The sequence below is a fragment of the Cavia porcellus genome, unplaced genomic scaffold (assembly GCF_034190915.1).
Source record: "Cavia porcellus strain 051 isolate PalLab524CR breed Dunkin Hartley unplaced genomic scaffold, mCavPor4.1 scaffold_8, whole genome shotgun sequence".
Taxonomy (NCBI): Eukaryota; Metazoa; Chordata; class Mammalia; order Rodentia; family Caviidae; genus Cavia; species Cavia porcellus.
The window spans coordinates 15,319,185-15,463,363 of NW_026947491.1; the positions used below are offsets into that span (position 1 = coordinate 15,319,185).

Here is a 144,179-nt window from a genome sequence, read left to right on the forward strand (position 1 = left end):
GATGAATCTGCTAGTTCCCATATGACCTGATGAGGGTTAAGGTTAGGTTATAACTTCTCTTGGATTATAACTTTCCTAATGTGAAGTATTAGATTGCCAGCTATACGTACACCGTCTTTCCCATTTAAAATTTTATTTTATAGGATGTATTCCTATTTCCAATCTATGATATTGTCTCCTGGAGGTTAGATAAACTCCCTTTGTTTTCTATCCAAGATATACCTATGACACAAAGGGTGTTCAGTCACCTCAAGTAAAATCACCTTGGTAAAATACCAAAGCGTTCACGCCAAGCTGTTAAGCGTCTACTCTTACAACCACCACTTTGACCTGATATCTGCCTCAGAGAAATAGAGCACGCTGCTCCGCTGGGGACTCAGTGCCTAAGGAGGAAAGGGAGTCTTATTCTTGATTGTGGAAGCATCCTGACCTTTGTCAAGTCCCATCTCTTGGTTCGCTGTTACTGACTCCTGTCCAAAAACACATCATCCCCCACAGGCGAGATGGATGGAAATCTGTGCAAAATATATCAGCAGTACTTTCAAAGAGATACTTAGAAGAAATCTCTGATAGACTGATTTGAACACATAGTATTTTAGATAAATAGTATTGACAAAGATTTAAGAAAATTCTTTCACCAGATTTACATATCTGTGCAAACGTTTTAGATTGGGAAAAGGGATGAGTAATGTATGTACAGAAGCCGCTGTAGGCCAAACTTGACAGAAGTCACAATGAACGCTGATTTGAAGAGGCCTGTTTAAATCTCTTTTTCTATTGTTTAAAATTAGTATGATCATCTTTCAAAAGATAATAGCATTTGTTACAGTGTGGTTCTGCTTTTTGGAATTTGCAAGGAAGCCAGTTGGAAGAAGGTTTCCCAGCCTCCTGGGTTTATCCAGCAGAGTCATTCACCTGCTGTGAAATACTCCTGGTTTCTGGGTACTAGGGATTTTCGTCTTGGAATTTCAGTTTTTTCTCTTTTCCTTGCTTTACTTTGTTTTCTTCTTCTGTCTTCTCTGCACTCCTCTCCCCACCCTTTCTCCCTTCCTTTCTATTCCCTTCCATTTGATTTCTCTGTCCTCCTCTGCCCTCCCATCCACTTCCTCCCTTCCCCTTCTCTTCCATTTCTTTTCCTTTCCACACTTGGGATCAAATCCAAAGCATTTGCAATGAGCTACATTCCCAGCCTTTTTAAATGCTTTATTTTGAGATGGCACCTTAAAAAGTCACTGAGTTGATCAGACTGGGCCTGGAACTTGAGATTCTTCTCTCAGCCTCGCAGAGCACTGAGGTTATGATCCTGCACCACCACTTTTTAATAAATAAGTACTGTGGCTGCAGGTCTATTGTAAAAGTTGTTGCCTGCAGGCCTTCAGGTTGTTGGTGATGGAGACTGTGTCATTTCCACAGGCAATGTACTTTTAAAGAACTGTTTCCAAAGTCTTAGCTGTTCACTTCTCCAGAACATAAGGAAAATATAAAAGAAAAAGGCCACAGGGTTGCTCATAGTTTGACCAATACGGTGATTGGATCGCGTTGCTCCAAAGAATTCCTCCTAATGTATTTAAGCTAGAATTCCCTTGATGGCTGGAGCACAGGGTGGGTCAGTGGCTATTTCATCAGCCTGAGTCAGATGTGTACATGGAGACTCCTGGTTGTCCAGCCTCCTTTTTCCCACCGGCCACTGCCCACAGGGGAAGGACGGGTTTTTGCTGACATTGGTGACTTGAGTTGCAAATGCAAAGTGGCCTTTCAGACAGTAGTTCACACCAATCTTTCAATCACTTGTGTGTTTTCTACTTGCAAGTTTTCCCTTCTGAAGAAATCTGCCTCGCAGTGTGCAAAGGGACGTGATGGTAGCAGAGAGAATGTTCTGTGTGGTTTGTCTTCCACCCACGCACGGCAGGCTCTGCACACTTGACAGGGATGGATCAGCCTCACAGAGGAACAAACAGAAAACCAAAAATACCCCTCCTCCAAAAAATACCCCGCGGTGTGAAACTCTTTCTGAGAAAGACTGGCCTATTTCTTTAAAGTACAAAAAAAAAGTCACCAAAATAGATTTTCTCTTAAGACTGTTGTTTATTCAGATGATAGCAATTCTGTTTCTAGAACAACACGTTGGAGTCACCACTCAGAGATTTTTAGAAAGGCAGATAGAAGTGCTTGCCCTGGGTTTTTGCTGAAAGTGAGCTCTGCTTTCTTCATTGCTTATTAGAAGGTAAATGCATAATTATATGGCACATTCACATAAGAGCAATAAACTTTATGGAACTATTTATAAAACGGTATGTTTACATCAACGGTGCTATACAAGTAGCAAATAATAATAACATTGTGAAGAAAATTAGCTCCTTAATGTGTAACATTTAATATGTAGCTCTGTATAATTAATATCCTGCAATTTAATGTGTTACTCATTTTCCCTTTCCCCCCTCCTATTCACTAGGAAGAAAGAAACAGAATTTGTTTAATTTAGTGTAGCATTTGCACAGTAAGAGAAAGCCAAAATAGATCATGCTGGATTAATCTGATTTCTTAGCCCATGAATGTGGAACTGGACATGTAGTCCTTAGCTTCCAGTGTACTCGGGGAGCATTTCTCTTGATTGTTGGCTAAGATGTGCGGAAAGTTCCTTTAACTTTCCAAAAATTTTATCTATATACAATCAGTGGTTTTTAATTGGGGGTTAATTTTGCACCCCGCGGGGAAAAGCAGTAAGTGCTACACATATCTTTGGCTGTCAGGAAAAGGGGTGAGTTCTGTATGTTCCAGGTGGGGGGAGTCCAGAGGACTGCCTGTAATCCACAGATAGGGGCCAGAGAATCCACCACCTCAAAATGTCAGCTACTTAAAGATACAGGAGCTGGAATCAGTCACTGACCTCTGACTGGGATTATTATTTTCCTCTTCATTGTATGCATGAGAAAATAACCAAGGCACAGATGAGGTAGGAGGTTTATTCAAGATGACTCACAGAGACTTGGGGCTTGAGTAGGGCCTTTCTCGTATAATCTCCCTACTGCCCCTGGCCATTTCTTACAGAAGTCTTGCTAAAGCGATGGACTTAGATATATGCCACAGTGCAGGGCACATGTGCTGTATAAAACTGTGTGTGCACATATACTGTGCCGACAGCTTCAGCCTTCTATGAATGGTTCCAGGAGTCAGATAGGTTTGACTTCAGACAAAGCACAGCAAAGGATATCTTTGGCCCTGCCTTTCTGTGTGTCTCAAGGATCCCACTGGGAACACAATGGCTATCGTGGGAATCCCCTGGGTTGGCCTCATTTCCCGCTCAGGGATACTTAATCCCACCCACGCAAGCTCCATGTCTCAGTAACCCTGCAAGTTAAGGGGACAAGGCCATACCTCCAGCCCCAAGCCAGGAAGGCCTGAGGGTCTCTCTGGAGGAGGTCGGCTTCCTGAACTCTTCTCTTCAGTCAGGCTCACTGTGCTGGAGGCTTTCAACAGAAACACAGTACCTATCAGGCTCAGGTGGAAAAGTCCACATCGTCTTCCACTTTTCACTCTCCCTGAAAACAGCAGAAGCTCAGGCTGCAGAGGAGAAAGACCTACACTGGAAGAGGGTCTAAGAAACCATTCCCCAGCAGCAAAGGAGCAGAATGACTTGGTCGTTTGCTCTGGTCCCCTCCTCCATCAGTGCCACCCTTGCTGCAATGCTTCTGGTTTTTCACTAAAGCCTCACAGTCCAGAACACACAGAGAAGGGGTCCTTCCTCCAAACTATTTAGCTGTCACTGTCACCACTTAATAAACAGTTAAGAGGCAGTGACTCAGATCGCAGGTGCCAGTTTGGCGCGGGTGACTGTCAAATGGACCCTTCCCAGCTAATTGAGATCTTCCACTGCAGAATTCAGGGTACCTAGGGGCGGGCGTGATGCCAGTGCACCCTGGCAGATTCCAGGACTGAGGAGGACAGGAAAAGGGGCTGAGGACCAGAGCCAGGCTTAGTGGCATCCAGGTGTGAGGGATGTGGGAAGGAGACATGGGAGGAGGGATCTTGGGCTCTGGGTTCCATCTCTAGGACCACAAAACAAAAGAGCAAAAACAAAAGTAATAACAATAACAAAAAATAGTATTCATAAGTAGAAGATAATTAAAATAACTCCTACTGTGTTCTTGTTCAATGTCAATGCACATCATTCCTTTACTCAAATGTGAGATGAAAAAAGTAGGAGTTTTGGGGGGGCTATCATGAAGCCTGGTGCAAATGATTAATCCTTTAGTCAGTGTTTTACTTACTTTTTTCTTGTTGCTGAGACAAAATATCTGATATCCAAAGTTAAAGGAGGCAAGTCTTATTAGCTCACAGTCTGTGGAGGTTTCAGTCTGTAATCAGCTGGCTGCAAGGCACAGTGAAATGGCAGGGCGTAACCATTCATAGTGGCAGAAGCCAGCAAAAGCAGGAATAGCAAAACAGAAGAGAGCAAATCTGTTATTCTGTAAGCAGGCTACCTACCTTGGGTGAGTGTAGCATTCACAGTATCTCTGTGATTCTCTCTTCTTGCACAGGCTGAGGATGTTTACAAAGTGAGGACCCCAGTTCCCTGATGAGTCACTTAAACTTCTAAACTTCTCAGGTTGACACAAAGAATTAACCATTACAACATGTTGGAACATAAGGCTCTAGGGCATGTCCTCTACATCTTTGGATGTGGGACTCTTGAGTCACTTAGTTAAGTTTCTAAACTTTCCAAATTGACACAACGTATCAACCATTACAATCAGAGTAATGTGAGCCTGAGCCTGAATTTTGATTCCTTGGATTTTCTCTTGCACTTACATTATTTTTACTATTTTACATTTAGAATTTTGCATTTGACACTTTCATATATTAAATTAGAATGTTAGATCACACACTAAACTATTGTTTATTTGAGATGGAGTCTTCAGGTTGCCCAGGTTGGCTTTAAACTTTGTTCTTTCTATCCCAGTGTCTCATTGCTCGCATTATAAAATTTTTCAAAATACCTAGCCTAGTGGTTGTATTAGCCTGTTTTTTGTTACTGTAACACATTCTTGGAACTGACTGATTTATAAAGGAAATAAGTTTTATTAAGTTTAAAGTTCTAGTGGCTCCAGCTTATGGTGCCAGAAATTTTTTGGCTCTTGTAAAGGTATATTGTCTCCATGACAAGATTTCTAAAGTCAGTATTTGGAACTCTACTAGGAAGTAGAGGGAACATGTTCTGTAAATGTTAATTTATTTAAAAAACAAAACAGAGGTGCTCTGTATTTTGCATTGTAGGATTTATAGTGTTTTATAGGGTAGAAAAGTACATGTGCAGTGAAATAGATATGTATGTGTGTGGGGGCACATGTGTGCGTGTGAGCACACAAAACAGTAGTGTGCTGATAAACTTAACAGCAAACTCCCCAACAGCAAAACAAAACAAATCTCGTTTGTTGGTTTTTCTAATGTCGGTGGTGTAAATACTCCCACAGTGCCTCATTTTAAAGGATCCGGAGCTTAAGCAGCCAGCAGCTTGCATGCTTCCTGAGGTGCATCCCCCACAGCTGATGCTAAAGTGGGGTTGCCTCCAAGAGGGAGCTAAATGCAAGAAAGAGAACTCTATGTCCTGGACTGACAGGTTCTGGGGAATATAGACAACCTGAGCCCCATCTTCAACGATTCCTAATCCTATGGCAAAATAGAAACGCAGAGAAAACCCTTAGCCAATCACCTGTCAGACATTCATTTACTTACCCAACACATTGTTTTTTGGGAATTATACCAAGGCATTTGCTGTCGAGTTTAAAAACAAGGGAAAGCTATTCCTGAACTCCAACAAGCAAGGAGTCTGAGGTTTGGCAAGTTTAAAATTCTGCAGGGGACACAAGGTTAAAGCCATGAATATATAACCAGAGAAAACAGCCAACCATGTCTGGTGGGGACTTCGTGCAGACAGTGACTAAAGGAAGACAAGACAGAACTTCACAAAGGCAGGCCTGGAAGTCATTCTGGTTTGCCACTCATTAAGAGGAACAAAACGTAAATGGAGTGTGGAAAACTAAGGGCAGACTCAGGCTGCGCAATAATACACAGGCAAGGGGGCAACAGAGATGCGAAGGTGGCTGGGGATGGCAGATACTAAGACCTTGTCACACAGCCCTGCAGTCACCATGAGAACAGATGGACAGACTGCCATTTAGATAAGTCATGTGAACAAGCATGATATCCGTGGACAGTGTATGTTGGTACTAAATGACCAAGACCAGACCTCTCTGAAGACCAAAGTCATCATCCAAGAAGATCCAACGAGAGAAGGAACCAAGCCAGAAAATCTCAAAGTACTTTTTCATTGGCATTTTCCCAAAGGCTAGAGATGTTGAACGTTTAAAAATATATACAGTATTTGCTGGTCTTTCATACCTCTGCTTTTCAGAAGTATCTCTTCAGTTTATTTGCACATTTTTTGACTGGCTCATGGCTTTTAGATTTTTTTTATTTCTTGTGTAATCCAGATACTAGTATTTTATCAGAAGCCCAGCTAGTAATTCCCCCCATGATGTAAACTGTCTCTTTATTTTGTCTCCTTTGCTGTGCAGGAATTTCTTGATTTGGTGGGATCCTGTCTGTTGATTCTTGGTATTATTTCCTGTGCTATTGGCATCCTAGCTAAGAAGGCTATGCCTGTGCTTATAGCTTCAAGTATCTCCTTTGCATTATCTCCGGTGAGTTTCAAGGTCCCTACTTTATATGTCTTCAATACATTTTATTTGATTTTAGTACGGAGTGAGAGAAAAGAATCTACTTTCAATCTTCTGCAAGTGGATCTCCAGGTTTCCCAGCACCATATGCTAAAAAGGCTATCTTTTCTTCAGCATATGCTTTTGGCCCTTTTGTCAAAAATAAGATAGTTACAGATGGGGTTATTTCTGTGTCTTCAATTCTAGGCTGTTATATGCTGATTTTTGTACCAGCGGTATGTTGGGTATTTTGAAGTATAACCTTGTAGTATAATTTGTAATCTGGAATAGTGGTGCCCTGCTGTTTTTGCTCAGGATTGCTTTGGGTATTCAGGGTGTTTCATGTTTGTGTATGAATTTTAGGATGGTGTTCACCAGTTCTCTGAAAAGTGTTGTTGGTATTTCAAGCAGACTTAACATAAATGAAGAGACCACTTTGATAATATTGCTATTTTCATGATGTTACTTCTCTGATTCAAGAACAAGGAAAGCTTTTCATTTTCTAATGTCCTCTTCCCTTTCTTTCTGTAACTTTTATTGAAGATGTCTGTCACCTTCTTGTTTAGGTTTATTTCTCAGCATTTTGTTTTTCTGAGATGTTGTGAATATACATGTTTTCCTGATTCTTTCATGGTTGGAGTATTTGGAGCAGGGGGAAGGGACTGGGACAGCATAGTTAATTTCTAAAATGTAACCACTCACCATATTGCTCTATCACTTCTCATGTACATAATTAATGAATCTATATAGTAATTTCATTGTTTTCAGCCAATATTGTATTGTATTAGTCCACAATTCCTGTAATAATTTATTCACTTCTCCTTGAAAGTACTCCATTTGCATCTTATATTTTAATAGTATCAGTGAATGTCTTGCTTATGGTTTGATGCTTTGAAGTGCTTCATTAGGATCGACTTTATGAACAATTGTTAGGTTTTTACTGTACTGAGGTTTTTATTGTAGATTTCAGGATCGGTGCTACCTGTGGTAGAACTCAGGAACTCATTTAAACATCCTTAAACCTTGGTGTGGTTTATTTCAGACCCTTAAGCAATTCCAGGTCATTCATTTTGTTTTATATTGATTTTTTAAAAGAAAGTGTTAATTCATTGTTGGCTAAATTCCAATAGAAGTGACAGACGTTGAATTTTCAGGCAGGGAAAAGGAGGAGTCAGTGTTCCCCACCCATCTGATGTTTACTCCTGTAAGTGGCCAAAAAGGCACTTGGGGCCTGAGCTACCTCTTGCTGAGAGTTACCAGTGTTCAGTGACCACGACTGAAATTAAATTGAAGATAAAGAGGAGAAATCTAAGCTCCAGCAAAAGCAGAAAGAAACAGTGACAGTGTCGCAGCAGCCCAGGTGGCATCGGACAGGGATGTCTCGAGTCTGCTGACAGCTCCGCTCCCACAGGCATCCTGGCCTGGGCAAGAAAGGCTCCGTGATTTGAGCTGCACATCTGGCCGGGGCTGCACGGCACCCATGCGCGAAGGTCTAAGCCCATCCAGGTCAAGTCAGAAAGAGCTGCGAATCTGCACGTCCGCAAGAGACTCTCTGTGAGCAGACACAGGCAAGAGCAGCCGCGGTTCCATCTTCATATACCTCCCCAAGCAGCATCCCATGGGTTTGTAGTTTGAAATAATTACAGAGTCACAGGAGTGTGCAAACTGAGCACTGGTCTTAGGAACCCTCTACCCTGGGATTTATCCCAGTGATTGCAGCTTACATAGTCACGGCACAGTGTCAGACACAGGGACTGTCCTGTTCCATTCACGCATGGCTAGCTCATTTTTCATCAGCTGTAGATTTGTGTAACTACCACAGCAACCAAGATGCAGAACTAGACCACCATCTAAGAGGTCTGCTTTGTGCTAGCCATACCCTAGCAGTGATTAATTTGTTTCCTAGCCCTGTACTTATGATTTTTGAGATTCTAAAGTGGAATTCTTTAGTTTGTGATTTGGGGATTGACGTTTTCCACTCATCACAGTAGCCTCGACAGCCTTCCAAATAGATGCACTTTTATACAATCACTTCCTCTCAGTTGCTGAGTAATATTCCACAGTACACATTGTATAGTACAGAAACCTTATTTTGTTAATAGTTCACCTGTGAAGGGAATTTTTTTTATTTTGAAAACAAAACAAAAGATAGAAATAGTATAGAATTTCAAAAAATAGTAGGAAGTTAACACTAGTTAATATATTGCATATTGTTATCTTAGAAGTAGTTGTTCAGGTTACAAGATTTAGGCATGAAAAGAATGATCAAACAATGAGAGCCCAGCTGTTCTTTTTGATGAATTTACAGAGATTAGTTATATAGCTTTCTATCTTGTGTATATATACATGCACACATATATGTGTATATCTATACACATATAATCTCTTTCCTCCTTTCTTTTCTCCTTTCCCTATCCCAGTTGTTCATTCCTTTCGAGAACTTTCCCTTTCACTTTCACGATACTTATTGTACATTTTGGATCTTAGTACTTTAGGGTTTTTTTTGGTCATTTGAGAAATTCAAATTTAAAAAAATATTGAGATTTCATCTTACTCCAGAAAGAATGACAGCCATAAGGATTTTAACAAATCAACAAATGCTGGCAGGACTGTGGTGGAAAAGGAACACTTCTCCACTGTTGGTGGGAGTGTAGACTGGTGCAACCACTGTGGAAATCAATGTGGAGATTCCTCAAAAAACTAGAGCTCCCATGCAATCCAGCTATCCCTCTTCTGAGTATTTTCACAGAAGAACTGAAAACATCATACCACAGTGATGTATGTGCACCATGTTTATAGCAGCACAATTTGTAATAACCTGATCTTGGAAACAACCCAAATGCCCTTCAACTGCAAGATGGATAAAAAAGATGTAATATTGTATACAATGGAGATTACTCAGCTGTAAAGAAGGATAAACTTGAGGCTTTTATAGGTAAATGGATGCAACTTGAGATAATACACATAAATGAAATAAACTCACATGTATAAACATCATATTGTCTCCCCAGTATAAAAAAACTAGAAAATTTTTTAGATGTTTCCTGGTTTGAGGTACTACAAACAAAGCCACTATGGACAATACTGTCTAGATTTTTGTGTCAACATCGATTTTAATTTCTTGGAATAAATACCCATGTGTGCAATTGATGAATCAGATAGTAATTACATGCTTGTTTTTATTTTTACAAAGCCACTTTTCTTAAATTGTTGTATGAGTCCCATAAGTTACATATGAGAAATTTAGTTTCTCCACATTTTTACCAGCATTTGGTATTTTCACGTGTTTAGTTTTTTCTTTCTTCTTTGTTCCTGTGTGCATGTCTCCTGGACTTAGCTGGCATTTCCTTAGTAGTAATTGCTCACAAGAGGTTCCAAAGGTGCCCTCATCTTCCCTCATGCTTATCGGCCGTATGTTGTATGCCAGGAGTCTTCGTTTCTCTCATCTATTTTCTAACTGAATTCCTGACTTTAATTTTTCTTAGTAATATTCAGCACCCAAGGCTTTCGTCAAATTTATGGTCCACACACATTTTACCATGGCCAGCTTTTTCACACTGTGTGTATCAGAGAAATGATTTTAATTTTGGTGAAGCCATTCTGTTTCCTCTTTTGTGAACTGTGCTCCAGGAAGCCATAGGTACTGAAGGTTTTTTTCTCTATATTAGCTTCAAAAAAGCCATAGTTTTATATTTAACACTTTAATCTATGGTCCATTTTAAGCTACTTATTGCATCTTAGAGTATTTAAATCAAGGGTATTTTTTAATATTGATACCCAACTATTTCTACATTGATTTGCTTTTACATTTGTTTAAAAAAATAGTAACTCATGCCTGGTATGGTTGTTATTAACTTCCCTGTCTTGATCCTTTAATCTTTATTTCCATGTCCCCTGCCAGCATAAGATGATCTTCATTAGTGTAGTTGCATCTCTAGAAATTGTTATTTTTTCTTACTTTGCTTTCTTCAGAATTTTTGCAACTATTCAACTCTTTGCTATTTTCACATACAATTTAAAGATATTCATCTGTGTATCTATAAGTAACCTTGCTAGGACTATGGCAGGACTTACATTAGATAGATGTGTCAATTTGGAGATAATTGACAATTTTATTATGCTTTTTTCTAAAAACCATGATATTCATTAAAACCTTTTCAAATATATCATTCACTAGCTTGTTGTAATTTCAGCATTTCAATCCTGTGCGTTTTCTTTCACCTTGACATCTAAGTATAGGATTAAGTTTGGTGATTGTAAATTGTTTTACAATTACTTTTCGTAAGTTTTACTGCTCTATATAGCAATATAGCAGGTTTTTATGGTTGATCTCATGTCATATGAGAATTGCTAAAGTCATTTCTTAGTGCTAATGGATGAGTAGATTATTTGAAATTTTTTCTGTCAGCCATCTGCAAATAGAATCAATAACATTCTTTCCTTCTTCATGTGTGTTCTACCTCCACTTTCTCTTCTGATCTCTGAGCTCCTAGTAGCAGGCTATCATCCAGAGTTAAAATCAAACACCATTACTTTGTTCCCTGTCTTAGTAGCAAAGGATGTGACTATCATTTCTGAAGCATGAGATTGGCTGAAGTTTTTATTTTTTATTTTTAAAAAAATGTTTTAAAATTTTACTTTGAAGACGATAAAAACAAGGAAAATAAAACAGAATACAACCAATCAAAACAAACCAATATAAGTGACACAGGACTTGAAAACAATATGAAATCAACAATAGTTACCATAGTGCCTCTTGTCTTCAAAATAGCTGCAGATGCCTACAGACAGTAAAAAATCAAACAGAACATAATAGAAACAATTAAAAAATGAACGCAATAAAGGACTTCAAAACAAAAACAATAGTAAATCCAAAATGGCTACCATATTATATCTTGCTCTTTTTGAAACAGCTGCTCCTGTCATCAGATTTAACAAAATCAAACCAAAAAAACAGAACAAAATCCAACCCAACAAGATGATGAACACAATACAGGACTTCAAAATAAAAAATAGGGAACCAACAATGGCTGCAACCCTCAGAGGAAGACCCCCCCCCTAGATACCACACTGCATACTGATATCCTCTGAACAGATGATCAGACCACTGGCCCTAGACCTGTAAGGTCAGTGAAACATCAAAACACCACAAGCATTGAATTGTGTTTCACCTTAGTAGCTATCATCACAGCCTGTGCTTCTCCAGATCAGCAGGGAGCTTATCGGTGGGCAGGGGATTGGCTCTTCCTCTTTGTCAGCCACATGCCGAAGGGGCTGGGGTCTGGCTGTTCCCCTGCAAGTGGTGGCTCATGAGTGATTCTGAGGGAGAGCTTGCTTCCTGGTGTGGCCTTGTTCTCTCTCCCTGGACTCCATGAATGGCACTGACTCATGGGGAAAGGCATGGGTCTGGCTGGCACCTTGCCGGCAGTAGCTTATGCATCTACTTTTGATTTTTAACTAACTAAATAAGTTCATCTTTATTACTAATATTTTTTAAAGCTTTTTATCATTGATGATTATTTTATTGGCCAAAAAGTTTTTCTATGTTGTTTTCCATCAACATTTGAATTCTCTTCAATTATTGTTCATGCTGATTACAATGAATGATTTTGAATACACTTTTCACCCTTGGAATGAGCCTGTTTGGATATTAAAGTGTTAGATTCTGTTTGTATATTGTGGAATTCAATTTGCTGTACATGTTAAGAATGTTTGCATCTATATTTCTGCAGGACATAGATCTATGAAATTAATTTGTGTAGTTTTTTGTCTTGGGGGTGCGGGTTCAGGATAATCCTGGCTTTATAAAATGAATGGGACATATTGCTTTCTTTTCTATTTGCTGTAAACTTGTTAACCCTTTAAGATTTCAGTAAAATTTTTCAAGTAAAATGGCCTAGGTCTTGACATTTTTGGAAGGGTTTAAATTATGTATTCAGTTTTGCTACTCATTATGGGATTATTCAGATGAATGATTTCATATTGGAAGAAGGAGTAGAGTTTTTTTCCTAAGAAATGTTGTATTTCATGCAAGTTATTAAATTTATATGCACAGTTTGTCCATCATGCACCCCTATTTTAAAATTTATTTACTTTTTATGATTTTTATATCACACTATTTATGCCTTCAAGGCCTTTAATAATTCATCTTACATGACCACTGAATAGTTGCAATTTGCGTCTTTTATTTACTTTGTCAGACTTGTTAGGGTTTTATCAATCTTATTGTTTTATTTATTCACTTATTTTTAAAGAACTAGTGATTTTTAAATAGATGTAAACTATTTTTCTTAAATTTTGAAGCATGTAAATAAAAAAATATCAGAACACCTTACATTAAGTAATTCAAACTCTTATGGCAGGAAACGAAAATGAATTCAAAGCAAGCAGAGGGAAAGAGGCAACAATGAGATGATTAGGAATCAATGAAATAAAAAACATCAACACCTCCACATATATTCAGCTGAAAAATAAGTAAAGAAAATTACTGTATTCCTCTGTAGCTGTATCTTAAGCACTTATTTTTAGCTCTTTACTTGACCTTTAACCTATTACACAGTTGGGGTGAGTTGCTTGTGTTTTGTCTACAGTATGGCCATTTGATTATTCACTTCCATAATGCACCAGAAATGATCAACAAAACGGCATATTCTTTGAATTGCTAGACTGTTTAACTCTGAAACCTAACTGGAGTATTTTGAGACAAAATCTCTCATGTTAGCTTTATATTTTGCTTTCCCAATGGTAAAGCCACAGTGTCATATGTCTTGGGCTGTTTCTGGCTTTCTTCTCCTTCATTGTCTTTCAGTAACTAAAGCAATGCTCTGTCTCCAACCTCAGCCTCATTCCAGGAAGGAAGAAGATGAAAGTGATGAGAAATAAAAAGAGGCATCATCTGTTCCAGGAAAGCAAACTTTCCTGGAAATTCCCCCCTGACTTTCACTGACCATCTCCTTGGTCATAATTGTGTCACCCAAGCTGTAAAGACAGTATGAAAAATATCGTCTTTTATCCTAGCACATTACCGTTTTGAAAAAAGAATCACTGCTGGTAAAGCAAAGAAAGGGAGAATGAATTTTGACCAAGGAACTAGGAGACACCACAGCATTCATTCAAAACACCCTTGGTATTGCAGATGCAAATGGATCAGGGCCCCAGGACACAACTTCCCAGGGCCCCTGTGCAAACATAACATTTCCCTGGCTATTCTGGAGAGCCTGAAACTGGGGTCAGGACGCCAGTGCCCCTGGGGCTCCTCCACTCCCTCCACTTCCACAGGTGGCCCTGACTGACCCTATCCACTGGTTCTTGGTGTCCCTGACAACTGCATCATATTTTCATGTCCCCGGGGAGACAAAGGTTATAATTTCCGAGTTTTAATGCCACATATTAAGTCCAGGAGAGGTTGCTTTCAATTGAGTCCTGACTCACTTACCCCATGTGCAATAAGCTGTCTAAGACCACCAGATAATTCCATCTTCACCACCTGCCACAGGCCCCTTGTTCTCATTTCTGCACGCAGCATTGCATGTAAACACATTTTCCCTGTGATATGTGCATCTCAGGGTGATCACAGATCACACACGGAAAGACAAATGCAAATGAACAAACAAAACAGAACCCACAATCAGCCTTTGTTGCTTAAAGCATTTAAAGTTCTGTGATCATGCCTGATAAGCTATCTGCATTAGAAGTGTTTCCTTTGGTCAGCACTGTAGCTTTCTGCGATTTTTTAAAATAGAAGAAATAAGTTTCTGCACGTAGCACAGCAAAACCCTTTTCTAACGTGCCTATAAATACTTTTGCATTCCTGGTGCTGCCTAGAAATGTAGCTCTTCTGAGCTGCACGGTCGGCTATTTCTCTGAAACTAGAGTAGTCATTCAAAAATAGTTTCACTCAATTTAACTGCCTATTGAACCCTCTAAATTACAGATATTAAGCCTTTGGTTTCACAACAAACTTAATGAACAGTTCTGACAATCTATAAGCAAGGCCACTGGAAATTCATGGGCCAGATGGAATCACAGATTACACCATTTTCCTACTGGCCTGCAATCTTCTGGCACCTGGATCGACATTCCAGGGATACACATTATGTCTGGTGCAATAAATCCTGCCCCTGATAACTGAATTTGTGCTTTAGAAAGCTCAAAGCAAGCAGAGAAGATGCCTATTAATTTCACTCATAAGCCCTTGAAGTATCACGGTGAACTCAGCCTTCTGATAAGTAGCTTGCAAGGTGGATGAAAAAGAGAGTCCTTTCCAAATTTCACTCATTTTTATTAGCAGACAGTGACTGCTAAATTCCCTGAAATTCTTCTAGGGAACTGTTGGAAGAGACACAAAGAAGCAGGTAAGACAGGGCAGACGTTGGACCTGGGAACTCGGGAGGTGCAAGATGAGAAACCCATGCACTGGCAACAGAAGAGGTAAGATCATTCATTCAAAAGTCAAGATTTTCCTGTCTAGAACGTCTTTAGTATTCCCTGGGAGATCAGCCTTGCTCTGATGGTCTCAGTATCACCTTTATGGTGATGTGAAGGAATACAGTGAATCAGGAAGTTCCTTCCTACGTCAGGAGAAGTGTTTCTGTGCCTGCGACACTGCCGGGTAATTCTGGACAGGATGATGGGCAATGTATTTCCTCATTCGGAATGCCTGGGTGCCGCACCTTTGTCTGACAGATACCTGCTTTCAAAGAACACCTGTCACTGTTGTCTTCCCCCTCCTTGTACTCGCCAGGGTATATTCCACTTGTGTCTTCCTGAGGCTAGATGAAAAGCTTTACTCTTTCAGGAAAAGTTGACTGAATTTACCTCCATTTCCCTGGTGTCCACAGGAAGCCTAAAAATGAGCAAAACCTCGGGAACTGTTCACCTACTCTTTATGCACTTTAGTTGCCTTGAATAAATGGAATGATTTCATCTTTCTATGTTTTTCATCAGAAAACATAGAAAGTGTGGATGTTACGCTTATATTTAGATAAAGTTTCATGGGATCACAGACAGGCCCTTTGGAAGGTGACAGATTGGGGCTTACAACAGCCTTGGTATTAGCAGTTGTGTCCCGGTGAGAAGAGGCAGACTGGGTGGGTGTGATGTAGAAGGTTATCTCTCCTTCTTTGGCTCCTCCCTTCTTCTCTGCTTCCTGTCTGCCATGCCAGGAGCTGCTGCCCTCCCCCAGAGCCCTGTGCCACACCATCTTTCCATGGATCCAACCAAATATGGACTGAAATGTGAGCTAAAATAAACTGATCTCTTTTAGGATGTCGGTGTCAGGGGTGGCATCTCCATGATGCAGAAAGTGACCCCAACAATAGATTTTTATTTAAACGAAGAAGAAGCCCGAGGATGTCTTCAAATACTCAAATACACAGCAAGCAAAGGAAGGCTGATTTTCCCCTTCTCCTCACCATGCTGGGCTTTTCCCATTTCAGACCCAAGAAGGAGTTAGCCTGCGAGGAAGCAGGGAGTCTGTCCCCTGGGTCCCCGGGACACAGCGTTTTTGGTGGGAAGTAGAGGTGACTCCATCGACATTACACATTCCACACAGAATTTGCTCTTGGAAACTGATGGCGACATGGTTTTGTGTTTGAGGCTGAAAGAACTGCAGAGAACGGAGAATTCGACTCCTTTATTTTACACACATACATGTGAAGCCTACAGGTCTGAAAGGAGTCACCCACATCGAATGGCTGGGTCGTCACCTGGGTCCTTGTTCCCTTGAGAATTCTAAAATACGTGACCTCTGAGGGCTATTTTCACATTCTAGAGATCTAGTGGAGATCTGAATCCTGTTGTCCATAAGCTCCAAAATAACTAAAAATTAAATTGTTTTGTGTATAATGGAGAGATGTTATTTCTTTATTTTGGATTGAAGTTACACACTGACATAATTTATTCAAATCTGTTTTTTTCTGAGGGGCTGCTAAGCAGGAGTGTGCCAAAGATACCTAAGCTGGGAAGGAAGCAATGGATCATTTGTTAGGTGGGCTTTGCTTGGTGTTTTAGCTGATCTTTTAAAGTTAGGATCTTGAAAGTTAAAAAGAAAAGAAACAGGATGTTGGTGGAGTAAAGTCACCTGTGTCTGAGAGAGGATTCTCTTTTTTCTCTGGTCCTCTGCAGTGACCAGAGGAATACAAATGGAGACATCTCAGCCACCCTGCTGTTCTTCTTCCTTCCCTGCCAAACAGTCAGCACACTCAGCCTGGGCAGAAAGCAGCTCCTGTGGGATTCAGGCACAGAAAATTATGGTGGTTCATCATCTCAGCATAGAAGGGATGATCAAGAAATATGATGGGCAATTGAATTTAAAAAATTATGACAGTAAAAGACACGTTGCCATGAGTCCCCCTCCAAATACTCTTTCTCTCTATCTCTTGAAAGATATTTATCCTATATTTCTAACCATGTTTCAAAGCAACTTTGGAAGTCCTCTTTCAGTAGTGTCTTTACCAGTTGTGTTCAAAGATCATCTCTTTCTCTTTCTCTCCTTTCACGTGCTGGGGATTGATTCCAGGGCCTTTACACTGAACTAAATCCCCAACAATTTTTAACTTTTATTTCAAGATCAGGCCTCTCTAAATTGCCTAGGCTTCATTTGAACTTGTATTGTGATCCTCCTGCCTCAGTCTTCTAGAATGCTGGAGTCACAGGTGTGTACCACCAGCCCAGCTCTTTTCTTAATAATTTTGACCATAGTTGGTTGACTCCTTAGATGAGGAACTTGAAAGTAGGGAGAGTCAACATGATATACCAGACTTTTCCCTTCCTCAAAATAAGAAACAGCTGATCACTTCCCTTACTTTTGACTTTACCTTTTGTGTCAGACACATTAGTCACTGCTGATTTTCACAAAACCTCAAGCAGTTAATTTTAGCATCTCCAGTGGCCCATATCAGCTCAGATGCAAGCGGTCAAGGTCTCATGATTTACACTGACCAACTGAGGGAACACTTCCTCTGTTCACTCATCTTCTGCTCAGTTACAAATATTTTGTTTTCCACATAGGTCATGCATTGCCAGAAAACTTAACTGTAAAAGTCACCGGAACCTGGCAGAGAGATGGAAGGAGGGATGGAGGTGATGGTCCAGCTGTCAGACTGATGAAATGAAGGCTGTCCAGGGAGCAGAAAATACTGCCTGCACACTTAGACGATGAAAGTAATGCATTGGAATGCTGCTTTAGGGTCTCATTTAAAAATATAATTCAGGCACCAGCAGAAGCCTTTAAAAATATTGGCAGCTGCTTTTGCATCACATTTCATATAGAGGACAGAGTGGATTAAAAGACAAATGTAATCCACAGAATGATTCAGCCTCCTTTGGTTTCCCTAGTGCATTAACTTACTTTAACTGCATTTTACTTTAAGAGGATTTCTGCATTTATTTCTTTGCCAAAGGCTGCTTCAGAGATACTAGAAATCAAGCCTCAGGGATAGCTTCAATCCTTTAACTCTGCTGTGTGTTTTTCATTCACGCCCCCCCCCCAGCCAACTTTTATTTAGAATCCATTATTTGCAGAGTGTTGCCTCTGAGGCAGAAAGTGGAGAGGTCCTGTTGAAGGAAGCTCGCTGGAATTTGTCTTCCTTTAGAACCTCAGGACTTTGACCCTGGGATGCACTTGAGGGGATCATTTCTCATTGAACCTCTCTCATTTTCCTCTTGAGGTGATGAAGAACAAAGTAGCTACAATTCTTTCTTTGCTCTCTTTATTTTGCCCTAGTGGCAGTTTATCAGGCTGTGCATTTCTGAATCTCTTCCCTTTTTTCCCCTCTGATTCTCTTATGCTTAAGTCAGTAATGAGGGGTTCAAATGCCAAGCAAAGTGCTGATAAAAGCATTGCACTGCCTGTTTGGAGATGAACTCAGAAGATTTATCAATTAGTGAAGGTTTTTTGTGACCCTCCACTGGGGAAGCTCTCTCCCAGCGGCCTGTTTTATAAAACGGAGATCAAAGAGTTGCCAGTGCATTTACCGTAGAGCACAATTCCTGCTGACTGAAGGGAAAAAGTCAGAGATGAGCAGGCTGCTGACCAGAGAATTTAGGGGAATCACAGCACCCCTTGGGCCTATTACTTTTGCCTGGTGATGAGGCTTTCTCTCTGAGAGGCTCACAGTGAGAAACATCTTCTGGGATTTCTCCCCTTGACAGAACTGGCTGGCACGGTGTTCATTAGGAAGATTCCTAAACAGCTTTTCCCATATTTAAGGGCAAGAAATGAAATGGATATTCATTGCCAACGTGTAATTCCTCATAATCTCTAGTGCTTTAAGTATGCAGTGCATTCTTGATCTGATTTTCTTAAAATGAATTAGTAAATTGGACATCAAACCATTGACTGGGGCTTTTTCTTTCTGTGCACACTTACCCTTCTTTTGTATCAGTCTATGTCTGTGATCCATGTCAACTATGCTCTTGGCGAGCTGAGATGCATGCGTGTTCATCTTGGTCCTCTCTGTCCCCTCCTTCTTCCCTCCAGGCTCCCAGCATCCTCCAATCCCTTTCCCATCTCTGCTTGGTCTTCCTCCTTCTTCCCTATCATCCATCTTTATTTTGCTGTTTAAACTACTTATATTTGGGTTTCTCATATAAGAGAAACTATGTGACACCAAACCTTGTCTGATTGTATCACTTAATTGTGGCCTCACAGTGCACCTATTTCCCTACATGAAAAGTATTAGACGATGGTGTGCCATTTAAAAAACAAAACTAAATGGAAAGAAATTTTATGGTTGAGCCACTTTTACCACACACACCTCAGTGACCTTGACCAGGAAGGACTGTGAATTTCTTTGGAAGAAGAAGCTCCAGGTCAAGGAGGATTAGGCCTTAATGCTGCAGCCTGGAGTTGTGGGGATGGAGAGGAGGAAAGAACCAGCCACACTCTGGGTCCTAATCGTTGCTTGCTGCACAACGATTTTTAGCACAGACATGGAATTTCTCAGGGCATCTTTTGGTCCTACTGAAAGTGGCCAGTGGCTGATATCAATTCTATTGCTGTTTTAATCCCTAGCTTATGGCTATGTATCACATTCTGAATTCACATACAGTGTTCATGCCTATGGACCAGAGAATGCTTGCTTATTTTGTACAAATGTTACCATCTGTTAAGGACCAAGTAATACGTGTTATTTGGTTTTCCTCAAATGTGCACATAGCAAATGCTTTGCTGATAAAGTGGACTCACCCTCTGAGACATTCCAGGATGTGTACCTGAGGTACCGCTGCTGAGGAGGTGAATGGGCTGATGACATCTATCCTGGAAGCCTTCACTGAGAGACCATGACATGGCATGAATTGAGAATCACTTGAATTTTTAGTGATCATTTCCTCTGCTTTGACTTTTATGACATAGGAAATGAAATTATCTGCACCTCAAATTAAGTTTCTCATTAATCTTTCAGGTGAACTTGGGTCTTGTTACTTTCTTTAGTCTTTCTGATGCAAAAAAGGGCAGAATATGCCTTTAAGTTTTTAAACACATCTCCATGTACTGTTCTGTCAAAGATGTAAAATAAATCTTTTTTTCACACTTCTGCTACTGAGAGGAAGAATATACTTTTCTTTTCCATGGAACTCCAGGGATAAAAGCAATAAAATTCAGGTATGAACCCTGAAAAACAGATCCTTTTCTGGAAGTTGCACAGGGTATGGATGTAGAGTAAGATTTAGAGTCTGTCTGGGGGGACCCCTTCCTTCAAGCAAGGCTCACTTTGGTGAGACACAGACTGTCATCATGGTGAATTTATCCTTGCTGCCTTTTAGAGAGCTACTGAGCCAAAAAAAAAAAAAAAATTCAAATCTTGACGACTTCCCAGTGTTTTTCTGTTTTTTAAGATTAGGAGCTTCTTGCATTTTCTTATAGCAGTTGTGATGTTAATTTTGATATACCAATTTCATTGGATTAAAGAATGCATAGCTGAGTAATGACGCACACTCTGTGGTGTGTCTGTGTAATGGAGGAGTGAACCTGGGTCCTCCCCTCTTCTCCAACACTATTCTCTGGTCTGCTTCCTGGCCCCCATGAACTGAACAGCTGTTCCCTGCTGCCTTCCACCATGATGCTCCTGCCTTGGAGCAGCCAACTGGGGACTGAATCCCCTGAAATCATGAGCCAAATTAGGCTTCTCCTCCCTGTGTCATGGGAATAAAGCATTGTGAGTGTCCCGGCAAGGAGAAAGCTGACTACTAAACAAGGGGAAGCAGAATGAACACTAGGGTGAGTGAGGTCTCCTTTATTTGTGATATTCTGCAGCACCGCCATGCCTCACTTTCAAAGGCCTTTGCAGGACAGGCAGAGAGCTCCAAAGCAAAAGATTATCAGCCGTAGAGAGAAACAGCCAACATCCATGAAAACAAGCTGCCTTTCTCCATTGTTATTTATCCTCCCTTTCTTCTCCCCTCTGCTGCTGGAAGATGTAGGCCTCTTTCCCGCTAAAACAGAGTGGGGTTTTTTGTTTGTTTGTTTTTTGTTTTTGCTTGCTTGCTTATTTCTTAGCTTTCTTTGCCTTTTATACAGCACACAACTGCGTCACATTTTGTCCTTCACATTTTCCCCTATTTTACTGAGTCTAATTTACCATACACCCCTGTATTCTTCCTTATTGTGCATCAGCCATCCCCTGATGGCAAAGCTATTCTCTGGTCCTATTTCATAGCAATGCCCTTGGTACTTTAAAAATGTTTAGAATTTAGAACCTCTCCTCTTCCTTTTATTTTTTACTATTTTGGGACCAAATCCATCTTTTACTTTAGGCATTCTCTTCCCCTCTTCTAAATTAGAGGCACAATTTTCCCCATGAGTTGTGATTCTCGGGGCAAGAAAGAGTTACATAAATGAAAAATACACAGGAAAAGACATCACAAATATTATCTTCATTAGATTTGCTTTGTTTTTGCAGAGGAAAGAGAAATGGGGGCAGAAAGGGGAATGCCCCAGCAAACCTTAGCCTAGAAAGACTGCAAAACTCTGGGTCTTTAGAAGCATGAGAAATAATTCCTGGGGCATTTAGAGAAGGTAAATATTGGAGATTGAACACAAGGCCTTTTCAATGGGCTACACGCTCAATCCTTTTTTTCAACTTTTGAGACACAGTCTCGCTAAGTGATCCTGGCTAAGCTTTGATTTGTGATCCTCTTGCCTCCACCTCTCACAGTGCTGGGATTACGGGATTGTGGCACCACATTCAGTATCTTTCTTTCAATGCTCAGAGAATTGTATAGAAAAAACTCAAATGGAGTTTACTAATATAGTGATTTCACTACAAAACGTATAACATTAAACACCATGATAAATATATAAATCTCATATGAAATAAGCTATATTGTACGGAAATTTAAGAAGAAAATGTGGTTAAGACAACAAAATTTATTGCGAGCAAAAAGATTAATCCTCCACTATTGCATTCCAATGCAGAATTGATATTTTTAAATGTTTGACCATTTTTTTATAGATTGTCCTCACTGTGAAAATTCATTATCTACTCTGCATCTCTCAACGTGACTTGCTGTTAATCTCAGCAGATACTCAGATTTTCAGAGAAAATTTTACCTGATTTTCACAACCCGAGAGTTTGATTTTTTATTACTCATAGAAGCCCATTATGTAATATTCTTATATCTTAAAATATGGCAGAAATTGATAGATGACTCCTGGCATACTGAAGCTTTCTTGGAATTTTGTTGCTGTGTTTAGTAGTTACTAAATCCTCTACCAGAGTGTACCTCCTTCTAGAAAAGATGAAACTGACTATAGTCAGTTTCCCAGAACATTTTGTTGCCAGGGTAGACCATGTGACAGAGTTTATCCAATCGGATGCAGCCTTTTGGGAATCTGAATAAGATCATAGAAATGTTAAAAAAAAAAAAAAAGAAAGAAAAAGAAAGAAAGAAAGCAGAGGAAAGAATTTTTTCTGCACTAAGGCAGCAGTAGTAACAACAATGTCCAAAGCCACAAAAGTAGGGATGTCATTATTAGCTATTCTGGTCCCCACTGAGCAGCTCTGCTCAGGGAGGAGCAGAAAGCTTGGTGTCCTTTGTCTATGGAGGAAACTACTAAATCCTCATCTGCCCAGCTTTCTTCATGGGGATTTATGTAGGTGCAGCTGTCCCTTCACCTGGTGGTATCACCTATTTTGTCATTGTGTTGCTTTAGCCCTGTGGTAATTTTGTTAATTACTCTTTGTTCATTGAACCAATCCCTGCTCTCTTTAAATCCAGAGAATGAAAACTATGAGTGCGACACTACCCTGGACATGGCTGAGTCCTCCCAGTGATGCTGTGAATCGAGAATTAATGTTCTCCCACCTGTGTAAGAAGGACATATTATTTGTTGAAGTCACTTGCTTAGCACTTTATTATTGATTAAACATTACTGTTAAGCATTCATTGTATCCCACAGCGGGAACACTTTTAAAGAAAGCCACAAAATAGCAGATTGCTCTGGCTTTGAAAGATCAGTTGAATAATTAAAGAAGAAAAAGGATGTTGATGCAATCCAAAGCAAAATGGAAGTTAAGGCTGATAGCATGATAGTCAAGGCCCCATGGAAGTTAAGGTTGACTTCTGAGTTTGATCATGCTTCTACTGCAGCTTTTATTTCATGCTGGTAATATTTCTATTTTTTCCAGTATTCACAGGGACAAAACAGGAAGGAGAGAGTGTCATGAGAAAACTGGAAAATACACCAAGATTGTGGTTATGGGAGATATTGGGCACAAAACAGTGCTTTGATGACTATCAAACCACTGGCATGTGAGACCCAAGATGCACTGAGGGCCTGTTTTTGCCATTAGCAGCATGGGTAATCTATTAAAACCACATCTTTTCTTTATGATTGAATGTTAAAAAGCTTATAGATCTTATGAGCCAAATTTGGAAAATGTATTTTAGATGAATCCTGTTGAAAACTAGTACCTGCTTTTTCCCAAGCAGAAAGAAAAGGTGTTAAGATCTGGGGAATATTTAGGAGCCATGTGTGCTCTTCATTTTATGAAAACACAGTAATATCTGGTCCAACTGTAGACTACCACACATATTTCCTTGGCACTTTCTAAAAAAGATCCAGCTGAGCATAAGAACTGATGGGTGATAAGTATGTCACAACCAGAATTATGGATTTTGGAGCTGGGAGAAAACAAAAGTAGCCTATACTTAAAACATAAATTTAACTGCTCATAACCCTGTTATTTTTAGGATTTAATTAATTGTCTCTTTGAAGACCTGTAATGAGATATAGGGATTTGTAGGTTAGCTTTTACGGACACTCTAGTAACTTATAGTAACTAATTAAATGTATTTTGAAATATGTGGTTCCTCCAGATGTCTACAAATTTGTTAGTTTATTGAAGGCCACCAGATTCCAGCTTTGGAATACCTGTTTCCGAAGACCTGAGGTACACTGTAGGTAACAGCGTCTTTCTTTTGCTCATTTTCTGGGGCTGCAATCACCCAATATTTTAGCCTGAGTCATTTAAACAACCACACTTCATTTAGACTTCTGGTTCTGGAGATGAGAAGCTGGAGATCAAGGTGTGGCAGGCTAGGTTACTTCTCAGGGCCATGCAGAGCTGCTCTCCTATGTCCTGCCGGATGGCCAGGCCCTCTTTGGTTCTCCTCATCCCATAGGACCATGGTGCCAATCTCTGCCTTCTTTTTTACCTGCTGCTCTGCTCACTCTCTGTGCATGCTTGCGTCCAAAATTTCCCTTTGCACAAAGACACCATCAGATTGGATCAAGGTCCCACACAACTCCAATATACTCGGACCTTAAATCATCACATCACATCTGCAACAATTCCATTCTCAAGGTCACAATCTGAGCTAGAGAGGAGGGCAGGGCTTCAGAGTACAAATCTGAAGGGATCCAAGTTCAACCCAGAATTTTCTATTCAGAATGTCCAGCACAGTTTCCCTTGTTCCATCTCAGTCTCTAACTAGACTTCTTTTTCTACACTTTTTCTCTACCTTCTGTCTGCTTAGCCCAGTACAGAAAACCCACAGCCCTGCTGAAGTCAAATCCCTCTCACTCTTCTTTCAGAAGTTTCCCAGAAAACCACAGACTCATATTAATGACCCCTTTTCTGCACATTCATTTTACTAATGAATTCAACTGTTTATTATCACTGCTTTTCTTTAATTTTTTGCCTTGGAAAGCTTCTAACCTCTTGCAAGTGGCAAATATCAGGAAATTTGATGTCCCTTAAAAGGGACAGACTTAGTCTTATACTGTCAGACTTAGTTTTGATGCTCGAAGAATATTAGTATCACCTCAGCCTATACCATACATGTGCTATCTGATTAGAGAGACGCAGGGGAATAAGCGGGAAGCAAGAGAAAAGAGAAGATTATAAAAAACACACAGACTGTTTCTGAAGCTGGAACTGAAGAAGTCACTGGACATATGTTCCTTTGGAACATTTTGCATCTCAATTGGGAAGGTGGCTGCGTTACAAATGAGCGTGGATATATTTAGCACAAAGGAGCCAGTCCTGCATGAGAAGCCTTGCACGGGATTGTAGCAAGTAGGCACTAAAGTGGGTTAGAAGGCAGCTGTGTCATACCTATGGGCTTGCTGGTGGCATTTGATCACTAACTGATTCTGGGTTTCTCTTGGCATTTGTGGGCCTGGACTCTTCAAAGGAGTCTGTGTAAGACAGGCAGTATTGTCACAGACTTACAAAAGCAGCAAGTGAGAAATTGTGTCACTGTCATGTTAGCTAATGGAAGAGGTCTCTTAGCCCTGAGGTCCCCTCTGTGTCCATCAGCCTTTCTCTGCAAATATCAGGTGGAAGGATTCTCAGGCTTTCAGGCACTCATTAACTGCTGGAAAATCTTATCCAAATGCTACAGGCTTACAGAATAACACCACTGGATCCACTGGAAGAATGCAAATTTCCAGCAAGTTCTCCTTTAGGTGGCAGGGATTTCTATGAAGGCACAAACAGAGTCATGCTTAGCTCAATATCATCAGCAATTAAGCTACATTTGAGATATATGGATGTCATAACAAAACACTATTTTGAAGAAATAACCGGGCAGGAAAATGTCTGGATGCAAAGATGAATGAATGAACAAAAGAATATATAAATTAATCCAGTGAATAATTCCTAAGAAATCTGTTGACTAGACTTAAAAGTCTTTTAATAATAAGGACACAAGTATCTGGTTTTCTATATAATTAAAATGGAACCAAATACCCACTAGGAAACCTTTTCTAGAGTCCAAAAGGGAAGGCTTGTTTGGGTATTTAAAAACAGTTATGCTGACTTTCGGGTCTTCAATGGTAGTACCATCAATAGCTGAAATTTCTAGAAAGAAAGAGAAAGGGAAAGATGTAAGGGGAATGGGTGAAGAATGAGAAAAGTTTGTGTAGGGGAGGGAGAGAAGGAAAATACAGGAAAGAAACAATCCAAAGAAAGAGAAACATAGGAAGGTAGGAAAGAAGAAGGAAGGAACGAAGAAGGGAGGGAGGAAGAAAGAAAAGAAGAAAAGAAGGAAGGGAGGAAGGCACTTAGTTTCAGGACTGAACTCCTTCAAGATAATCTAACATTTTTACCAATATTAGCATATGTGATGTCAGCTTTACCTATATTTATACTACTTAATTTTAGAGTTTTAGAAAATATCAACATGATAAATAATCCTGGTTCATTTTTATTAATATAAAGTAATGTTCTGTTGGTGGACCATAGTATCTCCATGGATACCATCTTCAAAGCAATTAGTGTCTCATGACTTTATTCTAGAATTGTACATTCTCAAGATTTGTGCAGTTGTAAAACAGCCATTTTTCTACCTCAAAACAAAAATACACCCTGAGTTCTCAAGAGGATGTTATTTGCCCCCAACAGTGGGAGGGAGACACTGAAAATATCATTGTTAACCAAAAGGTGAACATGATATAAATCATTTCAAATTAATAATAAGACCAATAGCTGGTGCTAGTTGGGCACTGTCCCTGGAGGCTCTGTCCCCAGAGGCCCTGACCTACATCACGTGACTGACCTTCCTCACAGGCTGCATCTGTAGATTTCATCTCTCTGGACTGCAAAGTTTATCCCTCCAACCCACAGTTCACAGAACCGGAATTCCCACTCTGTTCTGGTTGCACAGTAGAGAATCTGCATTTGATTCAAGGAAAATGGAATTCAAAAATACAGAATTAACTTCAATTTGCCTTAATTTTACAAAAGTAAATACCAGATTTGTAAGTGCAGAGGCAGATTAGGGGAACTAAATAACCAACAGACTTTGATGCTGTGAGTGGTGATTGATTTCTGCTGTGTGTCGGTTTATTTCTCCTCTCTTTTTAATTGAGAGAAGGTGCTTTTGTTTACGCTCAGGACTGGAAGAGATGCAGCTTCCTGTGGCCATAGTTAAAACATGAAAGCAAGCAGAACTTCATCTGATCACTACAAATCAGCAGTGATTTTAGGTCTTGTGGTTTGATGGTCTGTGGGCTTGGATGAAGTTTCTTGCACAGTGTTGGCTCCGGAATGGATAGCTGCAATGTGGTAAAACAGCATTGCGTTCAGATATGCAGATGTCTACTCAAGAATGATGATGCTTTCCTATTGACTGGGTGCTACATTGCCCCATGAACTTTTATTCTTAGGACTCTGTTCTTTAAAATGCTGTTGGGGGCACCATGCAGGGTTGAATGGAGTCCGAATGAGAGGATGTGTGTAAAAACCTGTAAGGAACAAGATGCTGTAGAAATCTAAGTCATTCTTCAGAAAGGACAATAGCATTATGTATATCATTATGGATGACAAGAACTTGGACTGGTCTGATTTGGAAATAGATCTATTTAGAATCAGCCAACAGATGAAAGTTGTTTAGATTCAATTACAATACCATGATTTCTGTGGCCATGTTTTGGTTCTCTGATAAACATGAGTTTATGAAAAGAAGTGCTGATGCCTGATTCTGAGCCCTTAGTCAAGTGCAAGAAAGGCCAAATTAGACTGATTATTTTCAGGTTTTTTATCACCTTACGATTTCCAACCCTTTTATCTCTGTACACAGTCAAAAGATAGATTTTTTGTGTGTATTTTAGTCAGCCAAACTATATTGGAAAGTTCAGTCCCTTTCTATGGATTATAATTACTGACATATTTGTGTTTATTTATACTGTCTTTGTACTTCTCTCTTCCCAATTATCTGTGTCACTTCCCTTGTTTGCTCTTCCTTTGTATGGATTGTGACATTTTCCTCTACTGTTTTTACAGTAATCCCAGCAAACTCAACTGGCTGCTTTGTCCTCTTTAAGCACAAAGCAAAATTCTGTATTTTATAACATTTTAGTTTGACTTACCTACCTCCAACCACACTGGTAGGTCTAGTTTGGACTAGAAGTTTAATTGTATCCTTCATGTTTCTGTGATAACCACAAGTTTTTAATTATTATATACAATATTTTGTTCTGCGCTTTTCGGTCCAGATATAAAGACCTTTTATCAATGATAACTTTCTTTGTCCATTAAATACATACTTTTAGACTTTTAAAAATAAGGTAGTAAGCATCATTGACTTTTCTTTATTTAAATTTTTTTATTTTAAAAAGATTAAGACAAAAGAGAGCATAACAAAGCAGATCAGAACAGAATAATGTAAGCAACACAGTATTTCACCATAAGACAACCTGTAATTAACAGTAACCACCACAATGTCTCTTTGTTTGAAATAGTTGAGAATAACTTCATATACAATAGTTCAAACATAACAAAATAGTATAAAACCATTCAAGAGAATGAAAGTATTACAGGGCATTCAGAACCAGAAGAGAATGAACAGTGGCTACTATATTATCTCATTTTACATAGAAAATTTGTTTATATTATCACACATAATAAAATCTAATATGATACAATATGATAGAACCAATGGAAACAGGAGAACAAAAGCATGGTAGGACTTCAGAGTAAGATGATATTAAATCAGCACTAACTATTATAATGTTTGTTTCCTTTAAAATAGCTGTTCATACTATCACAGACAGTAAAATCAAACAAACCAGGATAAAATCATTCCAACTAATGAATGTAAACATTATAAAGCTTCAAAGCAATGTAATGGGGAATCATGATTACCATAAACTCTTATGTACTTTTACCATTTCTTACGCTAGGGAGACTATACAGTATTTATACATGTGAGTTTGATTTATTTCACTTATGATATGGTCTCAAGTTGCATGTATTTATTTATAAATATCATTCTTTATAGCTGAGTAGTACTCCATTGTATAAAAATACCACAACTTTTTTATCCATTCCTCAGTTGATGGGCACTTAGGTTGTTTGCAAGATCTGGCGATTACAAATTGTGCTGCTATAAACATGGGTGCTCATATATCACTGTGGTGTGATATTTTCAGTTCTTCTGGGAATATGCCTAGAAGTGGAATAGCTGAATCAAATAGGACTTCCTATCCCAGCTTTTTGAGGTATCTCCAGACCTCCACAGTTGTTGCACCAGTCTACATTCCCACCAAAAGTGCAAGAGAGTTCCTTTTTCCCCACAGCCTCTCCAGCATTTGTTGTTGTTAGTTTTCTTGATCCTGGCCATTCTTTCAGGAGTGAGATGGTATCTCAGTGTGGTTTTAATTTGCATTTCTCTAATGACCAATGATGATGAACATTTTTTCATGTATTTATTTGCCATTTGTATTTCTTCATCTGAGAACTGTGTATTCATCTCAGATGCCCATTTTTCGGTTGGGTCTTTGAATTTCAGGGGTCTAATTTTTTTTTAAATTCTTTATATGTTATCGACAGAAGTCCTTTGTTTGAGGCACAGTTCACTAAGATTTTTTCCCAGTTTGTGGGTTTTGTTTTCACTATGCTGGAGATTTCTTTTGATATGCAGAAACTTTTTAATAAGAGATGATCCAAGTTATTGATTCTGGGAAGTATTTCCCATGTGGTTTGATTCCTGTTCATGAATTCTCTACCTACCCCTATGTCTTCAAGATTTTTACCTACTTTGTCTTCCAACAGATAGTGTTTCTGTTTTAATATTCAGATATTTGATCCACTTAGATTTTAGTTTAGTACATGCTAATAAGCATGGATCTAGTTTTAGTTTCCAGCATACAGAGAGTAAGTTTTTCCAACACCATTTATTAAAGAGACTGTCGTTCCTCCAGTGAATATGTTTGGCCCCTTTATAAAATATAAGGTGGTTGAGTGTGTTTGTAGTTGTGGTTGTATCTTTTAATACATTCCATTGATCTTCAGGTCTGTTTTTATTGCAGTACCATGTTGATTTTATTACAGTAGCTTTGTAGTATAACTTCAGGTCAGGGATTGTGATGACTCTTGCCTTGCTTTTGTTGCTTAGAATTTCCTTTGCTATTTGAGATCTCTTCTGGTTCCAGATGAATTTTAGGAGTGATTTCTCTAGATCTCTGAGGTATGTTGATGGTATTTCATTGGTATTCCATTGAATCTGCTTAACAATTTTGGGAGAATGGAAATTTTCACAATATTTATTCTTCCTATCCATGAACAAAGATGTCTTTCCATTTTCTGAGATCCTCTTCAATTTCTTTTTTCAGGGTATTATAATTTTCCCTGTATAGATCTTTTACTTCTTTCATGAGATTAATTCCTAAATATTTCATTTTTGGATGCTAGTGTGAAGGGGATGGCTTCCATTGTTTCTTTCTCAGTGATTTTGTTGTTAGTTTATAGAAATGCTATTGATTTTTTAAATTTTTATTTAAAAGGAAAAAGAGAAAAACACAAAACAAAACAAAGTGGTGTAAGGGTACACGTAATACAGAACTACAAAAAAAAAAAAAAACAGTAAGAAATCACCAGTTAATAGATTACATATTATCATCTTAGAAATAGTTGCTCAAATCACAGTATCAAAGAATACAAAGTGGACATTCAAACAGTGAGACTGCAAACAGTTGTGTTCAATGATCCAACCAAAAACATTAATATGATCAGCTATTTAACACCCCTAAACACACTTGCTGTTGTATCCTTTAAAGCTCTTTTTTTCCCTCTCTTTTTTACAACAAAATTTACACATTTTGGGTTTTATTACTCCTTAGTTCTTATTACTTTTTGGGGGGGAGAGAATAAAGTCAAATATGGCAAAACAAAGCTGTCAGTCAAAACCAAGGATAGACATAGCACATGATGTAAAACAGAGTACAAGGTTATCAACAATGGTTATCAACGATGTCTCTTGTTTCCTTAAAAAGAATTGTCTATCTCATTAGATATTATAAAGTTGAAAAAAAAACAGTAGAGAACAAGACCAATAAAACTTAGGCATTGTAAACACTACAGGACTTCCAAAGGAGACAATAGTCAAACCAGAATGGGCATCTTAGTGAATCTTATTGCCTTCAAAGTAGTTGCCTATACCCTCAAACTTGATACTATCATACAGAATGGAACAGACTCTAATCAGTCAAAACAAGATTGTGGGAGTATTACAGGACTTCAAAACAAGTTAATAGGAAATGAAAAAAAGTTACTATTATATATCCTGCTAATTTTTTTAATTTTTCCCCTTAATTAAAACAAACATAAGAAATAACTAAATAATTTTTTTAAAGAATAAGGGAGAGATTGAGATAAAACAGGACATAACAATATAACAATACAGGTTAAAGCATGACTGTTTCAGCAACCTAGTGCTTCACCACCAAATAACCCGACTTAATAGTAGTTACCATAGTGTCTGTCTTTTTCCTTTAAATATTTGAATAAAACTTCATATACTATAGCTTCAAATATTTCTATATCAAGAAGCCCAGAATAAAGACTTTCCAATTAATAAGTGAAAACTTTATAAGGCTTCAAGGCCACATAATGGAGAATCATGATTGCCACATATTTTTATATATTTGAATCATTACTTACATTAGGGAAACTATTTGGTATTCACTCATGCGAGATTGATTTATTTCACTTCTGAGTATGGTCTCAAGCTGCGCCCATTTATTGATAAATATCTCAATGTGATCCTTCTTTATAGCTGAATAATACTCCATTGTATAGAAATACCACAACTTTTTTATCCATTCCTCAGTTGATGGACACTTGGGTTGTTTCCAAGATCTGGCGATTACAAATTGTGCTGCTATAAACATAGGTGCACATATATCACTGTGGTATGATGCTTTCAGTTCTTCTGGGAATATGTCAGAAGTGGAATAGCTGGATCAAATGGGATTTCCAATCCCAACTTTTTGAGAAATCTCCAGACAGACCTCCACAAAGGCTGTACCAGTCTACACTCCCACCAACAGTGCAGGAGAGTTCCTTTTCCCCCACAGCCTCTCCAGCATTTGTTGTTGTTGGTTTTCTTGATCCTGGCCATTCTTTCAGGAGTGAGATGGTATCTCAGTGTGGTTTTAATTTGCATTTCTCTAATGACCAATGATGATGAATATTTTTTCATGTATTTATTTGCCATTTGCATTTCTTCATCTGAGAATTGCGTATTCATCTCAGATGCCCATTTTTGGATTGGATCTTTGAATTTTGGGGGTCTGAGTTTTTTTAATTCTTTATGTTTTAGACAAGAGTCCCTTGTCTGAGAGAGAGTTCACTAAAATCTTTTCCCAGTTTGTGGGTTTTCTTTTCGCTGTGCTGGAGACTTCTTTTGACATGCAGAAACTTTTTAATAAGAAGTGGTCCCAGTTATTGATCCTGGGAAGTATTTCCTGTGCGATTTGAGTCCTGTTCATGAATTCTCTACCTACTCCTATGTCTCCAAGGTTTCTACCCAATTTGTCTTCCAATAGATTTAGTGTTTCTGTTTTAATATTCAGATCTTTGACTCATTTAGATTTTAATTTAGTACATGGTGATAGGCATGGGTCTAGCTTTAGTTTTCGGCAAATGGAGAGCCAGTTTTTCCAGCACCATTTATTAAAGAGACTGTCGTTCTTCCAGTGAACCTGCTTGGCTCCTTTATCAAAGATAAGGTGGTTGAGTGTGTTTGTAGTTGTGGTTGTATCTTCTAATCTATTCCATTGATCTTCAGCTCTGTTTTGATTCCAATACCATGTTGATTTTACTACTGTTGCTTTGTAGTATAACTTCAAGTCAGGGATTGTGATGCCTCCTGCTTTGTCTTTGCTGCTTAGAATTGCCTTTGCTATTCTAGGTCTCTTCTGGTTCCAGATGAAATTTAGGAGTGATTTCTCTAGATCTATAAGGTATGTTGATGGTATTTTTATTGGGATTGCATTGAATCTGTATAGCCGTTTTGGGAGAATGGCCATCTTCACAATGTTTGTTCTTCCTCTCCACGAGCAAGGGATGTCTTTCCATTTTCTGAGATCATCTTCAATTTCTTTTTTCAGTGTATTATAATTTTCACTGTATAAGTCTTTCACTTCTTTCGTAAGAGTAATTCCTAAATGTTTCATTTTTTTGCTTGCTAATGTGAAGAGTGCAGTTTCTCTTATTTCCCTCTCTGTGATTTTGTTGTTTGTGTATAGGAATGCTATTGATTTCTGAGTATTGATTTTGTATCCAGCCACATTACTGAATTTATTTATTGTATCTAAGAGTCTTTCAATGGAGCTTAGGGGGTCTTCTATGTAGAGTATCATGTCATCTGCAAACAATGACAACTTAACTTCTTCTTTTCCTATCTTTACCCCTTTTATTTCTCTTTCTTGCCTAATTGTTCTGGCTAGTACTTCCAGTACTGTATTAAATAGGAGTGGTGATAAAGGACATCCTTGTCTTGTGCCTGATTTTAAAGTAAAGGCTTTCAATTTTTGGTCATTTAGTATGATGCAGGCTGTTGGTTTGTCATAAATGGCCTTTATTATATTTTGGTAAAGACCATCTATTCCAATTTTCTGTAAAGTTCTTATCATGAATAAATGTTGGACCTTATTGAAGGCTTTTTCTGCATCTATAGAAATGATCATGTGATTCTTATTTTTGGCTTTATTGATATGATGGATTACATTTATTGATTTGCGTATGTTGAACCATCCTTGCATTCCTGGGATGAATCCCACTTGGTCATGGTGTATAATCTTCTTGATGATTTGCTGCATCCTATTTGCCAATATTTTATTGAGGATTTTTGCATCTGTGTTCATTAGGGAGATCGGTCTATAGTTCTCTTTTTTAGTTGGGTCTTTCTCAGGTTTTGGTACTAGAGTAATATTTGCTTCCAGGAATGACTTAGGAAGGATTGCTTCCCTTTCAATTTCATTGAATAGTTTAAGGAGTGTCGGCATTAGGTCTTCTTTGTATTTCTTGTAGAATTCTGCAGTGAATCCATCTGGGCCTGGGCTCTTCTTGGGGGGTAAGGACTTAATTACATTTTCAATTTCATTAACAGAGATTGGGTTATTCAACAGGTTTACATCCTCTTGATCTAGCTTTGGTACTTCATATGTTTCTAAGAATCTGTCTATTTCTTCTGTGTTATCAAACTTTTGAGAGTAGAGGTTTTCAAAACAGGTGTTGATGATCTTCTGTATTTTTATTGGGTCTGTAGTGATTTCACCTTTTTCATTTCTTATTGCATGAATTTGAGCTTTTTCTTCCCCTTTTTAAATAAGGTTGGCGAGGGGCTTATCGATTTTATTTATTCTTTCAAAGAACCAACTCTTTGATTCATTGATTCTTTGGATTGTTTTCTTAGTCTCTATTGCATTGATTTCTGCTCTGATTTTTATAATTTCCTCTCTTCTTTTGGCTTTGGACTTGACTTGCTCTTCTTTTTCTAGCAGGTTGAGGTGTATCATCAAGTTATTTATTTGTATTCGTTCTGTTTTCCTGATGTGGGAACTCAGTGCAATAAGTTTTCCTCTCAGGACAGCTTTCATTGCATCCCACAGATTCCAGTAAGTTGTATCTGCATTTTCAGTTTCTTTTAGGTATTGTTTAATTTCTTCTTTAATTTTTTCTGTGACCCACTGATTACTCAAGAGTGTGTTATTCAGTTTCCATGTGCTTGCTGGATTTTTGCAGTATCTTTTATCATTAATTTCTAATTTCAGAGCGCTATGATCCGATAACATGCAAGGGATGATTTCAACTCTTTTGCATTTGTTTAAATATTTTCTGTGAGCTAATATATGGTCTATTTTAGAAAATGATCCATGTACTGCTGAGAAGAATGTGTATTCTGATGTTGTTGGGTGGAACATTCTGTATATGTCTATCAAACCTATTTGTTCACAGGTGTGATTCAGTTCTGTTATTTCTTTGCTCATTTTCTGTCTGGTTGATCTGTCCCTTGGTGTCAATGGCATATTAAGGTCTCCTGTTACAATTGTGTTACTGATAATTTGAGTTTTCATTTCTGTTAATAGTTGTTTTATATAACTGGGTGCTCTGGAGTTTGGTGCACATATATTTAAGATAGTTATCTCTTCCTCTTGGAGTTTTCCCCTTACGAGTATGTAGTGATCTTCTTTGTCCTTTATGGTCATTGTTGGTTTAAAGTTCACGTCTGCAAACAGAATGGCTACTCCTGCCTTTTTTTTGGATTCCTGCTGCATGAAGTATTGTTTTCCATCCTTTGACTTTCAGTCTGTGAGTATCCTTCTGGGTTAGATGGGTTTCCTGTAAAGAGCATATGGTTGGATTTTGTTTCTTGATCCATTCTGCTAGTCTGTTTCTTTTGATTGGTGCATTGAGACCATTTACATTAATGGTTATTACTGTTAAATGCTGGTTTATTGTTGGAATGTTATCTCTCTGCTGTTGCATCTTTATCTTTCTGTTCTGTTTAATTATTTGCTTTGCTTAGTGGTTTTTTCCTTTGTGTGTCTAAACTGTCTTTCAATATTTTTTGCAAGGTTGGTTTGGTGTTCATGAAGTTCTTCAGCTGTTCTTTGTCATGGAAGTATCGTATTTCACCATCAATTTTGAATGATAGTTTTGCAGGATATATCAGTCTAGGTTGGAAATCATTTTGCTTTAGGATCTGGAATACTTCACTCCATGCTCTTCTTGACTTTATTGTTTGTGCTGAGAAGTCTGCTGTGATTCTGATAGGTTTTCCTTTATAAGTGATCTGTCTTTTCTCTCTGACAGCTTTTAATAATCTATTCTTGTGTTGGATTTCTGGAATGATGATTATTATATGTCTGGGTGTAGTTTTACTTTGGTTATGACTATTTGGAGTTCTATATGCTTCACTGATCCTGATGTCAGTTTCTGATCTCATGCTTGGGAAATTTTCAGCTATTACTTCTCTAAATATCCTCTTGACATCCTTTATGTTGTCTCCTTCTTTTTCATTAATCCCTATCATTCTTATGTTATTCTTCTTTGCATCATCTTGCAGTTGTTGAATTGTTGTTTCCTGATTCCTTGTTATTTTTAAAAGATCTTTCCTTTCCTGTTCACTAGCTGCAATCCTGTCTTCAAGGTCTGAAATTCTATCTTCACTTTCATTAAGGCGGTTTTTACAACTTTCAGTGGAGTTTTTTATTTCCTGTATATCTCTGTGCATCTGCATTATGTATTCTGTTTGTTTCTTATATTGCTCATCTAGGGATTCTATCTTTTTGTTTAGTTCCTCCAATTTTTTATCTGTGTTTTCTTTAGATATATTCAGAATCTCTTTCATTTCTTTTATCATTTCTTCTTTTATCTGGGAGATTATTTCAAGTTTGAATTTCTTTAAAGCTTCCTGGAGTTGCTTGTCAATTTCAGTAGCTATTGTGTCTGATATTTGAGGTGAATTGCATATATTTTCTTCTATATACATTGCTCCTAGGGTTTCTTGAGATGGGCTGGAGGTTTGAGGTTGTAATTTGGTCTTTCGTTTTGTCATTTTCCTATATTTCTGTGTTTCAAGTGTTATTTGAAAGCTTCCTCAGGATCTGTTGAAAATCCCCTTCTATGTTTGCAGCTATTGAGACTCTGGCACCACGCTACCCCAAGCCACTGGGCCTGCAGAACCAATGGCCCTCCTCTACCTGCTCCGAACTCCGCAGTTCCAGACAAGCTGGGCCTCAGGGACACTGTGCGCCCACCTGCCCCTTAGAAGCTCCACAGCTCTCCAATTGCAGCCGGGATGTAGAGGCAGATGTAGACGCCTCAAACCCACCTCTCCACTTTGGAAGCCTGGAGGGACCCAAACAGTCTGGGCTCTGGGCAGAGTGTGCTGAGCACTCACCACAGGCCACAGTGCCTCAGGAACCTGTGATCCCTCCCTGCTTGCTGAGATATCCATAGTCCTCCAGACACACGGGGAGGCCGATTCAGGTGCCCCAGATCCGCCCAGCCCCTCCTCTGCACACCGATGGCTAGGCGCAGCAGTCCGACAATGCTATTGATTTTTGAGTATTGATTTTGTAACCAACTACATGGCTGAATTTATTTATTATACCTAGGAGTCTTTCAATGGAGAGTTGTGGGTCTTCTATGTAGGGTATTGTGTCATTCGCAAATAATGATAATTTAACTTCCTCTTTTCCTATCTTGACCCCTTTTATTTCTCTCTCCTGTCTAATTGCTCTGGCTAGTATTTCCAGTACTACATTGAATAGGAGCAGTAATAAGGGACATCCTTGTCTGTGCCTGATTTTAAGGTAAAGGCCTTCAGTTTTTGATCATTTAATATGATGATGGCTGCTGTTTCATCATAGATGGATTTTAGCGTATTGAGGTAAAGACCATCTATTCCAATTTTGCGTAAGGTTCTTATCATGAATGAGTGTTGGACATTGTCAAAAGCTTTTTCTGCATCTATAGAAATGATCATGTGATTCTTACTTTTGGCTTTATTGATGTGGTGAATTACATTTATTGATTTATGTCTGTTGAACCATCCCTGCATGCCTGGAATGAACCCCACTTGTTCATGGTATATAATCTTCTTGATAATTTGCTTCATCCTATTTGCCAATATTTTATTGAGGATTTTTGCTTCTGTGTTCATTAAGGAGATGGGCCTGTAATTCTATTTTTTAGTTGGATCTTTCTCAGGTTTTGATATTAGAGTAATATTAGTTTCCAGGAATGACATAGGAAGAACTGCTTCCTAATTGCCTTTCAATTTCATTGAGGAGTTTGAGGAGTGTCAGCATTAAGTCTTCTTTGTACTTCTTGTAGAATTCCACAGTGAATCCATCTGGGCCTGGGCTTTTCTTTGTAGGTAAGGATTTAATTACATTTTCAATTTCGTGAATAGAAATTGGTTATTCAGCAGTTTTACATCTTCTTGACCCATCTTTGGTACTTCATGCTTCTAGGAATCTGTCCATTTTTTCTGTGTTATCGAACCTATGAGAGTAGAGGTTTTTGAAATGTGTTGATGATCTTCTGTATTTCCACAGAGTCTGTAGTGATTTCACCTTTTTCATTCCTTATTGCATGAATTTGAGTTGTTTCTTTCCTCTTTTTAATAAAGTTGGCTAGGGCTTATCAATTTTATTTATTCTTTCAAAGAATCAACTCTTTGATTCATTGATTCTTTGTATTGTTTTCTTAGTCTCTATTACATTAATTTCTGCTCTGATTTTTATAATTTCCTCCCTTCTTTTGGCTTTGGGCTTGACTTGCTCTCCTTTTTCTAGATGTTTGAGGTGTAGCGCCAGGTTGTTTATTTGTATTTGTTCTATTTTCCTGATGTGGAACTCAGTGCAATAAATTTTCCTCTGAGGACCACTTTCATTGCATCCCACAGATTCTGGTAAGTTTTATTTGTATTTTCATTTGCTTGTAGGTATTGTTTAATTTCTTCTCTAATTTTCCCTATGACTCACTGATTGCTTAAGAGTATGTTATTCAATTTCCATGTGTTTGTGGGGGTTTTGCAGTTTCTTTTATCATTAATTTCTAGTTTCATGGTGCTATGATCAGCTAGCATGCATGGGATAATTTCAACTCTTTTTCATTTATTTAAATATGTTCTGTGGGCTAGTATATGGCCTCTTTTAGTGAATATCCCATGTACTGCTGAGAAGAATGTATATCCTCATGTTGTTGGATGGGACACTGTATATGTCTACTAGGTCCATTTGTTCACAAGTGTGATTCAGATCTGTTATTTCTTTGCAGATTTTCTGTCTGGTTGATCTATCCCTTAGTGTCAATGGTGTGTTGAGGTCTCCTGTTATAATTGTGCTATTGCTAATTTGATTTTTCATTTCTATTAATACTTGCTTTGTATAACTGGGTGCTCTGCAATTTGGTGCATATATATTTAAGATTGTTATCTCTTCCTCTTGAAGTTTTCCCCTAACTAGTATGTAGTGACCTTCTTTATCTCTTAGGATCATTCTTGGTTTGAAGTTCACATTGTCTGCAAACAGAATAGTTATCCCCACTTTTTTTCAGTTCCTGTTGCATGAAGTATTGTTTTCCATCCTTTGACTTTCAGTCTGTGAGTTTCCTTTTGGGTTAGATGGGTTTCTTGTAGGCAGCATATGTTTGGATGTTGTTTCTTGATCCATTCTGCCAGTCTGTTTCTTTTAATTGGTGAATTTAAACATTTACATTAATGGTTATAACTGTTATATATTGGTTTATTGTTGACATGTTATCTTTCTGCTGTTACATCTTTATCTTTCCATTCTGTTTAATTATCTGCCTTGCTTAGTGGTTTTTTTCCTAAGTGTATCTAAACTGTCTTTCAGTATTCTTTGCAGAATTGACTTGATGATCATGAAGTTCTTCAGCTGTTCTTTGTCATGGAAGTATCTTATTTCTCCATCGATTTTGAAGGACAGTTTTGCAGGGTGCATCAGTATAGAAATCATTTTCCTTTAGGCTCTGAAATACTTCACTTCATACTCTTCTTGACTTCATTGTTTGTGTTGAGAATTATGCTGTGATCCTGATAGGGTTACCTTTATAGGTGATCTGTCTTTTCTCTCTAACAGCTTTTAATACCCTGTTATTATGTTGGATTTCTGGGATGATGATTATTATACTTCTGGGCATAGTTTTATTTTGGTTATGGCTATTTGGAGTTCTATATACTTCACTGATCCTGATGTCAGTTTCCATTCCAATGTTTGGGAAATTTTCAGCTATTACTTCTCTAAACATCCTCTTGGTATCCTTTATATTGTCCCCTTCTTTTTCATTTATACCTATCAATCTTATGTTGTTTTTCTTTGCATCACCTTGCAGCTATTGAATTATTTCCTGATTCATTGTTATTTTTAAAAGATGTTTCCTTTCCTGTTCACTACTGTAGTCTTGTCTTGGAGGTCTGAAATTCTATCTTCACTTTCGTTGAGGTGGTTTTTATAACTTTCAATGGAATTTTTGATTTCCTGTATATCTCTTTGAATCTGTTTCATGTATTCTGTTTGTTTCTTATATTGTTCATCCAGTGATTCTATCTTTTTGTTTTGCTTTTCTAATTTTTTAACTGTGTCATCTTTAGATGTGTTCAGCATCTCTTTCATTACTTTTATCATTTCTTCTTTTACCTGGGAGATTATTTCTAGTTTGAATTCCTTTAAAGCTTCCCAAAGTTGCTTCTTTATTTCAGGTATTTCAGGTGTATGGCATATATTTTCTTCCATGTACATGGCTTTCTTGGGATGAGCTGGAGGTTTGAGAATGCATTTTGGTCTTTTATTTTGTCATTTTCCTATATTTTCATGTTTTAAGTGTTCCAAGGCTTCACCTGGGCATGTTTGAAATCATCTCCTATGCCCTTGGCTCCAGGGACTAAATGGAGGTTGCTGAGCATGGTCCAGTCAGGCCCACAGGACCTCCCATGCCACCTCCAGTGTTCCAGGAAGCTGGGTGGGCACCTAACCACTGTGGACGATGGTCCAGACCTCTCCCCAGGCAAGGACCAATGTGCTGGAACTCACTTCACATGCTCTCAACTCCCCTGATTGAAGAAGGTCGCTGGGTGTAATCTAGTCAGACCACAAAACCTCCCAAGCCTAGTCTAGTGTAGCTGGAAGGTGGGCACACCCTTGACCACTGGGAGTGATGATCTTAAACTATCCTGGGGCTCTGCATGGTGAGCAGGAACTCACTCCCACTGGGAGCCCAGTTCCCTCTTCTGGCAGCACAGTTCCAAGGATTGAAAGCAGGTCCCTTTTCATGGCCCAGGCAGACCTGAAACATGAAGAGCCCAGTCTAGTGTGGCTGGATGCTGGATGTGTCCTTGACCACTGGGGCTATGATCTTAATCTCTCCCAGAGCTCAAGATGATGTGCAGGAACTCATCTCCTCAGGCAGCACAGTTCCTCCTTGCATCATTGACTTTTCAATCTGAAAATTTTATTTGGATTTTGGATTTTTAAAAAGATATTATTTAAAATGTCTTTTCATATTTTCCCATAATGTGCTACTCTTAGTAAATTGTGTGTACAAACAATTTGAGTAATCAGCTAATTTTACATTATCCCACTTTAAAGATATTAGTTTCTAGTATTTGTCAGTATCAGACAACTATCATCTATTTGTTACTCATGGTCTTGACTCTTAATCATGGTCTTGTAATTCTCAATAACAGTATCTGATTTTAATATCATTTTATATGGTAATCAGTGTGTGTGTCTATGCATCTCCTACAAGCTCTTGGAAAAGATCAATATTTTTCTTCCTTATATCACCAGAGTTTAGCATATTCGAGTCCAACCTGGAGTGCTTCATTAATGTCTGTGTCATGGTTACCTTTCCATTGCTGTGAGGAAAGCCCTGAGCAAAATTTCTTATGGAAGCAAAGGTTTGTTTTTGCTAATGGCTTCTGAGGTTTCAGCCCATTGCCAGTTGGCTTGGTTGCTTTGAGGCTTCTGGTAAAGTGGAAGCATCGTGGCAGAAAGTATACTATGGAAGGATGAGGTAGAGGCCCACTATTCACCTCTATAGCAGCTAGAAAATGGAGAGAAAGTTGAAGACAAAATACAGTCTTCAAAGACATGGCCTCGGTGACCTGCTTCCTCCTCCTGGACCCCACCTCTGAATTCCCATTCAATTATTGGCTCAACAGTGAGTTAATCCATGGATGGGGCCAGGGCCCTCACGATCCAGGTTTCCCTTTAGGTCGCATCTCTGAACACTGTTGTTTCTAATTCTCGATAGATGAATCTTTGGAGAAATAGTTCATATTTGAAGCATGACAGTTGGTGAACAAGAGAATAAATAAGGACACTTAAACAGATTTTAAGACAATGTCAACTCAAAAGCAATATACATGGGATAGTGCTAGGGAGACTAGGATTTTTGGTTAGGAAAGCAATTGGAGAATGTGTATGCCCAAATATTACAATGGCATTAAGTAGTTTTCCACTAGCAAGTCTCTAAAGGCAGTAGGTGAGCTGTTGCTGGTAAATTGTGTGAAGGCAGAGCATCATACACTCAGGCTGTAGCCTGTAATCAACCCCAGCTGGGAGCCCTTATCAACTGTTCTATGATGTTGCCAACCCCTTGTTTATCCTTCAGAGGAGTGTCTTAAAAACAAGACTTAAGGCTCATATGACATAAGATGGTTTCTGGGTCCCAGATACTCAAACATTTCACTCCAACCACATGGGTACCAAAAAATGTTTTTTTTTTTTTTCAGAAATCATTTATTGAGTACACCATGAAGCATAGATGATTGTAGAGTTCCAAGTAAATCTTGGTATAGTTTTACATGTCTTCCTCCTTTTTAAACTAATTGAGGTTTCTCTTCCATTAATCATAGTAATAAAGGCATTTAAGGGTAGAAGAATAAAAAAATCCTAGTAGTCTAGAATCTTCTGCATGACTTTCAGTTATGACTTATTAATGGAAAATGACCTTAGAAGCAACCCCTGAAGCATTTATTGACAAGAGGAACATCTTAGTTACTTGTCTCATTGCTGAGATAAGGTACCCAGTACTCAAAGTTAAATAAGGATTTATTTCATTTCACAGTGTGTATAGGTTTCAATCCATAATGAGTTGGTTCCAAGCAAGTGTGGCATTGCAGAGGAGAAGCAGATCATGGCAGGCAGAAGGTACCAAAGTAGAAGAAGCAGTGGCAGCAGTAACAAAAGTCTGCCTTTGTATTTCATCTGGATTCCTGTCCTTTGGGCAGTCCTGTGCACACCCTAGCTGGGTCTCCCTTAACCCTAGCATCACACATTTAATCCCATCATCATCCTAGATCCAGCCACCCTGGAAAAACCCCACGTATGACTGCAGGAGGCTTTGAGGGGACATCCACCTACAAGCCATGTGTTAGTTTTCTCATTGATGAGATGACATCCAAAGTTAAAGCGTAAAAGGTTTATTCAGCTCATGATTTGTAGAGGTTTCAGTCCATGATCTGATGCTGCAGCTGGTCTTGGATCCCCTGTGGGTGCATCTGCAGTGTGTTGGTCTCCAGGGAGCAGCTCTCCAGGGACAGCTTTATACTTTGACACTGCAGCTCAGAGGAGCATTTACTGCAAGTCCCTAAAGACAGATTTCCAGGCTTATGTGCCATAAAAGCAACACAACAACTTCTTTGTCATACAGTGTGTGGCAACTGGGTTTTTTTCAGCAATGTCTGTGTCCCAGCCTTGGGGAGGGAGGAGCACTTCTCCTTGCTCTGTGTCAACATCATGACTAGTATTTTCTTTTCATCTTCTATTCTTATATTTAGAGTTCTTCTTAACAACACATAACTCAATCCTCTGTTATATTTACTGTTTCTTTATATTAAACTTTGTCTGAGGTATCATGCAGCATCTCTCTCCTTCTTGAATCTTTATGAACACAGTGAATTACTAGAGATTCAGACAGAGATGGAAAAAGGTTGAATAAAAATTTTTTAAATACATGAAAGCAGAGAATGAGACAATAAACTTATGACTTCTTATGTCCCAACAAAGAACTGAAAAGCACACAAAGAGTCAGAGGGTGTAACAGATCACACAGAGACCTCACAGTCAAGCAGCCTCTACATAAAGATGACTCAGTTTATGCTTAGTAGCTGAAAAATTCAATAGAAACTCTTAATGAGCAAATTACTTGAAGTTGCTTTGCACACAATGAAAAGAAAAACTATAGTCACTGGCTACTAATCTAACTTATCTAACAAAATTCCATTGCCCATAAACAGACATATAGAAGGGGTTTTACATTATAGTTTTTCTTTTGTGCTGGGAACGCAGATTCCCCTGTGTGGTTAAGTAAGCATTTTACCAAAAAGCTACACACCCAGCTCATGATTTTGAGAAGTATATTTTTCTAGAAACAATGGATATTGTTGAGGTAAACCATTTGCTCTTGCTTGATTTTATTTGTTTTGCTATAACATATGTGCTGAGGACCAGCTCTTGCTTCCATGTCCTTCTGTAAATAGTTTTTTTTAAGTTAAGTTTATTGGTACAATTTAGGGATACACAATAAACACATGGTTTAATGTGCTCCTGGTTTAGAAGAAGCAAGCCGCTGTGTTGGGAGAAAGTTCTCAGGACCACCTGGCAGATGATCACCTGCCAGGGAACTAGATACCATCTCTAGAAGGTTCCTCTACAGTTCTTGGGTGATGGGCAGCAAGTAAAAGCAACCCTAAATCCCCAAGTTGCATGAAAATTGACTGGATCTTCCCCCTCCCATTCTGGTGAGAATCCAGCCTGAGCTGACACCGGGATTGCACCTGAAGTAGAGAGGGTGTCTACCTCAGGCCTCGCTCCGCATCCAGAAAAACGCTGGGATGATGAAGGTGTGTTGCTCAAAACTGCTCAGTTGATAGTAATTTGCTACATAGCAGGAGAAAACCATTGCAGAAGCATAAGCTGTAGTGAAAGCAAGGAACATAGCTCTCAACAGCTCCTTGGAGGAATGGAAAATGAAGCAAAATGCTCACTAAAACCTGACTTACTGTACTTCTTCCATGTGAGCCAGTTTGGTACACTGTTCCTGGGAGTGCATCAAGGAAGGAAGAAGCCCTGTGGCATAAAACCATGATGAGTCCTGCATCCTGTGACTCCTACTACTTTGGACACAGACTGAGTGCCTATTATTTGCCAGGCACTTTAAAATGAAAATACATCATTTTATAACAAATATGTTATTATTGAAAAAGAAATGAGTAGATTTCATTTGATATCTTTGCTTAGAACTAAGAATATGGGAAACAGCTCATAAATTGACTTTGTATAGTCTTTTAAACAGATCATGGTTTTGTGTGATTAAGAATACAGTCAATGTTTAATGTTTTTAAAAATTTTGTTACAGTGAGATACATCTTTATTAATCCTCCTCAGAGTAATTATCTTGGCTTTGAACACACTCAGCCCATCATTCCTGCCACTTTCTGCAGCAGTTCTGGAAGTCGTTCCTAGTGAGAGCCTTTAGTCTGCCTTCCTGGTTATTCCACTATCCCAAATCAATTTAAAAAGTTGACATTTCATGGACATTTTGATTTGGGGGAAGAACCAGAAGTTGCATGGTGTTAGATCTGATAAATAATGTGGATGAAAACACACTATGTTTTCATTTGACAGAAATTGCTATAAATGTTTGATCAATGGGAGGTGATCAAAAATATGGTGAATGTTTAAAAATTTTAAAATAAAAGAAACATGTCATTAACCCTTCATAATATAGTCTCCCTTGCTTCAAATACTTGTCCTATCATTTTTGACAATGTCTCTTGGTGTGGATTAGTCACTTTCTGTCCCTGGAACAAAAGACCCAAAAGTTGCAACTTAAAGGAGATTATTTTTTGGCTCACAGTCTCAGTGGGTCCAGTCCATGGCTTACTGGCTCCAAAGCATAAATGAGGAAATTTGCTCCTATTAAGGCAGCCAGGAAGCAGAGAGAAAAAGGAGGACCCAGGGACTATTCAGAAACTATGCCCCTAGTGACCTGCCTCTTCTCAATAGACCCTATTTCCAAATTTCTGGGGGACATTTTAGAGCTAATCATGATACAATTTAATAGTTTCTAAACATTAACACTAACAGTATCTGTGATCACCTTATGGACAATCAGGAGAACATATACAAGGAAGGGAGCAGGGAGGAAGTGGCTGCTATGCTTGCCTGGGGGTGGGCTGCTGACCAGGTGTCACAGTGCTGGGTTAGTTCTGGGTTAGTTCTGCCCAAACTATGCCCCATGAGTTTGAAAGTCAAGTCATAAAAAATACTATGTAGAAGTAAATTGATTAATTGTAAGTAAATCATATGCAATGATATTTGATCATTTTTCTATGTACAGAACAGTTAAAAGTGGTTTATTCTAAGAGTTTACAGATGTGTAAAAGTTCATAAATAATTCACACAATAGGACAATTGAGAATAATTTGGAGTCTATTACATCAAGCACTATTGTTTGTTATAAATATCTACATGACATTGAAACTCCAATTTCTTTTATGACCAAACATTAGAATTATTACTTGGCAATTAAGTCAGTGCCTCAGTGAAGTTCTCTCAGACAATACATGTAAAAAAGGGTCTCATGAAACCTAATATTCTCAGTGACAGCTGGAGAATTTCTTGGCTCATAAAATATTGTGCTTTAGAAAGACCATGAGAAGCCCAACTTTTAGAGCTTCTAGGATGCCTGCTCTTTTCCAAAAGCTGTGCCTTGTTCTGCTCTTTCCAGAGGCCTACATGATTTTCCTTTGCTGTGTGTCTTGGAAACCTCTCTATATTTGGAGTGGGGAAAAGGCTTTTGCAGGTTTTTTTGCTGGGCTGTGAGGTCCTCAAATGTAAAAGCTGCATATTGGTGACCTTAATTTCTGAGTCTAGTTTGGTTTGCTAGCTTAGACCTGCCTTTCAGTGAACCTTTCAGTAAAAAAGCAGTGGAGAATTCTAGTTAAAAGTAGAAGATAAGAAAAGAATTTAAGACTAACCGGTAGGTGAAGGTTAACTTTCAGGATGGAGATTTGATTAACGTGTGGGAAGGTGATAAAAGATGTTTGAAGGGAAAATAAAAAAAACATATTTTGAATGTCTATTATCTCACGTTATTTTCTCTGCTTTTGTCTTCTTTTTCAAGTTTAGTTTGCTGAATATAGAATGTAATACCATACATTTTTCAGAAATGCATTCAATAATCTAACAACTGAAGCTCATAATGGGCCTAAGAATTTGAAAAAAATAAGAAAATGATAAATATTAAAAGAGAAATTTTTAAAAAGCAATAATCAACTGATTTGAAGTCATAAGGTTGCAATCAGAATACTAAAATTGAGACAAGGGATATGACAGAGCACATATTTGTTGTCTATGTCTTTTTTGTTGTTGTTGTTAAATCCAGTATTCATTTATATCAACTTTGAGCTCACCAAGCACATTATTGAGCTACTGTTTCTTCTCTTTTCATTTTTTAAAATTTTCTGAACTTTTTTATTTAAGAGAAAAAAGACACACAAAAGAAAAGCAAAAATCAAAATAGCCAAACAAACAACAATAACAGACCCAAAACAATAACAATACTGGCTTTCAAAACAAGATGACAGGAATTTAACAATGGCCGTGATACTGTATATTGTTATCTTCAAAAGGGTTACTTAGATTACCAGATTAGACATGCAAAATTGATTTAATCACACAAGTATTAACTGTTCTTTTTCAAAAACTAGTAGAATCAGTAATAGAGTCATCTGAGCTATCTTATGTGTATATATGCAAATGTCTATGTCCTTCTTTTTCCCTTCTTTCTTGTCTCCTTTTCCCTATTCCAGTTGCTTTTCGCCTTTGAGCAGTTTCTTAACCTTACACAATATTGATTGTAGGTTTAGATCTTATTTGCTATTTCAGTTTCTTCTGTCTTTTTTTAAATGTAATTTTTTCTCATAATAACTGTGCAATAAGACTGAATAAACAGGGTAAACATGTCACACAGACAGAGGAGAGAATTGAGCAGGCCACTGAAGCTTTGGTAAACTACTGTTCTATCTTCAGTGAGCCGACTAAACCCAGGCAGACAATGAGGAAGGTGCTGAATTAAGGTTATTCAGAGAAGTACCGTAATATTTACCCTTTGTGAAAACAGAAGACTCAAAGATAACCGTACTTCTTGTGGCTCTTCTGAATAAACAGCAGACAATGCCTGATAATAATCAAAATCACCACTTTCATCCATTACAATTTTCACCCTATTTTTTTCAATTCAGCAAACTGTATGACCTCAGGTTTAACAGTGTCTCTCTTGTCTAACTGACCATCAGGCCAGAGTCCAGGCTTGTTTACCTCATCTAGGTCTTACTGTTCACCTCTAGTGTTTAACATTAGCTTGTTTCTTTGAAAGTCATGAGATTAAACCATCAGAATTCCCAGTTAAATTTCTCTTCTGTGCACCAAGTAGCATGCATGACATTACTCGGTTACTCATAAAACAAGATGTTCAACCTTAGTCATTTTATGGGCGGTGTAAAGGTTAAATTTAATAGTTCTATTTCTGTTAAATATTTGAAGAGCTCATGCTCTGCAATGGCTAAATTCTGAATAAAGATAGAGTACAAATATTCGTTCAAACCATATGTGGCTTTAGGCCCAGTGCCCTGTGACTCATGCTAATAGTTTGGGTTAGTCTTACCAAGTTTATTTTCTAATATATAACTGCAAAGGCCAATGAATTTTCTAAAGTAAATTCTTGTTTTAGGTTTAGCAAGGCTCACATTTATATGTGTGATACGGTAGAGACATGGTCTTGTTTGCCATAAACATGATATGACAGAGATCCCTTTAAGGACACAGGAATGTGTTTCTTCCCCAGGCACTGACCCCTGTCTCAAACGGCTTAATAACAACATGCGATTATTCATTATCCAGCACTTCCTGTTGCTATGTGCCAGATACGGCCAGATAATGAAACACCAAGCAGAAACACAAAGGCAGCTCCATCTTGCATGAAGATCGCTGCTAAGTAACAGGGCAATACAGCCTCATTCTGTTGTGGCCGGGTCCTGGTTGATGCATGCAGAGGTCCTTTAGGAACCTGGGGCAGGGGAGCCAGCTCTTCCTAGACAGAGCAAAGCATTGTTAAGATTCACATTTTCACATCCACAGGAAGGAAGGCAAACAGTCAAGCTGCGGGCTTATGATATGCTGCTCCTCCGGATGCCCAGTGGGACTCTGAGTGATAAACTCCTGGATTGTCACACAAGTTTATACACGTTGGTTTCCTCATTTGTAAACTTCAGTCGTAAAACCAAGGTCACAGCTGCCAGTCCAGCCCAAGGCTGATGCAAGTAAAGCAAACACTGCTGAGAGGGGGTTTTAGGAACACTGCCACAATACACTAGCAGAAGAATACACTGGAAAGACAACTTTCTAATAAGGACAGACCGAGGAATTTGCTTTCTTCAGCAGCTCTGCCATGAGAGGAGCAAGGCATCTGAAAGAACTGTGTACAAGAAAGCGTACTGAGGTCAGACTAAACCTCCAAGAAACAGTCAAAGGCTACTACAAAAGTGTACGTCGGAGATAATCATTGCCTAAGCTTGGGTAGTAACAGCGAAATATACAAAAGGGAGATAAATCAACCTTAAGGAGGGAGAAGCAATAAAACTGGGTGACTGATTTTATGTGGGTGAGAGAAGAATCAAAGATGAACACATTTTGATTCGAGTGACTAGTGACTTCTGTCTCCTCGTGACTACTGAAAGAAAGTACCTTAAATGTTTCAAGAAGATGAGAAAAGCTCCAGATGCTCTCTGAATGTCTCGGGACCTTTGGGTATTGCAAGAAGAGGTTGAGAGTGAGAGGTCGGGGATGGAGACCTAGTTGGGAGATTTGGCAATCTGATTTTAAGATTTAAGAAGAAAATTGTATGAGTTTTAGAAAAAAATGGACTGGCACCCCACTGTTCTGTTGGACATCACTGAAAAGCTCCCTTATAGCACAATGTCACTTCGGAGACAATCTGCTCCCTTTTAACTATAGAATGACTACATTTAAAACTTTCCTACATTTAAACCTTTAAAATGACACTTCAGATTGGAGATGTTTATAATTCTGCAACATGACTGTTTCAAATATGTTCTGTGGTGAACCTCCTGAGGAGGGAAACCCAGAGGGAGTTGTTATGAGCTGTACCTGAAGCTCAGTGGAACACTTAGGAGCACTAAGTCTCTTCCCTCTGAGAGGAGACAAAAAGAGAAGGAGAGGGATGTCACCTTTGGAAAAGAGGGGGCACTGTCTTTGAGTGACATCCTAAAGTCAGGTCTAAGGAGATGTAGCTAGGTGTGTATGCAGGCCTGGACACCAGGATCAGGTAGGAAAACTCACCAGCCACATTTAGAAGCCGGAAGTCAACACGGACTGAGTCAAAATCTTCTTGTTATCAAAGTGCTGTTCTCAGGCCCACAACTGGTAGAGAGCATGGCAGAAGGAACCAGGTGCTGTGAGAGGGCACTTTCAGCTCTACTCTTGCAAGCCAGGAGTTGGGGTGGCATGCATATGGTGGCATAAGAAGAAGACGGCATAGGTGGGGCAGGCAAGGTCCAGATATTTTTTTAACAGGAGCTACCAGAAAGAAGAATGGTGATGATTAAAGACATGAAGGCAAACAGAGAGACAGATTAGTGACGCATTTCAATAAAACACGACAGAAATAATAGGATGGAGAACCAAGAACAGTAGGTGCTGTTTGTTTCTTGTTTGTGTTGTACTGAAGATTGAACACAGGGATTTTACCTGGAGCCATACACCCAGACTTTTGTTTTATTTTGTTTTGGGGTTGTTTGTTTGTTTTTTTTTTTGATTCAGGGCCTGGCTAAATACTAAATTGTTCTGGCTGTGTCCAGACCTGTAATCCTCTTGCACAGCCTCCCAGATTGGACATAAGGGTTTTGCACTAAGATTTTGGGAAATAGTTGTACCATTAACAACAGCATGCATGTTCAGAGGAAGACAGATTTTTTTTTTTTTTAGTCAGAATTGGATGGCAAATTTATTTCTGTTAAAAATATCACGGATGAATTTAAAAACTCTGTCATAATTTATATGTGCCTATTATTAGATACAAACAAAATGTTTCAGATATTATCTTTTGGAATGTTACTTTTAAATTCCCCACTACAGCACAAGGAAGACTATTATTTTACACATAACATTTTATATCATTTTTGAAGTTTTAACACCATACAAGCAGCTAGGAAGAATTGCATCGAACAGTCTTAAGTTTGACCGAGAATGTCCAGGGGCATTAAATATCATTCATCAGAGGCGGCACTTCTCCATTTGCTCTCTTGTCTCGTCTTCATTTCACTGTAGCAGGAAGCAGCCTTCAAATGGAAGCTTCCCTAGCATCCAGGTGACAGCCCCAGAGGGAGACCGCAGGAAACCTCTTTCTGGGGAGAGCAGCTTGGACATCTCCACATTCTCTTTCATTCCACAACTGGTAGCAGCAGGCTCACTGTGGACGATCTTCCAGGCTCTTAAAAAATACCTTCACCCACGTGCTCTTCAGATTCTTTACCACGGAAAAATCATTTCCCTTTATACTACTGAGAGCACAGCTCTACCGGAGAACATTGCCATTCCCAAAACACAACAAAGTGCATCTGAGTAGAAATGCCCTGCACCAGTGTCTCGAGAAGTCTACACGTCCAGAGCTGAGCTCTGCCAGGCTTTAGTCATCACTAGACTCGGAAAACAATGGGCTGTGTGCACGGGAAAAGGAAGATCACTGCTGGTGCCACTGTGGGGACACTGGTTTGTCATTTACTATAGCAAACTAGTGATTAGACGACAATAACAGCACTAGCTTAGTGATTTGCCTTTAAAAAACATTTTTTTTCCAACTGTCACCGAGAAAGCAGCACCTGGACAATACATCTTGCACTTTGTCAGCATCAGGCAAAGTGCATTCTTCTGATGGGTCAAAGATAGCTCTATGAAGAATTAGAAGCTTTGATTCTATGAAGTCACAGTGGCGGCTAAGTTGCCAGAGGGGGTGTTGATTGCTGAATTTCAAACCACAGAGTGGGGGCTCGAGTGCTTATCTTCTCGGGCACGCCATCTGGTGCAGAGTGTGTGAGGGTGAAAGTACCATGGTGCCAGGTGGACATGATGACTGCCTGACTGGAGAAGCCTGGAGTGTCCTGCTGCCCCGTGGCTGTTCTTTATTTCCAGAAAACAAGAATGATATAATAGTGGTTAGCAGGCTCACTTGGTGGTTTCATTAGGAAGACAAAGAAACCAAAAGCCAATCCACCTGACAGCAAAATTGAAGGCTGTCTTCTTGGAAAAACATCTAGTAGTGTCCCGCAGAAGATTCTAAAAAAGAAAAAAAATAAAAAATAAAGCTTGAGGTCAATTTAAAATAAGTCTTTTTATCTGTTGATGGACATATACTCTGCTTCCAAGATTTAAGTATTGTGAGTTGTGCTGCTATAAACCTGGCATGCATATGTTAAGGCGTGTGTCTCCTCGAAGCCTCCTGGGCTCATAGGTGTTATGGAGACGGATGGATCCAGGGTGTATGAATATGACTAAGGCAGCCTGACAATAGCTTATTCCCCAACTGGTTCAGCACAGTGCTGGGTGTGGGCAATGCCGGGCTCCTCCCTGGGTGTGGGTGGTGCTATCCAAAAGACCTATGTCCTAGATGGGATAAAAAAAGAAAGGAAACCTCACCCCATGCTGCTCTCTGCTGTCTGGAAGGACACAAGAAGCTTCTGTCTCTCAGCATGAATCAAAACCCTCTTCACCTGGATCTTGGGTCAGTGCATTTCCCGTTGAGAAATACACACCTTATTTGATTTGATGATGGGCCGAAGATTAACTTTTGCATTTTATAACCTAATGTTGTACCTGAAAGCAAACTCAGAGAACGTCCATTGAATTTGGTATTGGAGACTCAAAGTAAAATGTATCGGAGGCATTTTAACCCCAAACACCCACCAGACAGCTGCTCACTGCTTCAGCAATTGATTTGAACAACTTCAGTCAAGTTTACTTCTACTCTCAGAGAACAGGCAGGCATGCAATTAAGAGTACATTATTTTAAATTCTTTCACTGTAGGGAAAAAGCAGAGAGAAAAGCATTGTGCAAAGAAACATCTTGTCGCCAGGATTGCTCTGAGCAGTGGACAACAGCCATGTATTTTTAACTTCACACAGTATTTATTAAAGAGTACGCAGCTGACTTGAGGCATGGAGTTTAACTCCATTTAGGAGAAGACGTGAATGCAGACATTGAGGAAGCACCCCATTTTTTTCCTGTGATTGTCCTGTGACACTCTGTGACCTTTGTAGGTGGGACTGCAAGAATGGGGACAACACAGATGTGGTGTTTAATCAACATAGGGTCTATGAGAGAGAGCCGCGTGGAGAAAACTCTGCAGATATTTTAAATTGAGCCACATTCTTTTTGGATTCCACCCATTGTGTTTTTATTTCACCGAATTGTAATTTATTATAGTGACAATTTGAGTTGTCATATTTTTGCTTTTAGTCACTGCAAACAAAAAGGCTCACATAGAGTCAGCTTCCTCCAGAATTAGGATTTAGTCATCTGTGCCCTCATTTTAGTCAGCTTGTTTCTTCTTTAGAGTTCCTTGAAAATATAAAAAGGTCAGTGATGAATTTTTATAGAGTTTCAAAAAGGTGTCAGAACTCATTCTTGGAAGCAGCAGCATGCAGAGAGCAGGCACTCTCCACTTCCCCCGGGCTCCTATGGTCGGGCTCACAGGGTGGCAGCGCAGGGTGTATAAGCGAGGTGGACTCACTGCCACACTCCTGCTGAGGGTAGGGACCAGTCATCCTCAGTCCTTCCTGTGGGTTGGCACTCCACCCCCAGTGGCATTCTGTCTGTATTCCTGTCCTCTGGCAGGGCTTCTCCTGCGACTTACCTAACCCCGTTGAAATCTCATCTGGAAGCCCTTGCTCCTCTCCAAAAGCCAGAACAACTCTATAAAATAAATCCTGGGCTGTGTTTACCCACTTCTTCACGTTCACAGGGTTGAGTTCCCACTCGGGCACACTTCACACTGGTAAACATTGCTCATCCCCCTCCTCTTCACATGGTCTCCTTCAAATTGCTCCTCCCTGTTCCAAACCCATACATGTTACTCTTTATACCCCAACTTCCACTCTGACTCCTGCTTCCTGTTGTCTCCGTCCTCCAGATCAGCTACTCCTCTCTCATCCATATAGTAGCTGCCCTTCAAGAGATGTAAGTGTCCCTTTCGTCTTTGAGCTACAAATGCACTCAGTTAGCTTTGTTGGCTGTTGGCTGTCTTCCAGTAGCCACCCTGGAAACTGTGTGGAGGTGGAAAAATCCATGTCTGAGTCCTGCCTCTGTACTGTGCTAGTCAGATGAAATTCATCTGTCCTCTCCAAATCTCAGTTTCCACACCTACAAAGACAAGACACAAGCTGATTGTTCCTTATCCAGAAGTATTTCAGATTTGGGATTGTTTTAGATTTTGGAATTTTTGCATAGACATAATGATATACTTGGGAATGGGATTCAAGTCTGGGTAAGATATTCATTTATGTTTCATGTAGAGCTTATCCAAATATCTTGAAGGCAATTGATAAATTATTTTAAATAATTTTGTGCAAGGCACAGTTTCATGCTATAAAAATTTCTCCTTGTCTTGCGTGTCAGCACTCAAAAGTTTCAAATTTTGGAGCATAATGAATATTTGGGTGTGGTCCACTCAAGCTACAAAAATGATAAGGGCTATTCTATGTTTCTCTGAGATTCAGTGATATGATTTGATAAGTGAAAAATTCATGATTCAGTGCTTGGGTCAAGTTAAATCTGCAACAAATACCAATTATCATTACCATCCATGTGCATATCTCTTTCCGTGCCTGACTGTAAATTTTTGGGGGATGAGATGTGCTTGTTCAGTGTTACATTTCTGTCTTCTCATCCACATATCATGGGGTTCATTGATGGCACAGTTACAGATAAAGAGCAAGATGCCTAGCTATACTTCAATTCAGATAAATAAAGCATTATTTTCTTAGTATAATCATGTTCAAAATATTATATGAGACATACTTTTACAAAAATAAATGTTTTTATATATCCCAAATCCAAATTTAATTGGGCATCTTGTATTTTTATTGGCTAAATCTAGCAACCCTAATTGACGCTCTCCATCTAAATTTTCTCCCGTGTCAATTTTATTTTTGACATTAGTATTTATAAAAGACTGTCATGATGATTTGAAATGTTTACTTAGGACAATAATTGGAGCTATTACCTCTTCTTTTCCTTTGCGACTCTCCCTAGGAGTACCAGTGCGTCAGTGGAGAACTCACCATTGTAAATCTAATACAAATGAGCAAACTGGAAAAATAATTTATTGTTGGTTGCATCTCCTCCCTTGGCTTCACCACAGGAGCTAACAAATAGAGGTGAAAGGAGGGAGTCTAATTATTTCGTAGGATCAGAATCCACACGGTACCTGCCATCTCTTTCCTGATCCTCCTTTGAAAGAAGAGGCACTAGGTCAGAGAGTTCTGTACTCCAATCATTTCATCAGCACTGCCTGTCCCATTCTCTTCTTGGTTTTCTTGTGTCCAGTCCCTGAGCCCCCCTAAATCTAAATATAAACAGGAAATGAAGCAAAGTAATAGCTAAAAGAAGGTACCTAGAGAGGCCAAAATCCTCACGCTCTCCAGGCCTGACTAGTTAGCTGGTGCCTTGATAAGAAGAGGGAATAGATTGATGCTACGGCCTATTTATAGGGATCATGGGTACCATCCATCTCGGGAGCTAAGGGATAAGAGGTTGCTGGGGTACCTTGGCCAGGGAAGGAGAATACCAAGCAGAGGTCCTTTTGCTTTTTATAAAAAATCTATTTCTGTTTCCTATAATCTGTCTTTTCATTTGCTTTCTTTATACTGGGTTTTTTTCATAAAGAAAAACCATTTGATACATAAGACTGTATGTCTAATTTATTTGACTTAATATATAGTTTGAAGGTGCATCATTTTATTATGAATGCCTCCAGTCTGTCCTTCTCTATGTCAGAGTAGTACTCCCTTCTTTATATACATCACAAATTCTTTATCCCCTCACTCGTTGATAGACATACAGGCCACTTTCAAGATGTAGGTCTTGTGAGTAGTGTTGCTGTATACGTGGATGTGCATGGATCTCTGTAACGTGTGGCAGATGTGTGTGGACATCTCTCTACATTTTTCCACGTAATAAGGTTTGATCATTATTCAGTGAATACTTCTCTTACAGAGTGGGGACAAAACTGACTGTGGGGCTGGGGATTTAGTTCAGCAGCATAAGCGCCTGCCTGGCAAGTGCGAGGTCGAGAGTTCGATCCCTGACACAAAAATAAATAAATGAATAAAACTGACTGTGGCAGTTGAGGATTAAAAGTTTTATTATGGAGACAATGATAGGCTGGAATCAAGCAAACTGCTCTACATTCCAACCCCTCCCTAAACTCCCTAAGTGAGTTCTTGAGTATTTGTCCAATCATGAGAAGCTCAGTTCCCTCATCTGTGAAATGGATGCAGCAATACTGACCTCAGAGGATGGTGGGAAACTGAAATTTAACAAAGGATAGAATCATGAACAATGCCTGGGCCTTTGCATAGACTCAACTGGGGCTCAGTGTGGTCCCATTTAGAGTTCTAACTCATGTGTGCATTGTACTAATTTTGCCCTCGTGAAGAACAAATTGCACAAAATCAGTGTCTTAAAATCACACTCATCATTGAGTCCATAGTTCTGGAGCTTAGAAGACAAAGAGGTGGAGTCTGGAAATCCATGTGTCTTACAGACTAAGTGCCTGTGTGAAGACTCCGGAAGTTCATCATCGGTGGCCAGATTCAGTTTCTTACAGATACCAAATCGGAGGCCCTGTTTCCTCACTGATCTCCTGCTAAGGATCCCCTCCCAGTCAGTGAGGGAAGAAAAGTTTACCTTTCTCAAGTCTCTAACTTACTGCTCCGCCTCCAGGAAATAATGCAGCACTCTTCTCTCTTTTTGTGAGCTCAGATAGTTTTTTCAGATCTAGCCTAGGTCATTGTTTTGTCTTTTTTTTTTTATCCTTTTTGGTTCTGGGGATTGAACTCATGGCCTTCACACTGAGGAATATCCCCAGCCCTTTTAGGTATTTATAATTTTATTTTAATTTTTAAAAAATGGTTCGAAACAGAGTCTTGCTACATCAACAAACTGCCCTGGCTAGACTTGAATTTGCTACCCTCCTGCCTCAGCCTCTCCAGAGTGCTGGGGTCATTGGCCTGTGCTGAACTGTTGAGCTCCCTGCTCTGCCAGCTGTGTTGTAGGATACAATTCAGTCACATGATAGACAGCTCAGCCTCCTTGCGGGCTGGAAATACAGTAAAATATGGTGTGCACCTTAGCGTTCTGCCAGCCATAGCCCATGTATTATGTCTAACGTTCCTAGCTTTGTGAACTGAACTGCTGGACTTGTCACCTGTGACTATCCCTAACTCTGCTATGCACACACCCACAAAATGGAGCAGGAAGGTGGGGTCCCAGTCTATTTCAAAGGATTATTGTGATTTTCAAATGAAAGCAAGGTAGAGGATTTTCTGAGCTGCAAAGAGACTTTTAAAAACTACCCATTTCTCTGTGCATAACAGTTTAAAAGTTTTTACCTGGTACAGAAACCATGTGTTCATGCATCTCCCATTTTCTCTGGAATTCCAGAACACTTGGCATCAGGAATATTGGGATTTCAACCTCACTATTCCCACAGGGTAAATTAATCATCTTCTGGCAAGTGGTTCCATACATATAAAGTATTTGTACACCATATTTTACCCAGGAATTTTGGAAAATTATAAAGGGGTATGAAATGGGTATGTACTAAAAAATGTAAATAGGTACCAAATTTATTTTTGGAAATGTCGCAAAAATGTATATGATTACTATGGAGTAGTAGGATATTTTTAAATTAAATACTTCAGTAAAAACTATACCAAGTAGCATTTACCTGGCCATTAGCCAGTTATTGGATACAAAGAGGTACAGTGGCCTATAGTGGCCTACTATTAGCAATAAGTTTACATCTCAAATCTTACTTTCCTCCTTCCTTATTTTTTTTTACCGTATTTCAACCATTTCCCACTAATCAAATGTGTCTCTTAAAGCATGAGTACAACAAATTCTATCAGATTTTTATAGTGAAGGACTTCACTCTAGTTTTTTTTTTCTTCAAATCTTCTTTGTTGTTTAAGAATTTACAGTTGAGATAAATAGAAAACAATAGAAATATACAAAATGTGTAATAAAAGAGCTGACTTTTGAAGTAGAAAGTATTGACACAGATCTCCATCATTTTGATTTGCAGGTAGTAACTTTTCTTAGTCTATTTCCTACCAGTGCCTATCCACTATCTCACCAGGTGTAGAAAACGAGAAATTTAATAGCTTGACTATGTTCAGGTGAAACTGTAGGCTGTTAGTCCATGGTAGCTGGTATTATCATAACACTCCAAGTATTTTTTTAATACCAGCCATGCAACAATGTAGATATTTTAAAGCGTGATATGACGTTATACTGACTTTTTTAAATGTACCTCCGTTCTCTCACTCAGAGTTCTCAACCAAAAGTCTTATCAAGGCTTTGACCGATAAAGCTATTTACCCCAAGTCACATCCAGTGGCCAAATGAGACAGGAATCAGAGGAAAATGGTCCCCTACCCTTTCCAAGGGCCTTGTGCTTGGTCCTGGTGTGGCATTAATCCAGGAACCCTACTGGCTTGTGGCTGGATTCTCTTCAGTCAGCAGTGAACCATCACCATTTCAGACATAAACTTTTTACAAGTTTAAAAATGTACTTTGGAAAACTAGAACACAGAATCTTTTTAAAAGATCTGTATTCCCCCGCTAAGCATCTTCCAGAAACAGCCAGAAAAGAGACACATCCCCCTACACAAAACCCACACAAGAATATCAAAATCTGTTTGATAATGAATTTAATTTTTTTTTAAAAATCCATACGCTAAAATCATTTTTATTTTTAATTTTCTCTCTTTTTTCAAATTCATGGACATAATGTTTCTTATTGCAACTCAGAAACATCTCAAAATAGCTGCCAGAATTTTACAAATAAACATGAAACCAAGGCATTTGCGGTACAAAAATAGCCATCGCTTCTGCTCTAAAGGTTGGTTGCCCTTCTAAAATCTTTGCTAGGGCTGGGACTGTGTAGACAGCTTGGGCACCCAGCCACATTCAAATGAAACCAGTGCTCCTATCTGGAAATATTCAGACACATAGCATTTTGTGCCTTCCATCTCATACATGTATCTGCATTAACTTTTTTTTCAAAAGTGAAGAAAGCAGAATATGACTAGAGAGTTGAAAAATGTGGATGAAATAAATTCAAATGCAATGTAATTCGTGCAGGGTTACGTTGCACTGGACCATAAACTATTGTCCCAGAAGTTTACTATGGTAAGCATTATGTTTTACATCACTCACAGAATGAAGGATTACCCTTGTATTTCAAAGGCCTCCATAATCACATAAAAAGAACAAGTGATTTAATTTAATTATTTCTGAGCAATGCTATGGGGTAGAGGTCTTTCTGCCAGCTCTTTTTCTTGAGGTGTTGGAATGTTATGTTCCACAGGCCAACCTGAAATGAAAAGCAGATCTTATTTCAGTGCAGCATGGAACACAAATCCTGGAATGTCCATAGAGATTGCAATTGTTGCTCCAACATTTTTCATAACATGTAATAGATAAAATACTCCAATTTTGATGTGAGCAGAATGGGTAAAATATGAATGCAACCTACCGTTAAAATAATAACATTTGCATAATAAAGTAAATCACTTTTCAGTTCCTTTGCTTTATAAAATGAAGAGCATTGTTACGGTTTGTCTTACCCTCTTTAAAATAAAAAGTTAAAATATAAAATGAAGAACAGAAAATCAAATTTTTTCCTCTCTGATTGACTGTACAAGAGATTCACTAAGGTGGTCACTGAATGTTGAATCTACAAAAATTGGCTTCTTTCTAATCCTGGGATATTTGTCAAGTTTTTTCCTCCATCTTTTAGCCTCCAGATGTTGTTTTCACTGTGCCCTTGGTCAGAAGTTTCCAGCAGGAGATAGTTCTGCATCTTTTGTGATTCTGCACATCTTGTGAATGACACATAAATTGGGCTTTTGCAGATCATCATTTCAAGGCTATCTGTACATCAAACAACCATGGCAAATCAGGATGGTGTCTCCCCTGTGTTGCCTTCAATTTAAATCTCTCTGAATGTGATTTGGTTTCCATGCTCCTTCCTCTATTCCTGGGCCCTGGTACCTCAGCAGAGCATCTGTGAACACTATTTCTCCACTCCATTCTGTTGAGCTATCCATTACTCAGTCAACCTGAGGGCAAACCAGTGACATCCTTCTGGTGGCATGGGCTAGCAAGACATGTTGAACTGACCTCCATCACTCATTTTCACTAACAAGTCATAGCCTTCGCTGTTAAAACTCAATCACGCATCCCAAGGCTTGTGAGTTGATGGGGAGGTCAGTTTGCTATCACATTTGTCTTCTGACTGATGGAGACCTTACTTCATATGTCCAACAATTTGAAGTAATACTTTCATTTCAGAGGTTCCATGGTGCATTCCTGCATGATAAAACACTTAATAGATTAGTATCCCTTGAAGATAACTACAGATGGGAAACTCCTTGAAGGCTCAGGTGACTACTCCTGTATATGTACCCCAAAAAAGATCATCCCAGGGTTTCAGTCACTATGGTGATTATTTTTCTCTCATTGCTAAGACAAAATACTCAATGTCCCAAATTAAGGAAAGAAAGGTTTATTTAGTTTACAGTTTGTGGAGGTTTCAGTGCATACTCAGCTGGCTCTAAGGCAGAGTGGCACATGGTACAGGGGCAACTGTTGATGGCAGTGGAAAATAGCAAAAGCAACAAGAGCAAAAAGGGAGGAGCTCAGACAGAAGACTCTGTCCCTTATATTGTATGTAGGCCACACTCACTCTAAGTAGCACTCACACCCATAATCCCAGAATTGGACCATGAATCAGTTATAAATTGTAGAAGCCTACCCCCATGACGGCATGAGGCATTAGGGGAACATCTACACACAAACCATAACAGTCACCCAAACTTAAGACATGGTACAAAATGTATCCTTTACTTTGGTTGAAGTAGTCAGTGATGTCACATTCCTGGAAGATTTTCAGGCTGGCTCTTTCTCTGAAATGAAGGGTTTTTTGGGAGATTGATGTTATTCTGATACTTTGATTTCTATTGTGAATGGCATTACATTTGGCTATGTAAGCCAAATAAGATTCTTTTGGTCCCAGACTCTACCAGTTCTGTTAATCAAGGTGGTATGTAGGATGAGAAAATCATGAGAAAGTCATACTTTAAAGGTTAGTGAAGGGTGGGCACTGTTGCAGACAGTTCAGCAAATGCCTTTCCCATTTATATACCTCTTGTGAATGAGAAAGTAATTGAATTTTGTTGCAGAATATATTTTCAGAATATGCACTCTTGGAATATAAAATAAGACAGTAAGGTCAGACAAGCATACCAACTATTATAAAAGATGTAGGTTTTGTAAGCTTGGAATTTCTGTCCTGTGATATAATCCACTGCCTATTCAGATGTCATCTGTCCCTATTTGTATCTTCCTGAGAATTCTGGTTTGGAGAACAGTGTGTGAAATGTCAGTCTTTTGGTTTGAGTGCTGTTGTGAATAACAAACTGTCCCACACCTCTACCCTTGGAACACTGTGACTTCTGGCATGCATGAAACCATGAGAGGCTAACTTCATTATTTTATAACTAAGGACATTTCCAGATTGCCAACAACAGCCTCTCTCACTGCAATTTCTACCTAAATGTCGCTTGCTGAGAGATAATGCCACCTCATCATCAGTAATCCTTTACCTTATATTTTTTTCTTCAGACCCTTTGTTGGTTTTCTTATGCCAGTGCTAGGTCTGCATTTATTGTCCATCTCCCTCCAACTGACTATTTGCTCTGGGATCATCACTATGATAGGAACTCTAGGTCCATTCATTTTCTGATGCCTGGAAGGTGCCTGGCATCAAACAGGCACTTGCTAAATAACTCTTGCATTTACTGGGCTTTCCTTGGAGGATTACAGGGATTTATGGGACAGTGATTATATACGCTCTTTCTTTTTTTTTCAGGGTTGCAATATGCAAGAAATCTATCAAAGATGAGAACATCTTCTGCTCCAGATATCTGCCTATTTGTACTCAGTAGCATTTAACTTGCTATGGTAGGGCATGATTTTATTAAAGAAGATTTGGCTAAAATTTGGTAATTTTTGTACGAGGAATGTCTAAACAATTATATGTAACCCATTCATGCAAGAAACAATTATTCCATTTTACAACTTTGTCGGTTCTACAAATCAATATCAATATTTAAGAATAATAAGTCTTTGCCATTATGTTGAACTTTTCAGGGAAAAAATACAAATTTTTATTGAAGTAAAAATCCCATTTTGAAAAAATAATTTGCTAGGCTACAGTTACATAACATAATCAGCAGCAGAGTTTTGGATCGTGTTAGTAGAGAAAGCGGATAGGAACAGAAATCAAGGCACCACATCAAAAACAAACAAAGCAAAGTATTTGATCGAAATCAGTTTTATAGTAAAGCATATGCACTGTAACCATCAATAGTGTGATTAAATCCAAGAAAAAATGTGGAGTTTGGATGGAGACCATTTTTACTTGATTGGCTCTGTATTTAATTTTTGTCTCATTTTGACATTCATGGTAATTAGAGTTTTATTTTAAAGGAAGAAAAGGCCCAATAAAAATCACAGAGCTCACAATTAGGCTCAATACTGGGCATCTTAAGAAAGATGAGATTCAAAATGATTGCACTTTCATGAAAATAAACTCGGGGATCAAGACTCACTTCTCCACAAAAGTCAAAGTGTAACTTAAAAAGAATCTCAAAGAAATAATTATTATTACTAGGTTATCAGTTCCTCTGGTCATGCACTATGTCTTTGGTGTCTTTTGTCTGGTTTGTTATTATTAGGCATCATTGTTTAGACTTCTTTTAGGTTTAGAAAAAAATTGAACAGGAAAAACAGTAGTCACACAATCCACATTTTCTCCTATTGTTAACATGTCAGCGTGTTGTCTTTATGATACGAGATGAATCTTAGTCTGTACTGTATCTTACTAACTAAAATCCTTGCTTCACATTAAGGTCCCACTTGGTGCTGAATATTCTGTACTTCACCCTTTAATTCTTAATATTTTATGGGTTGAGCTTTGTCATCATCCAGCTCCATTGGACCCCAGCATCCTCTGAACACTGTATCCTGAGCTGGTTGTCCCACTTGGTCAGACCTGGAGATGCAGCTTTTGCCAAGAGTCCAGAATCAACAGATTAGTGTCCTCAGCAGGAAACTGGCTTTAGCATGTCACTTTTCCTGTTTGAGTTTATCTTCTCTGGAATTTCTTTCCCTCCTTCATTTTCTGTGTGTTACACTGTAGCATTCGTTGGATATCTCTAATAGTACTACCATTTTTTTAAAAAAAACCTCCTAGTTTCTCTGAGAGCGGTTAGCTCTAAATTACCATCTCAGTTCTGAAGCAAACATTTTACAGAGCAGGAGCTGGAGATGGGACTTGGAATAGAGCATATGCATATCCTACAGAGCCCTGGGTTCCATGCTGAAACTAAAATTAATAATAATAATAATCACCTCACATAATGCCTCAACCTTACATCTATAGATTAATCTTGATGTTTTCCTAACTTTTCTCTTTGTTGTTTTCATTTGTATGTGTAGCTGCTGTTTTGCTTAAAATTTACCCACATTATCTTGTTACCACTGAAGTGTGTGTGTACATGTGTGCACACTTTTTCTTACTCTGACCTGTTAAGTTTAAATAATCCATTTCTAAATGCATAGATCCACAATATTTTCTTTCCCTGATTGTAGCAAATTCCCTTTCCCTTTGAGAATATTCCTATAACGTTTGTAACATATACTGTGTTCACTACCTCTACATAATCTCTGCTTCCTCAGGATTCTGCTTTTTTTTACTTAGGCTTTTTTTTTGTGTACCAGGCAAAGAAAAGTCAGAGGCTCAGCTTACAGTGTTAATTTGAATAAGCCTCTGTCAATTTTTTTTTAAAGCACCCCGTCTTACCTTTTTGTTGTTGTTTTTATCCTTTATTGTGGGAAGGAGACTTTTCAACATTGTTTAGACTACTTTTAGTAATACTGCAACCAGGCATGTAGGCCCTTGTAGAATTGAGGAGTTGGAAAAGAAATCCATGGATCTTGATTAAATTTTCCTGCCTCTACATGTATCATGTACTTGTTTTTAAATTTTATTTAAGGAGGAAAAGAAAAAAAAGCAGAAAAAGGGTACAAGTTATACAGAATTTCAGAAAAAAAATAAACAGTAGGAAATCACTAGTTAATGGATTACATATTGTCATCTTAGAAATATTTGTTCAAGTTACAAAATTAAAGCATATAAAGTGGACATTCAAACAGTGAGACTGCAAACAGTTCTGTTCAATGATACAACAAAACTCAGTAATATCATTGTCCATCTTATACACTTAAATATACATGCAGTTATATCATTTAGAGCACTTTCTTTTCCTCTCTTTTGTACAATGACAATTACACATTTTGGGTTTTGTTGCTCCCACAGTTCTTATTACTTTTTTGGAAGAGAGTAAAACCAAATGTGACATAACAGAACAGAGTCGGTCAAATCAAAAGGGTAGACATAATAGATAATGTAAAAACATAATACAAGGTGATCAACAATGGTTACCATAATGCCTCCTGCTATCTCAAATAGAATTGCCTATATCATCAGTTATAATAAAATTGAACAAAACAGTAAAGAACAAAACCAACAAAACCAAAACATTGGAGACATTACAGGTCTTCAAAAGTAGATAATAGTCAACCAGAATGGGCGTCATAATGAATCTCACTATCTTCACAGCTGTTGCCTAAACTTTCGAACCTGGTACTATCAAGCAAAACAAAATAGAGGGACGTCAGTCAAAACAAGATGGTGGGGGCTGGGGATTTAGCTCAGCGGCATAAGCGCCTGCCTTGCAAGCAGGCAGTCGTGAGTTCAATCCCTGGTACCGGTAAAAACGAAAAAGACAAAAAAAAAAAAAAAAAAAAAAAAAAAAAAAGATGGTGAGAGCAATACAGGGCTTTAAATCAAGATAATGGAAAGTCAAAGTGGGTTACTATAATATATCTTGCTATTTTTTATTTATTTTTCCCTTAATTAAAAGGATAAAAATAAAAAAGTAAATAGTAGGATGGAGATTGAGATAAAAGAGGGCATAACAACAAAATAGCACAGATCAAAACATAACCATTTAAGCAAAATAGTGTTTCACCACAAGATAATCCCGATATAAAAGTAGTTACCATATTGTCTCTTTCCTTGAAATCTTTGAGTATAACTTTGTATACTGTAGCATCAAATATATCAAAACAATGTAAAACCACTCAAGAGAATGACAGTATTGCAGGGTATTTAGAATCAACTAACAGAAAATGAACAATGGTTTCTGTATAATCTCCTTGTGTATAAAAGTTTTTGTTTATACTATCACATATCATAAAATCCAATAAGATACAACATGTTAAGACCTATGGAGACAGAAGAACAAAAGCTTGATGGGACTTCAAAACAAGATGATACTAAATCAGCATTGCCTATTATGATGTCGTTTTCTCCAAAATAACTGTTCCTATCATCCAATCTTCTCTGTCTCATTTCTGTTGAGCTCTTTTTCTGTCATTAGTTGTCAGTTTGTCTTCTTCATTTTGTTTTCTGCTCCATTCATTGTGGCCTCTCTGCCACTATTTCTGGATTCTTCATATTTTTCTTTTTTAGAATATCCTGCAGTATTCTCTGTAGAGTTGAATTGGTGGTTGCATATTCCCCTAGTTCCTCTTTATCCTGGAAGCACCTTGTTTTTCCATCAATTTCCAGGGATAGTTGTGCAGGATATATCAGTCTTGGCTGGAGGTTATTATCTTTCAAAGCTTGAATTATTTCCCCCCACGCTCTTCGTGATTTGATGGTTTGTGCCGAGAAGTCTGTTGTGATTCTGATGGGTGTTCCCTTATAAGTGATCTGTTTTTTGTCTCTGATGGCTTTTAATATCCTGTTCTTATATTGGATTTCTGGAATTTTGATTATTATATGCCTGGGTGTAGCTCTGTTTGGGTTGTAGGTGGCTGGGGTCCTATATGTGTCATACATCTGAGTATCTTTACCTTTTGCTAAATTAGGAAAATTCTCCTGGATTATTTCTGCAAGTAGCTTTTGTAGTTCATTTGTTTGTGTCCCTACCTCTTCTTTTATGTTCTTAATTCTTAAGTTATAGACCTTCCTATCATCTTCTAGTCTTTGTATTATTGATGTTTGTTTCTTTGTTATTTTTAAGAAGCTTTTCATTTCATGCTCCCACATTACAAATCTGTCCTCCAGTTCAGATAATCTATCCTTAGTTTCTTTCAAGCTGTTATGCCAGTTTTCACTAGAGTTTTTAGTTTCCTGGTAATCTCTTTGAACCTGCTTCATGTATTCTATGTTTTCTCTATTTTCTCCATCAAACAATTCTCCCCTCTTTTTCTGTTCTTCCATTCCACCATCTGTTCTTTCTTGCGTGGTGCTTAGTGTTTCTCTAACTATTCTGCTTATGTCTTGCTTCAGGTCGTTAATAACTTCATTCCTGAACTCATCTATGAGGCTCTGGAGATAGCGCCTTCTATTGGTGCTGTGTCTGCTATTGCCTGTTTCTCAGGATTGGGGGCCGAGGAGCCTTTTTTGTTGCTCCCTTTTCCCATATTCTTTGTTCCTTATATATGCAAGTGTATATAAGAGGCCCAGCTTCCTTCCCTGTCGGCCACAGTCTGTTTGAATTGCGCCAGCTAGGTGTTCCCGCCCACTGCAACACACCAGGGAGTTACAGACTGGGCAGCCTATGCGGAGCCCGCCCCTTCAGGTCAACCTACCAAAGGCTTCACTGCTAGGGTGCACCTCCAGGCGCTGGGACCTGGGTTGTGCTAGCCTACTGGGTCTCCGCCAGCAGCGTCACGTAGGCTAGGCACTGCTTACCAATCCCGCTTGAGAGGGGGATATGTGACTGAAGTCACTATAGCTCCCTGTTCCAGCAAGTCTGCCTGGTCCCAGAATGTCCTTTGTTGGAGCCTCCTAGACCGTGGAAGAATCCCAGTTTCCCTCACTCACCGCAGGTCAATGCATGGCTCCCCACCCGTGCCTGCTCTCAACTCCGTTGACCGATTCCTGTTCTCAGAGCTTTCATGCATCTCTCTCCCTGCGGAGCCGATTCAGATGCTGCAGCGATGGCAGGAAACCCAAATCATGGCTTCCAATGGCGCAGGCTCCAGCTTCCACTCTGAGGCTTTATCTGTTCCTGTTATAGCACTGAGATTGCATTCCCAGTTGGTTTCTCTCAGCCCAGTTCGTTCTTGGGTCAGCAGGGTGTATCTTCTCTTGCTTAGGATTCCTCCCTCCACACCATTCCTGGATTCTAAGCTGGGTTTCTTGGAGAGCCTCCGTAGCTGCTGCTATCTGTCCGCCATGTTCTTCCTCCATATCATGTACTTTTAGCTTTAGAATTTTATTGTGTAGGGTCCCAAAGGAATGTTAGGCTGATTACATGCCTCACATACCCCAAGAACCTGCCATATGTAATAGTAAAATTTCCAACAGTTTCCTGTGTTGAATTCTTAAAGAAATCATAGGGCAGCGTGGACCCAGGGGAGAAGTTGCCAAAGTGCTCTCAGGCCCTGTGTCTACTCCTGAAGTACACATAACATGACACCAAATGATAAATGGGAAGCAATTGAATCTCTTTAAGAAATTACATTCTTTATGAAGGGATGGCATTTTTGCAATTTCACTGCACCATCATAACTTTTCCAAATAAATTAGAAATTAGCAAGCTGACAAAATTAAATTCAGGACAGAAATGGTAGTGATGACTTCCTTCAAGTCCCTGCAGCTCGTCACAGATGATGGCAACTGGATTTTTTTCCCTCTCCTCTTCCTCCAGAGTGCTCTTTAATGCCTTGTGATGTGATCCTGGGTCACCTTTATGGTTTATTTGTCTGGTCAGCTTGTTTCCAAGGTGATTGAGAATATAAAAAGGAGTGAGGCACAGACAGAAGCAAGTCAAGCTTAATTTTTCATTACAATCTCAGCCCTGAATTTCATGACTGACTTGACTCACAGTTAAAATGAAAAAGCCGTGGAAACCCAATGTCCTTGCTTGCATCTGTAAATGCCTGCAGGTGATTTATGGCATCTGTATTACTGTGCCCTTTCTCTGGCTGTGCCCTGGGGCTTGCTAATCATAGTCTCAGCTGGCATCTCAGGAGCCACCGGGTATGTCAGACCTGGGTGGCAAAAGCATGGAATGACCTCAGCCTTCCTGCAGCACATGGCTGTGGTGGGCAACATTTTTTTTGGTTGTAACCTTTCAGAAGCCACATCTAGTACTCCAACAGTGACACCATGAATCCCCACCTATCACAGATCCTATGCTCAACATAGATTTTACCTGAAAGAGAGCTGCACGGTTCCGGTGTAGTTTACTCCTACTTGGTGTTATCTTGGCTTCATTTTCCCTGCAAGGTGGAGAGAGAGGCTTGGCAGTTTTTCTGTTGCTAGTAAATACAAGTCTCCTGGTTCTGCAGTGAAATAACAGGCTGCGGCCAGACTGGTTCAAACCATCATCATCATCACTATTTTCTTCTCATTTGGAGCATCAATTATAATGAGTGTGGTACATGCCTATCACCCAGGAGGGATGATTGCAAATTCAACTCCAACTTGGACAACTTAATGAATTAACAAGACCCTATCTCAAAATTTATTTTAAAAAAGGGTAAGAGATGTAGCTCAGTACAAAGACCCTGGGTTCAATCTTAGGTACCACAACACATACATACATACACATGCTGTCATGCATTACTTGCCCTGTGAAGGATGATGTGGTAGGTCTCTTATGTGATTTTTTTTTGACACACACACACGCACACACATATACTTGTTGAGTGCCTATTGGTTATGCAGTGTCCTCAGTGGGGAATATCATTTTCAGTTGGCATAATTGGAACCGATATGCCCTGTTTGTGTTGGTGAGAATAAGAAATGGAAGACCATCATAGAAAAACAAAAGGAAAAGAAGTACTTCAAAAAATAGAATTATAGTATGATCCAAAATCCTACTTTGTGTCATAGGCACACAGAAATTAGAAGCATGTTCTCAAAGAGGTATTTGTGCATTCATGATTATAGCAATCAGACTCCTAATAACTACAAAGTGGAAACAAATTAAAAGTCCACTCAAAGATGTACACATAAACAAATATGGCAGAGATAGACAATAGGATCCTGAGGAAGAAGGAAAATTTTGATGCATACAAAACCAGAGATGAACCTTGAGACATAAGGTAAGTGGAAAATAGAAACAAAACTAGTTCCTCAAAGACAAATTATATGTTCCCTTGCATAGGATGTTCCTAAAGTAGCCAAATTTTCAAACACAAAAATTAGACTGGAGCGGGCATGGAGGTTCATGTTTAAAGAACAGAGTTTGAGTTTGTAATGTTGAGCAGCTCTTGGATTTGATGGCAGTAATGGTTGCATGACAGTGTAAATATACTGTGTCTCTGAACCACACCCTCAGAAATAGTGAAGCTGGATTGTACGCTGGATATATTTTAATACTGTTAAAATTTTTGGAAAAAAGAAACAGATCATTTGCTGATCTTTAGAGCATATGCTTGAGAGGCCCAAGCATGAAATCATAGAGATCAGTGAGGAATCATCTATTCCCAGCCCCAGTTTGATGGTGGCTTGGGTAATGGCTGGGCTGAATGTTTTCTGTGTAGATGACATATGCAGGAAAATGCACAGACCCTACAAAAGAGCTTGTAGGGTGAAGGAAAGCATGTGAGAATGTGTGTGTGTGTGTGTGTGTGTGTGTGTGTGTGTGTGTGTGTGTGTGTGTGAATATTTAGCAAGGAGGAATCTTGATGAAAACAGTGATTGAAAAGAGAGCAAAATGAATAAAGAAGCAAGATCCTCCATTAGGCACCTTCAGATCCAGTTTATGTAATATTTGAAGGTGCCACCCCTGCAGAGGGGTAGAGATACCTCATTCATGATAAAAACCCATGGTAAACTTGATGAATGAAAGTAGTGGAAAGTAATACATAGACTGGTGGTTTGGATGTAAAAAGGATGTTAGTGTTCTCATTTCATTGTTTCTGCTTTAGCAGTGAAATAAGAAATGAGGTTATTGCTCCTGAGTACAAGACAGGTTACTGCTGAAGGTTTGAGTACTTGGAGGAAATATGAAATCAGTATCTTGGAATGAAGAACCAGGTTATTTAGACCTGCACAGTGGATGGTAGGACAAGACACAGAATCCATTTGGGATTTGTGTGAAATATACACAGTACCATTTACTTCTTAGAACTAGTGACAATGTAGGCATTATTTTATTCAAATTTATGAGGGCAACATTTAGGCAAGGAGATGGTAGAATAAAAGCAGTAGATCATTGTCGATGTCCGCTCCCGGCCGGCAGGAAGGACACACGACAAAGTCTGGTAGTGGACAACCTTTTCTTTTTATTTTCCTTCTCCGTACAGCCTGCCCTGGGTTCTCCCAGCTGAAGCCTCCTTTGGTCCGCTCCCCGCGGCTCCTTTTGTGCTTCAGCCTGCCCCAAAGCCTCTACCAGTCCGCTCTCCGCGGCTCCTTTTGGGCTTCTACTTCCGGGCTTCTATCTGGCTTCTACTTCCGCCCAGGGGTGGCACCGGTATATATACGGGTACAGTGTCCAATCATGTTAAAGTAAGCAAGGCAAGCTGATTGGCTAACATCATCAGTTGCCAGGCAGACTATATTGTTGAGCGGGTTGTTTACGCGGTAAGCAGGAAACTAACATATTCGATGGGAGGGGTAATCTACCTCAGGCCTCACTCTTTACTACAGGCCTCACGTCCGCCAAGTGAGGCGACCGGGCTCGGGGCTGCGGCTCCCAACATCTCCCCCTTTTTTATTTTTTATGAATGTGCGCATCGTAGCCCTTCCTGGACTGGGTGCAGAGGCTTATGCCCTATGTGTAGGCCCACCGTAGGTCCTTGGCTTAGACCCTGGTCGGCCGTCCCATGGTCTGCCAAGGCCCTGAGGCCCTCGTCCTTTTTCTAGGGCCAGGCACAAACTGGACGGAACCTGGATGCACACAAGCTTGCACTCATTTCCTCTCCGTAAAGAAATCCCCTCGGAGAGAAATTTAGACCTGGGCAGCATCTAACAGTCCAGCGGCTTACGTGCAGGATGGGGTAGGGCCTGGCTTAGGTCGAGTCGTGCTGGGGAGGCACGCTCTTACCCGTCATTGACTCACCTACCCTGCTATATCATAATTTTTTAGAGGAGGAGTGTGGGAAGCTCACCGTCCCTAGACTCGGTCGTAGGCTAGGCGAGCGAGCCATGCATATGCCTGAGGATCTTCTTGTCCATTTCGGGCTACCGCTATTTCTATTCATCTTATTGGTTGGTCTGTGATGGATCTCCAGTAGGGCAGGTCTGATCTTCAGTCGAGGGCTTTATTGCCCGTGTCAGTCTCTCCGGTATCCACAGTGGTTCTCGTCCCGATTCCTGTGGGAAAACACAAACCGCGCCTCGGTTCCAGCTGATTACCGGATCCGGGCCCATCCATTGTCATGCCATAGATAACCGCGCCTTTGGAGGCAGGCCTTGGCTTACTCCCCCTTTTTGTTTTTTATTTTTTATTTTTATCTTTTTCGTTTTTTTTTTTTTTTTTTTTTTTTTTTTTTATTGGTACCAGGGATCGAACTGGCGATTGCCTGCTTACAAGGCAGGCGCTTATGCCGCTAAGCTAAATCCCCAGCCCCCGTTTCCTCGACCGGCGTTTTTCTCAGCCTGCTCGGCAGAGTAGCCGCCCATGAAAATCATAGGACGGCGGTCGCGACAGAGTGGAACGGGGCGTCACTTCCTGTGCCGGCTGAGAGAAGGGAGGGTTCCCTGTAGCGGCCTCTCGGTGGGGAGCCGCTTCTGGAGAAGAGCTCCAGGGCGGAGCGGATGGCTCTCTATCTCCTCCCCGCCAGAGAGCGCCGGGGAACTGGGTCTGGTCATCAGCGTGCCGACCTTCTCCCATAAGCATTTCCTTGTTCCACCCCCGGTTTCCCCGATTGGCGTTTCTCTCAGCCTGCTCTGCAGAGAACTCTGTGTACCAGGCTCGCCAATCCAGGTAACTACCTGAGGGCAGACACGCCTTTGCCAGCTGAATCCAGTCCGCGGGGGTGAGGGGCCCAGAAGACAGATTCTCCAGCATGGCAATGGTGTAAGGCGCAGTCGGCCCAAAGGTTGTAACTGCATTTTTAAGTTCTCTAATCTGCTTTATCTCAAAAGGCTCCCATACATTGCGTCCCTGGCCCATAGCTACTTGTACAGGAAATATCTCGTAGGGGCCACTATCTATCCCAGGTGGATGTACCTCATGAGACAAGCGTCCCCCCTGCCAAAGCCGCCTGTAAAAATACCGACCCGCCGGCGGCGGAGCATAAGACAGCGGCCGTGATTGGGCGGAAAATGGGGGCCCATGCATCACTTCCTGTTCTGGCGAAAGGGGAGAGAGCTCCCAGGCGGCCGCCTCGTGGCGAGGGATCGCCTCCCTCTCGCGCCGGGGAGCGCTCAGGAGCTCTCTACTCCTCCGCAGACCAGGTTGAGCAGAGCGCAATTCGCGGGGCAACGCTGGAAAAGAACCCTGCGACTCCTTATTGAGCGACTTAGGCTCCTGACAGCTGGTCTCTTTGGCCTCCTTGCCATTCAACTTTCCCTCGTCCTCAGAGTCAGACGACTCCGAGGCTAGAGCCCCGTCCTCCTCCTTAGCATCCTTGTTCCCCTTGACAGACACCTCTCGGGAGCTCCCTGACTGGGCCTGCTCAAATACCCTGCGTACTTTTGTAAGCTCTTGAGAGCTTTCTCCACAACCACCCTCGCTCTTAGTGTTGCTACCTAACATGTTTCCCATCTTTTAATATGTTACTCACCGCGTGAGGCCCAAGGAATCCGCCACTTACGCGTGAGCCTGAGGGGAGTCTAAAAGCCCTGTAGGTGCGCGCCACCCAGAGCCCAGGCTTATCCCCAACTCACCTGTCTCGCAGCTCTGTACTGGAGCGTTGTCCACTTCCACGTCGCGGGGGTGATCAGTCCCCGTACGGGCCACCAAATGTCGATGTCCGCTCCCGGCCGGCAGGAAGGACACACGACAAAGTCTGGTAGTGGACAACCTTTTCTTTTTATTTTCCTTCTCCGTACAGCCTGCCCTGGGTTCTCCCAGCTGAAGCCTCCTTTGGTCCGCTCCCCGCGGCTCCTTTTGTGCTTCAGCCTGCCCCAAAGCCTCTACCGGTCCGCTCTCCGCGGCTCCTTTTGGGCTTCTACTTCCGGGCTTCTATCTGGCTTCTACTTCCGCCCAGGGGTGGCACCGGTATATATACGGGTACAGTGTCCAATCATGTTAAAGTAAGCAAGGCAAGCTGATTGGCTAACATCATCAGTTGCCAGGCAGACTATATTGTTGAGCGGGTTGTTTACGCGGTAAGCAGGAAACTAACATATTCGATGGGAGGGGTAATCTACCTCAGGCCTCACTCTTTACTACAGGCCTCACGTCCGCCAAGTGAGGCGACCGGGCTCGGGGCTGCGGCTCCCAACAGATCATACCCTTTCTACTTTGGTAAGGCTGGAAGTCACTGTGTGTTACCCACAGTGACTGTGCATGTAGCACCTGGCAGTTCTTAATTAACTGGACCACGACACTATCCTAGTGTGAGTAGGAGAAATGCAAGATGAGTTCAAGTAACTGCTCAGGGCCACAAGGGTCAGAGGTTAGTTTTGGCAGTCTTGTTCTCCGATCAGATCTCTTCAATCGCACTGTTACACCTGTGCTCTCTAAGAGCAGTGTTCTCTGTTGGTCTGCAGAGAGGTGACCCACAACCAGCTGTCCTCATACTCTGAAGTCACCTGAAACGCAGAATCGCACTGTGTGTGCAAATTCATGTAAAGTGTGCATTTTGGAAAGCTCACAGATCACAATGGCAGGTGTGGATAAATGTTACCTCTTTGCAGAGAAATGAAAAAAAGTTGAGGCCCAAAGTCAAAATAGAAATTTTCAGATATCTAGTCCCATATTATTAGTTCTTGAAGTTGTAAGGAGCTAGCATTTTAGCCAGATAAACTGCATAGGAAGTGCTCAAATCAGGTGTTTCTCAGACAAAGGGTAAAACACATAATTATGGTTAAGGGTCAGCGACATCTGAAGTAACTAGTTTCATTCTTCCTGTCTGTAGAGCTGGTGGTCACCTTTAACCAAGCCCCTATCCATGGCTCTTCCTTCTATATCTGTCCATGTCCTAAGCATCTTCAAATCACTGCCCCTTGTTGCAGCCCAAGCTAGATAAATAACTAAAGCTCCTGCTCAAAAGAAAGTATGTCATAATTCTCCCCTGGTGTAGCTTTTGGTATCCCCGAATCTGAAATTAAATTGTTTTATCATTTGTAAGTGTAATACCAAGTGCACAGGGATGGAATGCATTATATTTTTAAAAACCCATCTATGTGTCAATAATATCGTATACAAAGTTAAACGGCAATAGGTGAATAAAATTGCAAAATAAATGTCCAAGATACATGCAAAAAACAGAATTATAACAATAAAAGCACACCCAACAGAAAGATTTTTACAATGAGAAATACAAATTCTCAAGGGATAGTTTTAAAAGTTGTTCAACTTAGAAACCTAAAAATACACTATAGCTATGATCATTTAATTAGCAAATAATAATCTTTAATTATGAATAAATCATTACCATTAAACTTTGAAATTGCCAAAGATGTGTAAAGATGCAAAAATACCATACTTTCTGTGAGTAAAATTTTGTGAAAAATGCTTATATATGTATTGAAAAATATGTTGTATAAAATATTGAAAAATATACTGTATACATTTATACCTCTGAAAAATAGTTTTAATAGTTTTATATATTTGTTATATATATTTTATATAATTTTATATATTTGTTATATATATTTTCATACATATTTTGGCCATATATATATGACAATATCACTGGGACCCTTGGGAATATCAGAATAGCAAACAAGCGCAAGGTCTATTTAACAAATATGTAACCATATCTGTGTACCGTAGCAAGGAGAGTTATTATAGTCATTATCTCGCTGTGCATTTAGTTGATATTTATTTCATGGCTGTGTAGCTTAATGATATCACAATGTCAAGTGAAATAAATCAGACACACAAGCTTAAATATCACCTGGCTTCTCTTGTAAGAGAAACCCAAGGTATGAACAAAGAATGAAATAAAAGATGAAACTAGGAAGTAGAAAGGTAGACCTTTCTCAGATGGGAAGAGACTGAAGAGAAGGAGGGAGGGAGCAAGGAAGAGAAGGGAGAGGAAGGAAGGAGGAACTAAGATGTATTACGCACATGTGCCAACTCCATGCAAGGAATGTCACTAAGCACGGCAAACCTGGACCAATAAATTCAAGAGAGCTGTACAGGAGTTGATGAAAATAATAAGAATTATAGTGACTAATTTGCTCATTACTCAGTCTTCACAACTGCCCTTCACATTTGTTTTGCCAATCAAGGATCCCTATGTTTAAAAAAGTGTGGAGAGAAGTAAGGTACACACTATTCATCTGAAGGTGACTTGTGGAGTCAATGCCATGATACGTGCAAAATCCTAGTGAAGCACACAGCAGAGCTAGGCAGTCAGGTGACGGTAGCTAGAATAATAAAATCATTCCAGTGATGCTGTTATCAAGGATTCATGGTAGGTTTCCTTCACACTTTGTCTTTCCTTCCATTCCTTCAATATTTTGGGTCATCTCCCATCAGCCATGCATTTCCTAGGGTGAGTGGAAATACAGCCAGCACCATGCTCTGCATCAAAGCATGTATGACACTGCTGGCGCAGCTGAGTCTGGAAGAAACAATACTGCACGTGACAGGCAAGAGCTCTGGGGCCTGCACAGGGTGACAAGTGCTACATGGAGGGGTTGTCTGAGCCATTCCCTGTGAAATGGGTCTGGAGGCCCAAACAGTAACATACCAGACAGAAGATACCAAACAGCCTTTTCATGCCTACCACATAATTTTCCACTTGGAAGGTCTTGGAGACGTAGTAAAGGAGTCTGTAGGGGGACCACAGGTAGTGGGGTACACACTGTCACGGAAAGTTCACAGAAGACTCTGGAAAAGATAGGAAATATTTGTTCTTGATTTTATATAAGTAATTTCAAGACTAACAACAGCCTGATCAAATCTGGCTCAGTAAGACTATCATGCCGGCCACCATAAGATTCAATTAACTCATAATTTAATTAGTATAGAATTATTTTGAGAGCATCTTCCACACTTGGACCATTCAGTGTCACTGGTGTGAGCTTCTTGCAGAAAGAAATGTACCTATTCATCTAGTCTTCTCTCAGGTAGTAATGTCTCAGTGGTGACCCAGATGCTTCACTGATAATTTGACAAACATCATTATCATCAAATTTGAGCTAGACACAGAGAATGCACAGATAACCCAAGCTATTACATAGCATGGCAAGAAATAAGCCCCGTTGTTTGTGTCTCTGAGATTTGGAGGTCATTCCTTGCTCCACGATCATGGAAGACAATCCCATTAACACATTGCAACTTCCATTTTGCAGATGCACTGGGTTCCTCGTAAATCATGACTTCCTCACATGTATTTCCCTGGCATAGATTTTCATTGGCTTTCTGAAAAAATATCGTAGCCAGTTCATCTTGCTGTAATGCGGACTAGGTGGCTCAAGCAATCTACTTCTCATACTTCTGGAGATTATAAGACAGAGATCAGGCTGCCAATATTGTCTGGCTCCAGTGAGGTCTTGTGTCTTCACATGACAGAGAGATGAGTATTAAGGGCACGAATCCTGTGTTGGGGCTGCACCCTCAGGACATGCCCACCACCCCATACCTGTCTTCCCAATGCCATCACATTAGAGAATGGGACTCCAGCATGTAGGCTTGGCAGGGAGGGGAGACAAAAACATCAGTCTACAGCAAATCACTTCTGTAGAATCCAGATCAAATGAGATCATCTGTATAAAACAAAGAACCAAACATTTGGTGGATGATGTATAAATACTGATGTCCCTGCCGATCACCAGGAGTAGGAAAAAATATTTCTCTTAAAATAATGTTTTTTTGCATAGGGAGATGTTGGTGGAACTGGTGCTCATCTTTCCTGCTTACTGACTTGCGTTCTCCAGCAGCTCCAGCGAGATCACCCACCACATGAAGAGCAGTCAGCCTTCCCGGGCACTGTGACTCTGACATTCTGGCTGGAGAATGGCTGTTTCCTCAGCAGCAAACATTTGTCAAGCTTTGTTTGCTGCTAAGAATGGGAAACATAAAGATGTATGGTTTAAAGATTGTGTTGGGAAGCACACACTGGGACTCAGGAGACAGAGTGTCACAGAGAAGCTCATACAGCCACCAGCCATCCTGGCAGCCCCAGGAAGGCCACGGTGGATAAGGGAGCTTCAGATGCAGAAAAGATCTACAGCAGGAAGGAAAAGGACTCTGACTGCCTGAGTGTGCGCTCAGTACAGACCTGGTAGCAAGGCAGGGAGGGAAGTAAAGTATCCAAGGATGGAAGATGCAGTGGGTGAGACTAGAAATCACAAAGTGCATCAGTAGGCTGCCCTGTGGATGGGAACCATAGTCAAAACCCACAATCTGAAGAGCAGAGGTTTGTCTAGGCTTATGGTTTCAGGAGTTTCAGTCCCTGGTCAGTAGCTCCCAGGCAGGACCATCAGAATTTTGCCACCTGCTCAATTTATGGCCACTAGCAAGCAGAGTAGGGAGGGATAGTACCTCAGAGAAACAGGGAGAGACCAGATGTCGATGCCAGGGTAACACCTTTGTGACCACCCAGATACACCCAGGAGTGAGCTTTCCTGCCTTACTGGCTGCTCCCAAAGCAAGTTGGCATAGTGAAGTTGAACCATTACAGAAAGAAAACTAAAAGGAAGTAGAAAAAAGAGAATGAAAACAGCATCCTCTACAGGATACTAAAATTTAAGATTGTTTTCTAGTTTATTATTTGAAGCAAATATCTGGAGTAGGCATCATCATGTCCACTCTACAGATAAGGAATTGCTTCTCCAGTGCCTCATAGCCAGTGCCGTAGCTATGAGCAGCTGGTCTGTCTTTGCCATTCCCTGAGTGGTACAGGTGCACTAGTTCTGACCCTTGGTCTCTTGGATGGAGTAGCATCTGCATCCCTGATAACCTAACCTAGTTATTAACAGCTAAGCAAGCAAAAACCCTATGCTGTAGAAGCCCACCCTCTGTTCTTTTTTTTTTTTTTTTTGTCTTTTTCCTTTTTTTTTATCGGTACCGGGGATCGAACTCACGACTGCCTGCTTGCAACGCAAGTGCTTATGCCGCTGAGCTAAACCTCCAGCCCCTGTTCTTTTAATACCATACATGCATATCTCTGCTAGGGGTACCTTTTAGTCTTTTGCCACATTGCCTGCCCCACCCATCGCCACAGCCACCCCTACTCACCATGTTGGGTCTTCTCCTTTCATCAGCTGACCCAGGGGCACTTGCTATGGTTCTGGGCCCTTCTATATTCCATGGTATGCTGGACACAGGTTTGGATTATATTGAATTCATTATTTCTGTATCTGTCTCTTTTATTTCCTCCTCGGCCCTGTAGACTAAGTTCTCCAGGCAAGAGAACTTTGTACATTGCTCATTAACAAACACTGACCATGAGCCAAGTCAGCCAAGTCCAGCTAGCAGGCTTTGTGCTGCAGACACACTGACAACTGAGAGAAACACACTCTGGATTCACCTGGCTCCCATGCCTAGGGGAGACACAGGGTACCTGGGCCACTGAGACAGAGGTCACTGCAAAGGTCACTGCAAAAGTCACTGCAAAAGTCTGCAGGGACCAGAGAGGGCACCTTGTACAGGCTCAGGCAGCTCTCAACAACATTCAGGGCCAGTGCCATCCAAACTAACATTTCAGGGATACTTACCCTTCATGAAGGGAAGGGAGAGGGAGAAAGAGCGACTTTATCGGTCTCTAGCACAAAAGCGTGCATATCCTCCTCATAGTGAAACTGGAACTGAAGCAGAAGGACTGAATGCTGTTTGTCCCCTTTGAGAAATCTGTTCCTGGTGGCTTTCTCAGAATGGTTCCAGCAGCCAGGCACATGCAGTCCAGCGATGATGCTGGCTTTCCTCTACTGTGAAACAGAATTGAGCTTATCTTTTGAAAAGAATCCTATACATGTCCAGATTTGTCATCCGCCACTGCCTGCTTATCTTATCTCTTTCCCAGACGTTCTTTCAGGCGGGGAAGCCGTGCTGATTGTAAAGGTGTGTTTATAACTGGGTGAGAGAGGCAGGAGATTCAAAGCATTTGAATCAGATCGCTGGGGGTTTTATTGTGTTCTCTGAGCCATTTTTAATAAACTTTCCTGATACTCAGTAAAAGGATGTGGTCGTCATCAAAAGTTCTTTTCGGTAACCAAATCCACAAGAGGGGAAAAATACTCCTACACAGTTGCAGGTGCAGCTGAGCTGGGGGAAGGTGAAGGGGTGTGGGGTGTCAGCTCTGCACCCGCCGGCCGGTGGGGGGCGCTGTTGGGCCAACAGCTCCCTTCTCTTCTGTGTCACCTCACTGGTGAGGGTGGAACTGCACTTCCTGCAGCGACAAGCCCTGCGGACACAGTGAGTGTGCTTCCATTGAGTCTCCAACTGAGATTTAGGGTCTGCCCTCATCATCATGGTCCAGACTCACTCTGCTTGAGTCCTTCCTGGTACCTGTCATCGAGGACTGGAGTGGGGAGACCTGTGTCCTTCTGCCTAGAAAGTCTCACGTCCAAGAATAAAAGACAGGGCACGACTCAGGTGGGATGTTGCAAGTTCCTCTTTGGAAAAACCCTGTTCCCAGTAGCTCTTCTTACCTGGGCCTCAGCCTGTGTCTCCACACTCTTCTGTTCCATACCTATCCTGCCCCAGGGGCTGTGGCAGGCTTCGGAGCTTTTCCTTCATCGTTGCTTAACATTTTAGGTATTCAGTTTTCTTCCCAAAAGGCCTTTTCCTTTTATCCTTCCTTCCTACCTTCCTATCTTTTTCTCTCTCTCTCTTCTTCTCTCCGCTTCCTTTCTTCCTTTCTTCTTTTCTCCCTCCCTCCTTCCTTTCTTTCCTTTGTCTCTGTCTCTGTCTCTCTCTGTGTCTCTCTCTCTCTGTCTCTCTCCCTCTCTGTCTCTCTCTCTGTCTCTCTCTGTCTCTCTCTGTCTCTCACTCTGCCTCCTTTTCTCTCTCTCTTTCTTCCTTTTGCAGGTCTGGGGATTGAATCAAGAACCTTTATCACTGAGTGTGGTGGTACACACCTGTAATCCTAGCACTCAGGAGGCTGAGGCAGGAAGATCATTGCAAATTTGAGACCAGCCTGGGCTACAAAGTGAGCCCAAGGCCAGCCTCAACTGCATTGTGACACCCTGTCTCAAAAAGACAAAAAGAAAAGAAACTTTGAGTTGAATCCTCAGCTCTTTTGATTTTTATTTATTTTTTACTTTGAGATGGGATCTCCCTAAGTCTGGGCTTGAATTTTCACTTTTTTCCTCCTGCCTTGGTTTCCCAGAGTGTTGGGATTATAGCCATGTGCCCTAGCGCCAAAATAAGGCCACGTGTACTTTTAAGCTTTTATTTTCAGGGTTAAGTGCAAGCACAGGGAAAGGAAATATGCAGGGATCATTAGGCCTGTAGCCGTGGGTCCCCCGAGGCTTTATCTCTTGTCAAGGCTGTTACTGGGGTGTGGTAAAATCTTCTGAAGGTGTAGATGCCGGGGATCTGGTTCTCACTGGGTTGAGCCTTTAAAAGAGATGATGGGATCGTAGCCTCTCTTCTTTTCCTTTTATTTTTTCCATGTTAGCCACGTGGTGAGCAGTGTGGCTCCTACACCACACCACACCGTGCTCTCTGTTGTGAGGTACCACAGCCCACACCCCAAAGCAACATGGGACTGAGATCTTGAAACCGTGAGCCATCACAAACCACCTTCCTTCTTTATAAGTTGATTTTCTCAGGGGTTTTGTGACAGTACCACAAAGCTGACTAACACAGGAAATTGCAATGATCCTACAAATATTTAACCTTCTGCAGTCAGACTCTAAACCCAGACTCCCAAATCTAAGCTCAGCTCCACCCCACCAGCCCATAGTGCACTTCCAGAGGTGAGAAGCTCTGACCTGAATACAGTGAGGTGAACCCAACTGCCGTGTCACCCTCTGACCCTCGAGAACACACCAATGGGATTCCAGCTTGCAGGGAACTGGCCATCTTGCCCCTAACTTATGAGTGATGCCAATGTAGTAGGAGCAGGGACTGTTCTTTGAAATAACTTTCAAGGATTTGTTCCAGTTGTACTTGCCAATGCTGGATTTGGGCACCTATATCACTTCCCTGCCTGGGAGCATGTTCTGTGCATCCCTCTGCCCCTCTGACAGCCCCTGCCATGTAGAATGCTAGACTAGAAATACAGCAGGAAACCCTGAGGTTTCTCTAAGGCCCAAATGAATGGTCCAAAATCAGATCGACACAGATGCTGATGCAGCTGTTACCCTGAAACACACTGAGTCCTTACCTGGTGGTCATTCACTGGGCACCTGGGGCCATTGATAGTGCTGGACTTCATTCAAAGGCAGACTTTTGCTTTTGTGTTAAAACAAAAGTTGTTAGTGTAATTCTGAGATGGTTGCGTTTTGATGGTTCACCCAAACATGCTAAATATCACATGCAAGCGTTACTTTGTTCAGCATTGTTGAGTCACTTCTCACGGGGCCAGCAGGGGATCAAATGAATGAATAAAGGGGCCACAGGTTAGCTCCCAGGGACTGTAGCAGACAGATGCCACTCACCCAGCCCAGGTGCAGGGAGGGGATGCTCCTCCTCCCCTACCACCCATCTTCTCCTCTTTTTTTCCTCTATGCCCCTTTCTTCTCTTTCCCCTGCCCCTTGCCCATCTTTGTGGCCTCTAATTTCTGCATGGGACAGAGCTGACCCCTTTTTAGCCCACAACGGGGCCCAGACTAGTTGCACAGGACAGTCAACATTGACAGAAGTGACACACAGCAGCGGGAGATCTGGGTCTGGGTCTTTCTGAACAAAGGATCTTGAATGTCAGCACATGACCCAGGACAGCTTCCTGCCTAGCCAGCAGCCCAGATGACTGTCTATTTGTCACTGATATCACTGATGAACAGTGGTGGCAGTGAGGCTGGTGGCCCTAGCTGGGGCCACCAAGCAGAGGGTTGCAACTCCCAGCAAGACATGGGTGAGAAAGAGTGCCAGCTCCGGTGGAAACTGCAAAGCTCCATCCGAGATCAGCTGCCTGAGTCTGATAGTCCATGCAAACCCATCTTTAGGAGGGCTTTTTCTTCCTCCAGTGTCCACTTCACAAGAGCAAAGGAAATCTGCCCCAAAGAACTGCATCAGAGCAGGCTGGGGTCTCCAGAGTCAGTGGCAGCAGAAGCAGCAGCCAGGGACAGGAGAGTGAATTTTGTTAAGTGAGAAGTGATGTGGCAGGTTTGGATGAGCTTGTGATCCTGGCACTTGGAGAAGCTGAGATCCAACCCAGCCTGGGCAAACTTGGTGATTTGGTGTGAACTTGTATCAAAATAAAAAGTAGAAAAGAGTAAAGGGCTGGTGATTAGCTCATTGCAAAGGTTCTAGGGTCAATCCTCAGTGTTATATATACATACATATATATATGTATATATATATACATATATATACATCTCTATATAGATGTATATATAAATATATATATACATATATATACACATCTATATATAGATGTATATATATATATATATAGAGAGAGAGAGAGAGAGGAAAAGTAGGAAAGAAGGGAAAGAAAGAGAAGGGAAGGGGAGGGGAAGGGAGGGGAGGGGAGGGGAGAAGGGAGGGGGGAGGGAAGGTAAGGGAAGGGGAGGGGAGGGGAGAAGGGAAGGGGAGGGGAGGGGAGAAGGGAAGGGGAGGGGAGGGGAGAAGGGAAGGGGAGGGGAGGGGAGAAGGGAAGGGAAGGGGAGGGAAGGGAAGGGGAGGGGAGGGGAGGGGAGGGGAGGGGAGAAGGGAAGGGAAGGGAAGGGAAGGGAAGGGAAGGGAAGGGAAGGGAAGGGAAGGGAAGGAAAGGGAAGAGAGAAAAATAAAAAGAAACCCAAGGCCTGTGATCACCTTGGATCCAGTGAAGAACCAAGCTAGCAATATCGGTTGTCTTAGTTCTGCTCAGGTTTGGGTCATATGTACCGCAGAACACCTGTATGGTGATGTGGAAGACACAGCTGCCACTGCATGTCTCCAAGAGCACACACAGAGCCTATGTCAAGGGTCCCAGCCAGCATCCAGCCAGTGTGGGCAGTTGCACCCTAGACATGTGAGAGACACAACAAGTATGGCCCATGTACACAGGAGCACCTGAGCTGTGTGGCAGGGCTTTGGCTGTGGTCAGGCTGACTTGGTGGAGAGACTCATAAGCAAATCCAGCCAGCCGTGAAGAAGAAGGCTGCATACTGCCTCCAGTTCTATCCTGGGATCCCCCACCCTCCAGCCGTCCTCTGGGGAACAGAACAAAGCAAATTCCTCTCTCACTTTATTCTTTTCTCATAGGGAAACAAGTGATTTTTTCCTTTGTCACCCTTTTTAGATATGTCAAAGGCATTTTCTAAACAAACAAACAAAAAACACCAAACCTCCCATATGAGTGACATAAACTGGGCCAAGTAGCTGTGAGCATTGCTTTCCATGATGGACACACACAGAAGAACCCACTGGTCCCTGGTCCTCATTAGGGACACTGTAATATCACCCTGCCTTTGACAGGTGCCCAACTGACAAAGACATACAAGAATGAGGATTTTGGCCAACACACAGAGATATCAGACAGGCTTGAGATTTGAGGTGTCAGTGACAGTTCCCTGAAAGGCCTCAGGGTACTGACCATCGACAAAATTTGATGTCCAAAAGGAGATCTGAGCTAGATGCCACAAGATCCTGAAGGCCATTTACCCGGTTCTTGCGGAGTGGGGGGTGGTGTTTGCGCCCATCCAGCAGAGAAACGCAGAGTGCACACCTGTGTTTTTGAGCTGCTGTGCGGACAGGGGCAGGAAGGGGTAGGCGGGAAGGGAGTTTTTCCATTTCCTGCAGCAGCCCAAGTAAAAGCTCATTTTTATTCCTTACAAGTAATGCTGTTTATTTTTGCCTGTTTTCTGAAGTATTATAAAGACTTTGATAGAAGCAAAAAGCAAAATAGCAAACGCCTGAGATTCCCTCTCAACTGCATTCAGTTGCATCTCATTGCCATGTTTGCCGTGGATGTTTTGTGTGGCAATCAATGAATATCACTCAGCTAATGGGGCCCTTGTGTATTGCATCAGGAATTCTCTCCCTTGATTAAAATCACTATTAAGCGTTTGATATTTTTACTCATAGGCAAGTGTTTGAAGTGGTTACTGTTCTTTATGAAATTTTGAAAATATTTTATCAGGTTTGAAAATTTTATAAATGATACCATGCTGCACATATATTTTCATCCGCTGCGTTTTAGTTTTGTGCACATGGTGTGTTTGAGAGACTTTTCCTGTTGATTTTGTAGAGTGCAAGTTTGTTAATTTAAACTGTTGGTGAGGATTTGTGTACAATATTTTCATTCATCTATTGAAGGATGTCGCTTATTTTGGGGATGGGAAATTAACAAGGAAAAAGTGTAACAGTGCAGAAGTTGGTATCAAAATCAGTGAAGCAGAAGATTAAAATTATATGTAATAGTGCATGTAAGAAACCAAAGCCTTAGGTAATTCTAGCCTTTGAGGGTCCTCTCCCCCATCCTGTGATCTGGTGCTTAATTTTTTATCTACAAATCTCTACCAAGCTGTTTCCCTAAACTCTCATGGAGATGGCAAAATAGTGTTTTTTCCCTGAGGAATTTCGCGACATTGTTATTAAGTTTTTGATTCTGTGGGATCGAGCTCAGGAAGAGCAAACCTGCTCCTCTGGTGAATTTTATGACTTAACTTCCTCAACTCTACCCCAGTGCATTCCACAGTTCTTTCTGTCTAAGTTACTTTTCAGGGCTACCCTTGAACATCAGTGTCTGTTTCTGCACTTGGTAGCTAACAAAAGGTGCAAACTGTGCTGTGTGTGAGTCAGTCTGTTACCTTCCAGTCCTCTGTCTCTGGCTTTGTTGAGTGTAGACCCCTTCAGAAGGGTCGCACTAACATGTCTTTGCTCTGTGGCCTGTTCAGGTGACCCCTCCATAGAGTGAAAGGAAGGAACTAAGAAACGCGTGCCTTTAAACTTCTTTCTTTCTTTCCTTCTTTGTCCTATCTTTCTTTCCCCCCCTCTCTTCCCTCCCCTTCCCCTCCTCTTCTTCCTGCAGTTATAGGTCGCAGGGCCTCCACACTGATCACAGCCCCAACATTTTTTATATTTTGTTCCAAGATGAGATCATGCTGGGTCACTAAGTTGCCCAACCTACACTCTAATTTGTGATCCTCCTGCCTCAGTCTTCTGAAGTACCGAGACTACTCGTGTGTGTCAACACGCCCTGCCACAGTCTTTCTTTAGCTTCCCAGGAGTATTTGATAGAGCAAAGCACATTCTTTAAAATTCTTATTTAAAAAGCACTAATGCGAGGGCCTAAGTTTCTATTTGTAGATTAAAGATCATCCTGTGGCAGCCAAACCAGTGTACAGAGCTGGGAGCTGTAGCCTAGGGCTCCCCGCTGGATCCTAGGCAGGCAGCCAGCTGAGACACAAGTGACCCCGAGCTCAGTCGCAGGTCCTACTACAAAGTGGCCTTTGCAGGCTGCCCCAGTGAAAGGCGCCTGACACAAACCAGATGTCTGGACATACGGGCGACTTCCGGGGCAGACACCCACCCATGGATTCTCAATTAGGAAAATCTACCATGACAGCCAGGGGGAGGGTCCCGAGGGCAAGGACAGTATTTTGGCTTGTGATTATTTTGCTGAGTTTGGGGAACAATGAGCCCACTAACAGAGGGGAGATCCATAATCTGGTCAAATTTTACTGGATTTGTCAGAAGAAAGAAATCTTCAGGGCTAAAAATCATAGATTCTCAGATATGATCCAGATGAGGGAAAGCATAATTCTTATGGATTCAGGAAGAGTTCAGAAGCCAGCTGAAGGTGAAAATGATCACTATCAACAGGAAAAGAGTCTTCTCACAGCTTCAGCAATTCTGGTGTGGCTTGTACCCAGAAGGTTTTAGAGTTTGCAGCTGCAGATGACAATCCCTTTTCTTTTCTTTCTTCTCTTGTCTTTTTTTTTTTTCTTTTCCCCTTCTCAAACGGAATTGGAACAATGAGACAAGTGATTGCAGTGAGGCAGGAGACAAAAACTGTTTTCATTGGCTTACTTGCTCACAGACGCCTGGGAAACCCAAGCCTCCAAGTCGCAAACAATAGATCTTTTAACCTAACACACTGCCCCACACTGGCTGGGAACCACAATGCCCCCAAATTGCCATGGCCCAACATAGGAGGAATCTTGCAATAACAAAGCTTAGCAGAGGTTTCTGTGCTCCAGTGACAAAGAGGAGTCCTGTGGAAAAGTGTTTGCCACAAGCTGGGTCACACCCTTCTCCATGCTGGAGCTGGAGCAGGATTTGAAATTCCAGGCGTGCATCCTCAGGCAGTACTGTCTTAGCAGGAGAGCGTTAGAAATACTGAGTTGAGGGCACACTAGGGCAGATGTGTGGAATCTCTCTGGACTAGGGAACATTCCCTAGGAAACAAGGAAATACACTTTAGTATTATTTCACTCTTCACCTATCTCTTCCATTAAATTGCTTTTCAAATAAAACAAGCATAACGTTCTTGAAGCCCTGTATTCTTCAGTGTTGCTTAGGAAGTCTATTTAGTAAGATGCAAAGAACTTTTGCAGCCAGATAACGGAGTTGAATAGCCATCCATCCTCTCCACGCATCAACTGGGGGTAGAAATGCTGTTCTAGGTTCCAGGGGTATACGCTGAATATCTTCACCTGTAATGCTTGGGACCAGAAGGAGATTCCTAATCAGAACATACTAAACCTGAAACTACTGAGTGTTATGTCAGTGCTCAAAAATTTTCGGATTTTATACCACTTTGGATCTAGAATTTCAGCACTATGGATTCTTAGCCTGTATAGAAATACAGTGTGCTATTTCATTACTACTTGTTAGAGAGGCCATTTATGTTAACATTCCTATACTTGAGTGAATTTGATAAGTAAGAACCCTAATAATAATATAACATTATTGAGCTGATTGATCAGCAATTTTCCCAGACATGGTAGCAGCTGAACAGAAACAAGAAAGTAGAGACTTACTAGATAGACAAAGGGGACGGAAGTTCTAGTTGGTAGTTGCATGAAAACAGAATGGCAAGAGATAAGAGGAATAACTCTTTCTTACTCACCCTTTGAAATGAGCTAGGTGCTAGTGGGGTGTATTCGCAAGGCCTATTCAAATGACTCACTGCAGCAACCTATGACACCAGTACTCTTATCACTGCATGTGAAGTGGCAGAGGCTTGGTGCATTAAATGACTTGCTGAAGTCACGCTAATGAAAAAAGTGGTGGGGATGAAGTTGGGGTTTCTTTGCCACTACAAAAACTGAGCCCCTAATCCTAGTAGATGTGACCTGGAGGTGTGGAATAAGGGTACAAAGAGGGGTTGCATTAGACAGTGCCTGCTCGACTGCCGCACACAGTGGGACTCAGCAGAGCTCTAGGCAGGTGGTGAGCAGCCAGCCTGTAGAGTATTTTCAGAGGTGCTTCTGCCACAGCACTTTGGTTTGCTTGCTGTGCATCTGGGTTTGGTGAGGAGCACTTTGGAGGGAGGAAACTGGCCGTCCTGATAGGGAGCAATGAGGGCTGCACAGAAGCCACTGCCCAGGTAAGTGTGTTCAGGATGGATTTATAGACACTTCAGACTTACGTGACGTGGGAAGTGTTGGAACATTCAGGCATGCGGGTGGTGAGATTTGGTGAGTGGGTGTCACCCCTAACCTAGATCCTGCAAGCAACTAACACCTTCCACTGATATCTGTCAGCATCTTGAGCCCATTGCTGACTTGTGACACTCGGCTGAAGGTCACAGAATAAAGCTGACCTCAGCTTATGGAAGCCTCCACCAAGGTTGGAGTGGGGATTGGCAAACCAAAGCAACATTATACAGCTGGGCTGGGCCCATGCTCTGTGTTGAGCTGGTGGCCTCCTTGAGCCCCACACTGAGGGGACAGAGGAGAAATGTCACACTGGGCTGGATCATGCTGGTCAGGCAGAGATGGAGAAGGGCTGCGAATCTGAGCATCAGAGGACACACGAGCCAACACCAAGCTGGTCCTGTGCCCACCCCACCCAGTCAGCAGTGGTGGAGTCTGACTTCCATAGAGGACAGATTTCATGTAGAGGGCAGAAATCCTGGCAGGAGGCCCTAGGAAACATTTCATGTTTCCTTGTTTCTCTCTGTATTTTTTCTGTGTTTACTCAGCTTCTTTAGACATTTAGGATTACACGCAGGTGGGGAATGATATTTAATTCCCAGGTCCCACCTCAAGGATCCCCAGTCAGGGTAGATGGGTGCAGTTTAGTGGTCCCACTCATTAGCAAGAACCAAAGTCTGAAAACCAGCCTTGCAGATTCCCTGCAGCTGGACTTGTGAAACTCCAAGAGTGCCAGCAGAGGACCGATGTCCAGAGAACTCTGTGTTACAAAGGTAAACAAAGTCATACTTTCAATTATGTAGTCAGCAGGTGCCATGATATGAGTTTAAAAAATCCTTTCAGTTATTCAATCAGAGCCTTTAAATTCTTTGGATGCCTTTCGTGCGCCCCTGATTTTTGTCTCGCTTCTGCCTCCCTTCTCTCTCGAACTTTCACACTTTTTCTCTCCCTTCTTTCTCGCCACATGCTCCACTCTTGGTCTTGGTTCTTGGCCTCAGCTTCCCCGCATTCCCTGGATGTCCACCCCTCGTGTCCAACTCTTCCCCATCCTCTTTCCCCACACTGGCCTGCTCCTGCAACAATTGTCTTACATGGTGATTTCTCCGTTGACCCATCTATTGCTTTCTATTTATTATGGTACTATGTCAAATGCCCTTTTGCTCCTGTGAAGATACCTATATGCTTATTCTCTTTATTCTTCTAAGTGGCAAACTATATTGACAGAGGGAAAAGCACCCTGCATTTCCTTGATAAAGGAAATCACACATACACAAGCACACACACACACACACAGCACGTGCATTGTTTGATATCTTTTTAGGTGTGTGAGAACTCTCTATGGAGCATATTGGTCTACTTTTTGTCGTTCCTCCTTGCCTTGGTCTAGTTATCATAGAATAATTCTGGCTACATAAAATTAGCTGGGAAGTGTTTCTTCCTCCTCTATGGACTGAAATAATTTTGTAGCCTAACAATTATTTCCTCGTTCCAGCCAGAAATGTGGGTGGATACAGCTGGGGATTTCCTGAGTGATTCTGCCTTTCTGGGGTTTTCTTCCCTTGTCATCTCTTTCTTTTTCTTTCTCTTTCTCTCTCTGTCTCTAATTCTACCAAGATCTGCAGTAGAAGCTGTGAGAACGGTAACTGTAATGCATACATCACTCTGCTGGCTATGAGCTTCCTTTCCAAAATCGGGTGCTTCTCTTACCTTTTTGATTTCCAGATAATTGCTTTTTTGCTTTTCTTTTCTTTCTTTTTTTTTTTTTTTTGGCACCACCTCCAGCATTTGTATTTGTCATTTAAAGGAAATCTGATAGTGTGTATTTGGTAATTATCAAAGGAAGATCTATATCTCTCTTTGCCCTCATTTTTGGAGTTTTTTTATTGTTAAAAGGAGAATACTAGCTTGATTTTAGTTTTCTGTTAGGTTTTTTCTTTCATTTGTCTTTTTCGCAGTCTGAGCCCATTGCACACTGCCTTGCATTGCTTTAGATGAGAAATCTGTTGTCATTCTTAACTGCATCCTTCTCTGTAGAATATGCTTTTCTTCTCTGGCTCAAATTATTCGGCAGCAACTGGATAATGATGTACTTTCATGTGCTTTTTTGTGTTTATCTTGCTTAGGCTTTTCTTTTAAAGCTTCTAGGCTTTGTAGTTTTAAAAACAACTCTGATTTTGGGGTTGATTGCTGACAGCATTTAGGTTCCACCCTTCCCTCTTCCCCCGGCTCACATCTGAGAAGGCTGATAGGAGACCTGGAGTTGCCTTGGTGATCTTCATTGCTTTACCCTTAACCCAGTGAGAGCCCGAGGTAAGCTCGTCTCTCTGTGCTCTCAAGTCACCCCCAGACCAATGGGGGACGCCTGCTCTGCTTTCCCCAGAAAACCTATGATGTGAATAACAAAGCTCTCTGTATCCACATGTTCTCTGGATGTCATGATTTCTCATCATTTGGACAAAATTTTGAGTTAGGATCTATCTTTATATCTTTAGGTGACTATAATTTTTTAACTGTCACGGAACTTCAAAAATGTATATGCATCACTTTCTATTTTCTTACTCATTATTTCTCAAAATATTTTAGTCTCCCACTTTGTACACAAAATATCTGCACAGGATACCATTTAATGTCATCCCACGAGGTACTCAGCTTGTCTTTTCCATTACTTAGGCATCTTTTTTGATCTGACCTCAACTTGTGCAATGTCTTTGTCTGGTTTCAAATTCTTTGATCTTTTCTTCAATTTTATTTCAGCAGAAGTTAAGATAATTCAGTAAATTTTTCATTTCAGATGATTTCAGTATTAGAAATTCATATGACTCTTTTGTAGAACTTCAATTATTTACATAATTGTGTTTATGTTACCATGTAAGTCTTTGAAAATGTTTATAGTAACATGTTTACAGTATTGGTTACCTAGTTCTGGAATCTGTTTTGGATTTTTTGGGGGGAACCAGGAATCAAATTCATGACCTCATGCTTGTCAGGCAGGTGCTGTGCCACTGAGCTATGTCCCAGGCTCTATTGTATCAGAGCTTTCTACTTCTTTGTAAGCTAGTGATTTATATTTGAAGCCTAGTGATGATTCCATCAAATTATTGAATATTGTGTTATGCTTTATTGCTTTCTTTAAAGGCTATCTAACTTTGTGTTAGAAAACAATTAGCTATTTTTAGATTGCCTTAGTTGTTTTGAACTTGGTTTTAAATTTTGTTAGGGGAACAGCAAAAACCATCTCTACTAAAGTGCTAATTTAACCCACTGTATAAAATACAATTATTCTGGGGCCTCTGTTCTAGAGACTATGGGCATCCTTTAAGGTCTTTTTACTCTGACTGGCCATCTGAACTTGTATGAGCTTAGAGAATCAATCAGTACATAGCCTATTCTTTCTTGGTCTATTTTTATAAGTGTTTATTTTTATCAAACAAACTTGAATGCTAGCAATAGACTCAAGGGAATACACACATGTATTTGAAACCTCTTTGAATATTTGCTTTCACCTGGCATTCTGATTTTCAAATCTTCACCTAACTGGCACAAACTATTCTGCCTGTATTCTTATCTGAAAAATTTTGCCATCTTCTGCTTGAGCTCTTCATTTCTATAAGAAGATTAATAAAATGTCTCTAGAAAGGAAATTAGTATGATTGTAGGGCTCAACTACTTTTTTTCTCACGGATCATAATTACAATCTTTCTATTGACAAATATGTTTCTTTTGTCTATTTTCTACTTCTTTTAGTGGAAACATAAAACTAATACCAACTCTTCCTTTTGCATTGAAAATGCCTTTTAAATTTTTACTTTAATACTTTTCTAAAATTTTTTTAGGCAAATAGAGATTGATTAAACTTATATTTTAACCATATTTGACCCTACTAGTGTAAATAATCTCGCTTACATGGCACTAAAGTAAGTGGAAACCTTAAAGATAACCAAGTTAACAGTGCTCTGGCAGGAATCAGTCATGGCCTAGTTTTCTATCTGGCCTTTGAAAAGTTTATTTACCTGTTATAAAGTAATCATAAAAAACATTCCTATTTTACAAATATTAAAATGCAAAGTTTTTTAATTGAAGAACTTAGATTATTATAAGGAAAAGGAAGAGATTTTTATAAGAGAAGGGTAGAGAAGAAAGCATGCCAATAAGACACAGTTATATTCATAACCCTAAAAATCTCATGAAATGGTGAATACTACAGTGATGTGTTTTCTTATATTATTTTTCTTTCTTTTCATTTTTAACTGAATTTATTATTTGCAAAAAAATGTCTTTTTAAAAAATGGTGCTAGAGCCACTATATATTTACAAGAGAAGAACAAAAATTATACAACAAAAATATAATCTTGGTTTCTATTGTATACAAACATTAGTTGAAATTAGTTAATATAATCAAGGACTGCATTCAGTCTCACTACTTTAATAACAATTTCTGGATGAATTCTATTAAATTATTTAGATTTTTGTTTGGAAATAAATGGGCTTGTCATAGTACAGAGAGATAATAAGCAACAAAGAGTCCAATAGAATACGTTGGTTTAGCCAATAGAGTAGAAAGCAGTTATGTAAGTGAGAACGGCTGGTCTGTGTGTATTGAAAGCTGGGTGATGAGAAATCAGGATTCCTGTCCAGAATGCATTCGGAGCATTGTCAGAGTCAACCAAATGGATGATGGAGTGCAGAGGCATTTCAGGTGCTGTAAACATCACAGGCAAGGGTATAAAGACATAGCATTGAAGAAGCCAAGTTGTACCCTCCCGTGTACAAGTGACAGTCACAAGTCACAAGGTTGGGTGAGAACCAAGAAGCCAAGCTGAGGTGCCCAACCCCTCCCTCACCTCAAGCATCCAGCTGATTCAGAGGAACACAGGCTGAGATAATAGCAACTGAAATAAAGACACTAATTAGTGTGTGTATTATTTGATTAACCTAAAGCCAGGAGTCTGAGCATCTATTCAGAGGATAACAATATACAATACGGTAACTACTGAGAATTTCTTACTGTTTGCTTTTGAAATTCAATATTGTTCTCATTGTTTTGCTTTGTTCCTTTTTATTGCTTTATTTGCTTTTTAAGAAAAGACATAGAACTTCCCAGTGACTTGATAGTTCTGAAGTTTAGTAAGCGCTTATCCAATTGATTGTTGAAATCTGAATATGGCTGAGCACTGTGGTCAACTACTAACTAATAGGATTTTTGCTATACATGGAAATTGAATTTATTTCCCAGGTTTCCTGCAGCCTCTGACTATCTCAAGGATTCCATAAGAAATTTTGGGGACTGATGGTAATTTCCCCAAATCTTTTATCACATTTTCCTTGGGGAACAGTAAAAGATCTTTTGTATTGTTACATACTGATACACAGGAAAATTTCTACTTTCTTGCTTTCTATTGCTCATAGATAATTATGCCAGTGATTGAAAGCCTTAGACACTTGATCCTATTTCTGACTTCACTCTGTTAGTCATTTCAGTGTCTTGCCATGGGATCTCACTTTGCATTTTCAGCAATCAAAAACAATTTTTTAAAAAAAGCAGATGAGGCCTCTCCTATCATCCTAGTGTGATTAATGGGAAAAGAAATGCTGAAGCAGAGAGCTAAGCTAGCAAGTGTCTGTGCCAATGAAACAGAAGCTGGCCTGCCCCCAGCCATGCCAGCCAGACCTGGCCAGCACACAGCCCACTGGAGTGGCACATTCCATCTAAGCCGGTCCCGAGGTCGCACCTCAAGGTCATGTGCCAGGCTTGGAAAAGTTCTGATCCATAACTCCACGTCCTGCTCTCCGAGCCTCCACTCTCCCCAGCAGAGTGGCTCCCGAGGAGAGCTGCGGGGAAGTCCTGGCAAGGAGAACATCCATCCACGTCAAGGCTCTGGCCTGGCATTGGAGCCACTGAAGCAGACCATCTGTCTCCGTCTGCAGTCCCCGCGGTCTTCAGGGATCAGAGCAATGGCCAGTTTCCTTCCGATCCCATCGCCTGTGTGCCCTGGAAGAAAATCAGCGTGCTGTTCCCAACAGACAGGTCCTGATGCTGGGCTTTAGTACAGCTTATTTCCAAAGTTACCTTCTGTATCTTCTAAATTTTTATGAGAATAGAGTGCTGCACAGACTTCAGGCTAGGAACAGAATAACCCACGCTGCTGCTTTCATTTTATCGTTTACCAAATGGTTACTGTTCGTGGTTTGATATTTTGACTCCATTAGACATCTCAAGAATCATTGTACTCATGATTTTATTTTAAAAACCTACAAGAAAGTCTGATGAGATTCTGGGGGAATTTAAAGCAATGTGCACTGATTTTAAAATTTGTGATTTCTTTGGGGATACTTTTACACATGTGATGCCGCTTTTGCTACATTAAAACATACTCTTTCAGCTTTGACCATCTGATCTTTTATTCATTTTGGTTTTTTTAATTAGTACACTTTTGTAGGACATAATGATCACATTCATCATGAGAAACTGATACATGCGCATATCACACCTTAACTCACTTAATTCACAGCTTAATTTTTAAATTCATTTCTCCTTCCTTCCCTCTCCATCCATTTCTTGGAACCCTTCTTTTACACTTTTTGTACATATCTGTAGTATATAATGGTCACATTTCTCAAAAGAATTTGGGACACATACACAACACATCACAATTCTTTTTTTTCATTTTAAAAATGAACAACAAAATAAAAATGATTATACAGAATTTCAAAACAAAATAATTGGAAATTAACCCTAATTAATGTGTTGCATATTGTTACCTTCAAAGTAGTTGTATGGACTACAAGATTTAGGCATCAAAAAAACCATCAAACAATTAAACAATGAAAGCACAATGCTCTTTTTAAAATCTCACTTCCCTCCTCTCGGTTCCCCTCCCTCTGTCTCTTGGATCCCAAGCTATTCTAAGTGAATAATCAGCGGTGTGCCCTCGTGTTTGCAGCTGATCCTCCTCAGGTATCCAGGTTCCACAAGCAAAATACTGATGCACTGGCGGCCACTGTCTCCCTTTGCTATGTATGGGTGGACAGTGGTCTTGGCCGGGACTCATGACACCCACCACACATAGGTTTGGGTTGATCTGTGCTTTGGGCCTTGGTGGCAGGAACAGAGATCTGTCATCCAAGGGTAGAGCTTAACACCCAGAATCCACCCCATAGAATTACAAGGGAGAATTATGTAGTTCGGTTTCTTTCCTATTGTTTCTTCTTTGAGTCTATTTTCGCCATCTGCTAGGAAAAAATGAGATGAGTGAATCATTCCAACAAATATCTGCACACCTCTTTCTCTGTCCACCACTGTCTGCTATATATAGCACCCCAAGTCTCTGTCAGGACCAGTGTCAAAGTGCAGTGACAACAGAGCATTCTGTTCCTGGCTCTGTCACAAACACAGGAGATAACAAGTGAGTGGCACAGACAAGAGCCTGCCTTCTGCGGGAAAGAACAGGTGAAGGGGACAGATAATTGGAGCGATCATTCCACAGTGTTTCTGAACTATGCTGTAGCAACCCATGAGCTGATAAGGGAAAAGATGGGTAACACTAAGGGCTTTGGGGGTTCAGAGATGGCTCCTTCATCTGGGTGTGCTCCCTTTTCTGGATTCTGAGTCTCTGTTGCAGGCTGATTGCTTGCCATTGAACCCTTTAGTGTAAGGACTGAATGCAAAGACTCCTTTGTTCCAGTAGTCTGGGATTTATTTGTTATTCATTTATTCTTAATTTCCCTGTACTCTTACAAATGACGTTTGTCTTTCATCATTTTATTTTCTCTTTTCTTATTTTTCTCTGTGACTCATTACTTTCTTTTTAATTTTTTTCAATACATTTGCAGTTTTAAAATTTTTTTCTACCATCTGTCAAATTCAAATTCATAGACTTTGTTTTAAAATAGTGTGTATAGCATATATAATATATAAATACACATATATACACATATAGAGGGATATATATATATATATATATATATATATAGTGTGTGTGTGTGTGTGTGTGTGTGTGTAGTATTTATTGTGGTGGTGGTGGTGGAACTGAGGACCCAGGTGAGGACTTGGGGCATTGTTACTGGGCTACATTCCCAGCCCTTTTCTACCCTTATATTTTCTTTTAGGCAGAGTCTGCTAGATTACTAAACTACCCAGGCTGTGACTGAACCCATGTCCAAAATACTATTTCTTTGCCAAAGCCATTTAGAAAAGTAAATCCAGCCCAGAATGTTTCCCTAAAATCCACTTTGCGAGTCCACACTCAGAAATAGTGTGAGCAGAATGACCCTTGACCTCACTCTTTGTGTCCTTCCAAGTCATCTTCTCATCTGAAGAGGAATGTGTCCATGCATCCAGTCTCCAGGGCTGAGATTCCACAGATGCCACCTTCCTCCTTGGCCCCAGATAACTCAACTGTCACTTCCTGTGAGTTTCCTTCCGAACCTCGCCAGTATCCCCACACTGGCCTCATCCCCGTCATCAGTGTCATTGCCAACAGTGGCAGCTTTTGCGGGTCTTGTCAAACCCAGGGCTGACCTCTTTCCATAAATTTTCCATATGGAACCCAGATCAATTAAAAGTACAAAATGGAGTATTCAATAATTTTTTTTTACGAAAAGTAATGTTTGCATTAAACTAAGAGTGTTTAACCTTCTTGGTACAGGAGAAAGAGAACCCTAATTACAGGGTCTCTTCCACAAATACTACTTAGTCCTTCCACTTTGGGGTATACAGGACACTTTTTAAGAACTTCATCCCAGAAGTGCCTTGTGTGGCACACTGGCTGATAAATCGGACTGCATACTTTTTATGTCTGTTTAGCACGGTTTCAAAGAGCGAACATTCTGCATGTAATGCCCTTATACCACCATATTTCCTGAATATGGGTCACACATTGAAGCTTAACTTCATCACCATCTGCCACCTCTGTGCATCCGTTTGTTACCCTAAGCTTCTCCATCATGGCCCCATGGTTTCCTCCAAATTAAAGACTGCAATTATCTCCTCTGATTCCCATTCACTCACTGCTGATTGAGCACCTACTGCAGAGGGCACACTGTGCTTGATATATGTATGGGAACCCACACAGAGCTCAGTAAAGTTCACTCGCTGCCTTTGAGGAATTGGGAATGCAGTGGGGAGGTAGCACGCAAGGCTCATATGCAGGCTGTTTGCAAAGTTGAAATGGAGGTCAGAGGAGAGCGTGGTATTTCCTCGGTGAGAAGCAGCAGATGAGCACTGTGACAATCAGTGCTCACAAACTCTACAGCCACTAATGTCTTCAGTCTGTAAGTGACCTTACAAGCATCCCCTGCCCAAGAATTTACCTAAGATACTTCATCTTATGACAGTACCATCTTTTCAAGTAAACCATAAAAATAACTCCTCAATCCAACTTGGAATTCCTCCCTTCATGGATCCAGCTTCCTGATTTTATAGAGAAATCAAGCTCCAAAGAGTCAATCAAGTTCAGCAAGCCTCAATGATACCAGGGAGAGGTTAAATCTTCCTACGACTTCCAAATCTTCACAAAAAATATTGTGCAAGTACAGTGATTTAATATATATGAAAGTGTAGAGTAAACTGTGAAGAACCGAATCAACTGTGTGAAGAGTCCAGGATTCAACAAGATTATAATGCACAGAAACAATTCTTCAAGGCTGAAGGAACCAAAAATAAACAGAGGAGGAAAGTCCCCTCCCTATCATAAAGACAAAGACATCTTGATCTTGTATTTTTGTCATTTTTGATCTATTTTTTTCCTTTTTTAAGGTAAGTTTTCTTTTAATGTTATGCCAGCCATTTCCCCCATTGAAAAATGGGAAAATGGTAATTTTTATTTGAGGGTAAAAAAATAAATGTACAGGAGGGTCTCATTTCGTGAGTTACCAACTGTGGCATGGATATTTGTGACAGAATGCATGTAGAATTTACATATGCAGACAGAGGCATGTGGAGGGGACACTAGCCAGGTCAAGCTGAGGTCAAGGGTAAGGGTAAGACACACGCTGAGACATTGCTCCTAGACAGTGTTCCCAAGCAGGCTTGTTCATGGGCAACACCACACTGATAAATGTTTTTTGTATCTTATCTCAATACTCAAGAGCTTGAAAACAGGTGAATTTTACTTTGACACACATACTTGCTTTCTCTTCCTGTACAGTGTAGAAGTTTGAGTTAGCGACTCATGAAGTGTGTATCAATGAGACGCAGATTCTGGGAGGTACCCACAGTTAAGTCATTCACTCCTCGGTACTTTGATATCTTCAAACACAGTTTCAGTAGCAGGCAGACACCCACGGTTATGCCATGGGTGGATTAACCAGTGCTCCCGTCAAGTATTCATATGGCACAGACTCCAGGAAAGCTAGATAAATCTCTTAGATAAAATTATTTTTCAAAGAAATGTTCTTTAATAATAGTTTAAGACATCACATCGCAATGATGCTTGCATACCCATGGTTACAGCAGCACAGTTCAAGCTAGTTAAATCATAGAAGCAGCCTACTTGTCCATTAACAGGGGAATGAATAAAAAATATGGTGTTAATCACAGTGAAATTCTAGTCGGCTACAAAGAAGAATACATTGAGTCATTGGTAGGAAAATGGATGCACCGTGAGACCATAATGCTAAATAAAATAAATCAGACACACAGTTTAAATTTCACATGATTTCTCTTATGTGGGGAAACCAAAGTATAAATAATTGGAAGGCAAAATAGACAGATAATAGGAAATAGGGAGATGGGAGTTTTGTAAAGGGAGGGGGACCAGGAGATAGAGGAAAGGGGAGGAAGAGGAGGGGAAGAGGACAGAACAAGAATTAAAAAGGTTAGGTGCTTGCACCAACTCCCCACGATGAATGCAGTCGTTATGTCCTGCAAACACATAGTAATAAAAGTAAAAAAATAATTAGCACCAGCTACATTCCAGTGGAGAATCATTAACTATAGCTGTGTAACCACATCCCCGCTGTCTCCTCTGCGTTTGTAGAAGTGGTTTGACTCCTGTCACATACAACCCACCCACATCCGGGTCACTCCACTTCCCACCCCTCCAAGCTGCAAGGCACCCTCAGGAGTTCCCTCCCCGAGGTTCGCTTGAAGCCATCTCACAGACTTCCTACTCCAAATTGGAGTGAGAACAATCAAACCTGGGTTGTCGCTATTGTTGTTTTGCTTTCACAAAATAGTTGCACTTGGATTTCAATCCTACTCGCTATGATTACATGACATGATTATGCACTGAGTCAATCATAACTATTTTATTAAACAATAAAGGTAATAATGATAAAAGTGAGTATTTGTGGAATTTTACAGGGATTTTATCAGTCTTTGGATTCATTATCTCATTCATTTGATCACAAACTCCATGATTGATTGACTACATCTCTATTTTACCAATGTGTAACCAACTCCCCCCACCAGGCCAGTGGCTTGTGTTGCACCCAGCACAGCTCTTGAAACTCTCGAGGGGGAACTGTGGAAGATGAAGAGACAAAGACAAGAGTCAAGATACAGAAAGCTGAGGTCAGGTGGACACCGTTTCTGATGGGAGAAAGGGTCACCCAACAACTGTACTGCATTTACTTAGACAATCAGCGGAAGAGGCTTCTCACGGAGAACTTGAAAGGGAGGGTAAGATCAGGAACATTTAATATGCAACAAAACATCATGCTTTGGTGGTTACCCGGGGAACAAGTGCTCCCAACAGGCCAGCTCTTGGCTAAGTGAATTAATGGAATATTTCCCACATTGGAGAAGAGATATCACGAATAAACAGGAAGCAACTCCATGCAGAGATGTTAAAAGGCATTCCCATGCATCTGGTAAATGTAGATAGTGGGCCCCTGTTCAGTCATACACCAGCTTTTGGGAAGGAATCAGTGGGGCCTCAGAGCAAACCCAGCACTTGGGAGGATTTCCTTCTGATTATTCCTATAGTTCATCGGGTCGTCCTGGTGTGAGAGAAAGATAGCCGCAAACTTGCACACCTGTGAGACTTGAATACACTGCCAGCATCCGGAGACACTGACGGGCCTCAGGCTGTCTGGGCAGCAGCTCACCATGACAGAAATTCCCACATCAGCCTACCTGGGTTCACACCGCACCACAGCCAGGGGGATTTCTCAAGCTGAAGGCTGCTTGCCCATAAACCCTAAACTTTGCACAATCTTCACTGTTGGTTGCATCAGGTGAAATCATTTGCAGGTTGCCCAACTGCTCATAAACTTGGATTCTTGTGGACCCTCCCCTGTGGGCCTTTGGACCTGCCTTTCTAAGGAGCAGGATTCCCTCTGCCCATTCCCTGCCACCAAAGCAAAGCAGAACCAAAGAAAACAATAGAGGAAGGATTGCAGGCCACGCAGTAGAGGTAACTCATGTGGAGTTCTGTTGTAGACTCTGGTTCATGAGCTTCTCTTCCCCATGCCTTACAAACCCGACATCTGCTCTTCATGCAGCCCTGTGTTGGCTTCTGCTTGAGAGTGGAATGCCTGAGATTCCCTTCCTTCATAACTTGATCTGTATGTCTCCTGAAGCATTAGTGTGGACACAGGCAGGAGGTAGGCAGGAGCTGAGCCATAGGCACAGAAGGGGAGCCGCTAACCACTCAGCTACTGTCCTGCACCGAGTTCAGGACAGGGCAGAAGAAGAAGGATTGGATAGGAAGACAGTAGTCAAGGATTTCTATGTGGGAGGCTCTGAGGACCAAGGTGTCGCCATTTTGGATCAAAGTGGTTTTTCTGTACCATTTAGGAATGGTCCTTTTTTATTTCCTCTTCCTGTCAGTGCTCTGCATCTTCAATTCCTGGCTTCAGCTGATGATACAGGTCACTTGCATTCATCTAACTCTAGGCTGGCAAGTCCCCTACAGCAGCCGCTCAATCTTTGGGATGCACACATTCCCTGAGAGGCTTTGTGGAGTCCAGACTGTGGGGTCCACCTGTGGGTAAATGACTTGGGGGCCATGGGTGATAACAGCGGCACCCCTGTGAGTCTAATGTGACTGATCTGGAGGCTGAAATTGGAGAAAAACCACATTATCATACAAATACATCACCTGCTTTTCCCAGCAGTATTAAGTTAACCACACAGTATTTAGTTGGGAAAAAGTACATATGATTCTATTAAGAGATCAAAAGCAGAAGCAAATTTTAAAAAACGATTTAAGTTCTAAGGTGTTCATGTGCTGAACTCCAACCAAAAGTTTGTACATTTTGAACATATAAAATCATACGTACCCCTTTTCTTCATGGATCCCCCAGCCTGAATTATGCATCTAAGTTTCAGGCTCCACAAACTGCTGACCTGCTTTTGCTTTTGCTAAGAATCTAGAATTCTTATTTGTTCAGTTTAACTCTTTGCTGAGCCTTGAGTCTTTTTTTAGTACCCTAAATCCATGCCTGCCTTTCTTTCCTAGAAACAGCTTCGCTTCACGATGCCTTCCACTTCCATGGGCTTTAGAACTCCCTCCCTCTGAAACTGTTCCTAATCCAGTTCCCATGGTCTCCTCTCTGCTCTGCTCTCCTCTCCCTGCTGGTCTTGGGTCTCAAGCAAATAGTAGCTTCTATGTTTCTGATTTTCTTATACCACAAAAAATATTGTGTCCCTGTGTCTCACTTAATTTCCTTTGGTGTCACAGTTCTCTAGAGATTGTAGTAGGGTCACTGAGACCATCAGCATGACTGTCTACATTGATGGATAGACAGCTCCTTTCCACAATCACACATATGCCCACCATTTCAGTGGGCTGATACAGATGGTTTTATGCGTTCAAAATGTACAGCCTCTTGACTGGAGTTCAGCAAATGAAGACCGTAGAATTTAATCCATTTTGGGGTGTTTTCTTGTTGCTATTTAAGCTGTTATCTCCTTACTCTGTGACACAAAAGTAAAGATGAGTGAGATACTCTGGCTAGTGATGGGTACCCGGTCTGTGATCTTGAGAAGGCTTAGAAACACCACAGAGAAGGGTTCTTAGAGCTACAGGAAGAACTGTGTTACTGTCTGGTGACGACTGTCAGTCAATGGTTCAAGCCTGGGTCAGTTTAAAGTATGCTATTATACACTGATAGCCTAAGAAACTAGGTGTCCTTGCAAGCATGCAAGACAGTGTTGCACTTGGGAGAGGCGCTTTAGTGGACATGGCATTATTAAGAAAGCTACAGGAGCAAGACACTTTCCCACAACCTCTATGCCTGGATGTTCACATAGTTCTTGGTTACACTACTCATTCCCATTCATTCCTAATTTTTGCATCTAAGGACAAGGCAGAAGGGGAATCTGACGGGAAACTTTGTTTCTGATCAACTACAAAGAAGTTTCCTAGCATCTGTTGAGCTCAGCTAGTAAGCACAATTTATAAAACAGTGAATGACTAACCCCTGTAACCATTTTAATGACCCTAAAATAAAGTGCTTAGAGCAACATCTGTCTCAGCAGCTGGGTTCTCTGCATGAGTGGGCAGAGCGACACATTGGGACAAATTCTGTTCTCCCTTTTGACAGAAACAATTGCAGCAGATCATTTTTATCGTAATCAATTTAGGTACAGTTTCTTGGAAACCATCTGTGTAGTGTTCATAGATTGTGCTTAAGAATTTAAATGTGTATATTTTTGGTCGCTTGATGTAGCATCTGCTAATGGCCACATAAGTTCTACTTTTTATGCAGAAAGCTGTTTTCTTGTAAAGGGATTAGTAGAATGACTACTTGATTTTATCCTTTTAACTACCCAATAAGCTTCTGCCATTTGAATGACACCTGCCACCGAGTGTTAGCTGAGGAATTAATTGCTAACCAAATACAAAAATAAAAGCTGGAGTTGAAATTGAGTGATCAACAAAGCCTTGGTGAACCATTTCATAGGATTTCTATCTCTAGCTCGTAATTTTAAATTAATGTGGCTATGTATGGGTGATTGAGAGGAAAGAAAAAGCGTAGCTTTGGATGATGATTCTTTTTCTGCCATTTCCATTCAGTTTTGGTTGGTGGCTTTGCAGCTATTAGTTGAGAAACACTATAAAGAAATAAAATGGCTAATGCGCCAGCATTTACTTTAGCTTTGAGAATAATTTTAGAATCATATTAAAAGATAATTGCTCCTAAAATACTAGATAATGAAAAGTAAGTGGCTCTGGTGCAAGAAAAGGGACTGCTTCAAACATGCTGTCAGCTATATTTTGGGGATGCAAGGAATTCTGCACTGTAACTCAGCCTTGACAACACAGTTTGAAAAGAAAATCCTAATCTTGCTTGAGAATTACTTTCTAATATAGCAAATATGGCATTATCTGGATAATCTAGCATAACATAGAGGGTGACATGGCCTGGAGAAAAATGTCTTTTTTTTTTTCTCTGATATCAGACATGCTTGATCTCTTCTGTACTTAAAAGATTTAGGAAAGCCACAAAAATAACTAGACAGCCAACTGGCTAGTTAATTAAATAAACAAAATGATATCAGAATTTAAGTCTTATGAGATGATGCCACTCTTATTGGTACATAACTTTGATTTTCCTAGAATACCAAGCAGGAGTTTAAGAGTATGAGTTTTAAATTCAATGTTATAATACATATTATGTGCCTGTTATGCATGTGCGTAGTGCTGGGTTACAGGGTAAACGGGATGCAGTCCTACCCAAAGGCTTCCCAGCTCCAAGCAGGAAGGAACCTCCTGGAATTGAAGTGGTTGTTTTGCTCTCAGGGTGCTACTAGAGGGGACCCCAACTTGGCACAAAACCTTAAGCAGTTAGCAAAGCAATCAACCTGATCATAGTTCCTTATTTTCCTTTCACTCCCCCACCGTTATCAGTCTTGGTGGCAAAAGAAAGTCACCAATTGACTTTAATAGTAGACAAGTGAGTCTAATAATCAATTGCTATTCATTAAATGGTTTTGTATGGATTTGCATTAGTTAAGGGAGCTGCTAACAAAATGTGCAATTAGAATTGCTCATAAAACTGTTGCATTTTTAGTTTTTACCCTTGACACGTGCAAACCATATATTCATAAAGGCACGAAAATAAGGAAATAAATATGGTGGTTACATAGAATTGAGTCCACAACACCAACCACGGTGGCAATGGGTCATACATATTTCCCAATATGTGTCTGCTACAGATAATTCAAGTACATGTCCAGAAACGCAGCAGCAACACTAATTGATGGTGAATACTAAAAATAGCAGGAGATGAGATTATTTAAAGTACATGCCATTTTTGCCTTCATGGTCTAGAGAAGTTCTTTGTACCCTGACTAAGGTTCAGCTAAATTATCTTCAAACTCAATTAGACAGAAGAATATGGTCCTATGATTTTAATGTGCTGGAAGGTGTCCAGGCTATTAGAGACATCACTTCAATAATATCCTTTTATGCTGTCTGTAAGAATCACACCAAACGGACTTAATACCCAGGGGCATAATAGAAAACAAAACTTACATCAAAAGATGGAAAAAAGAATTTGCAAATATACATGCAAGCACACACACAGTGCACAGCGCTTGTATAAATACACAACATATAGGAGCCATTTAGGAAGTTAAGCACCATTTAAATTTCTTCATTTAGATGGGTGTTGTATACATGTGTTTGAATATGTGATGTCAATATTGTCACAATTAAGTCAGTAGTTCTTTTTCTCTAGGGATATGTAACAAAGTTTGTACCTTGTAATCATCCCAGAGTAAATTATTCAGAATATTCTGGGCATAGAAGGGAAGAGATATAATAAGTATAATATGTGTATGCAGTTACCAATAAGCCAGGACAGAAAGAGATGAGCAGTATAAGTGCTTGTATTTGTGATGCTTGTTCAAGATGGGAAAGACTTATTACAATTGGAAGATTTGAAACATGTTCCCATGTGAGAGAGGACAGCCTGAGATCTTCATTTGAGAAAGAAGTTCATATCTGAGACATTTGGCAAAGGATTGGACTCACAAGCAAGGAAAACAGTGTATATAAGAGCTGATTGTTGCTATTTTTGTCTGACTTTCCCAATTTCATGGGCTACTGATGCAAATCATTCTTCACTACCAATGTCTGGTGACACCAATGACTTGGGGTGAGCTGCTCACGCGGAGGCCCCTTCCTGGCTTTGTGTGGTTTCATTACTACAGAAAGCAGTGGTTCCTGGACAGATTGCATCAGTAGCACCAGGGTAGTGTGCAGAAATGTAAATTCTTGAAAACTACTCAAACTGAAATAGAAACACAGGATGGGGCTGAACAGTCTGGGTCTTAACAAGCCCTGCAGGTGTTCCTGATGCCAGGTAGGGTGTGAGAGCTGTGGCATGAGACACTGAAAAGGAAACTTTCCTCCAGTTGAGAGAGCTTGTAAGCCTTACTGTTCTTCCCTCTAAAGCTAGGTCTAGGGTCGCCCTCAGCAGAGAGTTCTGATGGCTGCTCACCACTGGCTGTATTTTTAAGGTACTTTTGGTTGTTAATTTTGCTGATTATTTGTCTGTGGCATTCACTTGCAAGCTAGTAAATAAGGTCATTCAATGCATAGGCTTGAGCTATGAAATCATGGTTCTGTTGAGCTCCAGACAGCTCCAACTCTAAGTGCCATGGTGCTAGGAGAAGAAGAAGCCAGAAGGCTGGTTTCCCTGTCCCTCTAGCATAAGTATTATTTCAGAGTCTTTGGGGTGCTTAAATACTTCATAAACCTGACCCTTTCAGTGTGTCTCTTGGGACCGTAAGGAGGCAGTTGATTTCTTTGCGTGTTGTAACCAGTGAGCTCCTCATGGCATTTCAGACATATAGAAAAGAAATAAGAGGGTTTGTGTGGCTGTGCACTGGCCCATGCTTAGCTTGCTCCTTCCTTCCCTCCTTTCTTCCTCCCTTCTTTTCCCTTTCTTTGTTTTTTCTTCCTGTTTTTAACAGTGAAGAACTGGAGTTAGAGTCCTCTGCTCCCTCCTCTTTAGGACCTGCACCTCTCTATTACACATACACAAGGTGCTGGTGGAAGTGAGCCAGGCCACTGTAGTCAAAGCCCCACTGTGTCCAGAACGCCTTTGCAAAGAATGTATCTCCAGCCTCCCTGTCTTCAGATCGCCATCTTAAGGACAAGAAGGTGAAGAAAGTTGTCCAAGGTCATCTGGCTGAGCAAGTTCAAAGATTGCAGGGGTCTGCAGTGGTGTTTTCCTTTCTCTTCAGTATGCTGCCTCCCACCTGAGACCGTGCCATGCAGTTAGAAATGACACACGCAGCCATCTTCAGGAGCAGGTAGGTGACACATGTGCCCAGCACGCACACAGCATGACAGAGGGAGAGATCCGGGAGTGTACGCCTGCCCTGCAGACACAGCTCCAGCTGGCTGTGGCCAGCTGTGGCCATGAGAAGAGACAGTCCCAATGTGGGCTGTTCTGACTTTTTATGAGTAGATGCCTGGTTTTTTTTTTTTCTTAAAAAAATGTTGCCTCAAATGAAAAATGGTGGTTGGGGATAAACAAACGTATTTATGGTTCGGATGGGGGCCGTGGCTTACCAGTTTAGAAGCTTCACCATGGCAAGGCGAAGGGTGCCCCGTTCTGTCTCTCCTCATTTTTCCTCAGCTCTCTTGGTTTGAAGTCATTCCTTTTCCAGCCCTCCTGCCTGCAGCAACATCTGCTCTCATCCCTCCGACCTACTTTCGTGGCAGCAGTTCTCTTTGCCAATAATGCGTAGCATCACGCCTGCGTGGAGGCCAAGTTACATATCTTCTGAGGTCCAAGTCCAGTCACTGCTATCACAAAGCCTTCCCCCACGGCCTGACCCCACTGGAGACCCTGGCATGCAGGGGGACCGGCACTTCTGGTGCTCAGCAGACGCCCCCCTGCAGGAAGGAGGCAGCTCAGCCCCAGCTGCACATTACAATCACCCAGAGAACTCTCAGGACTGAACTTAGGGCCTCACCTCTAGCAATTCCAATTTAATTGGCCTCAGGTGAGAAGTGGAATTTTTGTTTGGTTTTGTTTTTGTTTCTGCTTTTGTTTTACGCTCCCAAAGTGATTTTAACTTGCCAACATAGAAAAATACTGAGATGGTTAATTTACTCATGGGTATATTTTGATTAATCAGTTAGATTATAGTTGCCCAAAAAGAGACAAAGAGCAGGGAGGGTGCTTTATAGTTATATTTTACTCACAGCAGAACAGACATAGAGTCTTACATGCAATACATGTTCCATGAAGGCACATACCAGCAGGAAGTGATTATTCCACCAGTGACCAATGAGCGTGCATTTCTGCATACACTGCTTTTGCTCTTTAACTTCCTGCAGAGCGTTCTTGGAGTTCTGTCAGTTGTGAAGCACTGTCATGCATGCAACGGTCCAGGAAGAGGACCTGGGGCCATTGCAGCCACAGCTACTTCCCATCTTTCCTTGATCCCCAGTCTTCATTGCCGCCTGTGCAAGGAGAAAGGGCCCCTGTGCTCTCGGAGGGTGCTGGAACTCCTTGCCTGCATCAGGCACCTTCGTGCTATGGTTCACCTTTCTGAATCATTTCATTTTCTCCAGAAATTAATTCTAATAGCAGATAGGAATAACCATACGAAATCTGGGTGTGTGGACTTACTTCAGTGTTACCACTGACAATAAGATTTAAATGGCCAAAATATCCAACACCTCATGGCAAAATATTTTAGATATGGACATCGCAATATTATTTTTAAAAACTGTTTGGCACCAGGATAGACATTACACTAAGTTTATAGTAATGAACTCAATTGATTGTTTATGTATTCGTTCAAAAATCTATTTACTGACGCCAACTATGGATGAGGTACCAAAGTACCGTACCCATAATCCAAATAGTACACACATAAATACTGTGAAATGTGGCCATTGTTATGAAAGTATCTTTTAAAATTTTTCAATCATATTTCTGAATGAATTTGAAGAAAAACTATTACATGTGTTTGTGTATTTTCATCTAGCTTTAATAATTTCACAATAGTCAAAATAGTTTTCAGAAGTTTTTTTGAGTTTTCTGTTTTGTGAGAAAATTCTGCAAGACATAGTTTCGCTTCTTGGATTGTAAAATGTTACACTTACTGCCCCTCTGACTGTGCTTTTTTTGATAGACCAGGTGGTTTGGAGGTTGAAAGGATGCTGGAAACAATATCATCCCTGGGTTCCTGTCTTGAGCAGCCAGCTCAATGCCAAAGCTGTTTACTAATACTCCAAGGGCACACATGGAACATTTACTGTACGTAGGACTCTATTACTAATGCTGATGACTTTATGAGTGCAAAGATAGGAGCTTCTCACTGGAGCCACTAGCTTTGATTCACTAGACCCCCAAAGTGGTGTGGGGACCCAGGAGCCAAGAGCGCCAGAAACCATTCAATAAAAGGTAAAGTACTTCAGAAAGAACTCAGATATTCGACATTTGGGAAGAAAGAAAGCGATAAAAAAAATTTTTATGTGACTCATCCATGCATTAAGGATCACAGCTGATGATATTGTTTTATATTTTATTGTTTTATTTTTTAATTTTTGGTATTGGGGATCGAATCCAGTGGCTTTGCACTGAACTAATCCCAGAATCTTTTTTAAAAAAAATTTTTTTCACTTTGAGACAGGGTCTCACTACATCACAAAGTTCCTGATGCTGGAGTCAAACTCTCAATCTGCCTACCTCAGCCTCCTGAAGTGCTAGGATTCTAGGCACGAGCCACTAAGGTACAATGGATTGAATAATCTTTAGTATTTATGAGATTTGGGTTGTTGCCACACCTCCCAAGAAGTAAGTATTTTTTATTAGTTCTCAGCCAAAGCAGATGGTGACTGGCTTACAAATCTGATATTCCTTTAACACACTGTTTTAAGGCAGTGTGGTGGATTCCTTCATAGGGCTTTGTCAGGCCAACATTATGTTTGATTGTGACATAGAATTTGTCACCGAAGGGCAGGATCTCTGGGTAGCAAAGCTGTCTACTTACTCTCAAAGATGAGAAGCTACAAGCTTGCCTTCCCACAGTCATTCTTTGGCTTTCCAAAGATTTCCAACAGTGCCCACCAAGATAGCCAGTGAAAGAAAGTTCCATAATAACTTCCTGAAGTGTTTGTTTATGTCTTCCTGGAGAATTTATCCACTACCTTTCATATCTAGAATTATTTTAAACACTAAGGTGTGTCCAACTGTACCCAAAATTATGCTAAATAAACCCTGACATAATCTCGGCTTTCCATAAATGTATCAGGACTGACAGCCTTAGGGGTATGTTGTGGAGGTCACTGTTCGCTGTGGAAATTTTTTTCTCCATGAAATGATTATGTTTGACTTTAACAGATTCTTATGTGGGGAAATGTGTTGCTTATCCTAAGGAAATGACATTTCTGGAGAAGGGATTATCTTTAGACATTTTGCTTAGAAAGTAGGATTCATCTTTAGAGTCAGAGTGCCTAAGCGGAAGTGCTGACAGCATCTCTTTAGTACTGTAGGTCCTTGAATAAGTCACTTAACTGACTCTGCCTCAGTTTCTTCACTTAGCAAGTGGCATGAGTAGTATCCCTCTCCTCTCCTCTCCTCTCTCTGCCCCTCCCCTCTCTTTCCTTCCCCTCTCCTCTCCTCTTATCTCCACTGGACTCCTCTTCTCTCCTCTCTTCTCTTTCCCTCTCCTCTCCCTCCCCTCTTCCTTGTCTTTCTCCTCCTTGTCCTCCTCCTCTACTTGTTTACCTGCTCCTCCTTCTTATTCCCCCTCTCTCTCCAGTAGTATTTCCTTAAGAATAAACAAGCTTAAAAAAAAAACAAAACAAATCAATTTAGACAATACAAAGTGGTTAAACATACCCTGGCTGGTAGCATGGCATTCAATTAATAGTCACAATCATTATTAGCCAGAAAATGACTAAAGTAATGAATGTGCTTCCCATATTTGGTTTTTCTGAAAAGATGCTTGCAAGCAAATGTGCAATTCTACGGAAACAAAGATGTGTGTGCCATGTGTGAACATGTATATGCTACCTTCTCCTGCTTTTTTGCATGCTCCAAAGCTTTGCTTAGAGCTTGTTAATTTTTCATCCACTTTTAAAAAAATAAACCCTTTTCAATCTTTCAAATTTTCTGAAGAATCAAGAAGAAAAGAGAATTTGTTTAGATTTATGTGGCTGGCAAGATGTTTCAGTTCATAGAGAGCCCTGTTCATTACCCAAGCCACAAGCATCAAGAGTACCCAGGGAGCTAGGGGGTGTGGACATCATAAAATAATCCCATCGTTGCTTGGAGTCTCATAAATTGTCTTCCTTTTGGTTCCTAGCAACTTTATTTAGTTTGGATAAGGAAATGGGGGTCAAGAAATAAAAACTCCAGAAGGAGCCAAGCAGGAGGGGATCGTGGAGGGACTAGCAGGAAACAGAGCACCAGTCTCTAAAAAATTACTGTTAGGTGTAGAGCTAAAGTGTCTCCCAGAAGTCCTGTGTGGAAGGTGACTGGGCCTTTGGGGCCCTATGCTCATCTGTGGATTCATCCATGAATGAATTCATGGCTGAATGTGTTATAGGAGACAGACCTGGGGTGTGACATGGAAGGGTGCATCCCTGTCCCTGGCTCCTTCCTTCTCTATTTACTTCCTGGCTGACCTGTGGTGAGCAGGTTTCCTCTACCACAGCCTTTCACAATGATGTCTCTGAGCTGAAATCAGCTTACTATAGACTGAACCCCCTGGAAACCATAAGCCAAAAAACACTGTCCTTCTTTACATTGTATTTTGTTTCAGCAACTGGAAAGTGACTAAAATGATAAACATGGATATAAACTTTCCTGAAATGCTTGTGGGGAAGGTACAAGTTTAGGCCACAGTGGTTTAGGGGAAATACTTTTCCTCATACCTAGAGGTTGCATCCACCTGAGTCTTTCCTGGAAGTTTGCTTTGGACTGCATCCCTCTCTTTCTCCAAACCCGGTTTTCTAGAAGCAGCACCAGCAGGGCTCCCCTTCCATCTTTACAGGATTGAGTGTGTGGTTTCTGCTCTCAGAAGCTTTCACACATACACAGTCTCTGTGTATCTCCATTCTCATTAACGTTATCAATTACTTGAATGTGATTCATTTGCAAGGTGATTGCTTCGGAAGCTGAAACCTAAAACTCCTCCCCAAAATGCAGGTAGAGTGCCTTCTCTACATTCCTGAGAGGAATAAAAGGAGAGGATTAAAAACCCAACTCTCCATGTAGAAAATCATGCAGCAGAAATCCTCACCATTGTCCCTGCCTGTGTTCACTTGCCGCCAGCCTGGCTAAGGGTCATTAGCTTAATGAGCTATTGTATTTTTTCTCTTTTTCTCTAAAAAGTCTGCTGAAACATCCTCCCAGGAGCCAAATGAGGAGGCGAAGAAATAAACAGCAGCTGAGGGCTGAGGGAGCTTAGCCAGAGAGACTGTCAGCTCAGGACGGCTGTGCTCTGTGTGTGTGTGTGTGTGTGTGTGTGTGTGTGTGTGTACGTGTGCAAGTGCTTAGGAAAAAGAAGGGTAAACAGAGGCTCATAAAGGAAATAAAGGAAGAAGTCTCTAATTGTCCTCTAGATATAGTTTGCTCCATAGGCAGCTCTGGTTTTGGAAGAAGGTAAGAGATCAAAGGGAAAGTAGGAAGTTATTTCCTGACCAAAGTGATTAAAATGTTAAACAAGCCAGGTATCATCATGGGGCAGAACTGTGATGCCAGTATTCTAGGAAGTTGAAGCAGGAGAATTACAAGTTTGAGAGAAGCCCAGGCAATTTAGCAAGTTGACAAGATCCAGCCTCAAAATTTACAGAGGACGAGGATGTAGCTCAGTGTGAAGGCCCTGAATTCAATCCCCAGTGCCACACAGAGAGAAGGAATGACAGCCATATTTCTTCATACATGGATCTTATATGGTACTGACCAGATATGACATCTTGGTTTATTTAGTTCAAAGAGGAGACATAATTTACTATTACCAGACACATAGGTACCTAGTAAAGGGATATTGAAGAAATCAATGTGGTCCATTGGAGCAGAAGGGATCCTAAGACAGAGTTTGGCTCCTCTCTGAGCTCACCCAATTTTACTCCAAATACCTGTACTCCATCTCCACCTGGGACCAGTCTACAGCCTTTGGGGAGCTTCAAACCCACTTTGCCTCATAATGCTTCCTGAATGACTTCTTAGTAGCACAGGCTCTTTGTAGAAACTTGAAGAAAATTGAGAAAAGTAGAAAGAGAATCCAATTCCCAGGCAATCTGATAATTGTAGGGCCACGGTAAAAAAAAAATATCCTGTTTTATAGGATTTTTGTTCCAGATATACAGTCTCAAAGACTTGCAGTCTGAATTCCCCCACCACTGCATAACATTTTAGCAAAACATTTCAACCAAACGACATAAGATAAAGCTAGGTGGTCCTGCTCTGTGGAGACTGTAATGCAGCATGTTTAATGGTTCTTCCAGGGCTCAGCAAAGGTGACCTCCAACAGTGTACTACACGTATTACTTAGGACCTTTGTATCCTTCACTCTCCTTGTCACCTATTTGGTTAAAATATGTACATTCTCAAAATATGTACAGAAGGGCATGTGTGCAAGCAACACTGCACACATACACACACACACACACACACACACACACACACACACACACACACAAAACACACACATATTCCACTTGCTTTCCAGAAAAGCCACATGATTTTAGTCCCTTCTAAAATGCATAAAAGCATGGATTTCCTCCTATCTTTCCAGCTCTGAACATTAAAATTTAAATCTGATTTTTCTCTGTCTCAAAAGGCACCAAATGGAATTTCACTGCTTCAATAAGAAATGTTGTTTCTGACAGATGGGTCTTTGGCCTGGAGTGTGCTCTAGGGTTTAGTCCTGCAGGAAGCCAAGGGGGACACACCACTGGACCTGGCCTCCTCTGATCCCTAGACCGTCACACCCAGCTGGGACCAACTGCCAGTGGAACATCCTCTCCCAGGTCGTACTGCAAGGCTCCAGTGAGGAAATGAGAGGTATCTCCTGCTAAGACCTAGCACATGGTCAGGAAAACCTGGAGGTGGAGGAAGCCTGGGGACGATATGGCTGACTTGTGTGACCATGCATAGTCACACATTGCAAGTCAGACACTTCCTTACTTAAGGGTGCCCAGCTTCCCTTGCACCCTGAAAAGGACAAAGTTGGACTCAGAGCCTGCCCTCCTCCCAGCTTGCTCCTTCCTCCTTGGACTCGCTGTGGCTGGGCCCCACCAGTGCTCCTTCCAGAGAACATCCTTCTCCATTATGCATGCTGGCCACTGAGCTAGGCTCACTTGCACATCTCCTTTAAATGTCTCTAAATGCCTCAGTGTTGAGACCCCCATCTTGCGTGCCCCCTGCCAAGCACAGAGGTTGCAGCCTCACATGTGACAGATGACCAGACAGAGTTTCGGCTGCAGCTTCCCACCCAGATGGTGTCTGTCCTGGGGAGCTTCCCCAGCTCCTTTCTCCAGCCTGGCTGCCCTGCTCCGTTTGTGCCTGTGGGCCCTGCAGGGCAGCCTGGTTTCCCTGGGCAACCTGCTCTCTCTTTTGGAAAGCATTTCTCATTTGCAGTTCTAGGGCCTGCAACTTTTGCCATATGTCAGTTGTCTCTGCCTTCATGATCCCAGCCATATTAATGTTATAATTAGAGTCAGTATTTATACAGACTTTCTGCATAAAAGCAGCTCCTTGCGCTTTGCAGGAGTGATTTACTTTATCTTGCCTGCATTGCTGGTGTGGGGATATTATTCCATTTTAGATTTAGGGACAGATTTGGAGAGGAAAAGGAATGGGAGAGAAGCAGGCAGAGATAGAAATGTTAAAGGAGCAAATATCCACTGCAGAGAGCCCTCTGGCTGCAAAACCAACCCAACTCTGGCCTTAGGGTTGCTGACTGGATTTGTATATGTTTGTCCTATCCCATTTATTACACCTGGGGTATCTTCTTGAGCTTTTGCTTATACTCTACTGTGTAACTGAGCAATATTAATAGAAGGAGTTGAAAGATTGTAATACACTGTGTTTTGAAGACTTTCTGCAAAATTATGTAAAGGGATAATAATACTAGCCCTTGGTTACTATGCTAATTAAACAAAAGAACTGGTAATAAACTTAGGGCAAAGCTTACATTTAGCTTGAATTCATAGAAACTAAGGTAGTAACTCTGAGCTATACTTTGTTTGCAGGTAGGATGTACCAATGCACACAATTTAGGTATGATGTACCAATGCATGCATGCACGCGTGCGCACACACATGGTAAATCAGTGCTTTTTGAGCAAAACTCCGTGTCTAAATTATGAAATCTTACATGTGAGGGCCATGTGGCTTGGCCCTCCATGGTGTGTTGGTTCCCAGGTAACATGCTAACCTCGTGGCCACCATCATGTCCCAAGCAATGTGATACCCAGGGTCATTTGCACCCACTGCAGCCAGGTTAGTGCAAATGAAAGTGAAGTCTTTCAAAGAAGACTCAAAGAGTTGGGTCAACAGCCCCTCCAAAGGACATCCTAAGCCAGCAAGTCCTCATGCTCTGTCCCAGCTCTTTGTTATGAGGACTGCTGTCCTTATCTTCCTTCCAGCTCCCAGAGCAAGCATTCTATAATAGTTTGATGGCATGGTTCCTCTGCTGAAGCCAGCACTCAGTGGCTTCCTCCCTCACTTAACACATCCTTCAAAGTTCTCTCTCTTCTCCACTGTCTCATCTCTGGCACCTCACAACTCCTTCTGCCCTGTTCCATGCTCTTGATGTTCCAGCGAACCCAGTTAATCCCTGCTCCAGGGACTTTGTTTGCTGTGACTGCTGCCTGAACACCTGAATATACCTTTCACTATAATAGACTTAAACACTCACCATATTTTTCAGACATATCACACAAGCAGCTGAATGCATCAGTCACACAGGAGTTGCTAATTTGTGTGCCCATTTTATTCCTGCTGATTTACTTTATTTTTGTGATCCAGAATAGGAAAGAACTAACCCTTGTATTTGTATAGCAGTACAGTTAACAAGATGTTTTACATCTACTCTCCCAAAGTATTCTCTCCACGATCTTATCCAGCTTGTCAGGTTGGCACTGTAGGTAGATTTCCAATGCATAGGCTCTGGTCTTGGACCAGATATTACTCAAGTATCCAAAGTTTTAGAGCTAAGCTGCATACAAAACTGTGCTCTGTCCTGTGTGGTCCAATGGCTCACACTTTGCTCTCTTTTTCTCTATGAGGATTCGTCAGATCTGGGTTCCAGGGTCCAGTCAAATTCTTGCACCCTCCCTCCAACCCCACACCTCGTAATAGCAGTATTTGTATTATCATTGGTCTGACGTGAGCATAAGTAAGACTCTGACTTCCTTCATTTCCTCCCATAATTGCTGATTTCCATTTCCTAAGGAAGATTACTTTCCTATCCTTGAAGCACTCCAGTCCAGTCTGAGTGGGCACAAAGCCATGTCAGATATTTTGTGAGTTCAAGATTGCTAACTGCTTTGTGATCACCCTCTCGGCCATGCTCTGAGTGTATTAACTTCCTTCAGATATAGGCCCTTCTAGCTTCATTGGCTCTACGCAGACTTAGGAATCTAGACTACTCACCTCTAAACTGCATCCTTTTCAGTCTAAAATGGTGACTCTAAAATAATTTATCTTAGCAGAAATTGCTACATGTTAAAGATATTTATATTTGTAAAACTATAATCCTATCTCTCTGCTGTCTCTCTTGGTTTGGGGGCACAGATAACTCACAATGTCCAGAAAAGGACGGAAAGGGATTTGGCAGAGTCTTGTCGCAAACCCACACAACTGCACAAAAGCTGAAGTGCTTGCAATTGTGCAGATTTCGGATTATCCTTCTGGTACCACCCTCGGTACTAAGACTTTGCTCTCTGCTCTTTTGTGGGTTGCACTCTGATGTTCGGGATGCTGTATGCATTTAACAGGGATTAATCTCTGTGAGGTGGCACTGTCATCTCCCACCGAGAGATGTCCTTACACCTAAGATCGTTCTCTTGTTTTCCCACCTTCAGCCACTGCTCAGCTGAGTGTGGGCTCCAGGAAACCCACCACTAAGCCCAGTTTCCCCTCCAGGGCAGACACTGTCTAGTTCAGCATTAAGACAATATCCACAAACCAAAGTGAGACTTTGCATGGAAAATATTCATAAAAATCAAAAAAATACACCAAAACTATTAGCTTTTTGCTTCTAGCTAGAGGTTATGAAAGAGAGGACACATGACAAGACTAGACTATTTGATAGCAAGTCATCTTGTCTTCAAGTTTAAATTCCCTGCCCTTGAATTTTATGTAGCTCAGAAGGAAAATGATGTTTAAAATTTGTATCTCATCCCAGCAGATCATATTAGGCAATATGGGATTGATTTGTCCCATCTCAGAGCTCTGCATTGCTTGATGTATTTAATTCTGTATTTTATAATTAACAGCCTAGGTTAAAGAATGCATCAAATAGAATATTTTCTCCCAAAGATTCTATATTCTTCATTAATTCAGCTAGAAAATACCAGCCTATTTGAAACCAGGTATATCTGGCAGATGGAGTCAAAGTAGTAAACTAACTGCCTCAAAAGTGCAGGCAAGCTGGAGAATGTTAGCGGCCTGAGTTATTTTGGGGAGGTTCAGCAGATTTCTTCTTTCCATAATAAGTGAATTTTCTCCACAGAATTTTAAATATATCTGATTTTTTTCCTTAACAAAATAAAGTTACTCCAAAATGGAGTGTTTATTAACTCTTTCCATAAGTCACTTTTATGATCAAACTTCAAAAAGAGAAAGAAACACAAATGCTACTTTCAGATCGTATCTAATACCTTGCAGTCTACTCTGTCATTTTAATTATCTTGAAATTGTTTTTAAAAAATGATCTAATCTGTGAATAAAAGGTTAAAAAGTAGTTCATCTTTGGCCCCCTCAAGTAACAAATGACGACAGGGTCACCAAAGAGAAAATATAAACATCCTTTTGTCATCCAATCACTGTGATGGCCAGGTGAGGAAGCCTCTCCTCTAGCTGTAATTTGGTTATTTCAGGATCATGATCTGGCAGTGGAATAACTGGGTTGGCTTTGTGCATGGGAAATTGATCATGTCAATGGTAGCCTGAGAACAAGAAAACCTATTTTATTTTTTAGCTGTTTCTCCCTACCTCTAAAATCTTGAGCAAGACCCTTAGTTTTTCATTTGTAAAATGCGAATATCAGTACCTCCTCACCAACAAGTAAGAACAAGTTTCCCCAAACACAAGTTTGTATAGTTTGATTCCTCTCATGAAATGCACAGATTGACTCCCATTGTTGGTGATAGTTTTTCTTAAAGCTTCTAGGAGGAGCGAGACATGGGTAAGAATCGCCTCAACTGGTTTTCTGGGCAAAGCTCCCGCCTGACTGGTGACATTCTCTTCTATTGTTCTCCTTTCCCTACACTTAGAGACCACACTACTAAACCCAGTTTAATTTCTGGGAGGGGCACTATCCCTCCATGGCCTTTTGTGGTTGTGTCGTTGGAGGCAGGAAGGGTTTCGAGGATGAATTTTATCCAGAGGAAAGGTTTAGAGGACGGACTTTCCCTAGGTTTGGAAGACAAATGTTTTCTTTCTAGATATTCCTGCCCCATGTCTCACTCCTCCTCGCAGCTCCAAGATGAACTATCACCAAGCAGATGGCCATGCTCGCCCAGCAATGCAGTAGAAACCTTGTTAATAAATAAGGAAAATTTGAGTGAAGATTTTATATACAGTTCACTTTCCACAGTTTTGGCTACTTGTGGTCAACTATATTCAAAAAGTATAAAGTGGAAAATTCCAGAAATAAATAATTCATCAATTTTAAATCGCATTTATCAAACTGTGTAGTTATAATTATTGTTTTATTAGTGCCCATTGTGGTTTATCTCTTGAGGTGACTAAGTTAGGGATTATTACATGCGTGCACGTACAGAGAAGAAAGAAAGAAAGAAAGAAAGAAAGAAAGAAAGAAAGAAAGAAAGAAAGAAAGAAAGAAAGAAAGAAAGAAAGAAAGAAAGAGAAAGAATCCTATAGGGGCACTTCTTGAACTCCAATTGGGCAGGGAAACAAGAGTTGCCGGTAATCAACACTCCAAAGTCTTGTCCGGCTCTAAACTCTACCATTTTCTTTCACATAAATCATATGATCAACAGTACTTAAGAATTTTAGACAATTCAGGAGTCTTATCCTAAGGATATAAAAACCTGAACTTTTGTATCTTGGTATTTGGTGGCTACGTTGGACTGATTTGCTTTGATGACTATGTGGTCATTTTACTTCCTTACCGATCCACACAATTCAGTTTACACAAGCTCCAGGTGTCCCTTGCATACAAAAACCAGCAGACACCAAAGTTTTACTTTGCCAATCCCATATCATGAATCAGAATTCAATGGTGCAGGTCTTGTGCCTGATATGAGGCAATCCTAATTAAAAAAAAAAAAAAAAAAACAGGAAATAGTCTATATTTTAACTTCTTTGTGGCCTAATAGATGAGAAATTCTTCTATCCGATGTAGCCAAGGATGGCTTTCCACCATATGAAAGGGATATTTAGTGGTGACTTTTTTAGAGCACAGAATCCAAATTACCTTTGAAAAATAAGTAAAAGAGCTATCAAACCAGTCATTACACCGAGAACCAAAAATCTGTGGCTCCTGGCATCTGCACTGCCCCATTTCCCTCTCCCCTGAGAGCAGAAGCTCAGCCTGGCTGCTTCCAGGAGGCACTGAAGCGTGCATGCCACAGCCTTTCAGGCAGCTCCTCTCAGGCAAGTCAGCTCCCGCTGCAGCCCTAAGCAGAGATCGTGAGCCCTGCTTGAGTGACTAAATTGGCCATCGACTTTCCCACACACCCTTCCGGTTACTGCCGAGCTCCATCACCACGCGGGTGCTTGCCGGGAGGGGGGGGGAGCCACCTCCACGGCACAGCCATGCAATGTTATGCCCCTGATATTTTATGCCTTTAAACTGAGGAGAGACGAATAAGGAAGGAAAACTTATCTCCGAGTCGCTGGCACCCGAGCTGAAGGAAAAGCAGGGCCTCGCCACTGCATCCTGCATTATGTATCATCGCACTGAGCTCTGCTCTTGCAGTATTGGCCGCGCTGCACCCTCTCACGAATGTTTGGAAGCAGAAACCAGCACAGGGCTCAAAAGTGCCTGTTCTGGAAGAGAGACAATGCTGAATGAGACAGAGGGATGCCAGCAGTGCTGTGAGGGGCCGATTCTCCTCCACGGTTATGGGAGGTAAATGTGCCCACGGTGCCCTTGCGATTGCCGTGGGTCATTCGGGGCTGGGGACAGTTCTGGCATGAAGGAGGAGACAAGGAGAAGGCAGGAGGCTGGAGGAAAGGTACTGAGGTCAAAGGCTGTTGCATCTCGCTTGGGGAACATTTGTAAAGATTGGGACCATCATCCCCACTTAGAATCTCTTTGGATGTAAATCACAAAGGAGCTGTCTTCCTCAGCTAAACAACACAAGGTTCTTCTTGGGACTCCAGTGAAGCTCCTTAGGAATGGCTAGGTGAGAGGACAGTGTCATCTGAAAGGAAAAGAAGGAGCAGACGCCATGCTAAATTGCAACAAAAATGGGACTGTTTGGGACAGTGACACCAGCTCAGTAGCATTAGGTCTGAGTGACTTGACAGCAGGAACACTCTCAAAACAATGTCACCTCACATTAGCCATTTCTAATGGAGACTTTACAGAGATGAACCTGGCTTTGGAAGAGTAGTTTACGGCACAGTAACCAAGGAGTACCATAATCTAATTCTCAGAGTCAAATAAGTGGCTTTTTTTAAAACACACAATAATCTTTTTTCACTAATCAGAGTATTAATAATGCCGGGTAAAGAGATTAAGTCAGAGGCATGTTGAGTGTAAGAGGATTTGGTGTCTTTAATATTTTCTAAGCATAGGACTTATCATGTTCTACCCCATAATTTTGAAATTATTTTGCAATGCACAGCCAAAAACACAATCTCTTCATAGTGATGCCTGGTTACGTAGTTAAATGAAGAAAATCCAAGTGGTTTAGCAAAATGTATGGGGAGCCTATCAGTAAACAGATTTTAATAAATAAACAGGTTGCTTAAGCTGTACCCCAAAGTTCCTCCAATATTACTTATTTTCATTTCTTATTATTTTAAGTTGCTGAGTGATCTAAATTATCAAAGACTGTGAGTGAAGGAAATATTTAAAGAAACAAATGAAATCGCAAAGTAATTATTACTTAGCTCTACCAATCCAAAATATTCCTAGCTTATAAGCTATATATTCTCTTTGTAGCATGTCTAATAGAATTAACAAATTGATGGGAATTGCCTCTTATATGCCCCTCACACTTTTGGGGAATGTTCCAATTCTAAAGTATAACAGTTACTGAGATGTAAAGTTTTGGGGGTTTGTTTGCCATGACAAAGGATACACATGTCTCAGCCCACTGACTGTGCTTTAAAATGTATAATAATTCTTGACTCTTAACAACTCTTGTAAAAAATATTTTAATAGTCTTTTTTCTCCTCCCATTCACAAAGTAGTTGTGCTTTGTGACCTTTTGCTCCTGCTTAAAATTCCTATCCAAAATAATGCAAAAGACTGTTTCTTAGCAAACTTCTTATTTGCCTGGATACTGTGCAATAAATGTAATCTGTTGTTTTCAGACTTATTTCATCTTTAAATTTGAGTTTTCTGATTATCCTGTGTCTCAGTTTAATGAATTTGTAGATCTTTCTTCCCAACCAAATGTAAGCATTTTGAAACTAGAATCCACCCATTAATTGATTTTGCAAAATATCTCACAGAATAGCTGCATACCAGGCTCTGATGATATTTTATTGAATAATGCACTTGCTAAAATTAGGATTTGTGTATTTTCACATTCCATCATCTTGTTTTGAGTTTTATTTGCTTTAATAGAAGCATACATTTGTTTTAGCTATTATTAGAAGTGATCAGTTTTGTGAGTTTCTCTGACAAATTGGGAGCAACAGGACCATGAGGAAGATAATTCACACTGGAATCTTCAGCCCCTGACAGAGAACAAGTAACAATCTATGTGCAGGAGTGTGACAGAGTTTGCATGTCTTTATAATGTGCCATGAAAAACTGTATGCACATGGTGGTATAAAATCCATCAAGTTCCTTTCACACACACCCACGGCCCACCTAGAGTCAGGACTTATTCATGTTATAGGAACTCTTCATAATATCCTGTTCTTCTATACAGATCCTGCGTTTTCTCTTCTCTAAAAAAGTCTAAAAGATTTTGAACTTTAGAATATCTAGCTCACCAGCTTGATTTGACATCATTCTGGACTAGAACATTTCATACACAGCCTGATGTATTCACTGTAAAGACTGACAGTCAAAGACACATGGTCATGAATCCCCTCAAAATCCACCTTCTCTTATAATACACTCATCCCCTCATTCTTGCCGCTTCCTGCAGCAGCTCTGGAGTCCTCCTTCCTGAGGGTCTTTGGTTGCACTATCTTGCCTCAATGTCCTAAACTGATTCAAAAACATTTCCCTTTTATGGTCGTTTTGACTCTGGGAAGAGCCAGAAGTCACACAGTGCCAGGTCCAGTGAGGTAGATAAGCACATGGCATCGTGTATTAACGAGTCTGCCTTTCCATTGGATGACAGTTGACACTGGCATTTGTCATTCTTTTTTTATCATACTTGGTAAAAGACACTCATGAAAGAGAACTGCCAGAATGCTTCAAAAAGTGGCAGAAAGATGGGATACATGAGTTCAAAGTGAGAGAGATTAATAGAATTGGGTCTTTTATTGTATGCAATATATATTTTAAAATGTAAACAGTCACCATATATTTTGATCACTCTTTCTTTTTTTCTTTCCAAAGAAGCAAAAGTCCTCATTGCTGAGTGTGTTTTCCCATTATCTGAAAGAGTCAAACACATAGCAGCATGAGATGACGGAAAGAATATCAGGTTTCAAATTTGAAAACCAATGTCCAGCTAATAAATAACAGTGTTCTCCATGATATAGCTGTACCTAACTGATGTAACTGGCAAAATGACACTTATGTGTGGCCACTTGACCATAGTTCTATTAGTCACTTTATAATTCAATTTGATTAAAGAGCCTCATGAAGAATCTGAGACACATTCTGCCGCAGTGACTTGGTAGTGTGCCTCTGGAGCCCTCTCAGTCCTTAACCTTCCCCAGTGATTCTGTCACTACCTACAAACACCTCTTACCAGCATCACCTCTTTGACTCACTTGCAATCTCTAATCTTATCCCCATGTAGTGGTTTCCTGCAATGGTTTCCTCCCATGTTACCCTGTCTACAGAAAACAAGTCCAGAACAGATTCCTAAGAGAGGTTTGTGCAGCAGTACCACTCTTTCAGTCTCTTCATGTACCAGTTTCTCCCATCTAGAGATAGAGGAAGTCTCCCCCAGCTCTTCATCTGACACACGGGGATAAGGAATACAAGTAGCATCATTCGGCCTGGAAGCACTATCACCTCGCTGTGCGATGCCATGATGCCTTAGAATTGCTCCCTCCACCTGTGTTAATAGGCATGCACAGAAACACAAGATTCAATAGAGAAACTGGGGCAATGGCAGGCTGAACAATGGAGAGAAGGTGCCTACGTTTCCACTCTTCCTCAAAGGCTGATTTGCCCAGTAAGATGCCAAAACAAGGCCACAGCAGGGAGCACTTTCCAAGCTGGCTTTAGCAAATAACGCCTCAGCATCACCTGTGCCTGGCATCTTAAACTGCATGACATCATGTCTTAACGAATGGATTGTTTGGATTGGATTGGATATATGGAAGGCAGTGAAACTAAGTCCCACTCAAGGCCCATGAGAAGTGGTTGAGGTGGCTGTGGGCAGGGTGCTGGACCTCCCTGGGTGGGGTTGTCTACTTGTGAGCTCCAAAGAAGAGCAGATGTGAGCTCCAGGGGACTCCCTCTGCTTGGCAAAATAGCTGCCTCTCTCATGCACCCCCCTTAGGGGAGGAGTCTGTCTCCCCGCAGCCGCTCCCCTGCCTCCAGGTAAAACAGAAGAGCTTCTCTGTTAGATTTAATAGATAGTTAAAAATCAACTCTAAATATAGTGGCGTGTAACTGAGTAATGATATGTTTATGTTCAGCGAGGGGGAAAAAAAGGAAGCGAAAAGAGTAACAGTTAACAGTGTCACCTCCTGTTGTGCCCAAACTGTGAGATGCGGAGACTTGATACAGGAGGAATAAAATTAAATAGTGGGCCAATTGGTTTCTCCAGTCCTTAGCCGCACATCTTGGGAACCCACGCTATTCATCAAGAGGGATCCTCGAGGGAAAAGGCAAAGCTGAATCCCCACGGAAGTCTTGTCCCTTGAGCCTCTCCATACTCAGCCACCATATGCATTAGAGCCATTAGGCTGAGCTGGTGCTACGAGATCCCGAAGAGCCCATGTTTGATTTTAGGATTGGAAGTATGTCTAGTATGAAATAACTAGTACAGAAAAAGCAGTAAACAAGATTGGAAGCAACATGGTCCACAACAAAAGGCGAAATAATTTTATGCCAATCAAGCCACATCTGGAGCATTCTGTTTAATTACGGGTGTCCGATTTTAAGATGTTGAGAAGTGGAGCATCGGGGGGTGGGCAGAGAACTGAGCGATGATGTGCGTGTGAGAGCACTGCGGCACTGGTTAGATAGTTGGGAAAGGGTCATCCAGGGAAGAGAGACAAAGGCAAGTTTCTAATACCTGGAGGACAAGAAGCTGCTACGGAAAATCTGGAACCCTACAAAATAAAATAGAACAAAATACTCTCCATGTGTCATCCTTAGGAGATGCCACCAACCTGCCAGACTCGTGAAAAAAGCAAACCATTTAGACATGGACCTTCCCACTTTTAAAGTAAATCAAAGCTGGGCATGGTGGCAAACTTTGGGTAGCTAAGGCAGGAGGAGGATGACTTTAATGCCAGCCTGATGGTGGGGGGGGGGAGAAAGAGAGAAAACTGATGAGTTGCAGTGCACTGCAAAGGCCCGTGGTTCAATCCTTAGTAGTGAAAAAAGAAAAAACAAGGGAAATTCCAAGGGGAATGGAGCTGGCACTCTCATGGTGAATTGGGAGTGAGATTGTAGAAAAAGCTGGATGGAGCAATTCTCTGGCTCCTCTCAAGCCCGCGATTCCAAGATTCTGGATATCTTAGTGGATCTATTTAGAAAAGCCCAACTCGATAACAGACACAAATTCTGTGAAAATTCTGGGCTGTAGCTTCATGCAACAGGTCTAATACTAATCACATGTATTGAGAAAGAACTGTGATCTAAGGGGAAGAGATGTCCTGATTGCCAGTTCTGTGATTCTACTTCTGATCAACTGATCGGTGTGGTGCCCAACACCCTCACATGTGAAAGGGGAAGTAGAGGGTTTCTCACTTTCTTTGTGGAGCTTCTGAGAATCCCAGGTAAGGTCATAAGGTGGGCATGCGCCGTAAGACAGCAGACACGCTACATGGAGACTGCGGTGGATACACGTATGTCATGGGGAGCGTTGTTCCAGTTTCTTTACAGGGTTTGACAAGTGCTTCAAGGAGAATGGTAGACCTTCCACAAGGGAATCTGCAAGCTCTCTGGTGGTTTTGCTCTGAACTAGAGGAGTCTTCTGGGTGACAAGGATTTCTCACTGGATGAAGAACTCTGTCCCCATGATACCAGCCCCAACAAAGTCTTTAATGATGGCCCTCCAACCCCAAGCCCTGTTCCAGGTCACACAACGGTCCAAAGGAATGAAAGTCAGCCCAGCAAAATCAAGTCCCACATGGAGAGAGGTTCAGGTCCTGTACTTGATTTTAAGCAAACATGAGCTCTGAAATGTGAAGACTACACATAAGAGCTTCATTTGCTTGAGATTCTCAGTTGAGTTTGAGTCAACACTGAAATGGGATGCCCAAGAAAGGTAATGTATCCTTTAGCAACTCTAGAAGAGGCACACTTTCTAAAAAAGATATAAAAAGAACGTTGTTGATACTACTTTGTACTGCACCTTTAGTCCTGGGCACCCCCATTTAAGATGATGATTGACTGATATGAACACACACTTGGAGGTGGCATATGTAAGGCCAAAATCATCTGCATGGCGAATGGGGTGGGGAAGCAGTTTTTCCAAGGGACACCCCAAAACACGGTAGTTTGCTAAGCTCTGCAGCCTTGCTCCAGATCTATGCTAAGCAGCACCCACCTCTACCCTGTGCTATCTCCAATTTTTCTCTTTTCTATGCACATCTTTGTGGGGTTCTTCATTTTCCAAGAGCAAATATTAGAACATGAACACACACACACACCTGCACATACATTTATACACCAGCATGTATGCACACACATACTCACGTATTCATATACACAATTAGTAATGATTTTCAATCAAAAGTTCAGCTTCTCTTGGATTTGGGAAGGAACATCTCACAGGACTTTCTCCCCTCTGAACAGGACCTTCCACCTTGTAATTCACAGTAGTTTAAATCCACTCTAGAGGAAGGTTCTCTGATCTCCATTTGCATATCTAAATGTCCTTTGGGTGACTTCTCAGAACAAAGGAAGTCTGTATCAAAGATAGATACCCGTCTCCACCTGGTAGAAAGCATTAAAACAGAAGATTGGAGAAACTATCTTTTCATCAAGGGTTTGAAAGCGATGAGACACCTTCTCAGCAAGGGCAATCTCGCCATCTCTGAGTGTTGGCAGAAGGAGTAGGTGACCACACAAGAGACAAACACAGGCCCAGCCCCCTGGGGGCCTCGGAAGTGGCTCACTCTGCTCCAGATTGTGTCTTAGCCTGGCTGTTTGAATCACAGAAAATATGAGAGAGAAACATAGGTTTAGATATGGGTGGAAAGGACAGTCACTCTCCCCAACTGTGCCTGTCATCTGTGAGGAGAGATGAGGTCCCTGGTTGAGGTATAAAGTTAGCTGGACCTGAAGACATGCCACAGCTCTGCTGCGGAAGAGGGGGTGGAATCAGTTTGGCAGACTCTGAGATCCAGGGTAGAACTTCCAGAGGAAAGCCAGGGATGCAGTCGGAGGACAGGTCCTGCATCCCGTGGACTGGTTCTCAGCTTGTTCTGCTTCCAGAGCATCTTGCTTCAAAGTCTGGCGTGAGTGGTGGGGCGGCCTAGGGGGCTCGCCTAGCACCAGCCTCCTCTCAAATTTGGGATACCCCATAGAAGCCATGGCCTTTTGAGTCTAGCGGTACTCAGAGTCTGGAGAGGATGGAAGGTACCTGGCGCTCCCCCACCCCCCACCCTGGAGTAACGCAGGGGCACCCCTGGTGGTGTGCACGCCACGTTCCTCATTTTCGGTGATTAAACGATAACTCTTCTCTGGAAGGCTTTTGGGAATTAAGCGTCTTGACCTTCTACATTATTCAAAACATCTTCTGTTTGGGCAGAGCTCTGTGATAATATTTTATTTATGTTTTTCATCTGAAACTGTCCCAATGCAAAGCCATTCTTAGGGATTTCTACTTGGGTTTTAAGAATTTTTATTTTTGGCTGGGATTGGACTGTCTTCTGGGTCTTGGGTATCTGTTAGATGTGAGTTCCTTCCTGCATTCACACCATTGCTAGTCCCCACCCCCAATATTCACCTATCCGATGTCTGACTCTTACACTTCCATGGAGGGTGATCGTGAGAATTAATAATGATGCCAGCAGCAATGAGACAGTCACCATTTAGAGAAAGACACTGACATCCTTACTAATTCCCTTTCACAGGATGCAAAGCCCTTTGATATTTACGATTTCATTTTGTCCTTTTAAGTTCAGTAAGATTGATTATCGCTGTCCCTGTAGAGACAGGGAACCGTGGCCCACGGAGGCTCAGGTAGCTGAGTAAAGGTGGTGCCCAAGTGTTGGAGGAACTGGGAGCTGTCTGTCATATCTTGAGTCTGATCCCCTCGCCCTTCCTGCTCCACTTTGCGGAGAGCGATATATGCTATGGGAGAGATGGATGCTTTGATATCACCATCTGCACAAGTACTTGGCCAAGGGTCGCTCACAAATAGGCTCAGCCAAGCCTCACCAAGCACCGGGCTTCTTCCTCCATATTTTACAGGTAAGGGATTCAAAACAACTCACCTGAAGGTGGGTGGGAGAGCTAGGATCCAAATTCATCTTCACTCTGCTTCAGGCTTTGCCCTGTGAGGCAGTCAAATCGTCTGCCCGGGGAAGTAGCTCCGAGAGGAAGGACTCCACTGAGTCCCAGCCTCCAGGGGGCCGCCTGGGCAGACATCCCAGAGAAGACGGGCCTGACCCTGGCAGCCAGCCAGCCCTGACAAATGTGTATCCTGCCTGGGGGCGGGGGGAGGGGGGGTGAGCCGAGTTTAGCACTAACAAGCACAATCATTCCTGCTTCCTCTGCTGGAGGGCGGCAGAACAAGGTCTTATAAAGAGATTGCACCTAGAGACTCAAGCCGAGCCAGGAAGACGTGGCACTCACAGCAGGTGTAAAAGTGCCTCATCACTGTGCTTGGAGCACAGTGGATGGTGTCTGACCTCAGCTGACCTTCACTGTGCCAGTGGGTCCCAGAGCTACCAGTGCTCCTGACACGGGGGGTTGGGGGGACTTCAATTAATTAAGCGCAAAGCAGTCTTGCTGCCCCCTTCCCCCATCTCCATAACGTGTCATTTCTTCCTGGTGGCTTGTGCGTTGCCACCACCAACTCCAAGATGCACGAAATCCTGCCTTTAATACAGCAGCACTACCTATAATCGGGCCTGGTGGGGGTGGGGAGAAGGCACATTTCACCATTTCCATCTCGATGAGGCGCGAACAAAGAGATAATTATAAACTGTTTCTCTTATTGTTGCGCTCGCATTAGACATGTGCATCCCTCTCTCTCCCTCTCCCTCTCTCCCTCGCGCTCTCCTTTTTTTTTTTTCCTCTCTCCCCTCCACAGAAAAGTAATTCTGTTGTAGAGATGGCACCAGGTGCATGGCGTGACCTCACACACACCAAATCGGGAGCTGACATCCATCACACTTTGAAATTTTGGATTTCATCATTTCCTGATCTTTCTAAAGGGATCACAGCACCTGGCCCTCACAGCTGTAGTTCATTTAGAAAGCAATTTAAAAACTGAGAAAAAAAGCAAATGACATCTTGCTGCCTCAGCCTTGTCATTAAGGATAGCAGAATGGCCTTCATTTATGAGGCACATGGCTAAGAATTAATATCTTTCAGGGCTTTCTCGAGTAGGGATTACAAAAGGTTTGAAAGACCACTAAATAATTAGTAGTATCACTGAAGCAAGCAAAAATAGAGAGAGAAAAGTGAAAGAGAGAGAGAAGAAATCCCTCTCTTTTGCTCTACAGAAGAAAATCAGAAATTACACTGACTTTAGCGTGTCCTAAATTTTGGGACCTAGCATCCCAGCACCCATTGGAAGCCACTTTCAGAATTTTTCTTTGGTTCGGCTTCCTACATGATGATTTCCAACACTTTCTGTGGATATATATCACCTATATCTCCTAATTCCATTCCTTAGATGTAAAATATAAAGTTTTCATCTCAAAAATTGCCGTGATGGCTAGACAAATGCTGTCTTACCCATCTGACATCTATCTGAGACTTTCCTGACCCCTTTAAGAAGGACTGCCAGCTGGTGAGACTGGGGTGACAAAGACATTAGTCCTCAGGACAGCCACTATGACTGCAGAAGTCACCAAAGAAGGATGCGGGTCGCCTAAGTTTCCCTTCTTATTTCACTCTTCAGCCAAATGAAATTTGGAAAACTTCCTCTGTTTAAAAATTATTATTCTGCAAAATGGGTTAATTCGGCTTGGTGCCACATACTTGTACCCCAGTACTCTGAGAGGCTGAAGCAGGAGGATCAGAAGTTCAAGCCCTATCTCTAAATAAAAAATAAAAAAAATATTTCAAAGATTGGGGAAAAAGCTGAGGGTCAAGGCCTGAGTCCAATTTTCAGTAACACACACACGCGCGCGCGCACAAATGCACATAGAAATGGGTTAAAAGCCAAGGCTTCCAGAATCTTTTCAAGTTCTAAGATTCCAGTGCACTGAACAGGATTTCTGAGAATCATTTGGAAATCAGCTCAAGAATTCTGCATGTAGAATTCTAGGCAGTAAGAATGAAGTGTTAACTTGCCTTTTTTTTCAACAGTGATTCTTGTTTGAGGTCTGCAGTAAGCTTGATGGTGCACTCACACGGCTGGGCTCTTCCTATTTCCCTTCAGGGTGGGCACGAAGGGGTGGCTTTTTACTCTTGCAGAAACTGAGGCTCAGTTGGCTACAAGCGAGTAGCAGGGTGATCCAGAGCAATGCTTTAGTAGTTTTCGGGGTCTCCCAGGTGAATTCCTAAAACAGTGTCAGTTTCTTCTACCCAAGACTTTGGTGGCAAGAAACTCCCCTCATTCTGTACCCCACCTCTGCACTTACTCATATCCTGTTAGATAATTGGTGCTTGGCTCATCCAGGTTAAATTACCTGCTAACATTACTTAGCATTCACTAAAATGCACGCACCCCTAAGTACTTCAGAAAAAATATGATGGAAGAGAAACAAAGGGTACGTTTTGAACAGGAGCCTAGGAGCTAGCGTTTATATAAATGCCATCCAAGAGTGTGTCACTGAATCCTCCCAAGCACCAACTAATACTTGTTTTATAATTGACACTTTATCTCAGAAGACCCTGGGGGTGAAGGTTAAATCACTTCCTGGGATGGACATCCTGTCGCATCTCCTGAGGGTTTCCTTGTTCTTTCTATGAGATGTTTATGTCCTGGCTCATTGGCACACGGCTTCTGCCCTCTTGGGTCTGAGGAAAAAGTGTCACTGCCTTACTGCCTCTGTGTGTGACCAGGCAGCTTTCTGTGACCAGTGAGTGAGCCACTGGGCACAGAGCTGCACATAGTGGAACAGTCCTCAGTGTCACTGCCCTATATTTTGTTTCTGCCAAAGATATGTTCTTGTTCCCATATGACTGTTCCTTGATCCTTGGTCCCCTCGTGAGGAGAGGACTTGCAGAGCGGTATATATGGATGCACAGATTTGCCTTGGTGAGTGGTTGATGTGTCCTACAGTTGTTATCACCATCAAAACCAGCAAGTTCTGCACAGCCCACTGCCAATGCTGATCTTAAAACAAAGGTCCATTCAGTTCAGATGTTGTTCAAAGTGGAAGTTACAACCTGACTGACCCACGGTTCTGCTTTAAAATGGCGCTGCCCATGGCGTGAGGGGTATCAGACCATACACCCTTCACCTGTATGCTCAGCACAGAAAGATCGTTCAACTGTGAAAGCAGGTTTCTCTTAACCTCAGTGAGACAGAGAGGTGCAGTGTGATCTCAGGGAATACACAGACATGTAACAGTGGGAAAGGAGATGTACTAGTGAGGTTCTTGGCATTAATTAATTCATCTTCAGTTTGGAGACAGTGACGCATTCAGGTTTTAAATACCAAATATGCAGAGACAGAGACCTTGTCGTTCTCTCTGAATTTGTTCGTGTGTTTCATGTTTTAGAAATCAATTGATCAGTTTCAAGACAACTAAAAACAGTTGTTGGCAATAGAGCCATTCTCTTAATAAGCCCAGATAATAAAATAAAATTGTGTGTACTGGGGAAAGACCTGTATCTCTTTACCTGGGAAAGAGGGCTTTCTCAGAATCCAAAACTTTTTATGATTAAACTAGGGAAGTTAAGGGTGAATGGTTGATTCTCCTATGTGTGGTTAATAAATTTTCCTAAGCTCTACTGTTGAATCTGTTTGTCACTATAAAATGCCTTCTGTCCCCAAAAGACTGTCTTCTTTTCACTATATTCCAAAACTGTAATGAATTTGTCTTCAGAAGGTTAGCATTCACTCTGAACTCCATCGTGTGTTTAAAGGTTATTTTGCATCCAATTTCACTCTTCCTTTTAATGTGTCATTTATTGCTAAAAAAGTCCCTTGGGGGCAATAGAGATAGAAGTTGGGATGTATCAGCTTGTCGCTGGAGGTCACAGTGGCACCAAGAAGGAGAAGAAGCACCTCCTACTAGGCTCATCTTTGCTCACTGTTACTGTTAAGATTAACTGTCCTCTTGGTTTGCTTGAGATTTGCCCAGGGGACTTGGAGAGCTCACTGCTGGGAGTGTCTGTGTGGATCATGGAGGTGTGACCTTAGGAGCTGTATTGGGTCCCTGCCCCTTTCCTCTCTGGCTCTGTTTATCTTCTCTGCTTTGCTCCCCTATACTCTTCTGCCATGATGTTCCTGCCTTGAAGCCAGTGGACCATAGACTGAATCCCTTAATTAAAGCCATGAGCAAAACAACGTCTTTCCTTTAAATTGTGGGTGTTGCGTATTGTGCTCCTGCAACAGGAAAGATGATTAACACAATCAATTAATTTAGACTATCTGGGGAGACAATGGAACCCTGATATCATGGGGGTTCTGCTTTAGTCATCTGCCTTTATCGCAATTTTATTTTTAAGCCCCAACAGTGATTCTGCATAGAAAGGATTGGGCATTACTAGTATGGCTCAGCACCCTAATTAACAACAACAAACTTTTTCTAATAGAAGGTAAACTATCTGTTATCAGATTTCTACAGATTTCCAGCAGCAATTCTTAGAAATGAAAAAAAAAGAGAATTAAATTGTGATCCCTTAAGCTTCCATCATAGGTTTAACCAGGTCACTGTAACGTGGTTTCCATTTTCTGCTTTCCTCTTGTTGACTGTACCCTAGAACTAGGAAGTAGCTTTAGGAGCAGAACTGGTTGGTCCTGGTTAGTGTGATTGAAAGCTGTTAGTGAAATGGGTTGTTTACACTATGGTGTGGCATCCTCCTTCCACAATGGACCTTGTCTGTTCCCATGATGTCTGAGAATAGTGTAAGCCCAAAAAAATCTCCCAGCACTCAAACGGGGAGTCTCCTATCCATCATCAGTCACTGATAACATTCCTGCCGTGACGCTGATTTCATGGCTTCCAGTGGGGCCAGAAAGGATGCAGAAAGGCACGGACCTAGCACCCCTCTAACCCTTAGTACTCTGGCCCTCCCCAGGAGCCCCCTCTATTTCAGGATACAATAGGAAGATAACCACTTGCCACATGAGCCACGACATGAAAAATGTCATAGCACATTGAAAATGCTACTAATATAGTCTCAGAGTCTCTCTTCTGATGCTTTAGTCTTCTTAACATTATATTTTTTGGAGAACCTAATCCTTCAACATACTGAAGAAAGGGTTCCTTTCCTCGATTTCCTTCTTCTTACTCCCTGCTTAAAGCAGCTTTCTTTGATTTGTTACATAGATCAGAAGAAGGAAGAATTCGGAGCTGAGAATTTGTCCCAAATCACACAATTGGTAAGGTAAAAATGACATTTGATGCTGTTCAGGTTCTCTGCTTATTTATTTATAATATTACAAAGCTTCTTAACGTGCTGGGTGCCATCTTCATGGAAAAACCCAACATTAAAACAACATCACGACTTTGCTTTGACAAGGAGGAAGTTTCCCTGGAGTGGTGGTTGATTTTCCAGTTCAGTGTTCTCCCCATGAAAACCAGAATTATATCCAGAGAAGAGAATTGAATGAAGCAAATGCCTGGTGTATTCAATAATCACTGGCCAGCTTCACACGGTAACCTTCACACTTCCACTGGAGTTCAGGAGTGGCTCTTGCCCAGCTCTGGAGAGAGACCACTGAGTGCTTTGAATAACTGCCTCCCAGGAATATCTCTATGTGCCTGGGTTTGGGGGCCATGCCACTTAGGGAATCCTAATGACTGGATCTGTGGTGCATTCCTGTCTTTGAAAGGCTGAGACTTCGAGTCATGCTAAATCACTCTGACCTCCTGAGGGGGTTACATCCCAGTAGCTGAGGTTAGTGACAAGTGCTGCGTAGACACAAGACTGAGGGCCAACAAGATTCCTGCCCATGAGTCCTGAGTGAGCTACCCAGGTTGACTGCCACTCATCTTTGCTGAAATATTAGGTGCTATTCAGGTGACTATACCAGGGAGAAGCTTGTGCCTGGTCTTTGCAGTACCTCACTCTACGCTTCGTCCCCCTTTGTGAAATTTGATCTGTGTCCTTTCCCACTGTAACCATGAGAACACTTTTCTCAGCCCCACAAGTCTTCCTAACAAAGCATCAAACCCCCAGAAGCAATTGGAGACCTGTACACTGAGAAAGACTGAAGGTTTTCATCTTCCCAAGCCAAGAACAGGTTCGGGTATTGGCTACATCACCTATTAAGAATTTTACAATTATTCACTATAAAGGGGAGAATTCTTTAGAAAAGTAAAAAGCAGGTACAAAGTCAAAGTACAGACAAATGCTTAAATGTGGCAGGACCCTCCATGGTTTCAGAATTTTGAAGAAATACTGAGACATACAAATCAAGTCATTTTTCTTTTACTACTGATGCCCTTGAAAGAATGCAATCACTGAGGGCATTTGCTCAGAGGTAGATTAATGTTCTCAAGCTTAAATGATACATTGGATTAGCCACACACACTCATATTATTTTTTTCTTAATGACCACAAATAGCAGTCGATTTCATAAAATGAAGAATTTTTCTTGGGAAAGAGAGATCTGAAAAGCATTGTAAAATCAATCCATTCCTGTTAAATTGTCTCTTTCCTTTTTTTTTCTGCTTTTGGTTCAAAGAAGGAAAATATGTTAGGAAAATATGTATTTCCTTCCTTCTTCACAAAACAGGGCCCTTTATGAGGTGGTGATGCCCTGATTCTAGTTTTTCAAAATTCCACATTGCAGACTGTAATCCTATAATCTCTTTTGCAGTAGTCTTTAAAAGCAAGTAAAATATGTGAACTTTAGAAAGAGAAGAAGCAAATGACCAAGCTAGCAGTATTAAAGGTGACTTTACATAGAGTAAAATTTTTAGTTAGCTTAATCCCTAAAAACCAAAAGTATGTTAATTTAAGAAACATTACAGAGTTTGAACTCTGTCCTTTTTATTTTTCCTCCCAAGATGCAGTTCACAGGAAACTAAACATTGTCCTTTTTTCCCATTTTAAGTGAAAATACACCAGACCAGAAGTTAAGGAATAGGTCTACCACATCAGCTTTTGCTTATTTCTGGTTTTGTGTTGTTTTTAGGGAAATCTTTCTTGAAGGAGCAAAGAAAGCAATTTTTTTTTAAAAGAAAAAGCTTCCCAGTGCTATACATTTATAAGAGAAACACTGGAAGGAAATAACACTTCACGTAAGAGTATAGTCTATACCACCTTAGACAAAAATTGGTTCCATTCAGGAGCAAAAAAGGAACTGACAGTATACATTTTCAAACAGAGCTGTTTCCGCAAACCAGGTCAACAGTCTGCATCAACAGAGAGCTGTACTGCCTGGTACAGTGGTGCACATCTGTATAATCTCAGCACTCTGAGAGGGCTGAGGCAGAAGAATCACCTGTTTAAACCCAGTGTGGGCAACTTAGAGAAACCTTGTCAGAGAGAGAAAGACAGAGAGAGAGAGAGAGAGAGAGAGAGAGAGAGAGAGAGAGAGAGAGAGAAAAGAAGAAGAAGAGAGGAGGAGGAGAGGAAGGAGGAGGAAGGAGGAGGAAGAAGAGGAGGAGAAGAAAAGAAGAAGAAGAAGAAGGAGAAGAAGAAGAAGAAGAAGAAGAAGAAGAAGAAGAAGAAGAAGAAGAAGAAGAAGAAGAAGGAAGAAGAAAGAAGAACAAGAAGAAGAAAAAGAAAAAGAACAAGAAGAGGAGGAGGAGGAAGAAGATCAGTATGAAGACCCTGAGTTCAATTCCCATTAGAAAAAAATTGGGGGAAAAGAAATAGCTATATATGCCCATAGGCAGCTGTCTGGAAACATTTTTTAATTACTTCTTAGGCAAAAATCTGCCAGCGTGGTGATTACTCCACCAGGGACCTATGCAGCTTCTCTGTCCTAAGGTGCTCTGTCCACAGAGGCTGGTGCAGATGCAACCTGAAAGTTAACCATGAGGCTGGTGCAGACGCACCCTGAAAGTTAACCGTGAGGGCCCTACTGCCCCTTGGTGACAACCTCCAGAGTTCCTCTCTTCACTGGAGAAAAAAATCACAAGTTTAAAAACTTTATAGTAAGTCCCACTAAGGAGGGAAAATGAGATATACAATTTTTTATTTCAAATATTTCCTACTGTGAAATGCATGCTCTCCTACACCTCTTGGAAATGAGGGTCTCCTATGAGATGGTGCTGAGTTGGGCTCTTGCCTCAGTTTAGTTAGGATGACAATGTCAGATGTATGAGTGGATGCTCAGTAGGGTCTGAACTTTCGTATGTGCATCTTCCCATTAATATATTAATATCCCCTGCTGGGATGAGGGCTAAGGGCCCTTGGGATGCTTGCAGGGCCCACGGGATCTCTGATGAAAGCCTCACGGGGGTGCAGACCTGGCTGATGACTCATTACTTGCTCTCTGCTCCCAGGCAGCAGTTTCTTCCTGCCCCTCTATGGTTGGAATCACAGCCTGAGTCAAATGTGTCTTCTCTTCCTGCTCTGTATAGGAACTGGGAAAACTATTGTGTAAATTACATTCGTATTCATCTGTGTCTGTCTAAAACAATACTTTTTGCATAAAGCACTGCCAATAATTATTTATAGACTAACTGAATGGATGAACAGTACTATGACTCCCAGTCATTCCTGGGGAGGTATAATCACCCACCTAGATATATCTTACAAGTTATTAATTGTGCATTTATCCAGAGAAATTAAATACAGTGGCTCCTAACGCAAATATACTTGGAAGAATTTCATTCTAGTGGTGTTTTAAAATGGGTATTTTGTAAGTGCCAGGAAGTAGCATTTACAGTATTTATTGTGTCCTGCATTTTATCAAGATAATAAAATATTGTTTGGATGTAAAGTAAAAACAAAGACCTGACTGCACTAGCCTGGGTGGTATCCAAACCATCTGTTTAGGTTCAGAAAACTCTCATAGAGAATAAAGATGTCTATAATAAGCTTGTGACACTGAGCTTTGAAACTTTAAAGGCAGAAGTCAGTAAATGTTCTCAGGTGGCAGCTTGCAGAGATACACACAAAGTCAAACTGGCAAGTGACCATTGGTGGTCACAGGTGTTTGCAGAGAATGCTAACACAATGAAATGCAGGTAGCAGGTATGATTCTTTTTGTCCATGGTTGGGGGGCTGTGGTTCTTAACTGTGGTATGTCACCTTGACCTCAGTAAGAACCATCCAACAGATAAGTGAAGCTCTGTGGATGACTGATACATAGACCAAAAACTGAGATAGAATGGCTGACCCTGAATGTGGCTGGCATCAACCAATAGGCTTGTGGCCAAGGTGGAATAAGAAGGGGGAGAAGAAAGAAGTCTGCCTTTTTTTGAGATCTCTAGTCTGTGCCATTGCCTCTAGACCGTGGTCTTCACCGTTCCAGCACAGACTCAAGCTTTCCAACAGACTCTTCAGCCTTCCACACCAACACATAAAATTACTACAATGAGTTCCCAGGTCTTTGATGTTCGGTTGCTACTGGGGTCTCCAGCATTTCAGTGTTCCGACCGCCATTTTGTATTCTTCTGCCTCTGTTTTCACATATGGACACTGGTACCCTGCTGCTTCTCATCCTAGAGGCTACCTAATAAATTCCTTTGTATAATTACATGTACATTTTATGCTGATGCTGTTCCTCCAGTGAAGACTCACTAATACAAGTGCCCTAAGTGCAAATCTAAAAGCCACAGACCTGATTGAGCTCTCGATCCAGCTGAACACCCGTATGTGTAGGGTATAGCCATGCACCAGCATGGTCTTTTTTCTTCTCGAGAATGGATAGGAGAGATTTCTCCAGTCCTCACTTAGCTCAAACTTTTTCATGTCTCTCATTACAAGCCTGATGCTGTACAGCCTGCTAGTGTCCCAGCAATCCAGAATCATGGGCTATTCACTTTCATGGTTATTTCTACAGCATGAACATCACCTTTGGATTCAAATGCAGACTCAAATCCAATACCTTCTACTTAAGACCTATGGAAATCTGTAGGCTGACCAAGAAATCAATAAAGTATTTATTTCTTGAACAAGGAATGCAATCAGAACAACATAACTGATATAACTGCTGTTTAAAATGATGCTACAGGTAAGATGGGAAATACATGTGACCAAAAGAATACAGCCAGAATCACAGGGGTGCCAAGAAGTCACAATTACACAATGAAGCTAAGTCTACATAGGTCCCCAGAAATAGGAAGGTGGTTCTTCATCTATTCCAAATCAAGGAGAATCATTTCCTTGTTGTGTTAAAATAAATGAAAGAAAAGCTTTGACAGCTTCCAAATGCTTTGGTGTGTGTGTGTGTGTGTGTGTGTGTGTGTGTGTGTGTGTGTGATGAAGATGAACCAGTTCAAAATACACCAGCTATCCCCACATTAACTATATTCTAAAAGAAAATAAACCTTATGGACTAAAAATCTGCACTAGTGAAAAATTTTTTAAACTTGCTGAAATAAAAGAGATGAAAAAGGAGAACTATGATGGGATCTGGTATTGGAGCTTGGGTTTTCTTCTGCACTCAAGTTCACTATTATCAAAGTCCTCAGGAGCAAAGCCATGAGGACAAACCAGCGTATCCTGGATTTACTCTTTTCGCCAGTGAGACTCAGAGGAGACAGAGGATCACAGTCATCGAACTGGCCAGGCACCTGGGCCAGCCGGTTGGCATGCCCTCTGCCTATTCCCTGGAGTGCCACTCAGTAACTAATCACCTACAGCACAGGGCACACAAGACATAGCCTGGAGATGCTGGAGGGAATGGGCACGTACGGTTTCTACCCTCATGGAGGTTAGAGCTGAGAGGGGCAAATAGGATAAGCAAACAATTAAAATGCATAAAACAGTGGGTAGGAGAGGCAGAAATATTGGAATCAGTGAGAGAGGATGGTCAGGGTTGAATGACATGTCTGAGGGGCCATTTCGGTAGAGGTGAAGTCAGAGAGACAGCTAACTGCACAGGTGTGAAAGATGGTGATGACAGTACATTTCTCCCACATGACAAAATGCAGGCATAAATTTTCCTTGACTCTTGTTTGTTCGAGGAGGGAGAAAATGGTAAGCAAAGGAAAACAAAATCAACAAAGTTCCCCCAACGTTACCTCTTTCTCTCATCAAATGTGATCACTCAGAGCTCCCTGAGTGATCAGGGAGCTCCTCAGGAACAAGAGTCTCCCAGGTCCGGACAGACAGAAGCCTTCCCAATCCACGTTCTACCATAAAAGCATAATAACTAGTGAAAATACTGTTCTAAAACAAAACAAAACAAAACAAAAAAAACCCTGTAATCATCTGACTTGAAAGGAAGGGAATATGTCGCTCTGCAAATTTGTAACTGTGATATATATATATATATATATATATATATATATATATATATATAGGATGCAAAGGAAATGTGTTGCAGAGGTGAAAAGTTTGGAGAGAAAACTAACCAATGGATCCATCAGCTTCCAGTAGCATGGTGGTATTGCTAGAGGATGGAGCAGGGGCTGTTTTTCATCCCTTTCCCTTTTATTATCTGTTTGCTTAAATATTTTTCTCTGGGGGGCTGGGGATTTAGTTCAGCGGCATAAGTACCTGCCTGACAAGCGCAAGGTCACAAGTTTGATCCCAGGTGTCAAAAATAATTTTTTTCTCTGATGTTCAAACAGTTCCATTAATTGCACTCATTGGTTTATGGCATTCTTATGGGCTCATGTACATACTTCATTTATTTAAAGGAAATTGCTGCTGCCATCAGGAGGACCCACTGTCTGCCTGACCACAGACTCGTTCATGCCCCAAAGGACACCTGAGGTCTCTGGTTCTGTGATCTGCTCCTCACAGGCATGTCAACTTGTGCGCACAGCAGCCTGGATCCACTTTCAAGTCCCCAGCCTGGAGCCTGCACCGCCTGGAGCCGAGACTCTGATGTTCTTCCCGGCTGGTCCCCTTGGACACTGGGCAGGCTTGGGGAGGAGGTGGGTGTGCATGCCACGGGGAAACTCTCAGAGGATATTGGCAGCCATTCAGTTGCAAACCAGCTGCAAACAGCTTTAAAGAACAGTGTTGCATAAAAAAATGAAAACTGTTGATTGAGGACATATTGCCCTTGATTGAATGCTAAAAGAAACCTGCCTGGCAGAAAAATTAGATATGAACAAGAGAGGAAGGTGAAGAGGCCAGAGAGAGTGTGCCAGCCATTTGCCATCTGTGGAGGAAGTTTGTCCATCCTCCGTATAGGATGCTTGCAGGGAGATTCTGTGCCATCTACAAATCCAGCCCTGGGTGTCCATCCAGAGCCATCTTGATAGGGTTGTGTAGCATCAGTATCTTTGTCCCCTGGTTCTGTGGCCTAAGCTCTGGGGCTTTGTCATCCAGTGACCTCCAAAGATAGTTTGGTTTAGTCTTAGACACGCCAGAGGTTAGTTCATGATTTATGTAGGTGGCGGGTTTGGCTTGTAACCAGCCAACAAAGAAGACTGCTTACATTTTCCACAGCTGCCTGGCCACTGGGAATGTGAGGGCTTTGAGGGTTCCTACAGGAGTCAGCCACTCGCCCCTTCTCACTGCCTAAGAAGCATGTGTTTCTGAGACATACTCTGGATTTCCTGTTGTCCAAGGCAATGTAGTGATCTGAGTGAGAAGTAATGTTCACCATAGGTGACTCATTCTCATCCTGTGGCTTAGCTGTGTCCTCCTACCAGGAGTGGGGTATCTTGGACCATGAACCTCCTTCCCGTAGAATCATAGATCATAGCTGCGGGACCCATCCAAGAGGAGCTGGCTGTGTCCTATATCACAACACTGCTTAATTCCTTTTTAAAAAAAAGACTTAGAGGTTTTAGGGATTGAATCCAGGATCTTCACATTGAGCTATGCTCCCATCTATTTTATTTTTTATTTTGACACAGGGTCTTGTCTGGTTACCTAAACCTTGGGAATCTCCTATCTCAGCCTCCCAGAATGCTGGGATTACAAGTGTGTGCTGCTGTACTTGGCTGTATTATTCACCTACTGACTGCAAGCAGCCACCAGGCAGGGGACAGACATATATACCAAGGAGTCCCAAGTTACAGTCAAATTTTCCAGCTTTGGGACTAAAAGGCAAAATTCAATGTGTATATACTGCCTGATTAAAGACTTTGGAAGACTAGATTTTTCAAAGTAACTGCAAAAAATACCCCACACATTGCTGGTGAAGAACAAAGGCATCAAATACAAGACTCTTACTGCCTGAAATAGAAGTTGTTGATAGCATCTCTCACTTAAATATGGCAGCAATGGGTGTCATTGGTATAGAGTACATGTAACCTTTTACCTCAGATCCTTTGGGAAGTTGGCATGTAGCTTGGCTAAGGCAGAAATGCATAGGACAATAAGGCTGTGCACCTCTGTGTGGGTAAAACTGAGTAATTCCATAAATAGCCCTTATTGCTAAGGATCAGATAGTACCATCGATGCATAGCTAGTGGATCACAATAGATTACAACCTTTTTCAGGAAAGGTGTGTATCACTAGATCACAGGCCTCTGATCTATCGATTCTACTTTTAAGAATATATACTAAAAGAAACGTGTGATTAGTCATTAGATTTAGTGAAAATTATGCCCAACACACCTGTTTTATAGTAAGAGAAAATTTAGGAATAAACGCCCAGTTAAACAAATTTTGAGCAATCATAAAGTGCAATGCTATGCAGATAAAGAAAACAATATTAGAAAATTTTTATTTACATAAGCCTACACTTTGAGGTGTATGTTTGATGTAATAAGTTTGATAATTAAGGTACATGTACAGATAAAAATTCTGGAAATATTGCAATTACTTTAAAATAATAGTAATTTTTAATAAGGCAAGAGGATTGTTTGCTTCTTACTGCTTTTCAATTAAATTTTGCCTTATTCTATCACTCAAGCAATAACAAAGTATGTCAAGATATTTTAACAAAAGAAAATGCCTCCATACAAAGGAAAATGCCTCTGTAATATAACAGAAAGAAACCTGGGCTCTATTTGGATAGATGATGTGAAAAATCCAAAGAAGAAATCAATTCTGCATTCCTAGAACCAGAATTCTATGCCGCAGACTGCAGAGTAAGGATGCTAAAGGTTAGGTACCAAATTCCCCAAAGGCATCAGCTTTCTTCACTCAGATGCTCTGAGGCCTTCTTCCAATTCCCCTCTGTTTGGTTGAAGGATATTTCTGGGCAGAGATGATCCAGGGATCCTCATAATGACAGGGATATCAACTTACCTGTCTCCCAGTGGAGACCTTCAGAGCCTTACTATTTGTGCATCTTGTCACCAGGGGTGGGGGGAACTCTCCCCCCTCCAAATATTCCATCTCACACACCCATGACTACACCCTGCTGAAGTCTCCAATCAAACAGCAATGATCAGAGAGGCTCTCCTAGACCACTGTCCAAAATAATAGCAGCACCCTACACCACACCACCGTCTTTACATCTCTGTTGTTTTCATTACATTTGTGGTGGCTGGGTATGCTTGGCGGGAGGCGCATGCATGTATGAATGAGCGTGCATGGGTGTGAATGCTTTGTTTTGTTTACTGCGATGGCACAGGCATCTACGATAGTAGCCTGCAACATAGTTTGAACATACAGAAATTTTAAGTGAATTAATGAAGGATTCTGCTCCACCCAAGATGAGATGAAACACATGTCCTAGAGCCAAGATCATTTTCAGTGTCAATAAAGGTATGGGGAAAAGAAACCCAGGAAAACTTCCAACTCCTCCTTGATGAGCAAGAAATCTTTTTCATGCTAGAGAAGCCGTGGACGAGCAACCTGGAACACTGTCCTCATTGGACATCCAGGAAGATTGCATTTGGCTGAAGGCTGCCTTGGATCCACACAGCACACTACAAGTCGAGGGCCTTTGCACTTGACACTGAGAGGCTGGAAGGATGATTCCTATGGCCATTTAGGCATTTTTCAGCCTCTCTCTTGGATCAGCACTAGACCTGTCAGTAATGGCAAAAATGTGGGACAGTTTGAGTGGTCAACAAAGCTCATTAACACAACTGTCAACATGATTCCAACCAATGTATTTTTAGATGGGAGTATTTTCATACTCAGAAGAGCAGGCCCATCTAGGGAAACTGACTTCACCTCTACAGAAACCCTAGATCTGCACATGTTCCATCTGCCTTGGGTCTCCTTTCTTTGCAAATATCCCATCTTATGCTGTGGACTTTCCAAACAACGAGAATTTTCTCCATGGTGGGTTTTACCTTTTTCACTTTCCAAGTAACTTGTAGCTAACTATGTCCAGGGAGCAAAAGTCTGATTTTTCGTGCCTTAGGCATTATTTTTATTTTATGATTTTCAGTGGTATGGCTGCTTTGAAAGCTCACAATTTTTCTCTAGAAGAACATCACGGTTCTCTAGGACATTTCTCCCATAGATAACATCTCCTCTAGGTATCAAAACACTTGCCAAATAGGACCCAACTTGAAAATAGCTGCTCTTTCATTAACATTTGAATAGCTGAGTGAGGAACTTTATTCTAGAAGTAAACTTTGTAAATTTGCAGTGCTGTGAGGCTTTCCATGTGACTGGTACAACATCCCCTGCTGTAGACACTTTCAGTGATTCTTTCCAGGTCTTTACAATGCAAACTTATGCGCCATAAGCAGCACAGAAAGAGACCCAGGCTGCTAGCAGGTTTTTCCAGGGTTGAAGCTCAGCTGGGTGCAGGTCTAGGAAACGCATCAGGTGAACTGGAGGTGGGAACTGCAGGCTGAGGGGTTCTGGTGTGGTCAGAAGTTCTGAATGAAAATCTTGAGGCAGCTGCAGACACTGTAGCTGGTATAGAGAGCAGATGGAAAATGGCAACGAAATGCAGCCAAGTGACAGTGCAAAGCCCAAATGGAGACACAAAGGAACTCAGGGCTGTCGCTGGCTGGTGAGTTCCATGTCTGGGAGCAAGCAGATCTCTCTCTAGAAGCAAACTTTTCAAGTGAAAAAGACCAGCCATAGACCCTTCATCACCTTTTCCACCTGCTAAATAATACAGACAATGGTCAATGACAAGTGTCACCAAGCTATTTATCACCAGGAACCAGCTTTATGGAAGATAACTTTTCCCTGGACCTAGGGGTAAGAATGGTCTGGACTAGGCTCTCAGGAGAAGCGAATGATGCAGGTTTCCCTCTTGTGCGGTCCCCAGTAGGGTTTGGGCTTCTATGAGAATCCAATGCCCAGGCTGATCTGACAGGAGGTAGAGTGAAGATGCTGACACCAGCAACGAGAACAGCTATAAATTCAGAGGAAACTGACCGCTCACCCCTAGTTGTGCGGCCAGCTTTTAAAAGGCCAGAAACTAGCACTCGTGTGTAGCCCAGAGGTTGGGAGCCTCTGCTTTGTGGCATCAGTGGGATCTTGCAGATCACTGCAGTTCCAGCTATGCCAGTATTTTCTGCTCTCAGTATGTGAGCAATGCATCCACTGCTAGAGCTGCCAATTCCTTAGCATGAGGGGGGAGAGACAGAGGCGTCACTGTGTTTCACCCTGTCTCACCCTGTCCCAGATTGCTGCTTTTGGGTATCTCTTCCAAATTTGGCCTTCAGTACTCCTGAACATTGTTATCAGCTGTCCTCAGTGGAAGTATGCATGCCACAGAGCTTGGAAAAGCTTCAAACCAGGACCCCTTACAACAAGCTCCCCCTGAGAGCTTGTGGTCTGCATACCACTGGGCAAATGTTTTGTTTTGTGTTTGCAATTGAAGTTCATTTTACTTTCTTGTATCTACCAATGATGTGATTTTTCTATCTATCTCACTCTGGTCTTCTTGGAGACCAACAGTTCCCATGTATTAGGGAAATTACCAGGAATCACATATGGGTGGGGGGCTAAATTCAAAATGCATTTTCATTCCTCATATGAATTTAAGTTCTAAGTTTTTTTTCCAGGATGGTGGTGCATATCTTTAACCCTAAAATTCTTGGAAGCTGAAGCAGGAGGATTGCATGTCTGAGCCCAACCTAGGCAATTTAGTAATTTAGGGAAAACTTGTCTCAAAAAAAAAAAAAAGAGTGAATGAATATCACTCGATACAAGTGGCCTAGATTCAATCTTTAGTGGTACAAAAGAAAAAAATCCAAGGTGCCTATATTCTTCAATTCCTTATGATGTCATGAGTTCTCCATGAACATCCCAGAGCTCTTAGAGGTGACAGCGACAAACATGTATGTATTCACAAATTTAAGTCATCTGCCTGGACCTTGGACAGTGCTTGGTAGCCCAGCAATGAGATATACAAATAGCTGCTAACCTCTAAACTAAAGAGACATTTGTAGTGGAAACTTTTTCTGTGGCTGTTGAAAGACTGGCCACTCATGAATATTCTTGAAAGTCCCCCTCTGTGTGTGACGGACTGATGCTACCTTTATTACGAGAGTACATCCATTTCTAAATTTGTGATCTCAAACTATTTTTCTCTTCAGTTTCCTGAGACAGGTCATATATAGCTCAGTCCTCAGTTCACCAGTGTGATATTTCATGCTAAAA

At 41.1% G+C, this 144,179-nt stretch overlaps 1 protein-coding gene across 5 annotated transcripts; it reads right to left on the reverse strand.

The window, feature by feature from the left end:
• Window positions 1-58,531: 58,531 nt before the first annotated feature.
• On the reverse strand, window positions 58,532-79,164 carry LOC106026515 (igE-binding protein-like). 5 transcript variants are annotated; one of them, XR_010049152.1, is made up of 3 exons: window positions 76,655-79,164; window positions 75,797-75,900; window positions 58,532-59,165 (listed from the first exon to the last, which is right to left on the reverse strand). XR_010049152.1 is itself a non-coding variant. In XM_063254426.1 (3 exons), exon 3 carries the CDS (start codon window positions 72,655-72,657, stop codon window positions 71,542-71,544), a length of 1,116 nt encoding a protein of 371 aa, XP_063110496.1. In that variant the 5' UTR covers window positions 72,658-75,900; window positions 76,655-76,778; window positions 78,732-79,123; the 3' UTR covers window positions 70,212-71,541. The 5 variants fall into 5 exon arrangements, 3 of the variants coding, with proteins under 3 accessions (XP_063110496.1, XP_063110495.1, XP_063110497.1); XR_010049153.1 differs by lacking the exon at window positions 58,532-59,165 and adding an exon at window positions 67,440-68,218; XM_063254426.1 differs by lacking the exon at window positions 58,532-59,165 and having other exon boundaries at window positions 70,212-75,900; window positions 76,655-76,778; window positions 78,732-79,123.
• Window positions 79,165-144,179: the final 65,015 nt, after the last annotated feature.

Bases quoted from the DNA above. Each gene is read 5' to 3' on its own strand.
- LOC106026515 (XM_063254427.1), bottom strand. From the start codon at position 72,657: ATGGGAAACATGTTAGGTAGCAACACTAAGAGCGAGGGTGGTTGTGGA.